Source organism: Serinus canaria, chromosome 25 (genome assembly GCF_022539315.1).
Source record: "Serinus canaria isolate serCan28SL12 chromosome 25, serCan2020, whole genome shotgun sequence".
NCBI lineage: Eukaryota > Metazoa > Chordata > Aves > Passeriformes > Fringillidae > Serinus > Serinus canaria.
In genome coordinates, this window is record NC_066338.1 from 9924148 (window position 1) to 10054486 (window position 130339).

General features: G+C 52.8%; 8 protein-coding genes and 2 long non-coding RNA genes across 10 annotated transcripts in view; 5 read left to right on the forward strand and 5 right to left on the reverse strand.

Annotated features, from left to right (window-relative positions):
• The window catches only part of LOC103823906 (keratin, type II cytoskeletal cochleal-like), a 6960-nt gene extending 2061 nt beyond the window's left edge, over positions 1 to 4899 (forward strand). The window contains 7 exon segments of the mRNA XM_030230432.2: positions 639 to 699; positions 1211 to 1306; positions 1413 to 1577; positions 1698 to 1823; positions 2124 to 2344; positions 2457 to 2491; positions 2902 to 4899. Of these exon segments, the coding sequence (XP_030086292.2) occupies positions 639 to 699; positions 1211 to 1306; positions 1413 to 1577; positions 1698 to 1823; positions 2124 to 2344; positions 2457 to 2491; positions 2902 to 3395 (1198 nt within the window). The 3' untranslated portion in view covers positions 3396 to 4899.
• A 4163-nt stretch (positions 4900 to 9062) lies between these two features.
• On the forward strand, positions 9063 to 15606 carry LOC103823866 (keratin, type II cytoskeletal 5-like). The gene is made up of 9 exons (XM_009099034.4): positions 9063 to 9745; positions 10306 to 10520; positions 12123 to 12183; positions 12803 to 12898; positions 13149 to 13313; positions 13692 to 13817; positions 14019 to 14239; positions 14524 to 14558; positions 14727 to 15606. Exons 1-9 carry the CDS (start codon positions 9197 to 9199, stop codon positions 15011 to 15013), a joined length of 1755 nt encoding a protein of 584 aa, XP_009097282.1. The 5' UTR covers positions 9063 to 9196; the 3' UTR covers positions 15014 to 15606.
• A 1578-nt stretch (positions 15607 to 17184) lies between these two features.
• On the reverse strand, positions 17185 to 24271 carry LOC127060562 (uncharacterized). Its single transcript, XR_007779775.1, has 4 exons — positions 24191 to 24271; positions 19889 to 19933; positions 19404 to 19516; positions 17185 to 17597 (listed from the first exon to the last, which is right to left on the reverse strand). It is a non-coding gene; the product is annotated as an uncharacterized LOC127060562 (long non-coding RNA).
• On the forward strand, positions 22386 to 27082 carry LOC103823865 (keratin, type II cytoskeletal 6A-like). The gene is made up of 9 exons (XM_009099031.4): positions 22386 to 23020; positions 23948 to 24162; positions 24671 to 24731; positions 24925 to 25020; positions 25232 to 25396; positions 25577 to 25702; positions 25934 to 26154; positions 26420 to 26451; positions 26556 to 27082. Exons 1-9 carry the CDS (start codon positions 22526 to 22528, stop codon positions 26750 to 26752), a joined length of 1608 nt encoding a protein of 535 aa, XP_009097279.1. The 5' UTR covers positions 22386 to 22525; the 3' UTR covers positions 26753 to 27082.
• A 4653-nt stretch (positions 27083 to 31735) lies between these two features.
• On the forward strand, positions 31736 to 35586 carry LOC103823864 (keratin, type II cytoskeletal 5-like). Its single transcript, XM_009099030.4, has 9 exons — positions 31736 to 32267; positions 32648 to 32862; positions 33128 to 33188; positions 33297 to 33392; positions 33640 to 33804; positions 34060 to 34185; positions 34572 to 34792; positions 35052 to 35086; positions 35183 to 35586. The coding sequence occupies exons 1-9, from the start codon at positions 31782 to 31784 to the stop codon at positions 35389 to 35391; spliced, it is 1614 nt and encodes a 537-aa protein (XP_009097278.1). The 5' UTR covers positions 31736 to 31781; the 3' UTR covers positions 35392 to 35586.
• An 11997-nt stretch (positions 35587 to 47583) lies between these two features.
• On the reverse strand, positions 47584 to 48713 carry LOC115484399 (keratin, type II cytoskeletal 75-like). Its single transcript, XM_050984797.1, has 3 exons — positions 48528 to 48713; positions 48030 to 48158; positions 47584 to 47919 (listed from the first exon to the last, which is right to left on the reverse strand). Exons 1-3 carry the CDS (start codon positions 48711 to 48713, stop codon positions 47584 to 47586), a joined length of 651 nt encoding a protein of 216 aa, XP_050840754.1.
• A 12237-nt stretch (positions 48714 to 60950) lies between these two features.
• On the reverse strand, positions 60951 to 71581 carry LOC103823863 (keratin, type II cytoskeletal cochleal). The gene is made up of 9 exons (XM_030230822.2): positions 70823 to 71581; positions 69893 to 70101; positions 67271 to 67331; positions 66562 to 66657; positions 65742 to 65906; positions 65149 to 65274; positions 63586 to 63806; positions 63035 to 63069; positions 60951 to 62122 (listed from the first exon to the last, which is right to left on the reverse strand). The coding sequence occupies exons 1-9, from the start codon at positions 71207 to 71209 to the stop codon at positions 61935 to 61937; spliced, it is 1488 nt and encodes a 495-aa protein (XP_030086682.1). The 5' UTR covers positions 71210 to 71581; the 3' UTR covers positions 60951 to 61934.
• A 15132-nt stretch (positions 71582 to 86713) lies between these two features.
• KRT80 (keratin 80) lies at positions 86714 to 102854 on the forward strand. The gene is made up of 9 exons (XM_009099079.4): positions 86714 to 87402; positions 90431 to 90645; positions 96199 to 96259; positions 97125 to 97220; positions 99758 to 99922; positions 100373 to 100498; positions 100739 to 100959; positions 101392 to 101447; positions 101522 to 102854. The coding sequence occupies exons 1-9, from the start codon at positions 87067 to 87069 to the stop codon at positions 101689 to 101691; spliced, it is 1446 nt and encodes a 481-aa protein (XP_009097327.3). The 5' UTR covers positions 86714 to 87066; the 3' UTR covers positions 101692 to 102854.
• Positions 102855 to 109015: 6161 nt separating this feature from the next.
• Positions 109016 to 113919, reverse strand: LOC127060555 (uncharacterized). The gene is made up of 4 exons (XR_007779761.1): positions 113758 to 113919; positions 112955 to 113107; positions 111535 to 111632; positions 109016 to 110286 (listed from the first exon to the last, which is right to left on the reverse strand). It is a non-coding gene; the product is annotated as an uncharacterized LOC127060555 (long non-coding RNA).
• A 10450-nt stretch (positions 113920 to 124369) lies between these two features.
• Positions 124370 to 128951, reverse strand: BCDIN3D (BCDIN3 domain containing RNA methyltransferase). The gene is made up of 2 exons (XM_050984153.1): positions 128745 to 128951; positions 124370 to 126330 (listed from the first exon to the last, which is right to left on the reverse strand). The coding sequence occupies exons 1-2, from the start codon at positions 128934 to 128936 to the stop codon at positions 125734 to 125736; spliced, it is 789 nt and encodes a 262-aa protein (XP_050840110.1). The 5' UTR covers positions 128937 to 128951; the 3' UTR covers positions 124370 to 125733.
• Between the last annotated feature and the right edge of the window lie 1388 nt (positions 128952 to 130339).

Sequence of the window (130339 nt, forward strand, 5' to 3'; positions counted from 1 at the left end):
GGCCAGGAGTTGGACTCAAGGATCCTCACGGGTCCCTTCCAACTCAGCTGAATCTGTGATTCTATAATACTATAATTCTAGGATTCTGTGATTCTGTATTTCTATGGTTCTATGATTCTGTAATTCTGTGGTTCTATGATTCCTGTCAAAAATTTCAATTTCTGAAAGTCAAACATCCCGACTGAAATAATAATGGAAATTTCTCTGGGAAAGGGGAAAAAATGTCTCCAGTTTGTGCTCCGACGCATAACATAGAAGATCACTAATCACCTCCAATACCCCCTGCTCAGTGGTATCTCTCCCTGCAGGACCCATTTTTCTCAACAGCACCAAAAAGAGTCCATCAACATTTTTCCCATCAAAAAATGGAGATTCAGCCAGGACATAGCACCTTGTGATAGCTGTTGCAAAGAAAAATCCTCTAAACCAGCTTTATCTTCCTTGTTCCATCTGCGTTGAGTCAAAAATCTCCTTTCAGCCTTTTGAGAAAGGTGAATCTCACACACTGGAGCTGGACAGTTCCCAGGAGGCTGATTTGGAGATGCCACTCCCAGTCCAGATCACTTTGCAGTCCTACCTGGACACCTGTTCTGCTTCCCAAGGTCTGATCCAGCATCTCTTTCCCTTTATCCCTGTAGATATGAAGAGGAAATCAACCGGCGCACGGCAGCAGAGAACGAATTTGTGGTGCTCAAGAAGGTGGGTGGAACAGGAGGTGCTGCAGATGCTGAGCCAACCCCAATGATTGCACAGACTGGGAATATCCTGAGGGATGGGAGATCTCATGGAGTTGCATCCTCATCCTTTAGAAGGGTTTTAAATCACCATTTGATCATGTTGTTGCGGGAAAGAAATGGAGTGGCTTGTAGGAAGGAAGGAAAATGTCCCACCACTCCTGTCCCACACACAGAGGTGCAAAACAGACCATGTAGAGACAAAGGGGATCAGTCATGCTTGGGAATCCCGGGTACCAAGGCCAAAGAGCCTCCTTATCCACTTCCAAATTACACACAGCACTTTTCTGGGCAAGAGATTCTGTCTTGGTGCTCTTCCAGAGGGATGTGCCAAGCACAGCTTCTCTACCAGGCAGCAGGGAAAGGGGCAGCCTCATCTCCAGGCTTGGCCGTTTCTTGACTGTGCCAAGGAACTTCTTCCTGGCTGAGAAGAGGATCCAGGTGCCACAGGTGTCCCCACAGATGCTCTTTTCCAGGATGTGGATGCTGCTTACATGAACAAGGTGGAGCTGGAGGCCAAGGTGGATGCCCTGAGTGATGAACTCAACTTCCTTCGAGCCCTCTATGAGGCGGTACAGACAAATCCCTGATTCCTGTCCTGTCGTTGTCCTTGGCTGGGGAATGCCACCACTCTGAGGGTTGGGAGAGGTTAGTGCAGCTCCCATGTGCTTCCCACAGGAGCTGGCCCAGCTCAGTGCCCAGGTGTCCGACACCGCTGTCATCCTGTCCATGGACAACAACCGGGACCTGGACCTGAGCAGCATCATTGCCGAAGTCAAAGCTCAGTACGAGGACATCGCCAACCGGAGCCGCGCCGAGGCCGAGGCTTGGTACCAAACCAAGGTGAGCTGACCCATAATGCCACACGAAATCCCTGCTGTCCCTAAGAGGGGCTGTTTGAGCCATGTCTCCTCCAGCCAGACACCTCAGACGGTTCAGGTTACATCTTCCTTCTCACCTCAGTTTGAGGAGCTGCAGGCCACAGCCGGGAAACATGGTGATGACCTGCGCAACACAAAGGGTGAAATCTCAGAGCTCAACCGGCTCATCCAGAGGATCCGCTCCGAGATAGAGAACACGAGGAACCAGGTAGGAATGGCAAAAGGAGCCAACAGAGCCCCATTCTGTTGTCCCTCAACACCACAGCTCAGCTTTGCTGATCAGGGACTTTTTGAGCCTTGTTAAAGGTGTTGAATTCCCTCCTGAAAGAGACTTCACACTGTAAAATTTAACTATTAAGTCATTCTTGCCAGCCTAGCATTTCAACTCCAGCCATGTTAGCTCAGCTGGAACATTTTCCATGAACATCCCAGCCAGAATGGGTTTCTTCCTTGGGTGACTCTCACTCAAAGGGAAGAGCAGCTTTCCAAGCCCCCCCATTCCTTGCAGTGTGCCACCCTGCAGACGGCCATCGGAGACTCAGAGGAGCGCGGGGAGATGGCCCTCAAGGATGCCAAGGCAAAGATGATTGACCTAGAAGATGCCCTGCAGAAAGCCAAGGCTGACATGGCCCGGCAGCTCCGGGAATACCAGGAGCTCATGAACGTCAAGCTGGCCCTGGACATTGAGATTGCGACCTACAGGAAGCTGCTGGAGGGCGAGGAGAGCAGGTGGGAGCAAAATCCTTGTGGGGATAATAGTAACTATCACTTTTCTCATCAGAGATTGGTTCCTCTGCCCATATCCATAATTTTGCTCTAATCTTCTCTAATCCTCCAACAGGCTCAGTGGGGAGGGACTGAACCCCATCAGCTACTGTAAGTATCACAGTTCTGGGTCCCAAAGTCTGGCTTTGGGAGCAAGGCCTGGGAGAAACTGTGGGGAAAGGGAAATTTTGCCCCACATAAGACTTTTGGAGCTCTCCACTGTCATTATGGGCTTGCACAGGGGATGGAAGTTGGGTTCAAGTCCTGTGGGTCAAGGTCCTGATGATGGTGCTTTCTGGAACTGGGTGACTCTCCAGAGAAGCTGTAACTGCCCCTTCCCTGGAAGTGTCCAAGTCCAGGTTGGACGGGGCAGGGGGAGCAACTTGGGGTAATGGAAGGAGTCCCTGCCCACGGCAAGGGCAGGGACGGGATGATTTTTATGGCCTCTTACAGCCCAGCCCATCCCATGACTCCATGGCTGCCAAGCAGATGTCCAACCCTCTGGTTGCTTTTCCTTGCAGCAGTCATCAGCTCCAGCTCTGGCATTGCTGGTGGAGCTGGCTTAGGAGGAGGATTTGGTGGACTGAGCCTGAGTGGAGGAGGCGGTGGAAGTGGTTTTGGCCTTGGAGGAGGTGGTGGAAGCAGCTTTGGTCTTGGAGGAGGTGTGGGAAATGGTTTTGGCCTTGGAGGAGGCGGCGGGAGCAGTTTCAGTCTTGGAGCTGGCGGTGGAGGAGGAGGAGGAGGAGGAAGCTACAGTTTTGGAAGCGGAGGAGGACTTGGACTTGGGGCTGGAGGTGGTCTTGGAGGTGGATTTGGAGGAGGAAGTGGTCTGGGCACTGCTGGCAGCTACAGCCATGCCGGGGGTGGCAGCAGCACCCTGAGCACCAGTGGAGGGAATTTCAGCTCTGGAAGTGCAAAAGGCACCAACCCAGGTGTGAAAATCGTCTCCAAAACCTCCTCCAGCAAAAAGAGCATAAAAAGCCAAAGCCTGAAGAATGCCACAGAGCCTGAGTAAAGCCAAGCCCAGACCCTCCTCTGTTCCTCCTGCCTACCATTCTCTCCCACCTCCACCCTTCCAGCTGCCCCTGCCCTGCTCCTACTCTGTAGTTCTCACGCATTTGGATCTTGGGTCAAGAAAAGCAGTGGAACACACAGAAACCAGAGCTCTCCAAGTCTCTGGAACAGGAATTAGAGGAAAACATGGGCCTAAGTGATTGTTCTGAATGGGGAATTGCTTTGCTTTTCCATTTGTGTTTAATAAGGCCAAACAGTTTGTGATTGTGGCCACCCACAGCCATCAGCTAAAACAGAGCAAATAGCAGGGAAAGTTTTAGCTCAGCTCTGGCTTCTTCATCCCAGAAGCCCAGGGATGGGCTGGGAATGTCTGTTTAGCTCACCCTGCTTTGTCTTCACTGCTGGAATGAGCCCAACTCACTCCTTCAGGAGTGAGTCAACTCACTTCTCCTCCAGGAGAAGCTCATCTGGATCAGAGGTCTGGGTTATTTTTCTGCTGTCTAGAAATACCCCTGGAGGCTACTCTAAGATCCCAGGCAGTGGCTTGTAAAGTCCTTCTTAATATTTTCTTCATTCTGAGTCACTCTGGTGAATTGGAGATGGAAAATCCCTCTTTCCCCCATTTACAGCCAAGTTTTGAAAAATATGATTCTTCCAGATATTGTCAAGTTTTGCTGCTGAGTCAGCTCAGGCACTTGAGCCTGACCAGGGATTCAGAGCATTAATGTTGGAGCAGCAACCTGAGATCCCTCCACCCACAGATGAGAATTCAGTGTGCCACAATCTTATCAAAAAGCTTTTCCCAAATCATTCTCCTGTTCCTGTCCTTTCTCTTCTTAAATGAGTCTGCCCACAGTGGCCCTTACATGTAACTTCCGGGGTGGTTTTTGACAGAGGATTCACCAGTGATTGATCCAGAACCTATGAAAAAGGGCTTGTTTTCTAAATTATCAGATTTTTAAATTCTAAATAATGTCTGACACAATGAGTCCTTCAAAAGCAAGATCAATGCTTGCTGTTAAATGGGGTTTCTGTCCTGTCCCATGCAAGGTGTTGCTGGAATGTCTTCAAAAATTCCCAAATTCTCCAGCAATCCAAGTCTTGCTGCTTTTCCCCGTGGCCTTGGTCCCAGCAGGTGGGGAAAGTCTGAGACTGCAAAAATCACACTAGAAAACTGCCTGAAGGGCCATGTCCACAGCTCCTGGGGGAATTCCAGCATCTCTTCTCCTGCCACTAGAAGGACCTTTGGGAAACTGGGAAGTGCAGCAGTTCCAGCCCAGAGTGTGGGAAACAAGGCAGTCGAGAGCAGGATCCCAAAGGAACCCCAGCATCCCAAATCTATTTTCCCCTTTTCTGGTGGAATTTACCCCTCTAGCCTTCCACTGTGTCTTTTTATTTTTGGAAAGCACCATTAAAAAAGAAAATTGCAGCTTTTTATACTTCCGTAATAGTGATGCAACTCCATGTTTCCCTTCCTCTCTCTGTTTGGAATATGTCCAATAAAACCAGATTGTAATTTATTTGTTCTTTTTATTTACCTTTTTATTCTAAACCAGAACCAGCAATACAAAATATTTTCAGCCTTCATCAGAATGAGCTGGAGGCATATTTTCTTTACTTCCAGGGAAAAGCTTTGAAATTCTGATTAAATTATAATGAAAATCTTGAGATTGGCTGTCCCAAAATAAATTGAAGAATTGGAGAAAACTGGAGGAGGAAGAGGAGGCTGAAGGTTTATCCATAATGACAAGATAATTAATTACCATTCATTTCTCAATTTATTTGGGTTAATCCAAAATATTTTCTTCCATGGAAGGGTGGGTTTGGGGCAGCCAGGCAAAACCTCAGGATTCAATTTTTGCTTTCTTAAAAAGCCAGAGCAAGCCCAAGTGTCTGCAGGGCTCTTGGGGAGGCCTTATCTGGAAGATCTGGGTTGGGGATGGGTGCTGGAGCACAACAACAGCACTGATGCAGATATTTCAATCAATCATTGAAAAGGAGAATAAAACAAAGAAAAAGTGAAGAAAAAACCCTCAGCCAAACGTTATTGCAAAGCCCTTATTGAATTTCAAAGGTTCAGATGTTTTGCTCTGCCCTGACCTTGCAACATCCTGGCCCTGCATAACTCCAGGCAGAACTCGGGAAGGAGCCAGGAACAGGGGAAGGAGCAGGAGCAGGGGAAGGAGCAGGAGCAGACATGCCAGCGTGTCCTGGCAAGTTCAAAGGAGATGCTTCAGCAAAACCGTGCTCAAACCCAGGTGCACCAAAACACAGCAACATCTCATCCCCTTTGCCCAGGAAATCAAAGGAGCCTCAGTGAAAGACTAAATCCAGGGGCAAAACCAGACTCAGAGTCCCAGAACCCCAGAATAGCTGGGGATGGAAGGGCCCTCTGGAGCTCATACAGTCCAACCCCCTGCTAAGGTACAGACACCTGGAGCAGGTGGCACTGGAGGGCGTCCAGGTGGGCTTGGAATGCCTCCCTGGGAAGCTTTTCCAGGACTTTGCCACCTCCATGGAAGGAAGTTCTTCTTCATGCTGGGGTGGAATTTCTTGTGTTCTGGTTTATGGCCATGATTCCTCCCTGCCCAGGGAGGTGGTAGACTGGCCATCCCTTAAAGTGTCCAGGGGATGACTGGATGTGGCACACAGTGCTCTGGGCTGGTGATGAGGTGGGGATCGGGCACAGATGGGATTTGATGATTCCAGAGGTCTGTTCCCACCTCAGGGATTCTGGGATCCTTGTGCTGTTGCTGGGCACTGACCAGTCTGTCACCATCCTCTTTCCACTCCTTGGAGATGTCCACATGGATGGATGAAAGACCCTCTCAAATTAGATATTTTTATGGATATTTGGACATTTCTCCTCATCAAAGATGCTCCAGACCTGTCATCACCTTTGTGGCTTCCACTGGACCCTCTCCAGGAGCTCCTTGTCCTTCTGGAACTGTAGAGTCCAGTGAAGAACACAACATTCCAGATGAGGCCCCACCAGGGCCAAGTGGAGGGGCAGGATCCCTCCCTGACCCACTGGCCATGCTTTTCCCATGGCATCCCAGGATTTCATTGGGAATTCCATTCCTTCTGACTGCTGACTCATGTCATCCTTGCCTGTCATCCACCAAGACTCCTCAGTCTGCTGTCCAGAAGATGTTGCAGACAGGCCAAAAAAACAGTGAAGGTTAAAAATAAACCCTGAGTCACCTCAAATTCTGACCTCGCCAAATTGCACAGGTTGGGTGTGAGGATTTAACACAGCTCATGACAACCCAGCCTTAACCAACCTGGAGCTTTTAACACCTTTTTTCCAGTCCTGCCTGAAAAAAAGAGCAAATCAGAGCTCTGAGGCAGCTGAGCTGCTGCAGAGAGGAGCCCTGTTCCTCCTCCCCTTTCTCTGCGGTGCCCTCACCCCCCAGAGAACCCCCCATGACATGTCTTGCCTCTCCACAGGGAACTGTCCCACCTGAGGAGCCAGCACAGCTCCCCTGCAGCCCTGAGCACCTTCAGTGGGACACTGCATGTGAGTTACACAAACCGAGAAGGAAAACTGTGAGGGATCAAGAGATTCTGCAAGAATTTTTCTTGTTTTGGTGCCTAAACCATCCTTTGCTTTGCTCTTCCAAATCCTTTGTAATAGTCAACTTAATTGCCATTGTCTGCAGCAACAGGCTTTCCTAGAAGAGCTGGGGAAGTAATGATTCCCTTCCACATTAATCCTTTCCCTCTGCTTTAATTAAAACCTGTGCTCCTGTTCCCAGGTGTGACTTTGCATAAGCAATTTGGGAGTCAAAGGCAAGTTCTGTGCCTAGCCCCCGTCCGCAGGCTCCTGGCACAGTTGTGCCAGTTCACATGGACAGGCATAGGAAACCAAATCTCCACGGATTTGCCATGGAGCTTGGAGCAGAGTTTGTTTATTTTCAGTATCTGTGTTATTTTCAGTGCCCAGAGGTCTCATGGCTGAGGTTGCTGCCGCTGTGAAACCAGGAGCCTCTGGGTTTGGATGGAGCGAGGGGTGAAGTTTTCCCAGCAAAACGCTGAGTTTCCAGCAGGATATTCCCACATCTCCACTCCCGGGATGAGAGCACCCCCTTGCTACAGCCCAGCTGCCTCCCAGCTGCGGGAGGGATTTTGGATCAGGCCATCCAGGGATTGGCTCCAGTTGCGCCCACGATGACTCACTATCAGAATAGGGAGCACTCCAAGGAGATGGGAGTTGGGAGCGCTGCTGATTTCTGATTGCAAGGAGACCAAACCCAACCAAACCAAACCCAACCCAACCAAACCCCTCTGCTCAGCCTCTTTCAAGTTCCCAGAGAGAAAAAAGCAGTGGTTAGAAACACATCAACACAAACAAGCTCTGAGATGCAGCCCATCTGCTTAAACTCCTCCTTTTTGCTCATGTAGATGAATTTGGGAATTTTTTTTTTGGTTGAGCTGCTCAGGGTCTCATCTCTCTGTCTTTCACTATTACTTCACCTGGCCAAGGTGGGCAACCTTGGCCAGTGGGCAGAATCCAGTTCATGAAAGTGTTTGGGGAGGTATTTTGAGTGGGAATGAGGGGATTTCTTCTCCTCTATCTCATGTCCAGCTCTTCATGGACACAAGAGAAGGATCCCTGGCTCTCAAGCCTTTACACAACCAAGACTCATTGTGTGGGTTGAAACTCCTGCACAAGGGTTCACCCATAAGCAACATCAAGAGGCAAAAGCTATTTTAGAAAGTTTTTCCAACTGTGTGATCTCAGTGGAGTGAAGGAGGGGCCGGGAAGGAAAGTGGGTGAATTCCCCTCCACAGAACATCTTTTAGAGCCAGCAATGACGTGGAAACTGTTGGATAAATATAAGGAGGGGGTGGAGGGAGGCAGAAAAAGTGATAAAAATACCACTTCAGATAGAGCTTTTGAACCCTGAGCCTGACAAGGAGGTACTATAGAACCACAATAATTTCGAGCAGCTTTTTAGTAGTATTTTATAAGTCTATATTAAGGAAAGTACTATTTAATCTATTTTGATGTGATTTTGGAAAAAGCATTTACTTGCTGTCTTTCAAAATCGTGTTAACTAATTCCTTGGTTGCCCCTGGAATGAGGGGAGATGATTTTTTGTAAGATCCCAGGGAATACTGCCATGACACAATTTCCACTCACCTCATCTCCTCAAGCCCATGACCATTTAGATCCAGAAAAAAAATAAATCAAACTTGAATGTAAAAAAAAAAAGCACAATGTCAGCAGTGATCATTAAAACCACCTTCAGAGCCAACTTTCCCAAGCCAACAACAGGACACACATGGCCAGTTGCAGAGCTGGAAACCTTGGAAAAGCCCCTATTTATTTTTGCCTATGCAACGTGTTAAACCTGAAAATGCGACTTGCAAAATCTTCGCTTTGCTCAAGCGAGCAAATCCTTGTCTTGCCTGAGGGAAAGCGGCTCCCAGGGTCTCGGGAATCATGTTGCATCCTGCCCTGAGTGCAGACCTCGTCCCATTCAATGCTAATTCCATGACTCAGAGCGGCGGCTTTGGTGGAGGGGGGAGCTCCCTGTCGCCGTTACTTTCCTGCCTGCAAACAATGCATTTTTCAGCGCCTCGCCGTAGCCGAGGTGTGTTTGACAAGGCAAGTTGCTGCAAGGCACGTCAAGTTCTGAATTCCCGTGCCAAGTTTTCCAAGCAGATAAAAGAGGAGGCTCCCAAGCTCTCCCATTACAGGGGTTTCTGTCTCCATTGCCCTCTGCTCTTTTCCTGCTGCACAGCCTTTTTTTCTTTTCCTCTCTCCTACTCTTTGTCTTCCCAAGTGAACCAGCCATGAGCCGCATCTCTTTCAGATCATCTACTGGAGGGGGCATGAGGGGCTTTAGCTCAGGCTCTGCTATTGTAGGAGGTGGTGGGACCAGAAGCAGTTTTAGCTCTGTCTCTGTCTCCAGAGTTGGAGGAGGAAGAGCTGGAGGTGGAGGAGGCTTTGGAGCTGGTGGTGGCTTCGGCAGCAGAAGTCTCTATAACTTGGGTGGAAGCAAAAGAATTTCCTACAGCTCGGTTGGTGGAGGTCTACGGAGCGGAGCCGGGGGTGGATACGGCTTCAGTCTTGGCTATGGTGGAGGAGCAGGCGCTGGCTTTGGCTTAGGAGGAGCCGGTGGTGGTGGTGGCTACGGGCTGGGAAGTGGATTTGGGCTGGGTGGCCGAGGTGGCCCCGGGTTCCCTGTTTGCCCACCTGGTGGCATCCACGAAGTGACTGTCAACCAGAGCCTCCTGGCACCCCTCAAGCTGGATATCGATCCGGAAATCCAGAAAGTGCGAACACAGGAGAGGGAGCAGATCAAGACCCTCAACAACAAATTTGCCTCTTTCATTGACAAGGTGAGAGTTTGGTTTGAACCATCAAGCCACACATGCTATCAGTTGCCTCCGGAAAAAACCTTCAGGAAGAAACTTCATTTGGATTTAGGGACTTGCCTGAACTGATCCCAGCCGACAAACAACGTGGGCTTGGCTGAAAACTAAGAACTGTTTTATGTTTCCTCTTAGCAAGGATGAGTTTTTCAGCACCTTTATATTATTGACAAAGTAATTCTCTATCTTCCCTATAAAAACAATCCTGGGGTGGATGACTCTTCTCCTCTTCTTAATGGGATATGACCAGTTTAAACCAGTAAGGTGGGCTGAACATCTACTGGGGGGAGAAACATTAAACTTGCAAGTACGGGTGTTTGGCCTGATTAAAACTCCTGAAAAAGTCTTGCTAAACATCTCCAGAAGCTTCTAATACTTTTAAGAATCCAATGCCCTAAACTGGGACACACCTAATAATTCCCTTCTGATTGTCCCAACAGCTCTGGACCTTTTCTGTTGTTGATCCCACTTTTTCCTGGCAGTTGTGAGGTTTTTCCACATATGTCCCTGGTTTTGTTTCTCCCCAGGTGCGCTTTTTGGAGCAGCAGAACAAGGTGCTGGAGACCAAGTGGACCCTCCTCCAAGAGCAGGGTCACACTGTCACCAGGAAGTCCCTGGAGCCCATTTTCGAAGCCTACATCAACAACCTCCGGCGGCAGCTCGACAGTCTGGTGGGAGAGAGGGGCCGGCTGGACTCCGAGCTCCGGAGCATGCAGGACATGGTGGAAGACTTCAAGAACAAGTAAGGGACCCCGCTCTTCAGCATAAGTCGTCCCAGCCAGGAAAATCTGGGCTGGTGCTCATTCCTGCTGGTGCACACTCGGTGTTTGACTCGGGTTCCTCTTCCCAGCATAAAAGGTGTTCCCAGAATTACCCCGTGTTACTTTACATTTATCACAGGCAAGGTCAGTGTTTAGCACAGAATTCCTGGGGAACTGTGCTCCAGCTCAGCAGAGGTCACAGTCTGATCACTAGAGTCTCCTGAAGTAATACACCAGGAGACAGAAATCTAGTAAATTGTGAGGATAATAGACAGGCAAAACCAGAATGAAATGTAGCCAATAAACTTCCAGCTCCAAAATCCCCCATTTCCCATTCTGTGAAGGAACTACCAGCCTTTCTAGAGGTCTCAGGTGACCTGGGAGTGCTCAGGCTCACTCAGCTCGCATCACCTGGAAGATTTCCTTGGGGAGGGCATTAACCCCCTGCTGGGATCCAGTGCAAGGGGGATTAATCATTCTCAGGACACCAGTCAGCACCTGCTGCCTGGAGGGGATTTTTGGGGGGGATTTTTAGGTGAGGCCATTGACTTTTATTTGGCTGAGAACCACATGTCCCTTCTTCAACCAGTCCTGGCTGCAAATTTGAGAATCACCCTGCAGGGCTGGAATATGTTACTATTAGGTAGTTAAGCATGGGAAGAGACAGATTTTTTGGGAGGGGAACTGGGAAGACAACACTTAGATCCAACAGGAAGGACTGGCAGAGCTGCTGGTGTGGTTTTGAGTGCTTTTGAGGTCTTAAAATGTGTTCTAGGATTTTTGGAAATACTGGTTACGCCCCAAATGATCAATTCTACAGTCTCGATTTCAGAGCTACCTCTTGGAAAAGAGAATGCATTTTATTTTACATCTAGAGTTTGTTCCCAGTCCACTGGCTTATTCCCACCTCTTCCCTTGTCCACTAAGAGATCCGGCTGCAGGGAAAACTCTGCCAATATTGGTGAGAGGACTGGCACAAATCTGCCTTTGAAAGCCAGGTTTTGCCTCAATAGCCTGCATGTTTTGTCTACTTTACAGCCAAGCCCCGCCCTGATTATCTGATGAGAGAATGTTGCTCAGAGCCATAGAAAGTTCCACAGAACCACTGTCAGAGCTGTAATGATCCCCTCTTGCACAACCATGCCATTTTTTGTTTTAATTAAATGCTGCAGTGAGTTCTTCAGAGCCATTAGCATTATTATAATATCAAATACCAAATGATTGCTCTATTATACATTTGTAGGCATTGCAGTGCAGCTTTGTTGAAAGTCTTTTGCATAACTTTGCTTGGAGCGAAGGTCACCAGGAATGGTTGCTCTGCTTCCTGCCAAAACAGGCTCTGAATCTGCACATTTATGTATGAGCTTGACTTTATGGGCAGTGATTAAAATATATTAATTTAACTGGGACTACTCACACCATGGAGTCCCACAGTTCAAAGACAGTAATATTTGCTCTACGTCTGCTCTGGATAAACATGTGGGAGTAGGGAATATATCCATGAACCACAGCTGATGATTTGGGAATGGGGTGCTCCCACCTCTTCATTCCATCCAACCCACCTCACTCTTTTATCCCGGCAGATATGAAGATGAAATCAACCGGCGCACAGGTGCTGAGAACGAGTTCGTGGTTCTCAAGAAGGTGACTGGGTTGGGAATTATGGGCCAGGAAATGGAATTAACTCACCTTGCAGAGTTCAAGCAAGACTTGGTGGGAGTTGGGGTCCTGCACCCTCATGGCTGGGTCAGGCTGGGAGATCAGCATATCCTGGGTTGGGTCCTCCTGAGGCCAGGAATGGGCACAACCTTCTCTGTGCCAACAGAGCTGCCCTGTTTTCTGGTCTCTTGTGGCTCAGCTCAACTCAGTCTCTGGTCACATCCTTGTGAGTCAGAGCTTTGCCTTCTGCCCAAGAACCAGGTTCTGGCTCACAATCAATGTCCAACATTATTTTTAAAAAATACCTTGATCACAGGGACATAAAAATGAGCCTAAGGAACTGCTGGTAGTGGCACAGGTTGCCCAAGGAAGCTGTGGCTGCCCCATGCTTGGAAGAGTCCAAGGCAGGGTGGTCTGTGGAAGGTGTCTCTGCCCATGGCAGGGGTGGGAATTGGATGAGCTTTCAGGTCCCTTCCAACCCAAATCATTCCATGATTCCATGATTATATGAATAACAGACGTTGAAGCACACACGGTCCCATTGGTGTCCTGAAGCCCCTTTGTGTTCTGGTTTCATCAGAAACCATTGGTATCTTCTCTTTAGGACGTAGATGGTGCCTACATGAACAAGGTTGAGCTCCAGGGCAAGGCCGATGCACTGGCAGAGGAAATCAACTTCCTGAGAGCTCTGTATGAGGCGGTGAGTGGTTCCTGGAGAGCATCCCCCAGCTCCTGCCCCATGGATCCCACACTCAGGGCTCTACAGAACCAGAAGAGAAGGTGGTCCCAGCCTTTTGGAAATGATATTGCAGAAATAAGTTACAAAATGGAGACAGAGCAGGGGAAATGCAAGAAAACATCTTTGCGGGGAGGACTCCCAAATTACCTCATCTCTGTGGTTTCCACCATGGACACCAGACCATTAACTTCATTTTTTGCATCTTCTGCAGGAGCTGTCCCAGATGCAGCAGCAAGTGTCTGACACCTCGGTGGTGCTGTCCATGGACAACAACCGGAACCTGGACCTCAACAGCATCATCGCCGAGGTCAAGGCACAGTATGAGGACATCGCCAACCGCAGCCGCGCCGAGGCCGAGGCTTGGTACCAGAACAAGGTGGGTAAACAGGGTAACAGACTGATTTCTGTGGTCAGAAATGATCAGAAATTATTTCCCATTGTCTGAGGGAAGACAGGGATGAGATGCTCAAAAGTTTTGACTATGGGCTCACAGAGTCACTGGCAGAACTGGCCTTAAACACTTCCCCTTCCAGGTTCTTGTAGGTGACAACATCTAGGTCCCCTGTGCCATGAGGCACTGCCTTCCCAGCAGATATTGAGAGTTAAGGGCAAGTGCCATTATTCCATGAGCAGATTTCAGAGGAATCTTGTCCTCTTAATCCTCATCCAGACCTGCACTTTGTCCCCTGAAATCCCCTCACCCTTCCCTGAGCCCTGAGTGCTCACCAGTGCTCTCCTCCTTTCCCTGCACCAGTACGAGGAGCTCCAGGTCTCTGCTGGGAGACATGGGGATGACCTGAGGAACACCAAGATTGAGATTTCAGAGATCAACCGGATGGTCCAGAGGCTGCGGAATGAGATTGACAGTGTGAAGAAACAGGTAGGAGAGGAATGGTCCTGCAGAGCAGGAGGAGGTGGGTGTGAGGTGATGGTGGTCAGGCTCAGCAGGAAGAGCCAGGTCCCATCAGGAGCCCTCAATGCCATCCTGGGGGCCACCAGCCACTGTCCACAACCCCCCAGCAACAGAGAGAGTGGTTTAGGGAGCCCAAATGAAACAACTGCCTGTTCTCCCCACTCCCAGTGTGCCAACCTCCAAGCAGCCATTGCTGAGGCTGAGGAGCGCGGGGAGCTGGCCCTCAAGGATGCCAAGGCCAAGCTGACTGAGCTGGAGGATGCCCTGCAGAAAGCCAAGGCTGACCTGGCCCGGCAGCTCCGGGAATACCAGGAGCTCATGAATGTCAAGCTGGCCCTGGACATCGAGATCGCGACCTACAGGAAGCTGCTGGAGGGCGAGGAGAGCAGGTGAGGACATGTGGACCTGCTGTATGCTGATCAGGGACCATCTCTTTGGGGTCAAACAGCTCTTCCCAAGGGATTAAAGCACCAGGGCAGACAGAGAGATGGTTGAAATTGTGAACTTTGTAGGGAAAGTTTTGTTTCTCCATCTCTTGGTACCTGATACTGATAAAAATGAGCACTGTCACCTTTCACTGTAACACAGACACACCGACTCTACTGAAGGCCATACTCCTAATTAGATGGTCCCACAGATTGGCATTATTGCTCACTTTCCCTTTTCCCAACAGGCTTGCTGGAGAAGGAGTCGGAGCTGTTAGTGTCTGTGAGTATTAACTCCCTTCCACCTCTTCATATCCCCATCCTTCCACCTCTGTATCTGCCTCCCTTCCTCCTCTTCCCACCCATCCCTCCCCAAGGGGGTGACACAGCAGATCTCCCCCCCTCGGGAGTCCAGCTGTCCCCTCACACGGCTGTTCCTGCTTCCTTCCAGCTGTGGTCAGCAGCTCCAGCGGGATGGGCTACGGCGGCGGGAGCTGCCTGGGCATGGGCGGCGGCAGCAGCAGCTACACCATGAGCAGCAGCGGCTTTGGAGGCGGCAGCGGCGGCTTCGGGGGCAGCGGAGGCTTCGGAGGCGGCAGCGGAGGCTTCGGCGGGGGGCTCAGCTACGGCGGAGGCAGCTCCTTCAGCTCTGGGAGCAGCCGCGGCATCAGCTCCAGCACGGGAGGAAGTGTCAGGATCGTTTCCAAGACCACCACCAGCAAAAAGACCATCAGATAAGGCTGGCAAGCACACGGCTGTAGGCAATTCCAGCCTCCTGCCCTGCAGATCATGGTGTAAAATAGCTGCGCTAGAGCCTCTCCTTCCTCCGTCCTTCACCTCTGGGGCAGCGGGGGGGCCCAGGACCCCTCCGTGAGAATCTGGAGCACCTTTGGCTGAAGCACAGGTTGTAACAGGTCACTGGCTGGACATGGACCCCGTGGTGCCCCTCTGTCAGCAAGCCCTTGGTCTCTCCTCAAAGTCCGGCGTTCAAAGGGAAATGGAAGCACTATGGAACAGGCACAACCATTTTATTCATTCCGTTCCAAGGGTGAATCACAGCCCTGTGCAACCACAGTCCCAGGTCCTCAGCAGTGAAAACACCTCCAAGAGGCTCTAAAAGCCTCTGCTCCTCAACACGTTACAACCTCCAAAGGTTTTGTCTGCAATTCAAGGTTTCTTCCAGCCCCTTCTGTTTTCTCCGGCACTTGTGGGAAAGGTTTTTGCTTTGTGTGTATAAGATTTCTAACTACTCGCCCTCGTGGCTGCAGCCTCCTCACTTCCCTGCCTAACCTACTGTAAGGTCCAATAAAAGAGCATTTGTCATTTTTAAACTCTGCTGGGTTTTGACTTTTCTTCCCTCCTCCTGCTGTGGGTGTTGGTCTGTGCCGTGTCCCTGCTGCACTGGGGACACCCTGAGGGCAGTTCCTCAGACAGGATCGACTCCTTGAGGAAACAAAATTCTGTTTTAGGACTTGGGCTCTGGGACAAGTTGGGGCAAATGGAAAGGAGGGTGAGATGAGCAACCTGGTCTATGGGAGGTGCCCCTGCCCATGGCATGTGGGTGGAGCTGAATGGGCTTTAAGGTCCTTTCCAACCCAAACCATTCCATGATTCTGTGGATGGAAAACTGAGGCAAAGGAAGGAAAAGCTGCCTCAGAACAGAGCCAAAAGCTGGATGAAGTCCTCTGCAGTGGTTAACTGAAAAGTTGCCCTTCTGCCTGTCACTGCAGGAGGAAGGAAGTGCAGGGAAGTGTGGAAAATGAAGATGATTCCCAAGGGTTTATTTGGGATTCATGGGCTGGCTCATGCAGGGAATGGTTCAGCCATTAGTTTGTACAAGCAGTAGTAAATTGTACATCAGAGGTGCCCACCTCTGGCATGAGCACTATGGCAAGGACACAGTGAGACTGGCACACAGCAGGAAGGGCTTGGAGCAGGTGGGCATTGCCCTGATTGGGAAGAGCAGCTGCAGGGGCAGGCACAGGGCAAGGCACCCAAAATCTGCACATACAGCGTTTGCACACTGAAGTTTCTCTGGGATGTGCAAACATCCCGTGAAACATCTTGGCGGCTCCTCTGCAAGGGCAGTTCCAGGGCCTCAGGTTCATTTGGAGTGAACCCAAGGTCTGCCAGGGTGCCCACAGCTCTTCAGTTTCCCAATTCCCTCCCAGCCACCCAGGAGGTTTCCATGACCTGCCTGGCTGGGGGCTTTCAGCCGAGATCTCATACTAGCCCTGGGCTCCCTCCTGTGGCTCCACAGGCATCTCCTGATCCCACTTCCTGCCAGTGTCAGGTGGGGATCCCGGCAGGAATGGGGCAGCACCAGGCAAGGTGGGAATCCAGCCCCCATGGCAGGACAAGAACCTTGGGCAAGGAAAGAGACAGGGCAGAAGGGGGGCAGATGAGGAAGGACCCACAGCCCTTTGGGAATGCTGGTCTCAAAAGGAGATGGTCAGTGCCCATCAACCCATCACTCAATCCCTGCAAGCTCCAGCCAGGGGTGGAGAGGAGAGGGGCTGTCAACTGTGTCTGCCAGGAAAAGCCCCTCATGAAACATTTCAGAGCAGCTTCCCTGGGAAAAGCCTCCAAGGTCCCACACCAATGGGACACCCTCATCCATCACCTGGTGCAGGTGTGAGAGTCCTGGCCAAGCCAGCCAAGCATCTCCAGCAGGTGGGGACCCAGAGCAGGGAAAGGGATGGTCCCGCCCAATGGTCCTATGGTGGGATGAACATCCCTAGGCTCCACTCCAGCAGCTGGGAAGGGCCACGGAACAATGTCTTGGGAAAGCTGGGGCAGCCCATTTGCACCAGAGGAGGTTTTATGGTGGGTGAATGGTTGGGCTCCATGAACTGAAGAGTTTTACCCACTTTTCAAGCATCTGGCCTTGTTCCTTAGACTGATTTGAGGGAATGGGGACAAGCTCCCAGAGCTGAGGTGGTGGTTGGAGGCAGCCCAATTTGTTGGGTTTTATAATTGAAAATGTCAAATCTGATGGTTCCTGATTTTTAACCCACGTTGGACCATTGGCCACATCAACACATGGGTCCACCACCAATGAGGCCTCCACAAAACATCTTTGCCAAATCCTTACCCATCCCCATGGCACCAGGACAGCTCCTGAGCCTCCGTGAGCCAGTGCTGGGTCTGTCTCCTGCATGCTGAGGGTGAGGATGCAGCCAATGAAGCCCTGAGCAGCTCTGAGTGTTTTCTGTTTCCAGTGGACTGTTCTAAGAGCCCATCCTGGCACATCTCCCTTGTGAATTTGCAGAGCAGATGCAAAATGCTGTATTCAACTTCCATTCTCCTGATTTGCAGAGACCTGAAAAATTCGACACACTCAAGTCAAATGTGACACGTGATTTTAGCTGCCACCAAAACATCAGGTGATACATTTTCTGAAACCCAACATTTAATTTCAACGTTTCCTATGGGAATGATCCTGTCCCAAAACACTGAACCAACTCCCCTTAACAATTCCAAAATGAAACTTTGCAGCTTTTTTGACTCAAAAGCAGAATTTCCATCAAAGAAAATTATTTTAATTTGCAAATTGTTTATTTGCAGAGGCTGTAAATTAAACAAGACACGAAATGCCTGCAGGGAAGGCAACACAAGGTGCAAGCAAATCCAGAGTGGAACAATATTCCCAGCTGCCATCTGTTCAGTTATATCCTGCTGCCCAAAGCAGTTGGATGTCAGGAATGGAACCAATCTCTTGGGGCAGCAGAGTGGTAAATAAATACTAGGCCCCTGTAATCACTGCCCTGTGATTGGATCCACTTTACAGGACACATGGATAATCCTTGTTTATCTTCCCAGCTCCTTGTGCTGATCCAGGTTTGTTTTAAAAGGGAGAAATTAAACTCCACACCAGCACTGTGGATCTTCAAAAGAAAAACCAAGCCAGGAGCAGGATGGAGCTGAGGGACATGGAATGTGCACAGAGCTTGCCAAAACTGTGGAACTCCTCAGCAACACCATTTCAAGGGCTCTGTGTTCTTTACTGAGAGAAAAGATGTGCCCCAGGGACAGGAGAAAGGATGGGATAGGATAAATACCCTGTGACCACCATCAGTCTTTGGAGTTCATGTTTTCATGTGGGGTCACAGCCCCAGCAGCCCAGCTCAGAGCAGGAGACTCTCCAAAGGCATTACAAGGAGATGTGGAGGATCCAGGTTCCTTCAGGGGCCACTAGCCAGGCACCAGAACAGGATAAAGGAGGTACCAGACCCATCCAAAAATCTGAGTGTCCTTCAAGATGCAGCAGACCCCAAGGAGAACAAGCCCTCCCAGGCGTGTGCCAGGCAGCAGTGATGGAGCTGAAGTTCTTTGCAAAGCCTGGAGTGCACCCAGAATCTCCGTGCTGGCACAGAAAACAATTATCTGGGGAAAGGAGGTCACACCTACACTTCAAAGTCACCCAGGAGTTGGAGCTGACTGGCCTCCAGATACTGCTGGGAACAGGCTCAAAGGACCCAGCACAGGGCAACACCTATGGGAAAAGTTCTGAGGAGCTCATCCTAATTCATCCCTTCGGGAAATGGGATTCATGGACACTCGCCTCCCACCCAGGAGGTCTCACAAGGGCCCGGCCCCACAGCACAGGGATGCTCTGAGTTCAGTGGACCCTTGTGGAAAAATCTCAGTCTTGCTGGTCTTCATTAACATGGAATGAAATAGTAAATTACGCCTGAAATGAGTCGGGTTTGAATTTAGCTTGGAAGACCAAGTTTAACCCAAAGGCTTTAATTTAAGAAATTAACCTAAATTACAGCCTTGACTTTGCTGATAATTAAACTGAGATTAGGTAGTACAGGTGAACCAATGCAAGGTACTTTGACATGCTCTTGTTTTACAAATATGGTTATTTTTGCAAACAAAACACAGAGAGGAACATCCAAAAATTTCAGCCAGAGAAGTTTCATCAGATGAAGGATTCTGAGGTGGATTCTGGACAGGAGCAGTGGAGTAGATGGATGGAGAGGAGGTGATGAAAAGCTGTTGGAGATATCCCTGCTCACTAAACCACAGGAAAATGGCTCAGATTTCTCACTAAAGGGGCTGGAGTTGCATTTATTGCCCTGACAGAGGCAGAACTCCCTAATCTCAAAGGAGAAGTTTTTACCTTGACAGCAGCATGGTGCCAGATGCAAATTCAGCCAAGACTTTACTCCCAGGTTTACAGCATTTGTAAATGTTCTTCTGCCTCTCGCTCTGGGCTTGCAGCAACTGCTCATCCTGGTGGAAGGAAATGAGGAGGGGGAGGGAAGGGAGCTCCAGAGCCTGCCCAGCCTCTCTCACACCAGAGGGACTCTGGCCCAGAGGGACCTGCTCAGACACAGCTCCTGAGGTGGGATCAGGAGACAAAGCTCCCAAGCAGTGGGCGAGCTCCAGCACCATCCTCTGGAACCTCTGTATCAGGAGGTCCCTGCACCAGAGCAGCAAATCCATTCCATGTCTGGAGCTGCATGGGAGACACATCCCCAGGAGCTACCTGGAAACTCTGTGTTTCATCAACAGAGCAGGGTGGGGACCCCCCTGTCCATCAGCCCATACCCCAAACCTGTAGCTACAGCTCCTTGTGCTCCCAGTTCTGCCTTTTGTAATTACCTCTGAAATTCCTTCCAGATGAGTGACGACCACATCACCTCCACCCTGGCAGAACATGGAATGGAAAGAAATTAATTCCTTCTTAGTTGCTTGGAGGAGTTGCATTATTACTACTGTTATTAACCATGGGCTCCAACGCACTTGGTGGATTCCTTAGCCAAAAAAAGACAAGTTTCAGAGGGAAAGGGAGCCTGAGGGGAAAAAGGAAAGCACTGACACATCCCACTGGGAGAACTGGGGGAGCTTTGCTCTGCACACACGGACTCCCCAAGTTGTGTATCTCCCTGGGGAGGGAGGATCTGCCCTTTGGTGCTGACCTCCACTGGGAAAATTAGAATAAAACTCCTTTCAGGTACTCAGAGCTAGGGGAGATGGAGAGAGCTGAGAGAGTATTCCCAAAGGAACCATGGGCTGGCAACTTCCAGCTAGTCTTGAATGTCTTACGGTCATGGGGTGGTTTGGGTGGGAAGGGACTTTAAAGCCCATCCCACCTCTGCCATGGGCAGGGACACCTTCCACTGTCCCAGCTTGCTCCAGCCTGGCCTTGGACACTCCCTGGCCACCCTCACAGGGAGGAATTTCTTCTCAATATCCAACCTAATTTTCCCCTCTTTCAGCTGGAAATCTTTCTGCCTGGGACTGGAATCCAGCATGTGGGAATGAATCTCATGACCTCAAGTCCTGATATCTGTTTGTTGGTGGGCAAAGCCCCCAGACTGATCAATAATCCTTTCAAAAATGCCCTTTGGACACAGACTTTGCTTCCAATCTGTTTGCCTCCAGCTCTCAGGGGTGCAGAGTCAGACCCAGTGACATGGCCTCACTGTGCAAAACCTGCAGGATTCAGCCCTTCCTTGCAATAAAATCTCAGTCTGGCAATAAACACAAAACCAATCTGACAAACCCTAATATTGAATTTAAAACCTCCACTGCAAACAACACCTCTCAGACAACTGGGAAACAACGGAGACACAAAAAATTTCTGGGAGTTTCCTGCACTTGGATACGTCATCAGACAGGGGCAGATGAAAGCACAACTGCCCTCACCACGGTGATTTTTCATTATTCCATTGATACCTCATTATTCCATTCTTCCTGTGCTGCAGCAGCAGCTGCTCTGGCCTGCAGCCAGCACAAGGGAAAGCTGCTCAGGGGTATCCATTTACAATTTCAGCCTTTTGTATAAATAAAATTATATACAAATCCTGTTTTCCTGAACAACACAAAACACCACAAGCACTTTTTGTCCCTCAAAATTAATTATTTTTTTACATTTTAACCTTTTATTTTTACTCAAACCACCTGTTAAATGCAAAGGGCTGTGCTGGTACCTGTGGTGGGAAAGACCCAGGATATCCTAGAGTGTCCTAGGGCAGAGGGAATCCTTTCAGTGGATTTTCAGTGGATTTCAGTGCTTTTCAGTGGATTTCAGCAGGCAGGATCACACTTCCAGATGTGCTGAAAGAGCTGGTTAAATCCTTGGGAAATGACACTGTGTTTATTAAGTGTGCATTGGGAACAGCCCTGGAGCACTCCATTTCCACAGAGCCAGTGGGGTCAAGGCAGTTCCCATTCCCACAATCTTTCCTCCTATGTATATATTTCTGAGTTGTTTGCTTGTTTGTTTTCATCCTGCTAAAATAAAGTCCAATCCCGAGGTGGCAGCACGTGTTTGTGACAGAGCTCAGTGGCAGCTGTCAAAATCCACACAGGAACATAAAGATCTTGTCAAAATATTCCATTTTTATTCACGTAATTATATTTTTAAAGATAGTGGAATAAGCCTTGAGAAGCTGGATTTCCAGCAGGATTTCCAGAGAGACCTGATCCTTTCAGGGATGGGAGCAAAACTCTGCTGATTTCTGTGGCGGCTCCATGTGGTCCATGGAATCAGAGGATGGTTTGGATGGGAAGGGACCTTAAAGATCATCTAGTCCCATGGACAGGGACACCTTCCATAGACCAGGTTGCTCCAAATACCATCTGACCCAGCCTTGGACACTTCCAGGGATGGGGAGTCCACAACCTCTCTGGGCAAATTTCACAAGAACCTTATTACAAAGAATCCCAAAACTCCAGGATAAAACAGTTGACCACAGGGCTGGCTGTGGAACTGGCACCGGTCCCACTCCTAAAGCACAAGGATTGAAACTTTCCCAAGCACTGCTTGTGAACAAAAGGGGCGAAAGCAATCCTGAGGGATGAAGTTTTCCAATGACAGAGGTGTTGAGTGATAGGCACTTGAGCGGTGTTTTGCTGCCAGTGCCCAGCATGACTCATTGGCACTTTCCAGCTCTGAAATGGGGACGAGTCTGGCTGTCTACAAACACCGGCGACAGTTATTCCCAAACAATTCCCTGTTGCTGAGAACCTGGGCTGTATTATTTCAGCAGGGCGTGTGTGCAGAGTGAGTTCACTCTCCAGAATGCTGTTGGACGTGCCAAGCCTAATTCATCAGAAAGATGATCCACCTCATCCAACCCATCCCAGGCTCATACATGCATAAAAGGGCTCTCCCCAGTCCTTGCAGAGCACAGGTTCACCTTTCTCCTTTCCCTCCTACTCCTTGCTCCAGGCCAGCACCTTTGCTCCTTTATTCTAGCTGCAGCATCCACCCCAATCCAAAAAGCCCCAGCAATGTCTCGCCAGTCCACCGTGAGGATTCAGAGGGGGAGAAGTGGCTTCAGCGCTGCTTCGGCCATGGTCCCCAACACGTGCCGGACCAGCTTCAGCTCCTGCTCCGTCACCCGCCTGGGCAGCTGCAATGCTGGCAGTGGGTTTGCCAGGGTCGGGGGGGGCTTTGGAAGCAAAAGCCTCTACAACGTTGGTGGTTGCAAGAAGATCTCTGTGGCTGGAAGGGGTGGCAGCTTCTATGGCTCGGCAGGGTTTGGTGGTGGCGCCGGGAGTGTGTACGGGGGCGGCTTTGGTGTTCCAGCCAACCTTGGCTATGGATATGGGGCCTTTGGGGGTGGCCCTGGATTCCCTGCTGGGGGCATCCATGAAGTCTCCATCAATCAGAGCCTTCTGAAACCACTCAACTTGGAGATTGACCCTAACATCCAAAGGATCCGAAAAGAGGAGAAGGAACAAATCAAAACCCTCAACAACAAATTCGCCTCCTTCATTGACAAGGTGAGATCTGAGCTTTCCTAAATATCTGATTTTTTTGACAGGGACTCTTTTCTGCTTGATGAGGACAAAAGCTGATCAAGGAGGAATAGAACTGAGAAATAAGACTGGAAGATGCCCTGGAAGCTCCAGGGAATGGCACCTGTTCCATAGCGGTTGCCATGAATTAATCATCCAGTGTTTGAGTTCCTCCTCATTTGCTGCTCCCACATCTCACAGGCAGTGGGGAAAGAAATCTCCAGAGGAGAATCTCACCCTTCTGGAGACTTTAGGCTGAGCATTTCAGAGCCTTGGGAACAGCTTTGTAGATGATCAAATGAATTCTAGAAACCCACCTAAAATGACCAAGAAATTGGCACAAGGGAGAAGCAGTTTCTCAATGTTTGAATTCTCTCAAAGGCATTTAAATCTGTCACCAAAATGTTTGGATTTTTAGTTCAAAATATCAAAATCTGATTCAAATCTGTCTGTCCACCACATTTCACTGATGCACAAGAACATCTGCTCAGCTCCTGCTCTGGTCAAGCTGCTCCTCTGTGGTTTCAAAGAACATGCTGCAATATTTTGGACATTTAGTGGGGTAGGGGAGCTCTACAGAAGGGAAGGAGAAGCAGCACCTTAACAATGTTATTTTAATTAAAGAGTAAGTCCTGCTTTGCTCCTTATTTGATTTTGCTCACATTTTTCACACAAAATCCTGGTACCTGATCTCAATTTAAACAATGAATGAGAAGCCAGAAAATCAAGGGTTGTTCCAGAGTTTCTAACACTGAACAGGGTGCCTGCAGTCAAATCTCCCAACAATGCTCTGAAAACCAGCTGGAAGGAGCATTTTGCCCTCTCAGCCAGTTCTGAGACCCTCTCATTTGCAGGGAAATTCTCCCCAGTCTCTGTTCTTTCCAAGCCCCTTCAGGATATTTCTCCTTGCAGGTCCGATTCCTTGAGCAACAAAACAAAGTCCTGGAAACCAAGTGGAGTTTGCTGCAGGAGCAGGGAATGAAAACAGTGAGGAACAACCTGGAGCCACTTTTCGAGACCTACATCAACAACCTGCGGGTGCAGCTGAACTCCTTGCTGAGTGACAAGGGGAGGCTGGAGGGAGAACTCGTCAACACCCAGTACTTGGTCGAGGACTTCAAGAAGAAGTAAGTCTTGAGCTAATGCTCTACTCACCTGTGCAGGTGCAGCCTTTCTCCTCTCAACATCCTTAAACCAGCTGGGGGATCCAGGAGAGTCTGGGATCCTGGAATTCTCAGCAATGACATTTTCTCAAAGAGAAATTTTCTCAGTAACGGAGTAACAGATCCAAGTACGCCAACATTTAGGGAATAATTTGGAGCATGATCAAAGACTTATTAACTAAATTACCTACTGAGAGGGAAAAATTACACAGTAGGTCTGAAAGTTTCAGAGCAGCACATTTCATTTGCTTAAAACAGCAAAAGGAGGATGACTAATGGCCAAAAATAAGTAAAAAGTAATGGATTTGTTAGAATTGTTTTGATGTACTTGTTTTAACTGGTTCAGCTCCTGGTGTCTCATTGACGGAAAAGAGCATTGTATGCAAAATGCTCTGAAGGAAATTAATTCCAGCAAACTCAAATTTTTCTGTTACCTGCACAAACAAAAATTCCCTGTGCCATCCTCCTTTAGGTATGAAGATGAGATCAACAGAAGGACCATTGCAGAGAACGAATTTGTGACGCTCAAGAAGGTGAGAGCAAATTCCAGGGCACTGTGGGATGGCTCATTGTAGAGTTCTGATCACCCATTCAGGCACAAATCCACCCATTACAATTCCAATCCCTTTGCTTTGATTATGGTTTCTTCCCTCTACTGTTATCACAATGCTTGTTCCTGATTTACTGATAGGGGTGTAAACCACCCAAGAATCTCTCATCCCCCAGGATGTAGATGCTTCCTACATGAACAAGGTGGAACTCCAAGCCAGGGCAGATGCGCTGAGTGAAGAAATTAATTTCCTGAGAGCGCTTTACGAAGCAGTGAGTACAAGCAGCTCCCAAACATCCTGGCCCTCAGTTAAGACTTCTCTCCCTCCAGGAGATGCTAAATCCTTCCCCTCAGCTGAGTTGCACCAACACCTGAGCTGCTCAGATAACAATCTGTAACAGCCTCACCCAGGTCTGCAGCTCACCTGGAAGGGTGAAAAGGCATCTCCCAAGGGGATTATCTCATTCCCTGTACTCTTTGCAGGAGCTGTCCCAGATGCAGACCCAGATCTCTGACACCTCTGTGGTCCTCACCATGGACAACAACCGGAACCTGGACCTGGACAGCATCATCTCTGAGGTCAAGGCGCAGTACGAGGACATCGCCAACCGCAGCCGCGCCGAGGCCGAGTCCTGGTACCAGACCAAGGTGAAGGATCTGGGGTTTCCATTCTCTTATCTTCATATCTTGTCTGGAACAGACAAAGACCAACTCTTCCAAGAAAACCTTCCCAGCTGTTGATGTGGGCTGGAGGAGAGATTCTCCAGGCTCCTGGTAACTCCAAAAATGGTGGATTTTCCTTTGATTGATTGTTCCTCTCTGTGACAGTACGAGGAGCTGCAGGCCACGGCTGGCAGGCATGGGGACGACCTCCGGAACACAAAGCAGGAGATCTCGGAGCTCAACCGCCACGTCCAGCGGCTCCGATCTGAGATTGACAGCGTGAAAAAACAGGTAAAGGGCAGCAAACCCCACTTTTAACCAATTTACCCCCAGACTTGCAAGAAAGAGGAAGTAAAAGGTTAGAGCAACCTGAGCAGCTCTGCTCAGGTTCATTCAGAAAGAAAACTGTCACTAAAACTGGTGGAGTTGATGGTGCTGGGATAAAACCTTGTGATTGCAGGGCAGGTAAAGAAAAACCTGGGTCTGGGATGAGGACTTTGAGCAGAGCTTTGTGTTCCATAGTGTGCAAACCTGAAAGCGGCCATTGCTGACGCCGAGGAGCGTGGGGAGCTGACCCTCAAGGACGCCAGGGCCAAACTGGCCGAGCTGGAGGATGCTCTGCAACAGGCCAAGGCTGACCTGGCCCGGCAGCTCCGGGAGTACCAGGAGCTCATGAACGTCAAGCTGGCCCTGGACATTGAGATCGCGACCTACAGGAAGCTGCTGGAGGGCGAGGAGTGCAGGTGGGTGGGAAACATCCAGCCCTAGGGCTCGGGATGGCACAGGAGAAGCTCAGCGTTTCCAGAATGCTAAACAGGGGGCACAGAGTGGGGAGATTTTCCCAGATAATGGAAATAACAAAAATGCATGAATTTTGCTGTGATTTTATTTTTCTCCCCAAAGGCCTCTGGGAAATGTATCTTACTGTTTCCCTCCCATTGCCCCAACCACCCCCCCCAGATATCAACAGACTTCTAATCCTCTTCCTTGTGTTCCATCCCTGAACAGGCTGGCTGGAGATGGGGTCCCAGTGAATATCTGTAAGTCAAAAATATAAGAATTACCTTATTTAAACATTCCTGTGTCTCTACACCAAGAAAACAATGCCTGGACATACTGACACATTTCCTTCTCCTCCTTGCAGCTGTCACCAGAACAACAGTGGGAACAGGATACGGAGGAGGCAGCAACCTCAGTATGGGAGGGGGGATGTGCAATTTGGGGAACAGCTTCAACTGTGGGAGCGTCCCCGGGGTGAGCAGCACCACCCTCGGAGCTGGCAGCAGCTCCAGCATGAAGTTTGTCTCCAGCTCCTCCACCAGAAGAAGTTACAGGAGCTAAAATTCTCCCTCCAGTCACCGCCACCTACCATAAAACACAAAACTGGTCCTTTACTGGAGTGTGGCGGGGTGAGCACAGCCAGGGCCACCTGCACCCCAAGTCCTGTCCCACAGGAGCCTTACATTAGGAACTCTTTCTCAGCTGTGTTGTCTTGCATGCATTCTGTTGGGCTCAGCTCTAGAACCTGAGTCTCACTGGGTTAAATTTGCAGCTCGCTTGCTCCAGCTCAGCAATTTGTTTGGCCGGATTTTGTATATAAAATATGTCCCATGACTGTTCGTCTCTCTTCACTTTCTGGAGTTTGTCTAATAAAAATGCACATGTAATTTATTCTATTTTGTAGTCCTTTTAATTAAAGAGGTGCAAGAGCACATGCAAACACAGGTAACAAGAACTTTCCCTCAGGCTCTGACCAGTTAAAGGCTCAGATTTTGCTTCTCACTCAGATTTACTGAATTTCACTGTCAGCAGCCAGAACACCCCAGCCCAGCAGAACCACAGAGGGAGGTTTGGTGCTGATTTTGTCATTCCCTCCCCACTGTGCAGGGAAAACACCTGGAAGCCAAACACCAGGACACGCCAAGGCAGGAGTTAGGCATAGGAGAAAAGGTCTGAGCTTCATTTACCTCCAGCTTCAGAGCATCCAAGAGCCTGGATCCTGGGGGTGGGATCCTAGTGCCAGGTGTGTGATGTACTTGCATAAACCTCAAACAAGAGGGAATTTACTCCCAGGGGAGCCAGAGCCCCTGGCCTGTTCAGGTGAATCATCCCTCCCAAACCCCTGGTGTCACCCACGCCTTGGAGCCAACAGTGCCAACATCTGCCTGAGCAGGCTGAGAGCCCTCCCTGGCTCAGAGTCCTGGTGCTGATGTTCCCTCCCCTCTAACCACACAGAGGGGCAGGATCAGGTCCACACTCTGGTCAGTAAGAATTACGAACCAGATATGGTCCTATACTGAATTAAATATCACTAATGCAGTAGCTATTAAAAAAACCAGGAAAGGGATTTATTTCACTGTTGAAAACTGAAAGTCTTCAAGATCCAGTGTTTCTCCAGGTTCTTCAGATATGTTGGAGACAAGGTCTTGTTTTGAGATGGTGGAAGAGAAAACAGAGGAGGTGTAGGGCTTTCAGATGTGGTTCTGACTAATTAAGAGAAATTAATGGAGAAGTAAAAGCAGAGAAACATGAAACATCTGCAGTGACAGATCTCACTGCTGGAAGGTCACTTGAATTAACAGTTATGACTGGAAAAAACATGCCAGCCCTCACTCCCTGGATTTTGATAGGTTCAAGTAATGAGTAGAGGGGCCCTCTTAAGAAAATACTCACAGATTTGGGGAAATAGAAGGGAACTGGCAGCGCTGGAATGACCAACAGATTCAGGGTTTCCTTCAGGACAAGCAGTTTCCCATCATTTCTAGGATGCCCTGTGCTCTGCATGTGTATCCCTGAGGAAATCTCCTTCCTGAAATCTTGTAGGCTTGGTTGTGGGTCCCCCCTCCTGCTCCACCAACTCTCTCAGCAGCCTCCAGGGAAGGAGCAATATCCTCCCTCCCTCAGAACAGCAGCCTGGGCCAGGTCAGCCAATGGACTTTCTTCTGCTGCCCAAACACACCCTCTCTAACCACGAGGATATGGAATTGTATAATCCCAGAATCCCTGAGGTTGGAAAAGCCCTCCCAGATCTTGGAATCCAACCTGTGCAATCCCCACCTTGTAACCCAGCCCAGAGCACCAAGTACCACATCCAGTTGTTCCTTGGACACCTCCAGGATGGGGACTCCAAACCTCCCTGGGCAGCCCCTGCCAATGCCCATGGAGAAATTCCTGCTGATGTCACAGAATCACAGAATCATGAGGTTGGAAGAGACCTCTGAGATCATCAAGTCCAACCTGTGCCCTAACACAGCAACCAGACTGTAGCACCCAGTGCCACGTCCAGTCTTTTTTTAAACACTTCCAGAGATGGTGATTCTACCACCTCTCTGGGAAGAGCATTCCAGCACTTTATTATTCTTTTGGTGAAAAATTTGTTCCTAAACCTCCCCTGGCACAGTCTGAGGCTGCTTCCTCTTGCTCCCTTGGAGCAGAGCGTGACTCTCCCCTGGCTGTCCCCTTCTGTCAGGAGCTGTGCAGAGCCACAAGGTCCCCCCTGAGCCTCCTTTTCTCCAGGCTGAGCCCCCCAGACCCCTCAGGAGCTCTCCAGACCCTTCCCTGGTGGTCCAACCCCTTCCCCAGTTCCATTCCTGTCTCTGGACACGCTGCAGCCCCTCATATTGTGAGGGGTCACTATATGGGGCATTAGCAAGAGTCTTGAAGAACCCACCACCAAAAAACAGCTGGGGAGTGGGAAGGATGTGGAGGGAATTTTATGAACAGTGTTCTCAGGTCTTTTCTTTCTGTGAAAACTGTCCACGTTCCACAGAATCATCAGGGTTGGAAGAGACCTTCAGGAGGACCCAGTCCAGCTGCCAGCCCAGCACTACCATGATCACCCTAAACCCAAATGTGCCAAATCACCCTGGTCAGGAAATATCAGAATCTGGCCCAGGAGGGAGTTTCCATCACCTGTGACACCAACACTTGGTCCCACATCCAACAGGGACATCAGAAGGTGCTGCCCACTGCATCTACACCTGGGTCACAGCACAGAGAGTACAAAACCTGTCCTCCAGCCCAGGAAATGCCAGGGACAGAATATCTGTTCTTCCAGGGCATCACACTTCTGGATACTCAACCAACCTACAGCTGTCCTTGCTGAAGAGCAGGGCCCTGGTCTCCAGGCTGTCACCTCCTGCATCCCATCAGATTGCAGCCATGACCTGGGGCTGGTATTCCAGCAGGAGAAGATGATCCCAGTAATTTCAGCCCAGCCCAGATTAAAGCCTTAGTCATAATGACATGGATGGTGCTGGCACTCAGGGGCCTGGATTTGCAGTGTGTGGAGGGAGCTGATTGCAGGTTGGTGCCCATAAGGATTTTACAGAGTTCTTCAGGACAGCCCGAGGCTCAGTCACAGGAGCTCCTCTCTCTTATAAACGGCTGCTTGTTGTAACACACAGGAGCTGAAACACTCCCAAGACAGCTATTGTCATTCCAGGGTGTGTAATGCAAATGTTACAAGAACAGAGAGAAAAAACCGAAATAAAAATAAAAAAGCTTGGCTGAAAGGCAAAAAGAAATTATGGGAAACTGCCCATTTCCCTCCTGAGACCTTCTTGTCACATTGACTCTTTTGTTCAGCTGCCAAGTGTGCTGGGACAAGCTCCTGAAAGATGCACCTGCAAACATCCCTGTGCCTGGACATGACTGGGGAAAGCTATGGATTGTCACTGTTGAGTAAGAAATGACACAGGCTCACCAGAAGGATGATTGGTATAACGTGTGGTTTATTTTGGGCTGCTTTTTTTTTTAATAAGTTGTTTTGATTTAGGTGAACTTGATTGGTTATTTAATTAATACACTTCACTTGGTTGGTTAATTAACAAGATGCCCTTCTTATAAATAAACTTTGAGAAAAACAAGAAAACAGAGAATAGGAAAACAACACCTGCAGGTTATTTATAATAATAAGTTATCATTGTTTATCTTCAACTTTCCGAAATCTCTCAGGCTGATTCGGGGAAACTTATTTAGTTTTCTTGCTCTCTGACCAGACTGTCACATCCACAATGGATTCCCAGAAATGCTCTGTGGGAGGGCTGCCACCTCCTCCAAGGAGTGGGTGCTCAGCTGAGCCTCTGACAAACCCCAGGGGCCACAGGGGCTGGGAAAAGCACGGCCACCCCTGGGCACGCAGACAGGCACCAGGAGATTCTTGGGAGCATCTCGCCTGCTCTAGGACAATGGTCTGAGTGCCAGAGCTGAGATGCCCTGTCCTTCACCAGGGAAATGCCCTGTTTGAGTTTTCCTGGAAGCCACAGGGGGTAGGAGTGAAGAGAGGCCTCTGTAAGCAATGTCATAAGTGCTGAATTTCATGGTGAGTAAGAGGGGAAAAACAACAGGCATGGGGAGGGCAGCCTGGTGGCACCGTGTAGAGACAAGGTCGTCCCATGAGTCAGAAAACAGATGAAAAATCTGCACAGGTGAAGCTCTGAGAAATTGCTGAGTCAGGGTTTGTGGCATCACAGATGATGGAAACTCCCTTCAGGAGCAGGTTCTGATATGTCACCATCTATTGTCAGTCCAAATCAGGGTGATTTGGCACATTTGGGGACATGGTTTAGGGTGGTCATGGTAGTGCTGGGCTGGCAGCTGGACTGGGTCCTCCTGAGGGTCTCTTCCAACCCTGATGATTCTGTGGAACGTGGACAGTTTTCACAGAAAGAAAAGGCCTGAGAACACTGTTCATAAAATTCCCTCCACACCCTTCCCACTCCCAGCTGTTTTTTGGTGGTGGGTTCTCCAAGACTCCCCCATCACCCCCCTGGCCCTCCCTCCATCACCTCTTTTCCTCTCCTGTACCAGTTGTGCTTTAAAGAATTCTCATTTAGGGACGAGAACAAGAGAGCAGTTCTCATCAGGTTGGGACCTGAGGTGCTGTTGCCCCTCTGGAGTTTGCTTGGAACCACAACCCATGATCAGAGACTTCTCAGAGCTCAGACCCTGCATCAGAACCAAGGTTCCTAAATCAAACAAATTAACCTTACCCAAACGGAATTGATTCATCCATGGACTGGAGATGAGCAAGCACTTGCCCAACAAGGAACCATCTCCTGCAGCAGTGGAAGGAGGGAGTGGGAAAGGGGTGGCTGCAAACAGGAGCTGAGAAGCCACTATTGAAGCTTTCTCAGATATTTCAACACAAAAAAATTGCAACCTCTGCCTTTTTTTGAAAGCTCCATGGGTGCTCATGGTGAACTCACTGTGGGTGTGCCAGGCCCGGTTAATCAGTGGGATAAGCATCACACTGGAGCCATCCCCACCTCAGGAGGGTATAAAGGGCCAGCCCCAGGCTGGGGGAGCACAGCTTCACCTCCAGCCACTTGCTCTCATTCCTCTATTCCTTGGATCACTCCTGGCAGCCATGTCCCGCCAGTGCACTGTGAGGAGCCAGGCCAGAAGGAACTTCAGCACTGCTTCTGCCTGCATCCCAAATGCCAGCAGCTCCAGCCTCTGCCTGCACCCTGCACTCCAAGCTGGGAGCTGCGGGGCCACCACTGGCTATGGAAGGTTCACTGGAGGGTTTGGAAGCAGGAGCCTCTACAACCTTGGTGAATGCCAGAGGATGTCCATGGCTGGAAGAGGTGGCGTCTCCTACGGACCTGCAGGTTTTGGTGCTGGCAATGGGATCTCCTATGGGTTTGGTGGGGCAGCTGCTGGTATGTTTGGGTTTGGTGGTGGCCCTGGATTCCCTGCTGTCCCAGCTGGGGGCATCCATGAAGTCTCCATCAATCAGAGCCTTCTGAAGCCACTCAACCTGGAGATTGACCCCTATATCCAGAGTATCCGTAAGAATGAGAAGGATCAGATTAAAACCCTCAACAACAAATTCGCCTCCTTCATTGACAAGGTGAGACCTGAGATTCCTGGTTATGCTGTGGTGATTCTTTGGTGGGGAAGCACAAACAAGGGTGAATTATATCTTTAGCTGCAATTTTGCTGCTCCTGTACTGCCAGTTCTAAAATCCCAGCAGCCTGGGAACAAATCCTGAGGGTTTCCAGCTTTGAGACCATTTACATGTTTCAGGAATGCTGCAGTGAGACCAGAAAACAGGGACAAAGTGGTGGTACTAGATGTAAGAAAGCAGAGTTGAGAAAGAGAGCAGGAGTGTTTAAATTGTCAGTTGTTCCTGAAGGGCTGAGACCTCCCACTGTCCAGCAAGTGAATCCTTGCAGGATGTTCCTCACACTTCCAAGGAAAACCATCCTAAAACACCCTTCTCTCTCCAGGTCCGATTCCTTGAACAGCAGAACAAGGTCCTGGAGACCAAGTGGGCTCTTCTGCAAGAACAGGGGAACAAAACAGTGAGAAAGAACATTGAGCCCCTCTTTGAGACCTACCTGAACAACCTCAGGAGGCACCTGAGCAGCCTAACGACAGACAAGGAGAACCTGCGAGGGGAGCTGAGCAAGATGCAGACCATTGCTGAGGACTTCAAGAACAAGTAAGTCTGTTCATGGTCTGCCTGGGTCTGGGTGGGCTGCAACAGATGCAGAAAATGAGGGGGAAAAGCCTTTTTGCTGACTTAATCCTCTGAGCAAAGCCCGGGTTTAATACAAGATATGGCTGAAAAGTAAGAGGTAGAAAATCACAGGTGCAAAAAGACCAAGGTGCAGGACTGTACATACAACAAAAATTAGAGTCTGGTCCTGAAAACATGAAATAATTTAAAAACAAGCCTAGATCACCCCTCCACCTCCATTCCACAGATATGAAGACGAGATCAACAAGCGCACGGACGTCGAGAATGAGTTTGTGACCCTGAAGAAGGTAGGTGCCTGCCAAGTGGCCTCCCAGCCCTGCAAGAAACCATTTCTCCAGCTTTTCCTCTGCTTCTCTGAAACTCACCTCATTCTGGTGATGTGTTTCCTCTCTCAGGAGGTGGACACTGCCTACCTGGACAAGACAGAGCTGGAGGCCAGGCTGAATTCACTCACAGAAGAGATTGACTTCCTCAGAGCCCTCTACGAAGCTGTGAGCACCAGAGCTTACATCTTTCTCCCAGTCCTTGCCTTCCTTTCCCATTTCAGAGCCTCAGGGCTGGTTATTTTCCCCTCTGTTGCACTAAATAATTCAATGGTTTTTCCATTTCACATTTCTGCATGAAACTGTCTTGGAAAAATCCTTTTGTTCACCTGGCTCTCCCCTCTAACCCTGGGGCTTTCCATCCTCCAAGCAACATTTGGGTTGCGACTCTCAGGAGTATTTGCTGCTTTTGCAGGAACTGTCCCAGATTCAGAGCCAGATCTCTGACACCTCTGTTATCCTGACCATGGATAACAACCGGAGCCTTGACATGGACAGCATCATCGCCGAGGTCAAGGCGCAGTATGAGGACATCGCCAACCGCAGCCGCGCCGAGGCCGAGTCCTGGTACCAATCCAGGGTAAGCGCCTGGGGAGGCCTCTGCAAAGGGAAAACCATCATCCCATCCCCAAATTCCCCTGGAGAGGAGGGTCCCACTGTAATTTTGAAGCACAGAATGTCTTCAGATTTAATAACCCCGTAAAATTCAGAAGTGTTAATTTGGGATTGGGAACACGCACACATTTTTGAACACACAAGCATCCCCAAACCCACACTCTGCTGGGCTCTAAATCCAGCTTATTTTCCTTTGACTGGTTGTTCCTCTCTGTGACAGTACGAGGAGCTGCAGGCCATGGCTGGCAGGCATGGGGACGACCTCCGGAACACCAAGCAGGAGATCTCGGAGCTCAACCGCCACATCCAGCGGGTCCGATCTGAGATTGACAGCGTGAAAAAACAGGTAAAGGGCACCACCAGTGCATCAAACATAACCCTTGCTGTAACCTGACATCTGAGTTGCTCAGGGAATAAAAATAAAATCAACCAAGGGAGTCCTGCTGGATCAAGAATGAACATGACTGGATTTATGTCAGAGCAGTGACATCACCAAGAGTTACTCAGTGTAGTATCAATGACTGCAAGGAGATTCTGAGAGTTGTGGAGGTAAATCCAGATTGTGACCTGGCTCAGAACACGGATCAGTTCAATGAATTCATGGATCAGTGATGGTAAAGATCACACCTATTGATGTTAACCCAAACATCAGACCTGGGATCGGGACCTCAGGATACAAAGAGCTGGATTATGCTCTCGATAAGGAATGAAAATCTGGTTTTTCCCCTGCAGGTCACTGGGTTGCAAACAGCCATCACTGATGCAGAACAGCGTGGGGAGCTGACCCTCAAGGACGCCAGGACCAAGCTGCAGGATCTGGAGACAGCCATGCAGAAAGCCAAGGCTGACCTGGCCCAGCAGATCCGGGAATATCAGGAGCTCATGAACGTCAAACTGGCCCTGGACATCGAGATTGCGACCTACAGGAAGCTGCTGGAGGGCGAGGAGTGCAGGTGGGTGGGATTTTATATCCCTGTTTTCAGAGGTGCAATGGAGTTAAAGACCCTGGTCAGGTTTAGGCCCACATTCAGACCTGAAAGCTGTTTAAAGACCAGTGAGTGCCTGTGAAGAGGAGCTGTTTGGGAACAGCAGCCTTTATACAAACTTCCCACCTTTCAAAACTATTCAAAGGAAATTTTCCTGCCTTTGTGAGCAGGTCCTGCTCACGGGTTCCCTTTGAAGTCTCACTGGTTCTCTTTTGCTCCCTGACAGGCTCTCTGGGGAAGGTGCTGGCTCAGTGAACATCTGTAAGTAACGTTTAGAGACATTTAGCACTTTCTAGATCTCCCACCCCTGCTCAGAGCCTGTGGATTCCTCTCATGATGGTGTTCTTCCCCTGGCAGCTGTGACCAGAAGCTCTTCAGGAACGGGATATGGAAGCATGAACTGCCTGAGCCCCAGTGGTGAGGCTGGAGGTCTGGTCTGTGCTGGAATGGGAATAGGCTCCATCTCCGGAAGTGGATATGGCCCAGGTGGCTCTTGCATGGTTGGAGGTGGCAGCTCCAGCTTCAGGTCCATCTCCACCGGCTCTTCCACCAGGAGATGTTACTGAGGACCTGACTGCAGGCCCGAGTGCCAGCAGTGCCAAGGCTTCTCTTGAGCCCACTCCTCATCCAGCTCCTTCAAAAGATTTGAAAATCAAACCCATGTGTCATTAGTTATATAAAAAATGCTGTACTCCTGTTTGTCCTTTGACCCTCAACATTCTTTTCCCAGTGTTTGTCTAATAAAAGGCATGTGGAATTAATTATGTCACATCCTTTTTTTTAATTCCAATTCTTTTATCTTACCTTGTGGCAAAGGGTGGTTGGTGCAACACAGTAACTTTGCTGCTTTGAAGGTAAAAAAGGCACATGCAAGCTGAGATATCTCCTTCATCTCCAACTCATGGACCTCATATCCAACAGGAATAAAACACTTGGATGTTCCATTACCATGAAGATGGGGAGATATGTACCCTTCCTACTTGGCACAAGAGAAAGTTCTTCTGTCTTGTGACATCTCAGCCTTTTATGACACAGTAGCTGTGCCCAAGCATCTGTAATCAAAGGGGATGAGTCATGGAGGGATACAAATCTGTTTTTCCCAAGAAAATGAGTGCTGCAGCTCATCTGATCTGCACACACCTCTGCAGGGACTGATAAAACACCTCCACTGCCATTACCATAATTAGAAATGGAAAACACCCATTAAACCCCCAAAGTAACCCTCTTTGGGAGGAATAATGTCCCCAGAGGAGGTTGTGAGACAGTGAAAGACCCTCAAGGCACTGGAAAGGAAGTGCTTGTCCTCTTCAGCACCTGCCCATCTTACTCCAGCCTCTCCAGTCCACATCCCACTGGCAGCAGCAGAGCTGGAGTTTGGTTTGTAATTTAAGCACTGTCAAGCACCAAAACTCCATCCAGAGCTACATGGATGGGGAAGGGTCTGCAGGGGCCACACGAGGAGCAGCTGAGGGTTGGTTTGTCCACCTTGGAAAAGAGGAGACTGAGGTGAGACTCCTTGGGGGCTGCAGCTTCATCCCGAGGGACAGCTCTGATCTCTGCTCTGGGGACCATGGACAGGACCCAGGGAGTGACTCGAGCTGTGTCAGAGAAGGTTTAGGTTGGATATCAGGAAAGGTTTTCCCTCAGATGGTGCTGGGGCACAGAACAGGCTCCCCAGGGAATGGGTGTGCTGGTTTCATCATTGGAGCCACCAAGGAAGTGAGTCTTTTTGAGCAGAGCTGCTGAGAGCTTCCTCTGTGCCTGATAAAACCAATCAGTGAGTCGTTCTGAATATTGACACTTTGTTAAACCACTAGAAAGCTGACCACGCCTCTGTAAACACACATGTTGAAAATGAAAAATCCTGGGAATTCTCTTTTCTCTTCTGACCTGAAAGCAGGCAACAAGGCTAGCCCAAACCCCTGTCTTGGCCAGGACCCCTTCCAGGGGAGCCCACCAGGCCCCATCAGCTGCCGGGCAGGGGCAGCTGCCCCATCAGCTGTGGGGCCAAGGCTGGGCCATGGCTGCAGTTGTGAACATCTGTCTGCTAGTAAGCTCTGCCCTGCCACATGAAGACACCAAGGTCAGTGAAGAAAAAGTCAAGTCCCAGATGGAAGGGATGAGGAGATGCCTTGATCTTGGGGCTGAAATCCTTTTGTAAAGCTATGGAGAAAGATAAACCAGACTCCTTTTTCCTTGTAACTCATTGAAAAAGTATGAGGAGATTAAGTGTTCAAATTGTAGATATGAACAAAGGCCTCCATGCTAAAGTAAGCAGATGTCGAAGTAGCTGTGATTCCATGAGAAATCTGCACAGAGAGAGTGATGAAGACCCTCTGTCCCGTGGAAAGAAGAAGACTTCTGTTCTCAGAGATGAAGATGATCTCAGAGATAGATAAGGAGAACCTTTGCTCTTGAACAGCTCATCCTTAAAATAGTACCCCATAAGTTGACATGACCCATAAACACAGCTGTGGGAAAGCTGTGAAAGATGGGAGGGACTTCACGATTGCAGATTCCCGGAGGGCTGCTATTCATGGAAATTAAAAGCCATGAGAGAACTGTTTCCTTGTAGAGAAGTCTCCACAACATTAACAAGAGGAACTTCTCTCCCTAAGTGAACTGAAGAAAGACTGTTCTAGAAGTGATAAACTGAATTGTTTCTGTACATTGTTAGTAGGAAAGAAAAAGTTGTAGGGGGGAGGAGAAGTGTTCTAAAGATTTTATTCCGATTCTTATTATTTCTTTTAGTTACTGATAATAAAGCTTTCTTTATACCCTTTTAAAGTTTTGAGCCTGCTTTGCCTTTCTCTTAATCCTATCTCACAGCTGGAGATGAGTGAGTATATTCTAGTGGTTCCACTGGCCGATGCTAGACCCACCACATTAATTGGTGCATTGGCCAGGGAATCTCAAATTGGTGAACCAAAACCACTACAAATGATCACAGCCCCAAGGCTGCCAGAGCTCCGGAAGCATTTAGACAATGCCCTTTGGCACAGGGTGAGATTTTGGGGTGTCTGTACAGGGCCAGGCATTGGATTCAATGGTCCCTGTGGGTGCCTTCCAGCCCAGGACATTCTGTGACTCATCTGATGAGCAGGACTTTCACACCTCAGGCTGTTTTCTCTCAGGGGACCCTGACTTTCAGAATTCACATTTCAGAATTCTGGGCTCCCAGAAAGACACTGGTGTCTCCCAAATCCCTACCTTTACCAGCAGCACCTCAGTGTAGGTGAAGTTCTGCCTGGAAAGCTCAGGATTGCAGTCCAAGACAGGAACTTCTTGCCTGGACCAGCACATGTTGTCACTACCCCACAATGGCTGGAAATCTGGGGGCAGACTCAGGATTTTTCTTTAGCAAAGCACATCAAACTGGCATTTTCCCAATCTCTGAATTCCCTCTTGCGGCAGCTTCAGTCTCATCAGCTTCAAACTAAACAGGAACCATTTTAACTAAGCTAAAACCAAGCCCAAAGGCAACTTGTGGATGGAAACAGATTTTTTTTTTTTGCCCCACCAGGAATCTCCTCTTTGAAAAACAGCTTAGAAAATATGGGTTAGAAAGTTTTATGAGCTGTCTCTTCCAGCCTGTGGCATTAGAGCTGGTGGGGATGACTGGGTGCCAGATACCAAACCTGTGAGCTCACTCCTTTGAGCTGTGGTCAAGCCCAGCTCCCCAAAAGCATAAAAGGCTGAGAAGACTCCTGATCCCAACTCCCAAAGATTCCTGCTCCTCTGCCACCTCTCCTCATTGTCCTCTTTCAGTGTTGGGTCTCTTGGAGTTGGTGCTGCTCCTTCACGATGCCCGTCCAGCGCAGCGGCCGCCGCTCTGTGTCCACGTCCCACGGCCCTGCTGGAGGCACGGGCAGGGCCAGAGGAGCCTTCAGCAGGAGGAGTCCTCACAGCCTCGGATGAGCACGAGGATGGCCATGAGGGGAGGGCCCGGGGCTGCCAGACCAGGATACAACCCCAGGGCAGGAGGCAGAGCTGGAGGAGCAGGAATTGGATGTGGCCCTGGAGGGATCCAGAAGGTCATGGTCTCTAGCTGCGTTGGGAACCTTGGCGAAGGAGGAATGATGAGGAGGACTCCATCTTATCAGAAGGCTAATTAATAACTTCATTATCCTATACTGTTCTATACATCTGAAACTGAATCTGCCAATCACTTAACTCTGGACCCAACTGCACACACTGCAGAATTTCATGACTGTCATCCAACAGTAGGAATGATGAGGAGGACTCCATCTTATCAGAAGGCTAATTAATTACTTTATTATACTATATTGTTCTATACATCTGAAACTGAATCTGCCAAGCACTTAACTCTGCACCCAGCTGTACACACTGCACTGAATTTCATGACTGTCATCCAACAGTCCCGACACACACACACACCCCTGGCCCTGACAGGCCAAGGAAACAAAACTCCATCACTTTGGGTAAAACAATCTCCATATTGCATTCTCCTTTTGCACAAACACAGGCAAAGCAAATGAAAAGAATTGTTTTTCCTTTCTCTGAGGTTCAGAGAATGTAAAACCCAGAAGTATTCTTGGGAAGAATTGTGCCTTGCTTTTCTCTGTGAAGAGAAATGTGGCTACAATGGTCAGTCAGTGCCTCTTGGTGCCCCTGCCCCTGGAGATTGACCCCAACGTGCAGCAGGTGCAGCAGGAGGACAAGGACCAGATTGAATCCTTCAACAACTAATTTGCCTCCTTCATCAACAAGGTGAGGCACGTTCTCCTCCTCCAGCTTGGGCATTACCTGGAGATGGAGTCAGGAACTTCTCAATGTTAGAAAGTTAGTTTTAAATCATTAAAACAGAGTTAAGGGGTTTGTTCAGGACTTTGTTCCGTATCCAGACTATCCATATAGATCTTTTTGACAACCTGAATGCAGAGCAAAATATTTCTCCAGGTTTCCTTGCAGTTGAGTATTTCTTCTGGCTCCCAAATCTTCCCACCAATGATCTTTTTGTGATATGCCCATAAAATCATGCTTTAAATTACAGAAAACATTTGCAACCCCTGCCATTTTAAACTTCCATTTCATGAAAAGCAAGGCAAGTTTTGAGTTGAGGATCCTGAATTATTTATATTGCTCTGATGGCTTTCAGGTGCGTTCCTGGAGCAACAAAACAAAGTTCTGGAGACCAAATGGAGTCTCTTGAAAGGCCAGAAAATGGTGCAGAATAACCTGGAGCCCATGTTTGAGTTGTACATCAGCAAAGTGGGGCAGCAGCTGGAGGCTCTGGGAGGGGAGAGGCTGCAGCTCAGCTCCAAGCTCAAGGCCATGCAAGACATGGTGGAGGACTTCAAGGTCAGGTAGGCAACACCCATAGAAAGACCTGTCCAGTTTTACTTCACTCTGTTCTTCCTGCATCAGCTAAAAGGCCCAAGACAGCCCAAGAAACGTGACCTCAGATCATGGAAAGGTTTGGATAGGAAGGGACATTAAAGATCATCTCATCCCACCCCCCGCCATGGTCAGGGACACCTCCCACTGTCCCAGGCTGCTCCAAGCCCCGTCCAACCTGGCCTTGGACACTTCCAGGAATGGGGCAGCCACAGCTTCCAGGGAAATCCATTCCAGAGCCTCCCCACCCTCACAGGGAGGAATTCCTTCCCAATCTCCCATCTATCTCTCCCTCTGGCTGTGGGAAGCCATTCCCTGTGTCTTGTCCCCCTATCCCTTGTCCCAAGTCCTTCTCCAGCTCTCCTGGAGTCTCTTTGGGCACTAGAAGGGGCTCCAAGGTCTCCCTGGATCTCTGTGTTTTGCTTGAATTCCTTGGAGCTGCATCTCAGCACTTGTCAGCTGAGATGTGCAGTGTGGAGCCACCCCAGCCAGCAGTATCCATGGAATCACAAGGTCCCAGAATGCTATGGGTTGAAGGGACCTCAAAGCTCATCCCATCCCACCCCTGCCATGGGAAGGGACACCTTCCACTCCCCCAGGCTGCTCTAAGCCCCATCCAACCAGCCTTGGACACTGCAAGGGATCCAGGGGCAGCCACAGCTGCTCCAGGAATTCCATTCCAGGGCCTCCCCACCCTCAAAGGGAGGAATTTCTTCCCAATATCCCATTTAATTATCTCCTCTTTAGTTTAAAACGAAATCAGAATTTGTTTGATGTATTGGATAGTTTGAGCACTTTGGATGGTGAGGAGTTACCTCCCACCCCACGAAAAGTCACCAGGATCCTGGGCCCAAGTTTTAGCTCAGCAACTCTTTGGGCTCTTGGGAGCAGGAGTTTCCTCTCTCCTCCACTCTTTGCACTTCAGGAAAACATCCATCCAGTATTTGTGTCTGCTCCCATGGCCACGAGGGATCTGCTGGGAATGCATGTGAATAAATGAGGAGCTTAAATTGTCAGTGTGGAACCAGAAAAATGAGATGTGGGAGCGAGGTGCTCATCCCAGCTCCCAACAAGGACACGTGCATCCTGCGTGAACCCTCTGATCTCCTTTCCCAGGAGATCATGTGTCTGCCACTCTGTGCCACCTTTCCCAACAGGAAAGGTTCCTTCCAGTCCCAAAGCAGCATTGAAACATCCTTGACTGCCCTGGGGAAGGAAATCAGCACGCACATGAAATCCTTGGACAGTCAAATGTCACATCAGAGAAGTTTAGACTTTATAGCTCTGCTTGTGTCTGACAAAGGGGCAGATATTCCTCTGGGATCAGTGGAGTCCGGGGTGAAGCTCAATGACATCACACAAGTTGCTGGGCAGGGACCACTCTCTTGCATCTACACCTACAAACGGACTTTGGGCTCTTGCCCCCATTCCTAGGAATTTGTTCTTCCCACCTATAACTATTTTAAACTTTTTGGATCCCAAATTTTCTTCCTAATACGGGAAGTGGCATGATCTTTAAGATCCCTTCCAACCCCAACCTCTGATTCCTCTGGGCCAAACGTTATTCCAGCAACTGGAAAACAGACATTAAATTTTCTCTTCTACATGGCCAAGAGCTTTGAGACCCACAAATGGATGCAAAGCTGGGGCTCTGCTTAATGGAAATTATTTCCAGGGATGGATAATCCTGATGGGAATAAATCTTCCCCCATGAAAGGGCCAGGAGAGGCCAATGGTTTATTACCTGCACGGACTCCTTCCTTTGAACTCCTCTCTTTCTCTCTTTCATCTCCCCCATTTAAGCATTCCATGGGAGCTGGGCATGGCTCCAGGCTCCTGCTGGGTTTTGACCTTTCCCAAGAGCGTGGCCTTGACTCTCCCTGCCCCAGCCACCCCTCGCCCTCCTCCCCAGCCATCCCGCAGATCCTGGCTCTCCTGACTAACCAGGTGTGGCAATGAGCTCACCCCCAGCTCCACCCAGAACATTTCGGGAGCACAAGGCTCCCATTCACAGGATAAAAGGTGCCTTTGATGAGGGCCTTCAGCTTTTCTAGACGGCCTCTCCCACCCTCCAGCCCAGGGGTGCTGCCTTTTCCATCAAAATCAGTGACACAGAAGTAGAAACAATAAAGCTCCATCAAGGACTCTGTTCCAGCACTGCTCCCTCCAAAAATCAAAAAAATTGTTAGTAAATGCCCACAGCAAGAGACCCTTTGGTCTCTCCTCCTGTGAAGAGGGAGTTTGCACAGGGTGTAGGCTCTGAAGGGGTTCTGAGCTCTCCCTCCCCAGAGGTACCAGGAGATCAACAAGCACATGACGGCAGAGGACAATTTTGTCGTGTTCAAGAAGGTGAGGAGGCACCAGCACCAAAGCAGGGACAGCTTTGGAAAGGCAAATCACATTCAAATCACCCTTTATAGCCAGCAGTGCCAGGCCCAGAGCACGGGCACAGGTGGAGTCATGCCAGGAAGCAGAAACACCTGGTTGTGCCAGTGGAGCAGTGCTGAGCTGTAATTCCTCCTTGTTTCAGGTCCCTTATCCCAAACTCAGCAGTGTCCCACAGATCCCACTGATCTGGTCCGCCAGATCAGCTCTGGGTCATCCAGACCTTGCCCCTTCACCAGATGCTCTGCCAGTCCTCAGCCTTTCTGTGTCCAGTCCCAGCATCCACAGCCCCCTGGTCTCACCTGCAGGAGACACACTAAGAATCTTTGGCTGTTTCAAGTATTGTAATATCTGTCTGGCAGGAAAAGGGAAATTCAGTGGTGCAACATTGTTTGGATCCATGGACATCCTCCCTCCTCCCCTCCCAAAAAAAAGGTGAAGGTGAGGAATCACTTCACTCTTGGCTCTGCTTAAAGGTGCAGAGATCAAGAAATCCTCAATTTTTATTTTGAATATTAAATTCCATTTCTTAATTTAATCTGAAATTCCAAAGGTTTGTATTAGATACAAAGACTTCACTCAATGACCCAGAGAAGGTCTGGTCCAACCTCCCTTTTTTTTTTTTTTTTTTTTTGTTACCATTCCAGGATGTGGGTGCTGCCTGTGTGAACAAGGTGGATCAGGGGACCAAGGTGGATCAGGGGACCAAGGTGGATCAGAGAACCCAGGTGGATGCCCTGACAGATGAGATAAACTTCCTGAGATGTTGTGGTGCAGGTTCAGTTTCCATTTGTATTGTTTTCCCCGTTGGTGTTGTTCTCCCCATTTTATAATGTTCTCCCCATTTTGCATCCCTAAGCCTATGTTGATGGTTCAGCCCTGGTTTCCCCCTCTCCCTGAGTTGGTTCCCTCCTGTTCTGGGAAGGCTGCCAAGCCCTTGTCTCCACCCCCATTCCCTTAGCAATCACCCCACTTGTTACATTTTCCCCTCCTCCAGAGCCCTGTCCATCTCCTGAAACCCCGCCCATCTTTCCAGAAACTTCCCCCTTTTTCCAAGGGTGATTGGGCAAGAGCTCCGAGCCCCTCCCTGACTCATGTACCATTAGTTCTTGTCCATCTCAGTTATATTCAATTCCCCTCCTTAGTTTTCCCCTATTGGTTATTGTACTGTATCAATACCTATGTTCCACCCCCTTTATATATTGCTGTTATTCGTTGCTCCCCGCCTTTTCTCGCCTGGATCCCCTGGAGACAATAAAATCTCTGGATTGCACCAGCCGAGTCTAGGTCCTCTTTTCTCTTAAGCTTCTCCGCTTTTGCCGCTCCTCTCGATATTGCTGCCCTGTCGAAGGCGCTGCCTGACGCCCCGGCGCATTAAGGCAGTGCCCCCCCGCTGCTAGCTGCTGCTGTGCTCCCAGCTAGCCGGCGCCGCCTCATCCCCACTCTCAGGGGAGTAGAGTGCACTCGACCCACCAGCGCGGCACTGAGAGCTCTCTATGAAGCAGTAAGAGTATCCCAAATTTCCCAGTCTGCTGTTCTCCCATTTTCCAAATCTCCAGAGGGTCAAAAAGCCCAAGAGCTGGTCAGTGTGATTGATGAGTAATGTGATGGTTGACTCTCACAATTAAAAAGCAAATACCATGTATATTTGTTAAGAGAAGTTTAATAGATTTATAGTTATGTTTTACCCTCCCCCTTGCATTGTTATCGGGGACATCCTGGGTTTGGGACATTTGGGAGGGTTGGCTCGTTACCATGGCAACACCTGGCCTCCAATCAGGATGTAAGGAAGTGAACTCCACCACTGGACAGAGAAGAAGGAGTTGATGGACAGAACTTTGGAAGGAGCAAGAGGCTTAAAAGGTGAAACCTCCGTTGTGTGGGTGAGCACAGGTGGGAAAAATCCTCTGCTGCTCCCAGTGCCATACTATTTTCTCTATTCAGTCTTCCGTTGTATTTTTGATAAGGTTTAATAAACCTTTCTAAATTTTTGGAAGTGAGTAGCCTCTCTCACATCACTGCTGCAGCTCCTCCCCAACTCTCTTCTACACCTTGGCTCGGGACAAACAAACAGCAAAACATTTGGGACAGAAAATGAATTTGTTTGACTTGCAGCAGCTGTCCCAGATGCAGACCCAGATCTCCGACACCTCGGTGGTGCTGTCCATGGACAAGAGCCAGAACCTGGACCTGGACAGCATCATCACCGAGGTCAAGGCACAGTACGAGGACATCGCCAGCTGGAGCCGTGCTGAGGCTGAGTCCTGGTACCAGAGCAAGGTGAGGAGGTGCAAACAAACAGGGAGATTTTTGTTTAGCATTTCCCAAAGGCTGAGTTCTACTGGAGAGAACAAGCAGTGAGGACAGGGGAGAAAGGTGTAAAGTGAAGTGGATTTGGAGAGGAATTCAAATAGCTCCTTGGAGATGTTTGGCTGTTGGACTTGATGGTCTCTAAGGTCTTTTCCAGCCTTCCATGATTCTTCACAACTCTGTGGGAAAATGCTGCTTTGATAATGAGAGATGGAGGAGCAGAAGGACACAGAAGGAGGAAGCTCAAGGGGATGAGTGTGGCAAGTCCTGGTGAAGAGAGGATCAGAGCAGGGTCTGTCTCTGCCTGTCCCCTGTGTCACCTCCCTGCCCACCCAGTACGAGGAGCTGCAGCTCTCAGCTGGCTGGCACGGGGATGACCTCCAGAGCACCAGGGTGGGGATCATCTCAGAGAGGAACCACCTTGTCCAGCAGCTCCACTCACACATGGACAGCGTGAAGGGGCAGGCACAGGACCTGACCAAACGTGGGGCACTCTTGTCTCTTGGGCTGGCCCGGCCCAAACCTTGGCCTGGGAGCTTCTCCCTGCCCTGGAATCACACCCTTGGTAACTCCTGGCCTGGTGGCTCTGCCTGTTGCTCCAGAAAGGGGATGGAGATGAAGCCTGACTGCTTTCCCTCGTCAGGAGTGAGTCTTTCCAAACATTATCTGTGATCCTTGGGATCCATCTTCCTTGGGTTTAAAAACCTCTTGGAGCATTCCTGCTCTTCTGGCATCTCCAGGGACTGCTCAAAGTGCTCTCAGTCCATGGAGGGGGGGAGATGCTTCTGGAGAACAACTTTTGATCCCAAATTGTCTTTCTGCTCTTAGGCTGGTTGGGATGGTGGTGTTCATGGCCAGGTCTAACCAGCCCCACCTTCTGGTCTCTGTTGGCTGTTAATTGTGGAAAACCTCCCAAGGTGCTGCTTTGGGATCTCACAATGCTCCAGTGTTCCTCCTCTTCTCAAATCGCGACAGGGAGGAGTGGGAAATGGGAAGGCTCTGAGCAGCAGCCAGTGACGAGGCCAAATCTTCTAAAATTACTCTAAAATTACTCTTACATGGGGATTTTGTGGTGGCACAGAAACCCTACACTGCTTGTTGTTTGATTGCAATTAATTGAAAAAATTTCATAAAATTCATATAACAAGTTCAGCAGGAGCAGAAAATGGGAGGAACGAGCTGGTTTACATTTTGGCACAGAATTTCCCAACCTTTCCCCTCTTTGCCTCCCTCCCCTCCCCATAAAAAAAAAAAAAAAAAAAAAAAAAAAAAAAGAAGCTGTACCTCTATACCTGAAGGTGTTTAACCAGAGATGTTTTTCCAAGTTATGTAAAATTTAAAATATATGGTTTGTGTTCAACAATTGCTGTTTCTTCTTCTTTTTTTTTTTTTTTTTTTTCCCTTCTTACTCCCTTTTTTCCCTGATTCTAACCTCTCTCCATCTCCAGCTTCTAGAAAGGGCAATGATTTTCTGCTGGGACACCTGTGCATTATGTGGGCTCTGGGCTTAGAGGAGTTGGGGAATGGAGAAACTGCCTGTGGAAAGACGTTTTGTTTTCCATTTCTTAAGAATTTGGGGAGTGAGGGAGGATTAGGTGGGAGGGAGCACCACGGGCTCAACTCTCCTGGATTCCTGGGCAGGTGAAAGAAGAGGCTCTGCTTCCAGAGGTAAACATAATTCTTGCCCCTCCTCTGGATTGGCACCAGAGCACTGGGAAGGTGCTTGCTGAACTCTGATGTTAATGAGACTCACTAATGAGACTCGTTAATGAGACAGCTGACAAGCTGCACTTGCCAGCTGGGGGAGGGATATGCAGGGGAATTGTTTGGATGGGGAGAGGGAGGCTCCCAAGCCGAGAAATAGCGCTGGGAAGGTTTTCCCTCAATGGCAAAGCGACAAGCAGGGATTCTGAGATGATTCCAAGGCTTTGTGCTGGCAGGGGAAGGTGCTGGTTGCCTTCCTGTGCTCCAGGTGAGTGGCTCAGCTCCAGGGGCTTTCCTGGGTGGTGCTTTTAGTCACAAACCTCACACTGGAGCTGCTTCCTGATCCAGAGCCGAATCCCCCCATTCCAAGCCTGCTGTTGAAACCTGCTCCCAGCCCCAGAATGTTCCCACCTCTGTAGCTGCTCCCAAATAAGACCATGAATGCCATGGGAAAGCAGGAGCTCAGAGTTTGCTTGAAGAGTACAAAGGAATTTCAAGCTTTAGTTTCACACATTCCAGTTATTTCTTGGACAGTCTATCACTGACTGGATTTCAGATATCAGATTCTCTGTCTTTTCTTCCTGGCCTGAGGCATCTGAGTCTCCCGAGGGACAATCTAAATGTACAAATGCCTTCAAGTTCAAATCTGGTTGAGGAAATTGTGTCTCAGGCTCTTTGGCTTCCCTGGTCCTACCTAAAGGGCTGGAAAAATCATATTAATTTTTGTGCAAATAACTACAAGCTGCATCTTCCTTGTCTTATCCTCAGTTCCAGGTATAATCAAGGAATCATTTTATATTGTCTGTGAGATGGATTACTTACAAATATTCAGGGCACCAACAACTTCTCCAGTCTGCCTGGAAGAAAGAGAGGATGGAGAAGTCAGAGTTCCTTTTAAGGATAATTTCAAGCAATATTTTTGCACCAAAGACCTTGGAAAACAGACCCAGTGGGGGCTGGGTCTGATGGGGAGTATCCAAGAGGATTTGGAATGACACCGGTTACTGTGTAGGATGGGGGCGAATTTCCTCTGCAAAATTTTGTGACACTTTCACCTCCTTGCAATGCAAAGGTGAGAATGTTTCTGGATTTGGACGTGATTTGGTTTGCAGGTGGAGTTCCCACCTGCCCTCCTTGTTCTTCCTGTATGTCCCAATCTCGATGTCCAGGGCCAGCTTGATGTTCATGAGCTCCTGGAATTCCCTGAGCTGCTGGGCCAGGTCAGCCTTGGCTTTCTGCAGAGTGGCCTCCAATTTCTCCAGCCTGGCCCTGCCATCCTTGAGGGTGGTGTCCCTGTGCTGCTCTGCCTCAGTGATGGCTATCTGCAGCCCAGCCACCTGTGGGCAACAAGACCAGCAACCATGTGATGGGTCTGAAACCTGATTTCCAGGCCCCTTCCAGCCAGAGGTGGAGACGAGAGTGCCCCATGCTTGGTCAGGTCCTGTGCCTGCCCCTTCACGCTGTCCATGTGTGAGTGGAGCTGCTGGACAAGGTGGTTCCTCTCTGAGATGATCCCCACCCTGGTGCTCTGGAGGTCATCCCCGTGCCAGCCAGCTGAGAGCTGCAGCTCCTCGTACTGGGTGGGCAGGGAGGTGACACAGGGGACAGGCAGAGACAGACCCTGCTCTGATCCTCTCTTCACCAGGACTTGCCACACTCATCCCCTTGAGCTTCCTCCTTCTGTGTCCTTCTGCTCCTCCATCTCTCATTATCAAAGCAGCATTTTCCCACAGAGTTGTGAAGAATCATGGAAGGCTGGAAAAGACCTTAGAGACCATCAAGTCCAACAGCCAAACATCTCCAAGGAGCTATTTGAATTCCTCTCCAAATCCACTTCACTTTACACACACCTTTCTCCCTGTCCTCACTGCTTGTTCTCTCCAGTAGAACTCAGCCTTTGGGAAATGCTAAACAAAAATCTCCCTGTTTGTTTGCACCTCCTCACCTTGCTCTGGTACCAGGACTCAGCCTCAGCACGGCTCCAGCTGGCGATGTCCTCGTACTGTGCCTTGACCTCGGTGATGATGCTGTCCAGGTCCAGGTTCTGGCTCTTGTCCATGGACAGCACCACCGAGGTGTCGGAGATCTGGGTCTGCATCTGGGACAGCTGCTGCAAGTCAAACAAATTCATTTTCTGTCCCAAATGTTTTGCTGTTTGTTTGTCCCGAGCCAAGGTGTAGAAGAGAGTTGGGGAGGAGCTGCAGCAGTGATGTGAGAGAGGCTACTCACTTCCAAAAATTTAGAAAGGTTTATTAAACCTTATCAAAAATACAACGGAAGACTGAATAGAGAAAATAGTATGGCACTGGGAGCAGCAGAGGATTTTTCCCACCTGTGCTCACCCACACAACGGAGGTTTCACCTTTTAAGCCTCTTGCTCCTTCCAAAGTTCTGTCCATCAACTCCTTCTTCTCTGTCCAGTGGTGGAGTTCACTTCCTTACATCCTGATTGGAGGCCAGGTGTTGCCATGGTAACGAGCCAACCCTCCCAAATGTCCCAAACCCAGGATGTCCCCGATAACAATGCAAGGGGGAGGGTAAAACATAACTATAAATCTATTAAACTTCTCTTAACAAATATACATGGTATTTGCTTTTTAATTGTGAGAGTCAATCATCACAGGCTGGTTCAGCCCAGGTCCAGAATTAAACACCTGGAGACAATGAGCTAAACTCACTCCTTCCACTTCCCAGGAGATGCCAACACACCCAGGGCCCAACCAGGCAAGTGCTGAACCCTCTGATCTCCTTTTAGGCTGGATCCCAAAGAAAGTGCCCAACTCCCAGAGCTCCCACACAGCTTCACCCTGAAACACTGAGTGGCTTTTGGGGTTACGTGCAGGAACTTCTCCTCCATGGAGCGGAACATGTTCCCAGGCCATGGGAATTCCAAGAAAATCACATAAAAGCACTTCTGGGAAAGGGATTTCCAGGGCTAAGCTTTGTCCCATTGCAGCCAAAGAAATTAGGTGTTCCTACCCATGGCACAGAGCCCTGTTGATATTCCAGCAAGGAAGGGACTGAAAGTCACCTATTTAATGTCTCCAGGAAAGATTTACCCACCTTTCCTGCAGTTTTGTCACACTGAACCCACCTCTTTCACTGAAAAATAAATAGATGTACAGGCCAATCTGGGATTTGCCCAACAATTCCAGCAGAAAGGAATGCCCAGGTCTGGTTTTCCTGGCAGCGATTTCCCATGGAAGACATTCTGCAAGTGATGAGAGGTGTCACTCCATGGATCTTTGGGATGGCAAAAGCTGCACAAGGATCAGGATCTGCTCCAGGTGCTCGTGGGTGTCTTCCACCAGCAGCTGCTGGGGTTGGGCATTTGGAGGTGGAAGAGAAGGATTAGATTAATGTTCCTGTTTAATCAGGGAACATCCTGAGCTGGATCATCAAGTCCAACTCCTGGCCCTGCCCAGGACAATTACAAAGATCCCCTCATATGTTTAAGCTGAATAATGAGGAGCAAAGTGATGGTTTTTCCTCCCCTTGCAGGTATGAGGAGCAAAACCCCCCCCCTCCCCACGCCTGTGCAGAGGAGGAGCTTGTTGGGCTCACATCTCTTTCAACCAAATACAACACTTATTCCAGGCTTTTTGGCAGTAGGAAGGTGAGGCCTCTCCCTCTCTGGAGGTCCCTCTCTACAAGGGCCTATAGGTCAACTTTTGGGGAGATTTTAATAAAAAAGAGTAGAATCCCACCTCAAGTGGATCAGCTTTAGCTGAATGTGTTCATTTAGGGTATTTGGAAACCCCAACTGGCCCAAACCTTTCCTCCTCCTCTCTGTGTCCAGTGACATTCGTCACCTTCCTGAGAGGATAAGGGAGTAAAAGGCTTAAACAGCACAGGGAAATGTGCGTCCTTGGAGAGCAGCCTGGCAATTTGTAACCTCATTATCTGCTGGCATTAAACACTTTGCTTTTTCATTCCCCAAGCCCTTTAAGTGCTCCAGGACATAGGGATTGTGCCTCTGTGAGCAAAGCCGAGCTGAAAGCCAAGGTGGAGTGCCTCATCCAAGGGCACTGAAGAGCCTCTGTAAAGGGGTAACAGCTTTTCCTTTGCTCTTCCTCCCTGCCATGTCCCTTCAGGGGCCCTGTGGAACTGGCCTCCCACAAGCCATCACTAAATCCCAGAGATTTTTGGTGTTCCAAGCATATGTCAGCCGATTGCTCTGCATTTCAAAGGTGTTACTCCTGCACTATTTGGGCAATATCCCAAGGAATCTGTTCCAATGTGTTGTAAATGATCAAATCAGCAGCCAAATTTATATTAAAAAAAATTATAAATTTATTAGATCGACAACCAAATAGAATATTATAAAACTGCCACAGCCAAGACAGCGTCACCCCCGGACTTTGACATTGGGTGAACTTGGGTCCAGCTGACGTAGTGTCAGCGTGTCCCCAGAGTGTCACCTCAACTGCTCCAGGTAGCCAGCTTATATACAGTTTATTCTGCCTGGAGCAGAAATGACTTAAGATTTCTGTAAGTTCCTACATATGTATAACGGAAACTGTACAGATGCAGTCCAGTACAAAAGTCAGTCCATGGGCTCGGATGGCTGTCTGGGCTCCTCGAAATGGACTTCCTTTCAATTATAGCCAGGATGTCTGCCTGCTCCTCGATGCAGTCTCTTCCAGGTGCCTTGAATGTTCTGGACATTCCTGTGAAATGGCTGCTTATTGCCCTAGAAGGACTCATTCATTCATTAACAGGCTTGATTTTATCTGGGCAAGTCCAGGAAATCTTTGAAGAGAAAGAAGGCCCTGCTTCTGGCCATGGGGGTCAGAGGCATGGTTGGATCTTTATAATTTTTACACAATCTCCAAAGCATGAATTATCTCTATCATATACTACAAACCTGATGGGGAAGAGATGCCAACGGCTTTATTCTTCAGATTTCCAAATTTGTATTAAAAAGGCTTTTTAAAGGTACATATTCCCAGTCCCTGCTGGGTTTCCCTGTCTGTGACACATCCCCTGCCCACTTCTTGCTGCTGCTGAGTCACTCATGTCCCCAGAAACAAAGGTTTGGCCTTAGAGCTCCAGATCTGGGACTACACCCCCAAAATCCCAGCAAGGGTTTGATCAGTGACTCATCTCCTCACTGTGTCTCTATTCCTCATGTTCCTGCTCTCCTTGATGAGAGGAACCACTGGAATGACACCAGCTCCTTGGACACAAAGACTGCAGTTGTGGAGGTGATCCCTGGAACAGGGAACCACCAAAGCCCAGGAAAGGATGACTCAGGACACTGAGGTGTCCATTGCAATCCCAAATTGTGGTTTTCCAAACCTCTTACAGGGCATGGGAACAATAAAGGGAGTTCTGATGGGATTCAGATGAGCTGCACGTCTCAGGCCCCAGTAACCTGAGCCCTGAGTGAGGGGGCTGGTACAGCCATTGACTGAGCTACCACCAGTTGTAACATCAGTGGGGACACAGCAAAGACCATCACCTCTGGAACTGCAGAAAATCCCATCGAGACCCCACCTCCCACCATGTGACACTTTCCAAAGCATTTTCCAAAGCACTTCCCAGCATTTAATCCAGGCATTTGAGGACCCAAATGCCTCTCCAATCAAAGATTCTAAACCCTCAGGGTTTTCCCCAAGTGGGAGACCTCCATGAATGAAGATGAGGTTTTGTGCAGCCTCAGGTCTCATGCAGCTACAGGCTCAGCCATGCCTGCATCGGGCATCTTTGCCACCCCAGCCAGGATAAACTGGAACATTCTCCATTGTTGGAAGTGTCCAAGGCCAGGTTGGATGGGGCTTGGAGTAACCTGGGATAGTGGAAGGTACCCATGGCAGAACTGGAAGAGGATGAGCCTTAAGGTCCCTCCTAACCCAAACCATTCCATGGATCCACAATTCTATCTGGCTTAACTCAGTCAGAATATTTCAGGTTTGTGGGGGGTTTCTCTGGAATGACATTTCCAACACATGTCCCTGCTGCACTGGAGAAGCTGCAGCTTCATCCACTGCAGCTTCCTCCTCTGGGATCAGACCCCTTGTTGGGGGTTGGGTTTTTTCCTTTCCTTTTCTTTCCTTGTTACTTGTGGAATTTTTTCCCATTGAGTTGCTAAGAAGCACCCATGACTGGGTGCTTGAGATGAGAGAGGGAACTCCTCTGGTTTTTGGGAGTTTCTCTGTGGGAGACAGAGCTACCAAGAGAATGGGGGGCAGATAAAAAAGATGGGGTTGGGGGCAGCTGCTCTCTCGCTCCTTGGCATCAGAGGAGGATGGCCAGGCTGTCGCTTACTGCAAGGAGAATTCACCGGCACCACTGGAGCTCAGCCCTGAGAGACTGATCACCGTCTGCTCATGTGCCCTGGGAATCCTGAACCTTGTGTGCCCCAGGAATTGATCTGTTTGTGTGCCCCAGGAATCCTGAATTTCATGTGGCCCAGGAATCCTGAATCTCGTGTGCCCCAGGAATCCTGAACCTCATGTGCCCTGGAAATCCTGAACTTCGTGCACTCTTGGAATCCTGAACCTTGTGTGCCCCAGGAACTGATCTGTTCATGTGCCCTGGGAATCCTGAACTTCGTGTGCCCAGGGAATCGATCTGTTCATGTGTCCCAGGAATCCTGAATCTCGTGTGGCCCAGGAATCCTGAATCTTGTGTGGCCCAGGAATCCTGAACCTTGCGCGGCCCAGGAATCCTAAACCTCGTGTGCCCCAGGAATTGATCTGTTTGTGTGCCCTGGGAATCCTGAACTCCATCTCTCCCTCCCTGCTGGGAGCTGCGCTGCCGCTGTCCCATCCCCACTGTTTTCTTGGGTACTACTCTGAATTTTTCCCACACTGTAGCTGCACCCTGCTGCCTTTTCAGTATGTCCCCACAGTTCCAGCTACCCACAAACTTCTGATACATCTTCCCACCAGTCCCAGATTTTTGCTCATTCCTGCCGGCTGTGACAGTAACTGCACCACAGGGTAGAGTGCCTGCAGTCGAGAGGAGTTACCAGGTCCTTGGTTCTGTTTGCTGTTAATGCCACAGCTGTTGATGTTTTGTTTGCCTTGTTATACATCCTAGTAAAGAACTGTTATTTCTATTCCCATATATTCACCTGAGAGCCCCCTAATTTCAAAATTCCATTAATTCAGAGGGAGGGGGTTTACATTCTCCATTCCAAGGGAGGCTTTTCTGCCTTCCCTAGCAGACACCTGTCTTGTAAACCAAGACCCTGCAGACCCCTGCTCCCACAACCCCTCCCTCAGATTCCTGCCCCACAGCACTGCCAGACCTGGCTGTGTCAGTTGGCTCATCCAAAGCAGAAGGAATTCCCAATTTCCACAGAAAACATGGAGAAAGGAGCTGCAGCCAGAGAGCCTCAAAACACAACCAAAGTCTGGAGCAACACAAGGATTGAGGACACGCATGAGGTTAACTCAGGCTCTTCTCCTGCCCAGATCCCCTCAAGATGACCAAGACCCCTGGAGCTGGAGCATTCAAGAGCTCCCAAATACCTCCAACAAAGTTGGGGATTGTGGCTCTAATCCCAACCAACCATGGGACAGGGAAGAGGAAAGAACACATGGAACAAAAACAAACCCTTCATCTTAAACATCCATATTTTCCCTACTAAACACCACACTTCCACACAGGGACATGACTCCAACACCATCTGGTCCTTCCAGGGATCCCACACATGCAGGAGCAGCAGGAAGAACCCAATCCCAACACCACGAGGGCACAATGTAAGAAGAGAAAGCTCTGCCCCAAATCAGGTGGGACCAGCCTTCAAGTGAGGGATCAGGAGATGCTGCTTTTCCAAGAATTTGGCCAATAAGTGCCCGGAATAAGCTACCATGTTTGGCTTCAGTTTAAACTAATCAGCAATTTCCTCAAATTAATGAATATGTTGGAAAACAGCCAGATCAGTAAACTGCAGGAAAATCACCTTGAGAAACAGATTTGGCCCTGCAGATATTTCCTGGCATTAAAATGCAGCATTCTAACTTTTTCTAGTAGAACCAACAACAACCTTAACCTGCTAGCCAAACTTTATTAATTCCCAGTAAATGCCCATTCATTGCTGAGAGTTTTATTAACTAGCAGGCTGAGTCACTCTTTCCTTCAAATCTCTACCTTGAAAGCTGAGGGACCAGCAAAAAATTAGGATCTCCTTGGATAAAAAGCATTTTACACCTTCAAAATCTCAATTTCAGTCCATCCAACCAGTAAAAAAGAGGAATTTTTATCTGAAAATAATTCACCTGACCCAAGTTCCCTAAATTTTTTTGTCCTTACACAAGGACTGACTATGGCCCCTGTGACTTTAAATCATTCCTAAAACCAGAATAGGACAGACCAGGTGCCGCTCTGGCTGCCAAACAAAAGAAATGTTAATTAGTCCCCATTCTTCACATTACAAACATTTTGTTGAGGTTTCGTGCAGCCTCACTCAATTTGCCACACAAATAAAAGGAAAAGGTGCTCTGCAGAGGGAACTGCACCCAGGAATCTGCTTCCAGCACCAGCCCCTGTCCTGGCACTTGTCGTGTCCTGCTGCTCTTACTGCATAGTCTACGGCCATGCAGAAGGGAATTTTGTCTCTTCCTCCATAGCTGTTCCCAGGAACTGGTGTGGTTTCAGCACTGCCCTGCGTCCCTGGGGTGTTCTGTGCTGCTCCAGCAGCAGAAACTGTGATGGTCCATGGTCATGGCCCAGAAGGGCTGGTGGAAGTTGTCCTGCAAGACGTGGACACAGTTTTGGTGCAACCAAAGCAGGGTTTGGCTACAGTGGTGCCAACTTTGGTTCCAGGCTGGGCAGAGCCTCCTAGCCCTGCACCATCACCCCCATCACCCCCTAAACAATCTCCCCCTGTACCATCACCCTGTGAGCCATCACCCCCATCACCATCACCATCACTCCCTGCACCATCATCCCATTACCATCACCCCCTGAACCATCACCCCATCATCATCACCCCTATCACCATCACCCCATCACCATCACCCCCTGCACCATCACCCCCATCACCATCACCCCCTGCACCATCACCCCCTGCACCATCATCCCATCACCATCACCCTATCACATCACCATCATCACCCATCACCATCCATCACCATCAACCATCACCCCCATCACCATCACCCCCTGCACCATCACCATCACCATCACCATCATCCCATCACCATCATCCCATCACCATCACCCCCTGCACTATCACCCCCATCACCATCATCCCATCACCATCACCCCCATCACCATCACCCCTGCACCATCACCCCATCACCATCACCCCCATCACCATCACTCCCTGCATCATCACCCCCATCACCATCACCCCCATCACCATCACCCCCATCACCATCACCCCCTGCACCATCACCATCACCATCATCCCATCACCATCACCCCCATCACCATCACCCCCATCACCATCACCCCATCACCATCATCCCATCACCATCATCCCATCACCATCACCCCCATCACCATCACCCCCATCACCATCACCCCCATCACCATCACCCCCATCCACCATCACCATCACCATCACCCTCACTCCCATCACCATCACTCCCCATCACCCATCACCACCCATCACCATCACCCACCATCACCATCACCCCCATCACCATCACCCCCACCATCACCATCACCATCACCCATCACCATCACCCCACCATCACCATCACCCCCCATCACCATCACCCCCAATCACCATCACCCCTATCACCATCATCCCATCACCATCACCCCATCACCATCATCCCATCACCATCACTCCCATCCACCATCACCCCCATCACCATCATCCCATCACCATCACCCCCATCACCATCACCCCCATCACCATCACCCCCATCACCATCACCCTCATCACCATCACCCCCTGCACCATCATCCCATCACCATCACCCCTATCACCATCATTCCATCACCATCACCCCCATCACCATCACCCCCATCACCATCACCCCCATCACCATCATACCTATCACCATCACACCCTGAACCACCACCCCCTAAACCATCACCCCATCACCACCACCCCCTAAACCATCACCCCATCACCACCATCCCCTAAACCATCACCACCATCACCACCACCCCCATCACCATCACCCCCATCACCATCATACCTACCACCATCACCCCCTGAACCATCACCCCCATCACCACCCAGAGCTGCTGCTCTGCCCAGAGCTCCATCCCAGTGTGCCGATGGTGAAGTACCAAGAGAAGGAGCAGCTCAAGACCCTCAACAATGAATTTGCTTCACTCACTGACCAGGTGAGATGAGAACCTCCCCCAGCTCCAGTTCCCAGGGTCTGGAGCCCAAGGGAGGTGTTGGGCATGGGCAGGGCATGGAAAGGGCATGGAAAGGGCACGGAATCCTGGCATGACAACTCATGAGAGAGATCAAGGGAACTTGCACAAGCTGTCAGGGGACAGCCTTGGGATTTACGAGGCTTTGGTGTCCAGGCACTGCTGCTCTGACCTCTGGGCCTGACTAGGGCAGGGAACAAGCTAAAACCAGTTCCTGCTGCCCTACAGTCCCCTCTCAGCCCTCCCTGCACAGCCCAAATTTGTTGCAGAGCTGGTTTTGAGAATGTCTTTGCTTTTTTGTGCATTTCCACATGGGTGCCCCCAAACAAAAGCTGCTGGATTGAGAAACTCTGCCAGGTGTGCCAGGAGCAGGAACCCATCCCACTGCCAGGGCATCAGCACTTTGCCATGGGTTACCTGGGAAAAAACCCACAGGGATCATCCAATTCAACCCTGGCACTGCACAGGCTCCTCAAAATCCCACCCTGTGCCCAAGGGAATTGTCCAAACATCCCTGGAGCTCTGGCAGCTTTGGGGCTGTGACCATTCCCTGGGGAGCCAGTTCAGAGCCCAGCCACCCTCTAGGGAAGAGCCTTTCCTGATATCCAGCTTGACCCTCCCCTGGCACAGCTCCAGCCATTCCCTGGGTCCTGCCCTTGGTCTCCAGAGCAGAGATTGAAGCTGTCCCTCGGGATGAAGCTGCAGCCCCTGAGGAGTCTCCCCTCAGTTTCGTCTTCCCCAAATAAACCAAATGACATCAGTGGTTCCTCATGGGGGCCCTCCTGACCATTCACCATCTTCGCAATCCTCTTCCCACTTCCCATTTTCCTTTCTGGGATTCAGGTTTGGATCCTGGAGTAGCAGGAGAAGGTGCTGGAGACCAAGTGGAACATCCTGCAGGGTCACAGTGCAGCATCAAGACCGTGCTCAGGGTGTTTATATGGAATTTGAGGGAGAAACTGGGAGCCCTCAGTAGCAGCAGAGCCCAGTTACAAACAGGCCTGAGAGCAGCAAAGCACGGTTGGGAAACCAACAGGGAAATGTGAGTTAAAACCAGAGAAATGCAACTTCAGAGACCAAAATGTTGCTTGAAATTTGTGAACAGGCAGAAACACTGGACCTTTTGGGGCAGCAAATGGTTCCCAGAGAACTTGTAGGTGAAGATTAAATAGATTCACCACCAGTAGATCCCCATGGTGGAGGTGAAGAAGATGGAAAGATCTCCCAGGATCTTAGTACAGAAAGTAACATCCACATTTACAGGCACATGGAGGAATCAGAATATTCCTCTTCTACATTTTCTTTCCCTCCTTCCTGACTCAGAAATTCAGATTTCCAAGTGTTCAGCAGCTATTTGAGGTCACACAAAAGCAGTTCTGCAGCAGAAACCTCTCTGAAAACACATTTGTTTTCCCACGGGCTACAAAACAAGAGTAAGGTATCCCAAAACACTGTCTGGGCAGAGGGAAAAAAATCTGAGTTTCATTTGTTTCACTTGTGGCCTGAAGGAACTCAAAGAATGAGGGAATTGTGCTGAACTCCAGCAAAACCTCCCATTTTCCCACGCAGGTCCAGGGATGAGCAGAGCCTGCAGACACTTGCCCAGGAGGAGCTACTTGTCCTCAGGAAGGTGAGCAAGGGACTCACCAGCTGAACTTTCCCCATCTGGTTTGGGTTTTTGGGTGGTGTGGTGGCTTCTTTCCCCAAGGCAGCTCAGGAAACAAGCACCAGCAGAAGCTGGGTTTGCTCCTACTCCAGTCAGACCCCAGATGCCAGGAGCCAGAGCACGGCCATGACACTGACCCTGAGGGCAGCCCCAAGTCTGCTCTCCATCCTCAAATTCCTCTCTCCATCCCCAAAAGCATCTCCAGAACACAGAGAGAGTTCTCTTGGCCAAAGCCGAGCTGGAAGCCAAGGTAGAAGGGCTGAAAGAAGAAGGTGGATATCAAGCTGGATAGCAGAAAAGGCTCTTCCCCAGAGGGTGGTTGGGGTCTGAACTGGCTCCCCAGGGACTAGTCACAGCCCCAAAGCTGCCAGAGCTCCAGGGATGTTTGGACAATGCCCTTGGGTACGGGGTGGGATTTTGAGGAGCCCGTGCAGTGCCAGGGTATCTCTGTACAAATGACAAACGGGACGGGACTGCTGGAGAAGGCGTCTCAAGCTGTTTATGTTCCAGCATCAGTCTCATGACATGGTTATGACAACGGGAAGATGCCAGCAGCTCATGTCCCCAGCAGCAAAGAACTTAATGTTACAACTTACTTTAAAAGTTTTTTGACCAATCACACAAAGCAAAAGCACATTGACAGTAGTTCTATCCAATCACTATAAGCACACTTACCTTTGGTTAAAACAATGCTTGTTTATTTCAAATACAATGCCTGCTTGTGAGAATTAAAATACAAAGCACAGAGCTCCATTATTAAGTTTAAAACTTCCTAATATCTCACTAGATATACTTTTCTGTAGCTTAGGCAGTTATTCTAGACAAGCGTCAATACACAGACCATTGTTCTATTTGTCCTTATTTTTTTTACTTTTTACATAATTTTTCTGTTGATCTATCTCATGGCTACTGCTTAGCTTCAATCACAGTTCTGCTGTCTCTGAGGCCTGTCTTTTGCAGCTTTCCCCAAACTCTCACCAGGGGCTGGACTGGATGATCCCTGTGGGTCTTTCCCATGGCAAAGTGCTGATGCCCTGGCGGTGGGATGTGTTCCTGCTCTTGGCACACCTGGCAGAGTTTCCCAATTCCTGAGAACGTTCTACAGAGAGGTGAGAGGCTTCCCCAGGGCTCCAGCAGTAATTCCCATTTCCCAGCTGGATTTAGAAGCTGGTTATCCTGAGGGAGCAGGGCGTGGCCCAGGGCTCACGGTGCTTCATTGTGAAATGGTCACAGCAAAGTGAGACCCAGCAGGACATGGGGGTGGTACCAGTCTGGGGCTGGACTGGGAGCACAGGAGGAACAGCCCCTGTCCCCACCAGGAGCTCCACTGGCTGCAGGTCCCAGACACTTCTGTGAGGGGGCAGCAGCCCGGATCCACACCTGGATGGAACCATCCAGGATCAGGGCCAAGCACAGGGACATTGTCTGCAGGAACTGGGCACAAGCCCAGGCCTGGCAGGAAAACAAAGTGAGAGGACCTGGAAAGGGTGGGGTGGGGCCCCCCTCTCTTCAGGCCAACTTCAACCCCACAGAAACACCCCCCAGGCCCTGATCTGCTCTGGTGTAACTCAAGATGTGTTTGGGGATATGCAATGACACCTTTTGAGCTGTCTATGGGACAAAGAGCAGCCTTAAGTAGAGGGTTGGAAGGTTTAGATGGGATATTGGGAAGAACTTCCTTCCTGCGAGGGTGGGGAAGCCCTGGAATGGATTTCCCAGAGCAGCTGGGGCTGCCCCTGGATCCCTGGCAGTGCCTAAGGCCAGGATGGACAGGGCTTGGGGCAACTGGGACAGTGGGAGGTGTCCCTGCTATGGCAGGGGTGGCACTGGGTGAGCTTCCAACCTAAACCACTCCATGGCTGTGATTTTATTTGGAGGAGATGAGAGTCACTGCAGGCAGCAACCCAGGACAGCTGGGCTGGCACAGATGGTCCAGAGACTGGAGGGAGAAATCAGGATCACCAGGGCCAGGTGAGAAACTGTGAGCCAAGGACCAAGTGAGAAGCTGGGAACACAATGGGCCAGGTGAGCACAGCCAGTGTGGGAATTTCTGCAGGGAGGGCAGATTTGCTGCTCCTGAGAATTCCACAGCTACCTCTCCTGATACTGGAGCAACTTGTAATCCAGGAGGAAGAAGGGCTACAGTCCCACTCATCCCTCCCATTAAAACCAGATTCCATTTCAGTCCTGAGCTCAAACCACGACTCTGAACAAACTCCCCCCATCCCTCTGCCCAGACTCCAGGCTGGCAAAATCCAGCCAGGACTGAGCTGTGCAGGCAGCAAACCCCAAAGCCTGCCCCAGAGCCAGGGCAGGCTCCACACCTGGCAGGAAGGTGATTGCTGCACATTTTCCAGAGCTCCTGAGCACCCAGGGCAGCACAAAGAACTTGGCTGAGACTGGACATGCAGCTAAAAGGGAAACTTTAATAAACGACTCATGAAAGACATAAAAAGTGTAAAAATCCAACCCAAACCCCAAAGCCAGGACAGGGCTGAACATCAACACAAAAACTGGGAGCAGGTCCTTGGAGTTAGGTCCCTAAAAACTCTTCCTACTGCAGTAACAATTTCCCTGGTATGTTGAAGACCCATTTTGGCAGGAACAAGGAGTTTTTGGAACGGGGCATCAACTGAACCCTCACTGCAGGAGACTCCAGATATCACTAATACCCTTAAATAGGGAGTGGTAAACAGAGACACCCAAAAATAGGGAATTTATCTCCCAATTCAGTGGGACACATGGAATTTGAAGCAGTTTTAAATCCCTCAAGCTTTGGGCTTCATTTAAAGAGAGGGAAAGGGTTTAGGAGGTTCTTGAGGAGTTATTTTGCTACAAGGAGCCTGAAATCAATTTGTCAGTGCTGCCTTTGCTCAGAAACAGCTTCAGTCACAGGAGAATGTTGAACCCCAACCCTGAGCACATTTCCAAAGAAAATAAGGGGAGACCCAAGCCTGTTTTCTTCCTGGTATATTTAAAAAACCCAACCCAGGGTGAGCCCTTGGCAGGGGCTGAGGATCCTGAGGGATTGGAGTCTTCCAACTTCTGTTAAGAGGGGGAGAATCTTCTGGTCTTTTGCAGAAGCACAGCAGAAATGTGGGATTTGCCTTTCCAAGGGTGAAATCCAGCCCGGAGCTGGGAGTACCAAGCACAAGGTTAACAGCAGGGATACCCCACCTGCATCCCGGGATAAATTTCACCCCACAGGCTTGATCCTGCTCCCAGAGGAATGGCTGAACTCCAAGAGTGCACGATCAAGCCCTGGCAGGGCAGGGGCAGGGCCTCAGCACTGCAGGCGTTTTGCAGCCAATTCATCCTGCAAAAGGCTCCAAGACTTTTCTTTCCATGGTTTCCCTCAGGTGCTGGGAATGCCAAGCTCCATTCTTGGAGTTACTTCCTGATGCTTCTCCGGCTGGACGAGGTGGTGGTGATGGTGTAGGATTTGGTGGAGCCTCCAGAGGAGAAGCCGAGTGCTCCGCTGCCCATTCCTGGTCCCAGGCTGAGGCCTCCTCCGATCCCTGCTCCCAGGAACCCGCCGGAGCTGGAATATCCACCCCCACCGCTGGAGCTGACCACGGCTGGGTGGGAGAAGAGCAAAGTGAGCACCTGGAACCTTGGCCAGCACTCTCAGGAAAGGCTCCCATGGGATCATGGAATGGGTTGGGTGGGAAGAACATTAAAGCCCATCCAGTGCCACCCCTGCCATGGGCAGGGACACCTCCCAATGTCCCAGGCTGCTCCAAGCCCTGTCCATCCTGGCCTTGGGCACTGCCAGGGATGGGGCACCTTCTTGGAAATCCATTCCAGGGCTTCCCCACCCTCACAGGTGGGGAATATCCCAATATTCCCATCTAAATCCCATCCCATCTATTCCCTTCCCAATATCCCACCTAAACCTCTCCTTTTTCAGTTTAAAGTCCTTCCTTCTTGTCTTGTTACTCCATCACCCAATCTGGCTCAGGATCCCCTGAGCTTGGAGAACTCATGGAGAACTCCTAGAAAATCCATGGAGTATCCCATTTCACAAACACACTTAGTTCATCTCCTGGTGCCCCAAAGCTGTGGGAATGTGATTCCCCAACTCCCAGCAGGAATTAAGTGGCTGAAAAGCAGAGCCACTGGTTTGGAGCATCCCTGAGAGAGCAGCTCTTGCCCAAGGTCCAGGCCAGGCAAGGATCCAACACTTCCCAAGCTGGAAAAGCACCCTCTGCCATCACCTGTGCAGCAATTCCCAACCCAGGGAATGCCTTTCCCATTAGAGCTTTTCTATCCAGACAAAAATGGGAGGAAAGGAAGATCACTGCTGCCCCAAGTCCAATTTCATCTGGGTGAGTTGGAGCTGAGCTTGGGATGGAGCCCCAGTACCACCCCCAGCCTCAGGGGGCTCCCACTAAGGAGGGGCTGAACTGGGTGAACTGGGACGCTCTGGGCCCCCTTTTCCATGGGTTTAGAGTGAGGTGGAACTGCGACAAACAACAAAATCAACTCACAGATGTTGACGTTGCCAACTCCATCCCCAGCCAACCTGAAAAGACAAAGGCAAGGGGAGGGATTAAACTCAGCTTTCCTTGGTCCTGGGGCTCGAGCAGGAGGACAGAGGCAGGGAGTTACTACTCCAACTGTGCCTGATCCAGGGAGGTTCCCTGGGCCCTCCAGGGATTTGTTCCAACCCTGCCTTTCCCAGTTCTGTTATCACCATTGGGGGGAGGACAGAACACAGAGGTTCTGTCCTAATCCCACAGGGATTTCCACTTGGAAATGTTCTGCCACAGCATCATACACGATGGAAACGAATTTTTTCCTTCTTTGCTTATTTTCCCCATTTTTTTTTCCCCCAGAATCTGCCAGTTTGGCTCTTCTGCCAAAGCATTTCCAGGACCGGAACTCAGTTTTTCAAAGGTTTCCTTGTCTGCATTTCCTTGTGGAAATTGGAATTGGGCTCTCACAATTCCCCCAGGCAAAGGGAGCAAAGGGCTCCCAGAATCCTTCCCAGAGGGAACCCAGGGAATCTTTGCTCACCAATCCCCCCAGGTGTCCTCACCTGCTCTCCTCGCCCTCCAGCAGCTTCCTGTAGGTCGCGATCTCGATGTCCAGGGCCAGCTTGACGTTCATGAGCTCCTGGTATTCCCGGAGCTGCCGGGCCATGTCAGCCTTGGCTTTCTGCAGAGCAGCCTCCAGCTCCTCCAGCTTGGCCCTGGCGTCCTTGAGGGCCAGCTCCCCGCGCTCCTCAGCCTCAGCCACGGCCGCCTCCAGCTTTGCTCGCTGCAGGGACAGAGCGGCCACATCAGGGGGCTCCTGATCCCTGGAGGAGGATCCTGGCCTCCAAACCTTTGGCTCTGCTGCCCAGACCCCCTTTGTGGATCTGGAGCTCAACTGGATCCCTGGGACCTCATCCCTTCCTGGTTTCTTGGGCACTGGATGGAGATGGAAACTCTCAAGGTCTCCCAGAAGACCAAGTTTCTCTCCACTGGCTACACTTTTTTCAGGTATCCTCAACTTCCCAGTCCCCCACATCCCACAGATCCCATGGGGTTCAGGAAAGTTCAGGTTTTCTCTCTGCTAATTTGCCCCAGTTTTTCAGAGCTGGGCAGGCTCTGGCTGAGATGTGGGCAGGTGTGGGCTGGAGCACATCTGGAGCTACAAACACCCAGACCCACCCCAAGACCAGCCCTGTGTGCCCCAGGGAACCCCTCACTGTGCCCCCACAGCTCCCAAACGCCCATGTCTGGCACAAAGGGCTCCCCAGAGGCTTTGTGCTCCCATCCATTGTCCAGGGGAGCCCCACAGGACAGCTCTTGGCTGGTGCCACAGTCTCCCTGCCCTGAAACCAAATAATCCGGGATGAATCACCAGGTTTCTCTGGAGCCTTGGGAGCTCCAGGCCAGGCCTAAGCCACAGCCCTGATAAAGTGATAAGACCTCAGTGAAAGCAAACAGAGCTCCCCAAATCTCTGTGTGTGTGCCCAAACATGGTGTTCTCTCCTGGGAAAGGGAGTGGGCAATGATCCCAGGAACAGGAGGCCATGAAGGTTGTGTGGGGGCCCCTCGCTGTCCCAGGGGTGATTTTCACTCATCCTCTCCCAAATCCACCTTCCTGGCAGGATCGCCCTGCTCCCAACGCTCCCCCTCCCCCAGCAGAACTAAAATCCTCCAGGATGAGCAGTGCAGCCCCCCCAGAATGGTTCTTACAGCACATGGAATTGCAGAGGTTGGAAAAGATCTCCAAAATCACCAAGGCCAAGGGGTTGTGTGACACCCAGAGCCCTGAAACATCCCTAACATCACAGAATGACCAGAGCTAGAAGGGACCCACAAGGACCATCATGACAACCCTAAAAACCCACTAACCCTGAAATTCAACACTTGAGAGTGTTGTCCAAAGGTTCCTGGAGCTCTGACAGCCTTGGGGCTGTGGCCATTCCCTGGGGGGCCCCTGTTCAGCGCCAGACATCATCTGGGGGAAGAAGCTTTTCCCAGTATCCAAAGTGACCCTCCCCAGACCCAGCTCCAGCCACTCCCTCAGTGCTGTCCCCAGTCCCCAGAGGGATCAGAGCCAGATCCCAGCTCTGAGGCCAGAGAGGGACAGAAGATGAGCAGCTCCTCACCTGGGCCTTGGCATTCTCGATCTCCCCCTGGATCCTCTGGATGACCCTGTTGATCTCCGTGATCTCATTCTTGGTGTTCCTCAGGTCATCCCCGTGTTTCCCAGCTGTCACCTGCAGCGCTTCGTACTGGGACAGAGCAGTGGGACACAGAGTGATGGGGTGAGGATGGCAGGGAATGAGCAGGTTAGAGCCCTCGCCCCACATGGCACAGGGGATACAGGTGCTGACAGAGCTGGAGATCATGGAACCATGAAATGGTTTGGCTTGGAAAGGACAGTAAAGCCCATTCAGTGTCACCCCTGCCATGGAAAGGAACACCTCCCACTGTGCCAGGGTACTCAAAGCCCCATCCAACCTGGCCTTGGACATTTCCAGGGATGGGGCAGCAACAGCTTCCCTGGGAAATCCATTCCAGGGCCTCCCCACCCTCACAGGGAGGAATTCCTTCTCCATATCCTACCCATCCCTGCCCTTTTGCACAGTGAAGTCATTCCCCGTGTCACTTCAGGCCCTCTCCAAATTTTCTGGAGCCCCTCTGGGCACTGGAAGGGGCTCCAAGGTGTCCCTGGGTCCTTGTCCCCCCCAAAGCTCACCTTGCTCTGGTACCAGGACTCGGCCTCGGCGCGGCTGCGGTTGGCGATCTCCTCGTACTGCGCCTTCACCTCGGCGATGATGCTGTCCAGGTCCAGGTTCCGGCTGTTGTCCATGGACAGCACCACCGAGGTGTCGGAGATCTGGGCCTGCAGCTCGTTCAGCTCCTGCAGGAAAACCAAGCCCGTTCATCAGTGAGGTGTCAGGGCCCTTCTTTTGGAGGCCAATTAAAGAGGGAATCCAAGGAGAGAGAAGGGAAAGGGAGGCAGGTAAGAATTCCATCAAAATAATTATTAATGAGGAGGGAAGAAACCTTGCAAAGCACAGAGCAACAACCAACAGCAGAGCTGGAGTTGTTTATCCCTATTTTGGCAGCAGGGCTGCTTATCCCACTGTTATCCCATTCCTTAGACAACAACCCATCTAGCTGCAGAACCTGGAGGGGCCAAATTCCAGCACCTCTGTCAAGGATGTGTCCCAGCTCAGATACTCCCTGCTCTTGCAAACAATGGGGAGCAGGGAGCCTGGAACAAGCAGCTTTCCTTCATTCCTGTCACACAGCACCACCTCCCCCAGCCACTCATTTTCCATTTTTTCATACAAACAGCATCCCAAATACAATGTCTGTAATCCATCCATCCCACATCCCACACAGGGAGAAATCCATGTGACAATCCACAGAATTCAGAGGAATCACTTCAATTGCAGGCACAGTTTTGCTTATGGAAGGAAAGATTCCATGAATCCATCACCTTCCCCACATTCATTTTCCCAGCCAGCATTCCCTGTTCTCTCCCTCTGAAGGAGAACAAGGGTCCTCACCGCCTCATGGAAAGCCCTCAGGAAGTTGATCTCATCCGTCAGAGCATCCACCTTGGCCTCCAGCTCCACTTTGTTCATGTAGGCAGCATCCACATCCTGGAAAAACGAGGAATAACCCATTGACATTGCGGAGCTTTGATGTCTGAGCCCACCCAACCTCTGGTGGCTTCCAAAGGAGAGTTCTCCAAACCAGATCCAGGTGTCCCAGTGGCACCCCAGGGCCTACAAATCATCTCCCAGAGCACTGAACGCTGCTGGAGTACAGATCCTGAGAGTCCCGGGGATCCCCTGTATCCCTGTTTGCAAGTTCAGTGTCAGGTTGGACACAGAGACCTCAGGAAAGATCCAAAAGAAAGACCTGGCATCATCTCCAATACCCCTGGGACCCAACAGCTCTTCCCTGCATATGTGGAGACCTCAAGGCCTTCCCTGAGCTGCCTTTGGATGGAATTCTGCCCCTCAGAGCTTCTTCAGAGCTGGAGTAAACTGAGAGTAGGGGCAAACAGGGGGAAGGGCTGCCCATACTGATGATCAGTCCCAGGGAAGAGCCATACCTGTCCCCTGGAAGTGTCCAAAGCTGGACGGGACTTGGAGCACCCTGGGCCCATGGAAGGTGTCCCTGCCCATGGCAGGGAGAAAATGGGATGGACTTTAAGGTCCCTTTCCACCCAGCCCATGTGAGGATTCCCTGACCCACGATGATATTCACCTTCTTGAGCACCACAAACTCATTCTCAGCTGTTGTGCGCTTGTTGATCTCATCTTCGTACCTGCCAAACAAAAGGGATTTCTGTGAAGTTAGAGCCTGGATAAAAGGAAAAACATCCCAGTGAAAGATTATCCCAGTTCTCTATCCCTCCATCCTGAGCCAGCCCAGCACTTCCCCAGGGCCGGTGCACCAGCAGTGTCTGCTCTGGATCAGCTGCTCCACCATCACCACCTAAAAAGCATCCCCTCCCTGCTCCCCCATAACCCTTAAAATTCCCTGTGCTCTAAAAGATTCCTGCTCCTCCTTCGGGGAGGGCCCAGGCTGTGCCCCCATTTTGTCACCAACCCTTCAGGGAGCAAATTCAAAGCAGAAGAGACACAAACAGATCCCACAAACTCTTCTGGGCTGATCCCAGCACCTGCTGGAGCTGCTTCCACTCTGCACTTCCCTACTCCAGACTGCTGGCAGCCTTTTGCAGGTGTTGAACACGTGGCACTGTTCTGGGAAGAGCCAAAGGTAATTAATTACCCTTGTTCTCCTCCAAAGCCTCACCAAATTCCAGTCTCAGTGACTCCTGTTCTTTAGGTGCTCACCCTCAGATGAGGAGCTCACCTGGAAATCTCCAGGGGCTCTCCTAAAGGTCTCCAGCAGATAAAAATCCCTCTCCATAGATTTTTCAGGTCCACCACTGTTTTGCAAACCTGGATCTTGAAGTCCACCTGGACCTGTCTGTGCACTCCCAACCTGCCCAAACATCCAACCCCAACCCGCTCTGGGCTTCTGGGAATCCTGAAAGCCATCCAAGGAACAGAGCAGGAAGCACTTTGGCTGTTTGGGAATTGTTGCCAGGTTAAGGCTCTTTATTTACATGGGCCCTGCATGGCCAAAGCTGGAATTTGCCTTCCAAAGCAGGAGCTGCTTCACCTGCCCAGCCTCCCCCTCCTCCTCTGACCTGGAATGGTGCCCATCCACACCAGGATCAATGGACGTTGCCCCTCTGGAGGTCACTGAGCTGCCAGTGCAATTCCAGGGGAATAAATCCCGGGAAGTGATGCAGAGGCACCACCTCTGCACACCAGGGACCAGCAGAGAGGTAAAAACACTGAACTCCTCCAGAATGGATCATCAAATTCCTCTTTCCTTGGGGCAGCTCCACCAAGATGGTAAAGGAGCTGGTAAAGCATGGAATCTTGGAATGGTTTGGGTTTGTAGAGACCATAAAGCCCAGCCCATTCCACCCATGCCAGGACAGGCACACCTTCTGCTATCCAAGGCTGCTCCAAGTCCTCTCCAACCTGGCCCTGGGCACTGCCAGGGATGCGGCAGCCACGGCTTCTCTGGGAAATCCATTCCAGGGTTCCCCCACCCCCCCACAGGGAGGAATTTATTCCTGAATTGTCCAGTATTGTCCCAACAGCCCTCTGAAAGCCCAGGCCATTCACTCCTTGGAGCTGAGCCCCATGGGCAGCATGACTCCAGCTGGCTCCACAACCTCTCCCACTGCAATGCCTGAATTAGGGGCTGGTGTCAACCCTGGAGCCTTTCCTCCTCTAAATATCACCTGGGAATTCCTGTGGAAACCAAACCTATGGAAAAAAGGCCACAGGCACCTCCAGAGCACATCATGGTTTAGGTTTTCCATCTATAATTGAGATTTTCTCCATATAAAAAGGGAGCAGCAGGTGCTGCACTCTAGTTCCTGCATCCTCACTCCCTCAGCTCCTAATTCCTGCTTCCCTTCCATTAGCACAGAGAGGGTTTGGCTTTCCATGGATCTGTAGCCTAAAGGAATAAATCCACGAGATTAGGTCTGAATCCATGGGAAATGTAACTAAACTTTGGCGTTTAATTCCTCTGGCTGCAAACCAGCTCCTTGCAGAGATTCCAAGGCTGACTGTGGATGGAATAACCAGGCAGGGTTGGGGGCAGCATCATTCCCAAGCAGCTCTTCGGGAATCTCTGGGTATTGACCCTCCCTAAACACACCCTGGGGATTATCAGCTCTGTTTGTTTGCAGTTCCTGCCTGATCCAGTTTGCCAGCTCCGTCCTATTCTTCCCTTTTCAGAGGCATTTCCCGGCTGGGCTGGGCCGGGCTGGGCTGGGACAAAGGCCACCTTTCTTCTGGGGCTCCTCCCAGGTGACACTGAAAAGTCACTGAAGAATTGCAGGGCAGCTGCTCCATTCCCTGCCCAGGGAATCAGCCGGGAGCTCCTGTGGAACTCTCGGGGCTCCAGCCACCCCAAAGAGCCACTGGGGAGGCCCCAAAGCACCACCTCCAACCCAGGGAGGCCCCAAAATGCCACTTCCAAGCCTGAGGAGGCCCCAAAGCAAAGCCAAGAGGATGAAGGCACCAGCCCATGTAGGAACAAGGTGCCAGAAACAACAAGCAAGAAAAATCCAGGCAGCTTCCCTGGACTAAACACCTCATTCCTGGCCAGAAAACATTTTCCCCCTGGCAGGGGAGCTGGGGACATCCATGCCCAGCTAAACACCTGGACTAAACACCTCATTCCTGGCCAGAAAACATCTTCCCCCTGGCAGGGGAGCCGGGGACATCCATGCCCAGCCATTGGCCCAGCCAGCAGCTCCACCACCTCGTCAGGGTGACACTGATACTTTACTTGGTCTTGAAGTCCTCCACGAGGTCCTGCATGTTCTTGAGCTCTCCCTCGAGGCGCCCCTTGTCTGCCAGGAGCCCGTCCAGCTGCCGCCGCAGGTTGCTGATGTAGGTCTCGAACATGGGAGCGATGTTGCTCCGTGTCGTCTTCTGCTCCTGGAGCAGGCTCCACTTGGTCTCCAGCATCTTGTTCTGCTGCTCCAGGAACCGCACCTGGGAGGGAGCACAGAGGTCATTAGGGATGGTGGGAGAGAGGGGAGCTGACTGCAGGGGATGGAAGGACTGGGCTGCAGGTGGGAATCCTAGCCCAGGAATTTTGGTGTTGGTGGGAAGCGCCAGAGGAGGGTCATGGAGACCATGCTGAGGAGTTTGGCTGCCCTGGGACCTGGTTTGTCACTTCGAGGCTTTGGAGGAATTAAAGAAAAGCAGATTCTGCTTGGCGGACACATGACAGAAACCTGCCCCAGACATCAAACCCTCCAACTGCTCCAACTCCAGGGCTGGATTCCTCACATTTCGGGGATTCCAGAGCAGGATTTACACAAGGTTAGTTAGTGCAAGAGAGCCAAGATGTGCAGGGCAGCATAAACACCCAGGGCAGGCTCTGGTTCCATCTGCTCTCCTGGGACAACTCCCTCCAGGAGCCTCTCCCACCCCAGATTTGGTGCTGGGGTGGGGGTGCAAAGCCTGCACCCCCATTTGGGCAATCCCAGGTAAATCAGGTCTGCAAAGGCAGCCCGAGCAAGGCGACCTGTTCTGTTGGCAATGCCAGCAGGGCTTCAATACATCGAATAATAAGAATTATTTGATTGCAAGAGGCACATCCCACCACGTTTCTCCAGGACTGATCCTCACTCCATTCGTGATTAAACCAATTTTGTGTCCCACCAACTGTTCAGCACCCCCAGAGCTCCGAGCCAGTCCAAGCCCTCACCTTGTCAATGAAGGAGGCGAATTTGTTGTTCAGGGTCTTGATCTGCTCCTTCTCCTCTTTGCGGACCCTCTGGATGCTGGGGTCAATCTCCAGGTTGAGGGGCGTCAGGAGGCTCTGGTTGACGGTGACCTCCTGGATGCCGCCGGGGCCGAGGCTGCCCCCGAGGCCGGCTCCCCCATAGCCGTATCCCGAGCGGACGCTGAAGGAGCTGCCCCCTCCCAGGCTGATCCTCTTGCTGGCCGAGCCCAGGCTGTAGAGGCTGGCGCTGCCGAAGCCGCCGGCGCGGCCGAGCCCGGAGCTGCGGCCGGAGGAGACGGAGCTGACCCGCACCTGGCTCAGCGCTGGCCCGGCGGCCGAGCGGGAGCTGAAGGTCACCGAGCGGGACATGCTGCTCCGAGGGACGGTGCGGGGGTGCCTCGCTCTTGCAAAGCTCGAGAGGCTGCGCTGGAGCCCAGCGGAATGAGAGCGCTCCCGCTGCCTCCCCTTTTATCCGTTAGAAAAGCTGGGCTTGGCCCAAGGGCACCGCGGGGATCATTTTACTGCTCGGAGCTGGGTGTGCCTGGCTGCATTCCCACCCTCCAGCGGAGGAGGGAAGGGCCGCAGGGAAGGGACCGGACACACCTGGCGCCGTGTCCCCGCTCCGCTCCTCCGCCACCTGTGCGCTGATCCCCGCGCCCTGCTCTCCCCGGCCCTGCGGATTCCCCTGCCCGGACGGGTGTTGCAATGGGCAGGGGGCACAGGGAATACACACACACGGACTTGGAAGTGCTGCAGGCGGGTTCTCCCCTGGGCACGGTCCAAAGCTGATAAAGGGGCCCCGGTGCCAGGTCCTGGCTGTTTAATATAAACCAGGGCCCTGCCAGCAGTACCCAGAGCCTGCCTGCCCAGGGGGATATGTTTACCCATCCCTCTCCTCCTAATCTCTCAAATAAACCCTTAAAACCGAGGTGGGTTAGTAGGGTTGCATCCCACCCCACATTTAGTCCACACTGAAAAGGAGACGGGATTAAAATCCTGCCTCAACGTTCTGGGTCCCTGCTTGAATTTTTTGAGTTCTATGAAGAAAAAGCAGAAAAAAAATTGGGTTTCAGGGTTTTCACCATTTCCAAATAGTTCCAGAGGGCCTCAACCCTTCACTATCAGGTTGTAAATTCCCCAGGAGATTTCAAAGTCTGGCCTGAAAGTGTCACCCTTCAGCTTTTCTGTCCCCAGGACAGGGAGATAAGGCTGGCTGCAACTCAGCCTGCTCAAAATCCATAGTCCAGCTCTAGGGGAAGAGGAGAAGCCTGGCTGCTGTGGGGAAATTATCTTTTTAAAGAGAGAAAAGGGGGAATTCGATCCAGGAAGAGAGATGGGGCAGGATTCCTGCAGGATTCCTGCCAGCCCTGCACCTGGCTTGGCTCCCACCATCACAGGTTAGACACGATGATCTCAAAGGTCTTTTCCAGCCTAATTGATCCTGGGATTATAAAAACCAATCCATTGAATGTAAAAGTGGAGTGTAACAGACATGCCCTGCACCGCCCCTGGGGCTGGAGGACAGGACAGGGATCTCTCCGTCCATCCGTGCACAGCTGGGAACAGGGCAGTGTCAGCCTCACACAGCCAGGCTGGAACAGTGCTGGGATGACCTGAGAAAGCAGGGCTGGAAGTGATCCCTGAGTGTGGGACTGATGCTCAGGCAACAATTCCCACTCAGCTCTGGCTGTTAGCAGGCTGGATTCCAGCCTGGATCACCACACAGGGACTTCTACACAACACGAGGCACAGGAGGAGCAACCCAGACAGGTGAATCCCAACCTTTGGCCACAAAGGCAAAGCTGCTCCCAGCAGCCTCCAGGAATCCCAGTTTGGCACTGGGGAGCTGGACTTCACCCAGGATTTGGGTGAGCATAACCCAGCTCCAACCCTCCTTCCCTGCACCACGAGCAATCCAGTGGGAGCAGGAGCCTCATCCCCTGCTTGCTGCTCCCAGTTTTGCTCCCTTCCCACCCTGCCAGGTCGATATTCCCCGTCTGAGCCCAGGCTGAAGCCACGTGGCCACCAGAGGTATCCCAGGGTTTGTTGTGTTGTTGTTCCATGGCAACCTGGGGTTGTTCCACAACTGCTCCGACCGGTAAATTCCTCCAGCCCTAGTGAGTGACCCCAGGGTCGGGGGTTTGGTGACACCGGTAAATTCCTCCAGCCCTAGTGAGTGACCCCAGGGTCGGGGGTTTGGTGACACCGAGCTCACTTTTGACTTTTTGGGGAAGTGATTTCCCTGCCTGCCATGCTGGGAGTCACATTCCCCCTGGCCCTGCACACCTTGGGCTGGCTCTAACGCTCCCAGAGCAGCCAAACCCCACAAACGACCAATCCCTCCATGAACCCTTGGGAAAACAAGCCAGGCTCACAATTCCAGCTGGAAAGAGCCAAAAAAGCCCCCCAAAAAATAAACTTAAATATTGTAATGAAAGAGGAAAACCTTTGCAGGTGAGTGAAATTACATGTTGGGAATGTGTTCTTGTGGGGTTTCCACAGCTCCTGTGTTATCCCAGGGGATCCCTCCTGCTGCCTGCCTGGATTTCCGTGTTTGGATTGAAAGCTTTTGTAAGCAGGAGCGTCCATTGGTTCTGTTTGCACAGGGCCTGCTGGTGGTTCCCGATCCAAAGGGCTCTGGCCCTGGATTCCACATCTATTATTCCAACACCTCCCAATGCCTGCGTGGGCTCGTGGCTGGGGGATGGATTCGGGATACTGGGATCAATCTCTGGGCTCAGGGAGCAGGAGGTTCTGGGGGATGGAAGCCTCCAGGGTGGGGCTGTCAGAATCCCAGGATCATGGAGGCTGGAAATGCCCTCCCAGATCATGGAGTCCAAGCTGTAAACAATCCCCACCAGAGCCCTGAGTGCCACATTCTTTGGATATCTTGAGGGATGGGGAGTCCACCACTGGAGTGCTGGACCAGCCTCTCCCTGGAAAAATTCCTCATGACATCTCCTGACATCCAATGACACTGCCAAGCTTTTATTCCTGCTAAACCCACCCAAAATCAATGGGAATACAACAGCACCTTTCCCAAGATCCCGAAGATCTCCCCACACTGGGAACCCAGATCCCCTTCCAGGCTCAAAGCAGCCTCATTAACCAAAATTTCCAGCTGATCACAATTTCTGTGAGTAGAGACGGGTCAGAGGGAACTTGTTCTCCTGCATCCCAAAGGGAGGTGTTGGATGTCACCAGGCAGGAGTTGGCCTTGATGATCCTCGGGATCCAGCTCAGGATATTCCACAACTGGAGGATTATCAGGATGAGGTTTATCAGGTTTATCAAGATTTTATGGATTCCAGGCCCATTTCCTGTGTCACTGGGCCATAAAGTCAATGGAATGACGCCACTCCAGCCCAGAGCCCAGTGACAGGGAGTGCCCTTTCCAGCCTGGCAACAGCTGCTGATCCACAGGGATTGTCTGTTCCAAAGGTTGGTGCCTCCCTCCCGGCAGCACTCGGGGCCCTGTGTCCCACTGGATGTCCCTTAAATGCTGCCTGCTTTCGTTTTCTGCCCCTGCCCAAGCACTGCAGCCATTCCTGTGAGCCTGACAGGATTCCCCCATTGATGGGAACCATGGAATGGTTTGGGTTGGAAGGGACCTCAGGGTTTATCCAGTGCAATCCCCTGGCCTGGACAGGGACACCTTCCACCGTCCCAGTCACAGCCTCCAGCTTTATCCCACACAAACAGAATGAGCCAAAACCTTCACATTCTGTGACGTGGCTTTTCCGAGGACCCGAATTCCCTGCCATGGCCTCTCCCTGCTCCAGAGCCTTTGGAGAGGCCAGTGGGTTGTTCAGGCTGCAACTTCCCATGGATTTACACATGGAAACCTCATTTCCCTCCCCACTTTTCCAGCCCTGCACCAGGACAGGAATCAGGGCTCTGCTAAAGGCAGCCAGGTCCAGGCTCACCCAAACAACTCCAAGGCTTCCAGGCATTCCTCATCCAGGCATTCCTCATCCAGGAACTCCTCATCCAGGCATTCCTCCCACTGCAACACAGCAAAACCCAAATATGAATTATCACAGGGACCAGTAGGAACAGAATCATGGGATCATGGAACCATAGAATGGTTCAGGTGGGAAGGGTCCTTAAAGCTCATCCTGTCCCACCCCTGCCCTGGGCAGGGACACCTCCCACTGTCCCAGGCTGCTCCAAGCTCTGTCCAACCTGGCCTTGGACACTGCCAGGGATGGGACAGACACAGCTACCATGGGAAATCCATTCCAAGCCTCTCCACTCTCACAGGGAGGAAATTTTCCTAAATCATTCTTCATTCTCCATGAGCCCCCAAGGCCCCTTGGGGTGCCCAGGGCACTGTCTCATCTTGCCCAGGGTGACAGATCCAGCACTGTGTTCCCAAGGCTTCCCACAAGCTCCTAATTCCTTCCAGGAGCTGCATTTCTCCTCTCCTCTGGCTCTGCCCACACTGCTGAGGGTGGGAACTTCTTGGCTCAGCTCTTGGCCATGAAATCCAACTGTGGGAAACAGCTTTTGGAGCTCAGAGTTGTCCACACTTGTCCTGTTTGCTGCAACCCTAAAAGGCCTATCAGCCAAAACCCTAAATGTTTGGATACACCACAAAACCAGTCACCAGCACTGCCAGCAACTGGGACCAGGGACAGGACCCAGGGAGCAGCTGGAGCTGTGCCAGGGAGGGTCAGGTTGGATACTGGGAAAAGGTTCCTCACCCAGAGGTGCTGGCACTGCCCAGGCTCCCCAGGAATGGGCACAGCCCCGAGGATGCCAGAGCTCCAGGAGCCTTTGGACAACGTGCTCAGGATTGGGATTCTGGGACTGGGGGGATTTGGGGGTGTCCTGTGCAGAGTCAGGATCCTCATGGGTCCCTTCTAATCTCAGGTTATTCCATGATTTGATGAACAACTTGGAGCCCCCCCAAGGAGTTCCTCCTGCTGGAATCTCTCCCTCCAGCCCCTTCCAGGTGCTCAGTGCCGTGATGGGGCTGCCCTTCCCCCACGGATGGAGCCCCACACTCCTCCTGCCCTCTTTGCAGAGGAGCTTTTCCACCCCCACTGCTCTGCCCACTGCCAGGAGCTCCTGGACACAGCAGGAAACCCAGCCCAGACCGAGATCCTCTCTAGGGCCATGGAACGTGGCCTGACACATGGGGGAGGTGTCCCAGGTGGGAATCCTTAAATCAGAGGGTTTCGGGAAAGCTGTAAAAGGCAGGCCTCAGCAACAGCAGAACTGTGATTGGAGCTAAGCAGGAGCCATGAGATTGGTCAGCAGAAAAATTATAGAAGAAACAGAAAAGCAAGGACAAATAGAACAATGGCCTGTGTATTAAGGCTTGTCTAGAATAACTCCCTGAGCCACAGCAAAGTATATCTAGCCAAGTGTTAGGAAGTTCTAAGGTTAATAATGGAGCTCTGGGCATTGTATTTGAATGCTCACAAGCAGGCATTGTATTTGAAATAAACAAGCATTGTTTTAACTGAAGGTACGTGTGCTTACAGCGATTGGATAGAAGCACTGTCAATGTGCTTTTGCTTTGTGGGATTGGGCAAAAAACTTTTAAGTGAGTTGTATCATTGAGTTCTTTGTCTGCTGCTGGGGACGTGAGCTGCTGGCATCTTCCCATTGTCATAGCCATGCAATGAGACTGATGCTGGAAAATACAACAGCTTGAGACAGGTTCCTCAGCAGTCCCGTCCCGTTCATGATTTGTACAGAGACCCCCAGCCAGCAGCACCAGTATCCCAGCTATGCACCTTTCCCCTCCCCAGCTCATTGGACAAGGGCCTAAAGCTGTTTTGTCCCCTTTCCCCCAAATTACAAGACCTTGTGATTACAAGAAAACCTGAAGGAATACGGATAAATATAGTTATAATTATGGATAATCATCATCACCTGGATAATTTTGGCATGAAAATTGAGAGTCCCTCCCACAGCCCAAGCCTTAAGGAAAAACAAACAAACAAATTAAAACTTCAATTCTCAGTGCTGGGTGAAACTGCCAGAGCTGGGAATGCTGGGCTCAGTTTTTCTGGAAAAGGCACATCTCAGGAGAGAAGGGAAAACTCCTGCTCTCTCCTCACAAAATTCCATCTGACTTTGGTCTGCTCAGGTTCCAGGGGCTGATCTGGTGGAAACTGTGAATCCTCCCAGGGATAGAGCAGATTCCAGACACCCTGAGCTCAAACAGAATCACAGAATCCCTGAGGTGGGGAATGCCCTCCCAGACCGAGTCCCAGCTGTGCCCAATCCCCACCTTGTCACCAGCCCAGAGCACTGAGTGCCACATCCAGTCCTTCCTTGGACACCTTCAGGGATGGTGTCCAAACACTCCAAATCTCCCTGGGCAGCCCCTGCCAATGGCCAACCACTCTTTCCATGGGAAAATCCCTCCTGATGTCCACCCTGCCCCTCCCCAGCCCAGCCTGAGGCCATTCCCTGCCCTCCTGTCCCTGTTCCCTGGGAGCAGAGCCCGACACTACCCCGGCTGTCCCCTCCTTCAGGAATTGTGCAGAGCCACAGGGTCCCCCCTGAGCCTCCTTTTCTCCAGGCTGAGTCGCCCTGGTCCCTCGAGGGTTCTCCAGACCCTTCCCTGCTGCCCCAGCCCCTTCCCCAGCCCTGTTCCCCTCTCTGAATTCACCCCAGCCCTCAGGGTCTTTGTGAAGGGACAAAATCCAGGCTGATCTGCCCCAAAGCACAGAATCATTAGGAAATTCTCCTTTCTTCATCCATATTTCTCCAGGTAACCTTCCCAAGGGGAGGATGCTCCTGGACCACCCCTGATGGTCCCATGTCCCCACCACTCCCTGGCTGGATTTGTCCCTCCTGGGATCCCACATGGCCTCAGCAGCTCTTCCCATGTCCCTCCTCCCATTAGCTCCAAGCTCAGGTGGCCTTTCCTGAGCAGATGAAACTGAGGTCACTCTGAGGGAACACCAGTTCATGGGAGCTGGAATAAACCCAGGATGACAGAGCTCAGGGTTATTGCAGTGTCTGGGGCCTGAGTCCTGCCCAGGGCAGAGGGAACAGAGCAAGGAGGGAGATGATCCAGCAGAGTCATCCCAAAAACGCTCTTATCAAAGCCCTCTCCCCTCTCCTGGGGCAGTCACTGACACGAAGCCACTCTCCAGCAGTGGATCCCATTTCTGAAACCAGGAGGGATCCTGGAAGGGTCTCACTCCCCCCAGAACGCTCAGCTCCCATCGGCAGCCATCTCAATTCTCTCTGTGCAGCCCTTGGCAAAGGGGATGGGGGCAAGGACCTGGGGTCTCAACATCTCCCACAGAGTCCAGTGCCATGGATGGAACTGCTCCTCACCCTCTGCCACCAGGAGGGAATTCCAGGGTCTTTGGCAAAATCAAACAGATTTGTTGCCTGTGGAAAAGGAACTCAGAGATAAATTGTCCTGCAGGAAGGACATGGGAAAGGCAGGAGTAGAACTGGTGTCATCTCCCTCACTCCCCAAACACCGAGTCACCAACATGTGGCTCCGAAAATTCCTTGGAATCTTGGAAGAACTCCATCATTTTCAGGGCAAACTATCCTCGTGCTGCAGAGTACGGACAGGATCAGCCATAATTCCAGAGGTGGCACCCCTGTATCCAGGAGGATGAGAGATGACCAAGGGTTTGTTCACCCCAGATGTTTTCTATGTATTTCTTGTATTTCTGTGTATTTCTTAAGTACCTCAGGAATTTGAGAGATTTGACTGGTCACAATGGGAGGCTGAAGGACCTTCCCAAAGCAGCCCCAAGCTGAGAACCCAGAGCCCACTTGGGGCAGGAGAAGGAGCAGGAGAGCAGAGGGGCTGGGGGAAGGAGCGACGCCTCCGCCGCATGAGTCACTGGCTGCACTGGAGGGATGGGAGCAGAGCAAACAAAGAACATTTACAAGGATTTTACAGCTGCTGTAACCCGAGTTATCCCTGCCTCCGAGGGGCCAACCCAGCTCGCAGGGGGTTCTCCCAGCTAGGGAGAACCCAGCTCCCAAATCTGGGATTTTGGCCTTCCTGCCTGTCACCCCAGTCAGGGATTTTATCTCAACATTTTTATCTCAGCAGCAGGAGCTGCTCCAGGGCCAGACTGAGGCCAGAGATGACAGTCAGAAGCTTCCAGAAGGAAGGTGCCATTCCCTCCTTTGCTCTGGTCTTCTCTGGGGTGGAGACCTGGAAGCAGGAAGGACAGTGGGAGCAAAGGGCATGATTGCAGCCTTGGAGCTGCTGCAGCCTAGCCCTCGTGCTGATGGAGCAGAGGGTGGGGCCCGTCTGTCTGTCTGTCTGTCTCAGGCCCCTCCTAATCAATGCACTCAGCGCTGACAACAATAATTACAATTATAATTGTAATGATAATTGTCTTAGACCCACCCACACTGCCGAGCACATCGATGCCGCCCTGGGAGGGGAGGGATGAGCAGGTCCAGCGTTCCATGGAGCAGGGGCCACACCTGGAACGCTCCTCCAGCCCCAGCTCCTCACACCCACAGCCACCTGCACCCCAAATCCAGCTCCAGCCTCCAGCTCCACCTGTGGCACCTCCCACGGGAGGAGAGAGGCTCAGCAGGAAAAGGAGACAGGGAAAAACAGTGCCAGAAAAAAGAACAGGGAAAAGGAGACAGGGAAAAACAGTGCTAGGAAAAAAAACAGCTCTTCATGATGCCCCTGGATCCCTGGCAGTGCCCAGGCCAGGCTGGACAGGGCTTGGAGCAGCCTGGGACAGTGGGAGGTGTCCCTGCCATGGCAGGGGTGGCACTGGGTGGGCTTTAGTGTTCTTCCCACCTGAACCTTTCCATAATTCCATGCTGAGAATGTTTCCTTCCTTCAGTCTGTGGGCTCCAGAGCTCCTCAGTGCAGGGAAGAGCTTCTGCCACCCAAAACCAGGGGTGAAACAGCCCCTCCAAGGCAGGATGAGCTCCCTGAGTGCCCTGGGTGTGACTCAGCACCTCAGAATCTGAGCCCAGGAGTTAAAATTCGGGGTGACTCAGCCCTGGTCTCTGACTTTACAGGGATTACAGGGTGGCCCTGGCACACATCACACACGTGGGGACAGCCACAGGCCTGGGGCCACATCAGCCCAGCCTCCCGGGCCAGGAGCAGCAGGAGGCTTCTGCCTCTGGGTGCTGGCTGGGACCTGAGCCTGCATCCCAGGCTCCAGACCCACCGAGGGCACAGACTCAGTGCCAGATTCCCCTCCCAGATGCATCAGGATGGGTGGCAGCTCCTCTGCAGGAAGAGTGCCCCTCTGCAGGAATTCCAGAGCTGGGGCTCGGCCCCTGTCCTGGTTTAGGGCAAATTTGGGAGAAAACCTCCCAAGGGGCCCCTCCAGAAAGCAAACCCACACGGCCCCTAGCCCCAACCAGTTCAGGAAGGATTCCTCAGAGAGAAGTGGAAAGAACCTTTTTGTTTAACAGGCACAGCACCCCCAGCACAAAAAATGAACAATACCAGATGACAGCACTCTGTCACTGCTCTGACAAAGATGACAAATGCAGAAAGTCTCTCCTGGGGTGGTTGCTCTGTTATCAGTCCCTCTGGCGCTGGGGCAGCTGCTGCAGCCACAAGGTGCAAACTCTTGGTGTTTGCCAGGTCCCAGTCTGGAGCAGGTTCGAGTGGTTCCAAGAAAAGGAAAGAAAAACAGTCCAGGGAAAAACTCAGACTGCTTAGCTAAACTAACTACTGAGCAAGAGCAAAAAGCAAGAGCAAAGCAGGAGCAAAGCAGGAGCAAAAGCAAGAGCAAAGCGAAAAGCCAAAGCAGCACTGTGTACTGTCCTGTCTCTGTGTCCTGCCAGCCATGGGAGAGCAGCTGATAACAAAACCAAAAGTTCACTCTTCAGAGGCAGTCCTGAAGGCACAGAACATAATATCCAGCAAAAACAGAACGATGACTGGGGATACAAGCACCATAACATCACCCTAGGACAGCCCCCTCTGCCCTGCACCACAGCATTGGAGACTTGGGAAAATGTCTCCATGGAAAAGCTCTCCAGCCCTGGCACAGCTGCCCAGGGCAGTGGGGGAGCCCCATCCCGGGCAGTGCTCAAAGAGAGAGTGGATGTGGCACTTGGGGACACAGTCTGTGGGCACTGGGTCCAAAGCTGATCTTGGAGCTCTTTCCAACCACAACAATTCCATGATTCCATGATTCAGGAAGTGGGACAAGGCACCCCAGGGATGCTGTGGTGAGGTTTGGCCATACCAAACACCTGCTTTGCACAACCAGAAAGGGGAAAAGTGGGAGATGGATCCAATTCCCATAAGTGGCCAGAAAGAAATGGGAAACAATAGACCTTTTTCCTGGTGATTTGGGCAGGTGGCCCTGGAAACTGCAGGCACAAGGCCCTGGTTCTACAGCTGAGGTGCTGCCACCCTGAGCCCACCAGATATTGTCCCTCAGTTTGTCCCCACCCAGCTCCTGCCTCCAGCATGGCACCATCCCCTCTCCCACTTCCACCATCCCCTGCTCCCAGCTTGTGGGTGAGCCCAAATCTTCACAGGGATAAAACCCCATACCCGGAGATATCCCAGCCCTAAAGTTCCTGCTGCTACACAGATTTTGGGAGAGGGGCTGCTGCAGGCTGGGATTTCTCTGACCACAAAGCCCCAAACTGGGGCAAAAGGATGTTCCTACAATCCCAGCTGCAAGCATCCTCCTCTTACTGTCACTGGGATGTCACAGGCCCTTTTTTATCCCCAAAAACCCCTGATCACAGTGTATTTAATGCACAGAACCTGTTGCAAAACAGGGAGCTGGCTCCTAAACCTCCCACAGCTCCAGAGGAGCCAGCAGCCACAGCAGCAGCTCCTGCTTTGTGCTCCAGCGCTTGGGAGTGACAGCCAGAGCAAACAAAAGCCTCATTAAAGTGACACAAGAGCCCGTCTGGATCTGGGTGCTGTTGAAGGGAATGAAGTCATTTACTCAGTGGGGATTGGGAAACACTGTAAATCCTCCCGTGCCTCTCATTCCTGCTGTTTTATTAGCGGGATCTTGGGAAAGGAGAAGCCATTTGCCAAAGTAACAGGACTGGTTGTTGCAGAGGGAACTGGGAACCTCCAGACTCCCAGAACAGCCCAGGGTGAAGAGGATGGACACCAGAAAGAGCTGGAGATTAATGGAATGGTTTGGGTTGGAAGGGACAGTAAAGCTCATCCAGTGCCACCCCTGCCATGGGCAGGGGACCCCGCCCACTGTCCCAGGCTGCTCCAAGCCCCATCCAACCTGGCCTTGGACACTTCCAGGCACCCAGGGGCAACCACAGGTTCCCTGGGAAGGCCATTCCTGGACTTTGGGGTCATTTCAGGTGAGAAAAGAGGGTCTGGAGATGAAGCAGAGCCCCCTGAGCACCCCCAGCAGCAGGGGAGGGTTCCTGCCCCTCTGCCCCGCTCAGGTGAGACCCCACCTGCAGAGCTGCTCCCAGGGCAGGGGTGGCACTGGATGGCCTTTAATGTCCCTTCTCACCCGAACCATTGCAGGACTCCAGTGTTTGATCCCATCAGGGAGAGGCTGCCGGGGCACTTCCACACCCAGAGCTGGATCCACTCCCCCACCCCAGGTACAGCCACGACCACCTAGAAAAGCCAGGAGCATCCCAGCACGAATGGGAGACGTCACACCCCGGCTTTAGTCCTGTTTGGGGCTTTTTCTTTCAATACCTGACATTTCCAGGAAGCTCCATGAGCCGAAGCTCAGCGGAGAGGGAACCAAACGCTGCTGGGAGCGCAGCTGCCCTGGGCAGGTCCCGGCCGGCCCGGCCCCCAGGGACATTCCTGCGCTCTGACGCCTGCTCGGGGCTGAGTTTCAGCCTCTCCGTGTTTCACCCAGAAATCAGAAAGAGCCTGGCTTGGGATTCCAGGAGAAGGCAGGGAAGAGAAGTGGACGACTCTAGGCAGGTGTAGAAAGCAGGGAAAAGAGGAGGTGGGAGTGGGAATGGGACACGAGAAGGAATAAGTGGAGGTAAGAGAAGGAATAATGAAGTGAGAGAAGGAGCAGGGACGGAAAGGAGCCTGGGAAGGTGGCAGAGTTCCCCCAGCCCCCCCTCCAAAGCAGGGTACACAAATATCTCCAGCCTGGCATCGAATTCTCCCCTTCCCAGCCCCCACAGCCCGATCCCAGCACGGGGCGGGAGAGAAGGGGAGGAAGGGCTGCAGTGTCCTCTCCGTGCCCACCTCCTGTCCCTGCAGTGTCCCCCACCCCTGTGGCTGCCGTGTTCCTCCTCTGTGCCCACCTGGGCCTGGGCATTGTCCTTCTAAGGCCATGGAGCTCCCTCAGCCCCTCTGTCCCACCCTGGCATGGCCTGGACATGTCCCCAGCCTGGCCCCTGCCCTTCCCCCGAGGGACCTGCGCAGAGAGAACAGAGCAGAACTGAAGGAAGGGGCTCCCAAAGCCCCCAACCCAAACTGGGCAGTGCCCAGTCCCAAACTGGAACCTCCCAGCCCAACCCCTTGGCAGAGCAGGAAACACCTGCCCTGCCCAGCCAAACTGAATAAAACAAACCAAACCACACATTTCACAAAATAAATCCTCTCCTTCTTCTGTTTCTTTAAACCTGAGCTGACCTTGGGGAGGCTCCAGCAGCAGAACCAGGAGCTGCTCTGCCCTGTCCCAGTGCGGCCACATCACTGACCAGTCCCTGTCCCACAGCACTGACCACTCCCTGTCCCACCATGGCCACATCACTGACCATTCCCTTTCCCACATCACTGACCATTCCCTGTCCCACCATGGCCACAGCACTGACCAGTCCCTGTCCCACAGCACTGACCATTCCCTGTCCCACCATGGCCACATCACTGACCATTCCCTGTCCCACAGCACTGACCATTTCCTGTCCCACATCACTGACCATTCCCTGTCCCACCATGGCCACAGCACTGACCAGTCCCTGTCCCACAGCACTGACCATTCCCTGTCCCACCATGGCCACAGCACTGACCATTCCCAGCCGTGTGTGACCAGCCTGACACAGCTCCTACTCCAGGGGCAAATCCCATTCCAGGGGCAGCTCCCTCATTCCCTCCAGAGCTCCTTCAGTCCTGCTCTGCCTCCTCACTCAGATCCCTGGGGGCTGATTCCCAATTTATTCCTCATTAATAAACACCAATTACTTGGGGAGCCTTGACTAAGAAGTTATTCCACTCTGCCTGAACACATTGAGCCAATAACCCTGGGAGCTCCAGGTACTGGCAATAGCCCCCAGCATGTCCAAAGAAGGGTTCCCAGGTTCGTCCAAGGGGGTTGAAGCACCTTCAAGGCTCCCTGTGATGGTTTAAATCTCCCTGTGCCCAGCCCTGAGCCTCAGCCCCCCAAAAAACCTGTGGACACATCTGGACACATCTGGAGTGGGAGATCCTGGGCTCACTCTGCATCCAGCCACAGCAGGCTGTGAGCACACAGGGAGCTGTGCACTCCCGATGGCACAGGGGGCACGCAGCAGCTCAGCTGGATGGGACCAGACCCTTCATCCCCTTCTCCACCTTTCCCCACCTTCCTTTGTCCCTGTCCCTTCCCAGCAGGATTTCTGTGCAGCCAGGAAGGCTCCCTGGTTTGGGGAGCAGCCCATCCCAGACGGAACCAAATACCTGGCCAAGGAGGAGCACCGAGAACATCAGGAAGGGCAGGACCTGCTTGAATCAGCTTGGCCTCTCCCAAGCAGGGGCAGGAACGAGGGGCAGATGCTGAGCTGGGGACAGGTCCTCCCTTCTCTGGGAAAGAGGAGCCACAGGATCCTTCCCTACAAACTCCAAAAATGCCCAGGAGCAGCACCGCGGGCACTGAAACCAGGGTCCCCCAGAGTGTCCCCCCTCCACAGGACTCCCCTGGGCCCTCTGCTCACCAGGTGGGCCAACAGGAGCTTCAGCTTTGAAAGGAGAGGCTGAATCCTCTTCCAACACATCCCATGTCACCTGCAAGTCAAACCCATCCTGCTGGAAGGACACAGCACTTGGAAAACCCTCATCCATCTCAGAGCAGAGTGGCTCCAGTTATCCCAGTGAAAAATAGGGTTCCATGCTGCTTGTCCCAAAAATTAAAGGCAGCTTTCATCCTGAACCATCATCCTTCTGAACCTTTCTGTGGCAGAGGGATTTTGGGCCCATCTCCAGCATCTGATCATGGAATTGTGGAATGGTTTGGGTGGGAAGGGACCTCAAAGCTCATCCCATTCCACTCCCTTCCACTATTCATGGTGCTCCAAGTCCTATCCTTGGACACTTCCAGGGATGGGGAGCATGTGGGGCACAGGACACAATGCTGTGCAGGAACTGGGAATCATCCAGATCCATTTGGATCCCATCACCTGGAGAGGCTTCCTGTGCCACTGTGCACTGGGAGATGCTCTTGGAGCCAAACTTGTTGCTCCCACGGGCTGGACCTAGGTTTGGAAACTTCATTTCACAGAAGAAAAAGGATGAGGGAAAGAATTGATCCTTGGAGGAGAAAGGAGTAGGGATTGGTGCTCAGACAGGTGGGATGACCTGGGATCATGAAAGATCCCACCAGGATCAGAGCAGACACTGCTCCCAGGCTCTACAGCATCCAAGTGCCCTCATTCCACCTGCACCTGCTTCCCTCAGAGGGATCCACATTTCCCAGGGCTGTCCTGAGTGCCCTCAGCACCTCCAGCAGCCCCAAGGCCAAGGGTGACCCTGACCTGGTGCCTGTTGGGATCCTGTCTGTGCCTGCAGCCACAGAGCCACCAGAGAAGCCCACCAGGAAGGGATCAGGTCACCCACAGAGCAGGAGCCACGAGCTATGGCTGCTCCCAGCCAGGAATTTGGGTTTAATCATTAAAATAAACCATAAGGATTACTGTGAGAAGTCCTGACAAGGACCCACTAAGTGAGTGAGCTGGTGTTCAAACGCATTTTCCCTGGAAAGGATGTTTTGGGAAGGTGGACATGGGAAAACCCCCTGTTCCTGGTAATTCCACCTGAAGGAAAGGCCAACCCCACAGGAACAGGTCCCCTTCCCTGGGAAGTCCTTCCCAAACTACAGCTGCTCCTCAGCAGATGTTCTTGTCAGAGCACAGATCCAACCTCTCCTTCCCTCATCTCCCTTGGAAGGGAAACTCCAGCGTAGAGCAGACCCAGAGCAGCAGAGCAGAAGCTTTCCCACAAAATGGAAATTGGGATGGCCAGAGAAGACCATTCCCTTTCCCAAGGATGCCACAAAGCAAGGCACAGATGGGAGCTCTTCGTTCCCAGCCTTCACTGGAGAAACTGAGCCAAAGCAGGAAACCACGTCCAGGGTGGCTTTGTACCAAACAGGAATTTAAGGGTGGGACACCATAGCTCATCAAAATTCAGAGGGGTTTTGCATCTCCAGCTTTCATGGGGCTTTTGGGCAATGGGAATAGGGCAGTCAAGGATGGACTTGGGCACCTGAGATCCACCTCGGGTCAAGAGGTTTTGAGGGTCTCTGGTGCTGCCAGAGCAGATGAATGAATAACTGCAGACTCTTGGACCCCACTCCAAGGGGTCTCAAAACCAGCCTATCCTCCCTAAAACCAGACCTGTCCTCTCTAAAACACCAGAGCACCAGACCATTTCATGCTGTGCCCATGTGGAGCAGGAGCAGCTCCAGTCACACCAAGCTTGGGATGCATTTCTCAGCTCCTTCTTTAGCTAATTCAGACTCTTTATGGCTTTAAATCCTCCCGTATTAAAAAAAAAAAAAAAAAAAAAAAAAAAAAAGGAAAGAAAGAAAGTATCACTGTTCCTTCCTGAAAATTTGGGCTGGAAAGCAGCCAGGGGCTGATGCCAGCTCTGTGTGCCAAGTCTCTGTGCAGAGCTGTGCCTGGAGCAGTCCTTCCCAAGCCTGGCACCTCCAATTCCTTTCCTCACCTTTTAAGGATGAAGGAGGCAGCTGCTGGGGGCCGGAATTACCTGGGAGGGTTTGTTTTTGCTGTCAGGGCCTGAGTCCTCCTCACACAAACAAGCTCCTGAAGAAAGGAGGGAACAGACAGAGGAGGGAATAAGAAGGAAAAAAAAAAAAACAACATAGAAAAAAAAAAAAAGAAAAAAAAAGAGCCAACAGGTTGATCTGGATTTCCATCCATCAAGGGTTCCACCCTCCTCCGTTTAATGAACATCGCAGAACAGGTGCTTGGAATTCATTAGCAGCCCACAAGCCCAGCAGACGGAACCGCGCCGGCCCCGCCGCGCTGCCGCTCCTCTGTCGGAGGCAGCAGCAGCCGCAAACCTTCAGCCCTTCCCTGCCTTTCCCTCCCCCGGAGCCAGCCCGGCCATGACCAACCCCAGCTCTGCCTTCTCCAGCGGCTCCCTGTGCTCCGGGGAGGCAGCGGCGAGGATGAGCCGCGGCAGAGCCGCCGGGAGCCCGAGCCCGGAGCGCCGCAGCCCCGACGGGGGCACCAGCGACGGGCACGGCTCCCTGGGCAGCGACGGGCACGGCTCCCTGGGCAGCGGCTCCCTGGGCAGCCTGCGCTGCTCGCCCTTCCCCGGGGAGGGGAGGCTGCCGCCCCCCGTGCGCCTGGACATCGACACCGAGTTCCAGGCCGTGCGGCAGCAGGAGAAGGAGGACATCAAAGTGCTCAACAACCAGTTCGTGACCCTGATCGAGAAGGTAGGGACAGCTCCTGGCTGGGGTGGGGAGGGGCTCTGGGGACCCACCGGGGTCTGCAGCAACCCCGGAGAGGCTGGCACATCCGGATAATTAGTTATTAGCCCAATTAATTATTCCTTCCGACCTCTCTGTCTAACGAGAGTTAGGGAGCATCCCTGGAGTAGGTGCAGCCGGGGCTGTGCCTGTCACCCCGGGCAGCTCCTGGGGACCCCCAGAGCAGCCCCATCAGAGTCCTGGGGGCACCGTGGGCAGGAGACACCGTGGACAGGAGACACCATGGGCAGGAGGCCTTGGCTCCCAGAGTGGCCAAACAGCCACGGGCAGTGACGCCGAGTATGGCGGCAGCTCCAATTCTGGCTGCTGCAGCGAGCTGGAAACTCGTGCCTGGAAACTCATCCCCACCTCCACCTGGGCAGTGCGGGGGGCCAGGGGACCCCCCAGCCACTGCCTCTGAGCTTCTGAGGAGAGGGGCCAAGAAAGTGCTGCTTTCATCCCTGCTGAACTGGGAGAAGCAGAAGTTTCTCCAAGGAAAACAACTCCCAGAGCAGGCAGGTTCCTGCAGAGCCCTGCTCCGTAAACAGATGTAATCTCTGGGATTGCTTCATGCAGCTCTCCCTGCCAGCCTCCAGCAGCCTGGGATTGATTCATTTCAACTCTGCGAGGACCTGAATTCACACTGGGAAGGAGAAGGCCATGGGAACATCTGCAGTGGATCTCTCCAAGGGAGACAGTTGTGGCCGGTCACACCTGGCAGTGTCAGCAGGGCCCAGCCTGGCTCTGGGGATGGGCACAGCCTCCTCCTGTGAGCCTTTCCAAGATTGTGGCATGGGGAATTTGGAGAGCACCTGGTGTGGGAAACACCCAGACAGTAGAGGCTGGAATTTGGACTGTCCAGGTGGAGAGGTTGGGGTTTGCTGGGCCATGAGCAGGGATGGGAGGAAGGGAAAGGCACAAAACCCCACGTGCCTGAGCCAGGCCTGTTCCCTGGCACCAGGGAGGGAAGAGCTGAGAGTTCCAGGTTTCCCAACAAACCAACCCAGCGACGTCCTGATCCGTGTGGATCCTGGCACAGGGGCTCAGGGACACAAACACCCCTTGGGCCCAGGTCTCCAACTGCAGATCCTGAGCTCCTTTGAAGGCTTCAAGAGCTGCATCAAGTGGCAGCTTCAGGCACCTGCCCCAGGCCCTCATTCCAGAGGAAGGGAATGACACTTCCTTGTCAAAGAGAACCTGGCTTTATAATCATGGATTCAGACGTTCTCGATCCCCAGCAGGTGATTCCAGGGATAATTGACCAAACAGCTACAGGGGTTTGGTGCTGGAGGTTTTCCAGCTGTTACACATCTACTGGTTTTTAATTTCCAGACAGATATAAAAGAAGACAGGGAAAAGCCAAGGCCTTGAGCCTCTGTTTGAGGCTCTGCCTTTATCCCAAACAGCCCAAGGGGAGGGTCTGCAAGGACCAAACTTTGGCCACTTGTGTGTTCAGGCATGAAATTCCAGGGAATGAGGCCAAATCTGGGTGATCCCTCCGCAAAACTCCTGCAAAGGCTCTGCAAGGGGGGATTTCCACTGAGGGGGACATTGCAGGAGTCACAGAATCATGGAATGGTTTGGGTCAGGAGGGACCTTTAGGATCATCCAGTTCCAAGCAGATGTTGGAAGCCAAGATGGAACCAGTTGAGTGCAGGGATGATTTGCTAACAGGAATGTGAGGGATAAAAGGAGCAGCTGAGGATTAGGATGGAGGTCAGGAATAAATTAAAGGTCAAAGATGGACCTGGAACAACAGCCAACACAATCCATTCTCATCCCAGGAGGGAAGGAGGAAGTCTCTAAGAGTGAGACCTGGCACATCCCAACACTCCCATCCCTTTTGCTGGAAGCTCCCAAGCACTGGAATGGTTCTGCTTTGTTTGGCTGCTCTCTCTGTTCAGACAAGAAGGATTTGGAGAAAGACGGTGCCACATCTGGGTCAGCAGCTGGAATTCTGCCTCTTCTTTGGACCCCAGGCCAAGGCTTGAGGTCTGATGGCTACTGCTCCCAGTGCTCCCAGTGCTCCTAGTGCTCCAGGCATGGCATCGGCCCTGAGTCATTCCGGAATGCAACACGGGGAACTCGGAGGCAGCTCTGGCATCTTCAGCCAAAACGTGACTGGGGCTGCTCCGAGAGGTAGCAATTAGCCAATTAATTGGAGTTGGCCAAGAGCTTTGAAGATGAGAACTGTTAAACTTGGAGTGTTACTGGTGAGATTGGGAATATTGGGAAAGAGGAGCAGGTTCCTCAAAGGCGGGCGGTGGAAGGGCAGCGTTGTCCTCTCAGAGCCAGCACAGGGAGCTCACCTGGAGTCTGTAATTACCTGGGATGTTCTCCAGAGCTTTGTCTGAGCTGCTCTGCAATAAACCTGATTCATTCCCGGATCCTCTCCATGCTGTAATCCCTTGCAATCCAGAGGGTTCCCTCTCTTTGTGCTCTCTGGGGTAGGAAATCTGCCCTTCCCTGACCCTGGACATCCCTGCGTGACCTGGAGTGGATCTGCAGCCTTGGCTTCACCGAGTAGGATTCAACACCTGGATCTGGTGATGCTGGAGGCGTTTCCAGGAGCCCATTGTCACACACAAAAGGGACAGAACTGACCATTCCTATTGTCAGTGACTCCTTTATCCCGATGTCACTGTGTTTAGCCCAATGTGAACATGTTCATTCCCATGTCGCTGTGTTTATGTTGATTTCACCGTGTTCTACTGAGAAATTAATTAGTGGGTAACGTGTAAAACCCCAGAAGTCCTCTAAAAGAGGGAGGTGTCCCTGCCTATGCCGAGGGATGGACCTGGGTGATCTTTAAGGTCCCTTCCAACCCAAACCATTCTATGATTCCATAACCCTCCATCCTCAGGCCTAATTTTTAAGGGATTTCTCATTCTTCCCTGGAAATCTGCTGATTATGAAGGTCTCCAACACCTCCTGCCCTGCCATGCTTAGATTGTGACCCTCAGTGTCACTGACACCTCTGCAAACTCCCCTGTAGGTCCAGAGCTTGGAGCAGCAGAACAAGATCCTGACAACCAGGTGGAACTTCCTGAAGGACCAGGACAATTCCCACTCTGACTCGGACATCAAGGCCATCTATGAGCAGTATGTGAGCAAAATGAACCAGGAGATGAAGGCGCTCAACTACGAGCAGGAGAACCTGGAGTCGGAGCTGGCGAAGGTCCTGAGCACCATGGACACCTTCCGCAGCAAGTAGGTGTCCCTGTTCCTGTCCCTGTCTGTCCAGACCCAGGGGGATTCAGCTGGGAGCAGCCCTGTGGGACTGATTTAACTCAGCCAGCCTGAGATGCCCAGGAACATATTCCTAGTTTGGTGTGCACAGAAGGATGGATTTGGGAATTTAGGATCACAGCATCTTCCTGGTTAATGAGAGGTGAAAGGAAAGCTGGAATAATGAAATTCCAAGGAGAGCAGGGTCTGAGAGGAGCCTTTGCCAGAGAACAACTCAGGGAATGGCATTGCTGGAGGGACAGCCATGAAAACAGGGAATGTTTATTCTCCACAAAATTAGCTCAAGCCAGAACTTTGTCCCCAAAGTGATTTCTGGACCAGGCTGCTCAGTACAAAAAACAGTGCTCCCAGCTACATGGTGGGAATTTTGGGGTGTTCTGGACAGGGCCAGGAGTTGGATTTGATGATCCCTGTGGGTGTCTTCCAACTCAGGATATTCATCCTCACACAATGGGTTAGGAAGGACCTTTGGAATCACCCAGTGCCACCCTTGCCATGGGCAGGGACACCTTCCACACAAAGCCCTGTCCAACCTTGGGCACTTCCAGGGATCCAGGGGCAGCCACAGGGAAATCCATTCCAGAGCCTCCCCACCCTCACAGGGAGGAATTCCTTCATAAAGCAGGAATATTCTATTCCATGACTGTGGGATTTCATCCTTTCCCCCCTCACCTGAAGCATTTCTGCCAAACTCTGCTTTGACCAAAAGGTCAAAATTGTGCCCCAGATGGTCCTGAACAAGAACAGGGAGGCAGCCAAAGGTCGGGGATGTGCAGCTGCCTCTTATCTCTGAGGAGCTCCTCTTATCTCTGGAGAGCTCCGAGATGAGCAGATAAGAGAGAGCAGCTGGGCCATGCCCGGTCACAGGGGAGCAGACAATGCCTCCCTCATTATGGGGCTCATTTGCATCCCACAGGAGAATCCCTAATGAGCTCCTTTCCCTCCCACTGGCACCCAGCACCTTCCTGGAGCTCTGGAGGCTCCCGTGGGGATTTGGGCTGTGCAGAGACTGTCCAACCCAAAGTGGTGCCAAGGGACTGGGGGAGCAGAAATCCCTGCTGGGATCCAAACCCACTCCTGAGGTGAGGCACAAACGGTCTGTGCCCTCTCCAGGGAGTTCAGTCCAAGGATTCTCCAGCTCCTTAAGCCCTGCTCCAGGTGGCTGCAAATTAGGGAAGGGCTGACAGCTGCTTCTAATGGAGACCCAGCAGTGAAATGCCTTAATCAGCTCAGAGCAGGTCGGAATCATGGAATCACTCAGCTTGAAAAAGCCCTTGGAAATCATCAGGTCCATCCATCATCCCCCTACCATTGTGGTCACTACTGACCCCAGGTGTCACAGCCACACAGTTTTGGACACTTCCAGGGGTGGGGACTCCCTGGGCACCTTGTGCCAGGGCTGGACAACCCTTTCCATGGAAATTCTTCCAAATATCCAACTTAAACCTCCTCTGATGGAACTTGAGGCAGTTTTTCCCTTCCTCTGGGAGTGATCCTGAATCCCATCTGGCTGTCCCCTCCTGTTCAGGAGTTGTGCAGAGCTAGAAGGTCTCCCGTGGTCCTTTTTTCCAGGCTCAGCCCTCCCAGGTCCCTCAGGAGTTCTCCAGACCTTTCCCTGGTGCTCCAGCCCTTCTCCAGCCCCATTCCCATCCCTGGACTCACTCCAGCCCCTCGGGGTCTCTCTTGTGAGGTACCCAAAGCCCAGGATTCCAAGGGCCTCAGCAGTGCCAAGGACAGGGACTGTTGTGAGGAATTTGACAGGAATAAGAACCAGGAGTTTGATTCTTCACCTTACACTGAAATCATCCTCTTGGGAATCCTTCAAACAACACACTAAATTGCCTAAAAATCCTGAATTCCTCTGGGAGGTGCCTGCCTGCTGTTTATTTGGCTAATGCCAAGGTTAGGAGCTGCCATCCCTGCAGGGAGCACCTGGCCCTCCCTGCGCTCCCCTGAGGAAGCAGAATCCCAGACTGGCATGGACACCTTCCGCTCTCCCAGGGTGTCCCCAGCCCTTGGACACTTCAGGGTTGGGGCAGCCCCAGTCTGTGCTCAGATCTGCACTCAGGAATGGCTGCAGGAATTCCCAGCTCCTGACACTCCAGGGTTTCCAAGCCTGATTCCTTAGGTATGAAGGTGCTGCCCAAGGCTTCTCTCCATGGGATTTCTTGTGACTTTCCCAGTGACTTGGACAATGGGATAGGACACAATTGGGGTGCTTCATCCCTCAAAACTGATTCACAGGGAGAGAATTCCTAGGCCCCACCTGGCTCTGGCCCAGCCCAGGGACATTTCTGGAGCAAATCTCTGCACAAACCAGGCAAATCCAGGAGGTTTCTTTTCCCCAGGGAATTCTTGGGGAGGAAAAACAAAGAACCAGTTGGATTTCCCACTGGAGTGGTGCCCTCAGCCAGGCTGTGGCATTCTGGATGGAACACCCCAAATCCTCCAGGATGGGAAATGGGCCTGGGGGAGTCCCCCCATGAGGCCCTGAATTCATCCTGAGTCAGGGATTGCTTCTCAAACCCACCTGGATGGGACTCCTGGGACACTCCCACCTTCTCCTCAAATGATTCTGCCATGGACCAGCAACTCCAAAGGGAGGGAGGGACCGACGGACGGATGGATGGATGGACTGATGGACTGACGGACGGATGGATGGATGGACTGACGGACGGATGGATGGACGGACGGATGGACGGATGGATGGACGGATGGATGGATGGATGGATGGATGGATGGATGGATGGATGGATGGATGGATGGATGGATGGATGGATGGATGGATGGATGGATGGATGGATGGATGGATGGATGGATGGATGGAGAGGGGACAGGCACATCCAGGAGGGAACACAGACATATGCAGAAGGGAGCACAGCCTGCCTGAGAGCTGCTTCCCAGGTTTTTGCTCCATGGAAGGAGCCCGGGGCGAGCAGACGCCGTCTCAAGTGTGCCAAGTGCAGGAAGGGCTGGGTTTGCCCTCCTGCAGTGCCCCGGGATTATCTCCCAGAGATAAAGGCTGGGATGTGCCTGTGGAATGCTCCAGCCCCAGCCCGGGGTGAGTCACGGGCCTGGGAGCGTGGCAGGAGCGCGTTGGGCCGGCTGGGCCAGCTCTGCTCTGCCGGGAGCACAGCTCTGCCAGAGCCCGGGGGTGGGGACAGACTGGGATAGACTGGGACACACTGGGACAGATTGGGAGAGCCTGGGACACACTGGGACACACTGGGACAGACTGGGACACACTGGGAGAGCGTGGGACAGCCTGGGACACACTGGGACAGCCTGGGACAGACTGAGACACACTGGGAGAGCCTGGGACACACTGGGACACACTGGGACAGCATTGAAGAGCCTGGGAGAGCCTGGGACAGACTGGGACAGCCTTGGAGAGCCTGGGACAGCCTTGGAGAGCCTGGGACACACTGCGAGAGCCTGGGACAGTCTTGGAGAGCCTGGGACAGACTGAGGCACACTGGGCCTGGTCTGAGTGCAAGGAGAAGGAAGCGGGGCTGCAGACAGGCACTAAGCTTGGCTCAGCAGAGCAGGGCTGCAGACAGGCACTAAGCTTGGCTCAGCACAGGGGGCTGCACACAGGCACTAAGCTTGGCCCAGCAGAGCAGGGCTGCAGACAGGCACTGAGCTTGGCCATTCCAGCCAGGCTGACATCCCAGGTGAGGAGCACAGACCAGACAGGTAAATCCCATCAGCCCCTGCTGCCCAGCCTTGGACAAGCAGGGAAGGAGAGGGCGAGTTCAGCACTGAGGGGGAACCCCAGGAGTGCCCACAGCTGTGACTGTCACACACCCCTGCCCTCGTGGTCCTCTCAGTGAGGGGGCTGCAGCTCCAGGGATCTGCTTTGGATAATCCCAGCTCAGCTCTTGAGCAAGGCTTCCCCCCTTTCTCATCATCTGTTCCCCTTCCCCAGGCACAGCTCCCCATTTCCTCACTTTGTACATGACAGGGAAGGCTCCCGAAAACCTTCTGGCTCCTGAGAACCTTCTGGCTGGATGCACCAGACCCCAGACTGCAGCACACAGACATTCCTGATGTTCCTGTCCTCAGTCTGTTGGGAGATCCCATTTTGCCTCATTCCCAAAGGTCTCAGCTTCCCTTAGGCCCATTTGGTGATGAGTCCAAGCAGCACTGAAAGTCTGAGTGCACAGCCTGGGAGTGGGGGCCACTCTGGGGCCTCTTCCACCAAGAGAGACCCCGAGGGGCTGGAGTGTGACCAGAGCTGGGAATGGAGCTGGGGAAGGGTCTGGAGAGCTCCTGAGGGACCTGGCGGGGCTCAGCCTGGAGAAAAGGAGGCTCAGGGGGGACCTTGTGGCTCTGCACAACTCCTGAACAGGAGGGGACAGCCAGGGGGGGTCAGGGTCTGCTCCCGGGGAGCAGGGACAAGGGAAATGGCCTCAGGCTGTGCCAGGGGAGGTTTAGCTGGATATTGGGAAAAATTCCTCACTGGAAAGGTGTCCAGGCACTGGCACAGCTGCTCAGGGCAGGGGTGGAGCTACCGTGGCCATGTGGCTGTGGCACCTGGGGACATGGTCAGGGCTGGCCCTGGCAGTGCTGGGGGAACAGTTGGACTCGATGCTCTCCAAGGGCTTTTTCAACCTTAATGATTCCCTGATTGCATGGAATGTTATGTGCCCCTTAGGCTGAGGAGCCTGAGGGATCAGGGGAGCCAGGAGCTCCCTGAGAGCTCAGCCTGCTCTGATCCATCACACCCCGTGCTCCCACACCTGGGGGAGATACCGACCCCCTCCCATAGTTCTGCTCTGTTCAAGCTCTGCTGGGCTCAAAACGGACCCTGTGGCTTCCCTGGGATTTGGGATCACCACACCCCTGTCCCAGGAGCCAGCAAGGGTTGGAGCACTCCCCAATTCCTGCTCATATCCATTTGCCCAGGGACTGAGGCTTTGCTCCCTGGCCTGCCCTGTCCCACCTGGATTCAATCACCTGTGGGGCTCGTTCTTCACAGGGACACCCAGGAGCCCACCCCATCCTGGTTTGGTTTCCTTCCACTCCATGGGCAGTTTTCCATGAATTCCTTTGCCTGTGTGCCTTCACAAGTCACCTGAGTTATGACGCCAGTCCAGAATTCTCAGAATTTCCACAAGCCAAAGTTTTCTCCCTTGAGAAAACTCCGGCCCTGGAAGTGAAACTCGAGGAAAAATGAGCAGAATGGAAAAGGTTTGGGGTGAAATTGAGGAGTTTGGGCAGAGCCCAGTCCCCACCCCTGTCCCTCATCCCTTTGTGAAGAACCTGAGGCTGCCCAGCCCCCAAATGAAATCCCAGTTGAAGCTCCCTCCTCTCTGCTCTGGGACTCTTCATCCCAAAAGTGCTCCTGGTGTTCAGGACAGCTGGAATGTGGCAGCTTCTTCTCACTCAATGCCTCAGGGAGGGGGAACAAGCAGGAAAAGCAAAAAGCTGGGATACTTTGGAGGTCTCAAGACAACTCTGAGTGTCCCTGAGTTTCCCTGTGGTTGATCCCACGCTTTGGGCACTCTGCAGGTACGAGGATGAAATTCGGCTCTGCAGCGGGATGGAATTCACCTTCATGGAGCTCAAAAAGGTCAGCAGGAGGGGAAGGGGAACTTTCCCACTGGATTGGCTCTGCCCAGCCCTGCACAGCCAGGGAAGGGCCTGGAGGTGATCCAGGCTCAGCTGCTTTGGGATGACAAGGTCTGGAGGAAGACAGGGAGGGGATGAGTCCCAATACACAGGAGGGTGAGTCTGGAGTGGCTCCTGAAAATCCCCTGGCAGCACCTGGGGATCAGAGCATCCCCATCCCTGCACCCTGGCATTTCCCTGGCCTGAGGGGTCCAAAACCTTCCCCGGGCTGCCCCCTCCTCCCTGTGTTCCCTCCGGGTGCCATTAGGGTTGGGAAAGGCTGGAACTGATAAAGGATTTCCTTTGTTCCCTGCGGCCCGGCCACGCCCTGGGCAAAGCTCCCACTCCAGCAGGAATCAGCTGGATTTTACACCAAAACCCCCAATTTGGGGGCAGAATAAAGATGTTGGAGAGAGGCAATGTTCCCCACAAATACCCATCCTGGCTCATTCCACTTCCATGGATGGCTCCCAAGTTTTCAATAAGTGGAGCCTTTTGTGGGGAACAAAAGTTGGGAGGGGATGGCCCAGCCCTGCCTGGCATTTCCACCACCAAGTCTCACAAAACAAAGGGAAAAGGTTCTCAGAGGAGCCCCCCCAGCTGGAGAGCAGCTCCAAACATCCCTGTTAATAAATCTGGGAATGGATTGGGAGGGAAGGAGCTCATCCCATGGGAGCGACTCCTTCCCTGTCCAGGGTGCTCCAAGCCCTGTCCACCGTGTCTGGAATTCCCTGGGACAGGGAGCAGTGGGAGTGCCAGGCTGTAAATCCAGGTATGGACTGATGAATCTCCTTCCATCCCTGATGAATCCCTTTCCATCCCTGCAGGATTTGGATGTGAGCACCTTGCACCGCACAGAGCTGGAGGTGAAGCTCAAAGGGCTCCAGGAGCTGCTGGAGCTGAAGAAAACCATCTATGAGCAGGTGGGAACACACCTGGAGAGGGCTGGGGTGCTGGGGGAAACTCGGCATTTTGGGGACAGATCCTGAATTTCCACCCACGGGGGAGCTTGGCCAGGGTGTCACAGCCCTTCCAGTGCTCAGGCAGGAGCTAAGGAGTTGATCCCTCCCCTAAAAACAACATTGGAGTGAGGCCAGAACATTCCTTCTGCCCCAGAGCCTCCGCAGGGGCCTCGGGTTCCCCTGAAACAGCCAGGAATTCCAACCTCATCCCAAACTGGCTGTTGGAGCTCAGCTCCTGCCCCCAGGGATGGGGTTTGCCCCAGACCTCGGCCCAGGTGAGCCAAATGTTCCAGGAAGACCCCAAAAATCAGGACACCTGGAGAACCTGGATGCTCTGAAACACAGTCCAGCCTCCTGCAGGAAAACGAGGGGTCCCCAGCCAGGAATGATTGCTGGGGATGATGGAGGCCAGGGGGAAGGGCCTCCATCAGAACACTGACTCAGGCCTGGAAAATGTCACCCAGCAGGATCGGCAGTGTGGGAACACTCAGGATTTATCTAAATTCCAGCAATCCAAACAATTACAGTGCCTGGTGGAGGAGTATGAACATTCCATGTGGGAAACTGAGGCACAGAGAGGCTGGAGCTGCCTCCCAGCACAACTGCCCAGGGAGCCTGATCTGCTCTAAAATGAGATTATTCCTCATGCAAGGCAATTTTAGCCCAGTTTTTATGGCAATCAGGCCCTGCTCCAGGGTCTCCACCTGATTTCCCATGGATACCACAAAAAGTTGCATTTTTTAATCCCTAATTAATGTAAAAATCTCATCCCCAACCTCTCCTGTCTCACCTTCTCTGTGGATTCGATGACATCAGGTACAGACATATTCCCAGGGGGAGAGAAAATAAAGAAAACTTTGCTCGTTGGGATGGATCAGGAGAAAATAATTTATTAATTCTCATTAATAAATGAGTAGTTTGGGGTTTTATTCACCAAATGATCCGATATTACAAATAAACACAAATTTTCCTCACCTGCTCCAAGATGACCAAAGAAACTCAGGGATTAAAGAGCAGTGAGATAAAATCTCCCAATCATCCTGCTTTTTGGGGGTGTGTCTGTGTTACCCCTCAGCCACAGAGCCCTTTGTGAGCCCAGCCAGGGAAGGGAAAGGATCGAGGAACACAATCCCTGCTCCAAAGGGACCTGAGCACAAACAGGAGAACAAAGAAGGAAGAGGAGAAGGAATTCCTGGTGCAAAGCGGGAGCTGTGCCTGAGATAAGGGAGCAGCAAGCCTGGGTCCAAGTCTGTATCCAAACCTGGGTCCCAACCTGGATCCAAGCCTGGGTCCAAGTCTGTATCCAAACCTGGGTCCCAACCTGGATCCAAGCCTGGGTCCAAGCCTGGGTCCAAGTCTGTATCCAAACCTGGATCCAAGTCTGGATCCAAGTCTGGATCCAAGCCTGGCTAAGGGAGGGGAATTTGCAGCTGTGACTTATCCAGAGCAGATATCCTGGCGGTGATCCCAGGGGTGCTCCTGCCTCCCTCCACACTGACATTCCCAGGACAGAGGAGTGGAGCAGCTCTGCCAGCCTGGGTGTGTTCAGGGAAGGCTCCTGGTTCCCTGAGGAGCCCTAAATCAGGCTCTGGCATCACAAAGAGCAGCCCCAGCCCTGCTGGATCCCACAGCAGAGCTTGGAAAGGGCATTTTCCAGCCTCCCCAGGCTGTGGAGTGATCCACACTGCCTTTGTTTTCCCAAAACTCTCCCATTCAGTGTGGATATCAGTGGATATTGGTCCATGATCACCAGCTTCAGCTCTGCTCCTGGGGAACAACCGACTGGAAGAGGAAATGCCAGGGGAGGTTTAGGTTGGATACTGGGGAAAATTCCTTCCTGGAAAGGGTTGTCCAGCCCTGGCATGGCTGCCCAGGGCAGGGGTGAAGTGCCTGTCCCTGGAAGTGCCCAAGGAATGTGTGGATGTGGAACTTGGGGACACGGTCAGGACACAGCCTTGGCACTGCTGAGGAACAGTTGGAATCTGGTGATCCTACAGGTCTTTTCCAGCCTTAAGGGTCCCAGGATTCTCCCTGCTCCTGGACTAGTCCAAAGGCACTGTTTGTCAGATTTTACCAGTTTGTATCCAAAGATCCCAACCCCCAACTTAAGCTGAGTCTGGATTTTGTGGAACAAATAACAACAGATCCCCAACTCCAGAGAGTGAAAACTTGGGAATTGTCCCCCTCTCCACATGGAAGCTGTTCTGCCAAGCACAGCCCAGCCAGAGCTCTCTCTCACTACTGGGAATCTTGGATATGACCAGATCCTGGGAAGAAGCTCTTCCCTGTGAGGGTGGGGAGGCCCTGGAATGGATTTTCCAGGGAAGCTGTGGCTGCTCTATCCCTGGCAGTGTCCCAGGCCAGGCTGGACAGGGAGTGGGAGGTGTCCCTGCCATGGCAGGGGTGGGACGGGCTGGGCTTTGAGATTCCTTCCCACCCAAATCATTCCATGATTTCCAACTCCGTGTTCTCTTCCCTGTTGTCCCATGGCTCTGCAGGAACTGGAAGAGCTGCTGACAGAAATCAAGGACATTTCCGTGGTGCTGGGAATCGACAGCTGCTCCCGGCCGGACCTGGGCAGGATCGTGGAGGACGTCAGGGCCCAGTACGAGGCTCTGGCCCTGCGCAGCTGGGAGGAGGCTGAGGCCCTCACCCGGAGGAAGGTACCAGATCCCTGCTCCCTGCTGGGAGAGGCAGGGAAAGGACAGGAGGGATTGGAAACAGCTGGATCAGCAAGGATGGGGGGGATGGGTTGGCCCTGGGAATGGAGGGAGGGACAAGGCACTATCCGTGATCAGCTCCGGACAGTAAATCTGGAGTTTTGTTGCTCCAGTTCCCACACTGGAGGAACCCAGAATATCTTCCAGGGGAGATGGAAATGTCCTTCCAGCTCTCCAAAGAGCAGGAAGGATGTGATTGATCCTGGGAGCCAGGTAAGCCTGGCACAGCCACAGCCAGAGAGGATGGGAACGAGCCCCAGACCTTTGCCCAGCTAACCCAGGTGATGCCAGGGCACCAGGTCCAGAGCCACAGCCAGACAGGAGGGAAACGAGCCCCAGATCTTTGCCCAGGTAATCCAGGTGATGCCAGGGCACCCGTCCCTCTCTCCACAGCTCACTGACAGCAGCTCCCAGCCCGGCTCCTTCGGGGGACACCTCCTGGACAGCCGTCGGGAAATCGCGGATCTGAACATCCGCATCCAGAAACTGCGCTCCTGCATCGTGTCCCAGAAGAGCCAGGTGAGTGCTGGGCGGGAAAATGGGACAGGTGTGACCTGGGATAATGGGACAGGTGAGTGCTGGGGGGGATAACAGGACAGGTGTGACCTGGGATAACAGGACAAGTGTGTGCTGGGGGGATAACGGGATAGGTGTGTCCTGGGGGAAACAACCAGACAAGTGTGTGCTGGGGTGGGAACAACAGGACAGGTGTGGAATTCCCTCTCCCAAGCCCCCTCAGCTCCCTTTCGCACACTTCAGTGCCTGTACCTGGAGGAGCACATCCGTGAGGCTGGCGAGCAGGGGGAGGGGACCTTGAGGGACGCCAAGGCCAAGGTGGCCGGGCTGGAGGAGGCCCTGCAGCGCAGCCGGGAGCACATGGCTCACCTGGTCCGGGAGTACCAGGAGCTCATGAACATCAAACTGGCCCTGGACGTGGAGATCCTCACCTACAGGAAGCTTGTGGAAGGGGAGGAGAACAGGTGAGCCAGGATTCCTCTGCCTCAGGTGGGGAAGGGATGCACCAGGACGCCTGGGGGGATAGAGACATCATGGAATCATGGAATGCTTTGGAAGCCAGTCCCACCCCCTGAAGGGACACCTTCCACAGGCAGGGACTCCTCCCAAAGCCCAGCTTGCCCAAATCCCAAGTTCTGAGTCGGGTGCTGAAGGTTTGGTCAAAGAAGGAGCAAATCCTGGTGCCTCCCAGCAGTTCAATCCCATTTTTGCTCCCAAGTCTTCCTCAGACTCCCCAGGGTGAGGTCCCAGACCTACTCCAGGTGCTTTGCCCAGGAGCTGTTGAAGCCCATCCCGGTCCTACCACCATCCCAACTCCCCCAGGCCAAATCCCAGCCCTTCCCACCCCTCTGGGAGAGCTCAAACCGTGTCCTCACGCCGTGTCCTTCCCTTCCCAGCATGGAGCAGCCCATTCCCACCATCATCAGCGCCGTCCACTCCCGGCCCAGGCCTCGTAAGTGCTTTGATCCCTCTGATCAGGGAATGGGGGAATGGATGGAAGGGTTTTAACCTCCCCCCTTGTGCCAGTTTCTGCCAGCACCCTGCGGAACTCGCGGCTCTTTGCCCGGGGCTCGGGGGACTCGGAGCCCAGCGGAGGCGGCCCCGGGAGAGCCCAGGACGTGCCGGGGACTCCGGGGGCTCCAGACACTGGGACCCGGCCCAAGCTCAGCCCCGGGACCCCCGGGGAGTGTTTCTAGGAGAATGGCATGGACATGGATCCAGAGCACCTGGGAAGCTCTTCCTCCTGAACTCCGGCCCACATGCAAGCGATGAAGGATGAGGGTCCTGTCCAGGCTGTCCCTTGGCTTTCCACCATCCCAGTTCACAGCTCCATTCCCAGTTACAGCAGGAACCACCCCAGAACTTTAGGGACTCTCCCATTCCCTTCTCCTTCCTCTCCAGGACTCCCTTCCCAGGGGATGGACAGTCACCCCTTGAAATGCGCCCAGCAGGAGGGAAGTGTCCCTTACCCCAGTTTTAGCAGCTGCCATCGGTCCCTTTACTGGTGTTGCCAAACCCTTTCCCTGCTCTGAGGGTGGTCCCTGTCAGGGCTTCCAAGGAAAGCACCATCCAAATTCCACACTGGGGCAGAGGGAGGAAAACAACCCTGGGGATGGATTTGTCACCAGGATTGACAGATCTGGTGACACCCTGGGCACCCTTGGCCACCTCAGGGCATTTCCCTGCCTTCAGGGGGCCCCTCATTCCTGATTCCCATAATCCCTCCCTCCCTCCAGGCTCCACCCAGCAGTTCCAGCTCCTAAAGTTGGGGTATTGGTTCCTATTTAACTGCACTGGGAACAGCCTGGTTGGGGTTGGGAGGGACCTCAAAGCTCATCCCATCCCTGCCATGGGCAGAGACACTTTCCATGATCCCAGGCTGCTCCAAGCCCCATTCAGCCTGGCCTTGGGCACTTCCAGGGATCCAGGAGCAGCCACAGCTGCTCTGGGAAATCCATTCCAGGGCCTCACTACCCTCCTAGGGAAGAACTTCCTTCCTAAAATCGAATCCAAATCTTCCCTCTTTCAGCCTAAAGCTGGAAAACTCCCTTGCCTTTGTATTTATTGACCTCAGCTTGTACCTGACCCGGCTGCCCCCCTGGGCCAATCCCAATCCCGATGCTCCAGAGCTCCCAGAGCCAGCCCTGGAAGGGCCAGGTGGCCACAGGGGGGGATGCTGTGGCCTCTTCCCGACCTCACCCAGAATCCTGCAGTATTTTCCTTCCTGGCTCCAGCCACTGCCACTCAGCCCCCCTGCATTCCCAGATTCTGGGTCCCCATTCCCACATTCCTGTAGGATAGGAAGCACAGCTCTGGCTCGCGGGGTTTGCCTGTCACAATAAAGTTCTGTCACTCAGAATCCATCCTGTCCTTGGTTTTCTCTCAGCTGCCCACCACAGGCACCTGGAGCAGCAGCTCCTTCCCAGCAGGACTCACCTGGGGACCCTGGCTGGTCCTGGCAGCCAGGAGAGGCTGGAATTGATTCCCAGGGATTGGCCTGGGCACATCCCTGGGAGGAAGGGTCAGTCATTAAAACCTAAAATCACAAAGACTTTCTAAGCAGTCAGAAAGTGATAAATGATGATTCAAGGGCACAGGGCCAGAGGGGCAGACACAGGGTGGGATCCAAGGCCTTGGGGACCAAATCTGGGAATGAGGGGAACACACTCAGCACTGCTCAGCTTCCCCTTCCCAAACTCCTCCTGCCCCTCTCCAAAGGGGAATTCTCACACAACTGGGCACCCATTTTCCTGCAGCCCCTCATTCCAGAGTTGTCCTTTTGGTGCTCCTTTATACCCACAGGGACTTCCCTGGGAGATCCAAACCAGAGTGGGTTCCCTGGGGTGCTGGGACCCAAATTTGGGAGCAGCTTTGCTGTTTGCTGCTCACCTGGGAGACACTCTGCCCTTCCAGGGTCAGCTTCCCCTTCCTAAACTCCTGCACCTCTCCAAAGGGGGATTCCCGCACACCTGAGCCAGGTCCATCCTGGGCACCCACATTTTCCTGCAGCCCTTCATTCCAGAGGTGCCCTTTTGGATCACAGGTGCTCCCTGTTCCCCTGGGGGACTTCCCTGGGAGTCCAAAGCAGCCCAGGGTCCCCAAGGTGCCAGAGAACCCAAATTTGGGAGCAGCTCTCCAGGTCCAGGGCATGGGATGGGTGACAGAGGATGGGAAGGGCATTCCAGACCACAGGAAAGAGTTCAGTCCAGTTTCCCAGCTTGGCAGGACGGGGAAGGGGGGGCTCTGAGCAGTTTGCTCCCAGTTGCTCCCAGCTGGGCAGGGTTAGTGCAGGGCTGCCTCTGGAGCCAGGAACCTGCAGAGCCCTTGGGAAAAGCCCTTCCCAGGCAGAGGAACAAAGCAGCTGGGAAGGGCTGTGTGCTCAGAGCAGCCCCATTCCCAGGACAGGAGCAGGAACAGGGATGAGGCTGGAATGGGAGCCTGGGACACCCCAGCTGGGGCAACTCAGGCAGGGCTGGGGCTCAGCTGAGACTTTCCTGCTGCTTTTCCTCCCTGACCTTGGATTTTAGGGATCTTTTTGCTGTTTCTGAGCCTTCTCCACCCATGGGACTGGGAGAGATCCCAGAGTCCACAGCAGGGGATTAAAGGGTGGGTTGAGATTTGGGATTTTGGCCACATTCCTGGACTCATGTCCCCGTTCTGTGACAGACCCAACCCAGCATTGCCCTGTCCCACTGCTCCCAGCCTCAGCTCCCTCAGAGGGCACCAGGGAATGGCGCCATCCAGCAGAATTCCAGCCCTCCATTAAGGGCAGCTGAGCTGAGCTCTGCCTGGGATGATCCATGGCTTCGGGAAGTCCATCCTGCCCCCTCCACCATCCCTCCTTCACTGGGACCCAGCCTCTTCCCCAGGGCAAATTCCTGTGGCTGTTCTCACCCCAGAGTCACAACCAGCCCAGTTCCAGCTGTAAATTCCCCAGGGAATTGCTGCAGGATCCAGGCAGCACCACCGGCTCAGGACCCCCCAAAAAATCCCTACTCCAGCCCTTCAAAGAAGGTCCCGGCTGCACCCCCGTGTTGTCCAGATCAGTGCTGTCAATCCAGAACAATATGCACTGGATTTACCTTTATTTAGGGATAGAATGTGAAAAAAAGGGGAAAACAGAGAAGGATGCAGTGGTGAAGGCAGCCCCAGAAAGTGCCCGGATTGTCACATCTCTGTTTTTGGCTCAAAATGCCACAAAATCCCACCTGGCTGCTTTCTAAAAATTCCTAAGGATTGAAAGGATCCTGAATTTGGTTGGGGGTGGTGGTGGTGGGGGAAGTTGATGGAAAAGCTCAGGTTTTATGGAAAAAGGGATGGTTGTGTGCTGGTTGGAGGGTGCTTGTGGGGGTGGAGGCATCACTCACCTTCTCAGATCCATGTAAAAAATGGATCAGGGCCTGAGGATTGCTGGGAAAACCAGGGTTAGGGAGGGCAATTAACTAATAAATGGTATAATTAACAGTATTCCCCTGTTTATGGCTCAGTAATGGTGTTTTATGGCCAGTTCCAGTGATCCCCTTCAATCAGTCACCCCTGGGGTGCCAGGGCACATTCCCCGGGGAATTTGGGAGCTGCTGAGGGCATCTGTGGGATCAGGGGATATTTATCCCTCTTATCTGCCAGGCCCCTCAGGAATCCCCGGCCCAGCCTCCTCCAGGCCATGCCGTATCAGCTCCAGCCGCTCCCAAGGGTGATCCCATCCCTGCCTGGAGCCTCTCCAGGACCGCACACGTCAGATGTCCTGGATGTCTCGGACGTGAGACATGCCAGGGGCCAATCCTGGGCTGCGGGGATTTCGGGAAGAGCAGCAGGGAATCAGTGCCGGAGGCCGGAGCGGCTCCCGGGGCGCATCCCGGGATCCGCGCACCTGGAGCGGCCAGGAGCGAGCTCCGGGCTCCCTCTGCCGGGCAGGTGACGCCGCTGCAGCGCCTCCCCAAATCCCAACAGCTCCCGGCTTCCTTCCACAGGCCCGGCCTGCAGAGAAAGGGAAACGGCTCCCGAGGAGCTAGGAACAGAGGGGATCCTACAGGAGACCCTACATGAAATCCTACAAGGGATCCTACAGGGGATCCTACATGAAATCCTACAAGGGATCCTACAGGGGATCCTACATGAAATCCTACAAGGGATCCTACAGGAGACCCTACATGAAATCCTACAAGGGATCCTCCTACAGGGGACCCTGCTGCCCCAAGCAGCTCTGGCTGCCCCATCCCTGGCCAGGCTGGACGGGGCTTGGAGCACCCTGGGATGGTGGGACCTGTCCCTGCCCACTGCTTCAAGATCTCTCCCCCCCCTGAACATTCCATGGGTCTGTGATCCAAACGGGCATTTCTCATCCACCAGGAGCTCCCATCCAGCTGGGAATGACTCTTGGGATCCAGCCTGGCTGTTCCATTGCTCCAGACTCAATGCCCCCACACACCTGGAATCACTTTGGGAAGGTGAAACAGCTCCCAGGGTGAGGAACTCATCCCTCCATGTAAGACACCTGGACCAGCCATGGATCTGTCACCTTCCCCTTCCTGGGCTCAGGTAACACCAGTCTCTGGTTGTGCTGAAATATCCCCAGGTCCTTTTCGACTCCACTTTTTTATCCTCTAAGGGCCAAATCCTCCAGGAACACACCCAAATCATCTTTATCAGGGGAAAAACCCTTTTCCCATCTGGAACCTCAGCTCACAGCCCCTCTGCTCCCCAGGAAACAGCTGCAGGTGGGAGCATTCCTGGTTTTCTTCCACCTCTCCTCCCTTCCCCAGTGGATTTTGGGATGCACCCTCAGTCTGGGAGCAGCCAGGCCTTGTCCCAGTCCTTCCCAGTGCGCAGCCTGGAGAAATCCAGCACCAGCTGAGTCCTGCTCAGCACCAGAGGGGAGCCAACCCACCCCCCACCGTGTGCCACGGGGTTAAATGCGTGGGAAAGGAGCTGGAAATGTCCTGGCACTGGGAACTGATGGCCTGGGGCTCCGCTCCAGTTCCAAACCCAGTTTAATCCACCCATCCCAGTTCTCCCACAGCTGCTCCCCCAGTTCCAGCTAACACCTGGCTTGACTCCGGTGGGACAGGAGGAGGAGGATGGATGCTCCAGGCCCTCTCCTGGCCTGGCACAACTGTTTGCAGGGATGGAAGTGGCTCATGCCAGGAAATCAGCCATTGGGAAAAGGAGCTCCCACACTTTGGGGAAAGGACGCGGGTTGGATTTCCCATTCCTGCACCATCCTGGCCCAAACCGTGCCTCAGTTTCCTGGCTTTTTTTCACCTGCACCCTCGGGGAGGATGGAATTTTGGGGCGGGGGTTGGGGGGGGGTGGGGGTATAATTTCGTTTTCCTAATGAAATGCTCCAGGACAGAGCAGGGAATTTAGCAAGCAGGGAAGGGCTCAGCGGGGATTTGTCCCTGTCCCTCTCCCCAGGCTCGAGGGGATCACCAGCCCCACCCTGGGTGGCCAAACCCCTCCGGGAGCCCCAAATCCCTGGGCTGGCTGCAAACAAACCCCTGCATTGTGTCCAGAGAGGGGAGGAGGGAGGGGGGGAAGGAGCCCGGCCCCATCGGCCCATCCCAGGGGAGCGGCTGGCGCTGCTCTGTGCCCGTATAAGGCCAGGTTGGGCTCTCCCGGCCCAATCCGGGCAGGAATTGGGAACACCTGAGCCCGGCCCCGCCCAGGTGAGCCGAGCTCGCCCTGCCCGGCTGCAGCCCCTCCCCAGCTGTGTCCGGTGGGAATTCCGCCCTGGGAAGCCGTCCCGGAGGCCCCAGGGTGGCCACACCGGCTCAGTTTTAAGGCGGAGTGGCACCTTTCCCTCCCCCATTGCCAACCATTCTCCACACGGCAGGTGGAACAGTTCTCCGAGCGTCCCGGTGCTGGGATTCACCCCCTGTGCCCAGCTGGGATCGCGATTCACCCCCTAAACCCGCCTGGGTTTGAGACTCGTTCCCCTAAACCCTCCTGGGATTGGGACTCGTCACCCTGAACCTGCCTGGAATTGGGATTCACCCCTAGCACCCGGCCAGGACCGGGATTCACCCCCTGAGCCTGGCTGGGATTGGAATTCACCCTCTCTGTGCCTGCCTTGGATTGGGATCCACCCCCCTAAACCCACCTGGGATTGGGATTCACCCCCAGTGCCCGGCCAGGACCGGGATTCAGCCCCAGTGCCCAGCCAGGACCGGGATTCACCCCCAGTGCCCGGCCAGGACCGGGATTCAGCCCCAGTGCCCGGCCAGGACCAGGATTCACCCCCAGTGCCCGGCCAGGACCAGGATTCAGCCCCAGTGCCCGGCCAGGACCAGGATTCAGCCCCAGTGCCCGGCCAGGACCGGGATTCACCCCCAGTGCCCAGCCAGGGCTGGGATTCACCCCCAGTGCCCGGCCAGGACCGGGATTCAGTCCCAGTGCCCGGCCAGGACCAGGATTCCCCTCCCCGGTGCCTCCAGCCCTGCTCTCTGATCCTGGCAGGATCTGGGGGCTCCGGCCAGGGAATTGTGGCAGCCCCGGGATGTGCCAGCACTGGCTGCTGCCGGCCCTGGCCCTCCAGGGACTGCACCGGGGTCTGGTGGCCCTGTCTGGGCAGGGGGATTGGCCTGAGTGACCTCCACAGGTCCCTTCCAACCCCAGGCGTTCTGGGATCCGGGGACATCACCTGGATCCCAGCCCTAAGGTGCCACCGGGCCTGGGGGACACGGGAGGGACCCTGGGGTGCCAGCACAGCCTGGCGCTGTCCCTGTCCCTGTCCCTGCCAGCCCCGGAATCTGGGAGAAAGCAGAGCTGCTGTCAAGATCCAAGACGTTCCTCTAGCTGCCCAAAGTGATTTGAGACCCTAGCAAAGAGCTCAGAGACCTTAGCACAGAGTCAGAAACATCTGTGCCTTTGATTTTAGTCCGTAGAAAAAATGACCAAGTTTGTGTGAAGATTTACAAGCCACAAGAGTTTGAGTAGAATGACAGTGAATTTGTCACAGGGTGAAAAAGTAGAATGTTAAGGTTTTAGAATGAGGGCTCAAGAAGCAAGATAGCAGAATCTAAGCGTGTCCTGTCCTTCTCCTTCTTGTCCTCCATCTTCTGCTGTGATGGTGACACTTTTTAATTAGTTTAGAGACAAACTGTCTAACATAAGTGACAAGTATTAGAAAATTATTGTAAATAAAGTACATGTAGCTCATAGTATAAAAAGCCAACACCACCCCAAGGGCAGGGACTGTGCCACAACCCGACCTGCTGGACAGACCTCAGCAGGGCAGAGAAAGAGTGGAACAGACAAGGAAAAATAACCCTGAAAAGCAAAACCGACGAATCTCAACTTCTTCTGGGAAAAAAGAGACTTTTCTACTACCTCAAAAGTCATCTCAACCACAGAAAGCCGAGAAGTTGCCTGGCTGTGCTGCCCGGGCCGGGCCGTGCCCGCAGCCCCGCGGGAGCGGTGCCAGCCCGGCCCCGGGGCTGGGAGTGCCCCGAGTGCCACCTCCGGGCCGGGCACTCGCAGCGCAGCAGCTGCGGCAGCCCCGCCCTGCCCCAATTCCTGCCAGGGAAACACCAGCCCTACCTGGGGCACTCAGGGAATTTGGGGTTTGTCTGATTTACACCTGAGCAGACCCTGCAATGGGGGAGCAGCCTGGCCTTGGACACCTCCAGTGTTAGAACCCAGGACATCCCTCTGGCTGCCCTGGAGGGCTCCAGCCCTTGCCTGGGGGCTCAGAGACCCTGGCACAGAGCCCAGGACACCTCTGACTGATTTTGACCCATGGAGAAAATTACCACCTTTATATGAAGAATTACAAGTCAAGAGAGTTTAAGTAGAATGATAGTTAGCTTGTCACAAGGTGAAAAGTAGAATTTTGGGGTTTTTAGAATGGGGGTTCAGAGGTCAAGATGGAGGAATTTGGGCGTGCCTTGTCCTTTCTCCTTCTTCCTAGCCTCCATCTTCTGGGTGATGGTGGCACTTCTGGATTGGCTTAAGGTAGGAACACACTGTCTAACATAGGTGATAGGTATTGGAAAATAACTAAATATAGTGCATGTAGTTTGTAGTATAAAATGTTGACACCAGCCCAAGGGTGGGCAGTGTGCCTCTGGCTGAGCTGCTGAACGGACCTCAGCAGGCCAGAGAAAGAATGTACTAGATAAGGGAAAATAAACAACCTTGAGAACCATTCCTTGAGAGCTGAGGAATCCTGACTCCTTCTTTGAAGGCCGGGCTGGGAAAAGAGACTTTTAACTCCAGGAACCATTTCCAGCTCTCCCTTGGCACTGGCTGAGCTCCTGCTCCAGGGCCTTCCCTTTCCCCTTATCCAAACCTGCTCCCTAGGCTCAGCTGGGGAAAAGGAGGCTCAGGGGGGACCTTCTCCCTCCCACAACCCCCTGACAGGAGGGTGGGGTTGGCATCTGCCAGGGAACGAGTGAAAATGGCCTCAAGGTGCATCAGGGATGATTTGAGTTGGATTCAGGAAAAATTTCTCATGGAAAGGGTTGTGAAGGAATGGAAGGGACTGCCCAGGGCAGGGGCAGAGTCCCCATCCCTGGAAGTGTCCAGAAGGGTGTGGCTGTGGCACCTGGGGATATGGTCTCTGAGGGCTTTTCCAACCTGAGCAATTCCATGGTTTGTGGACAGCAGCAACCAGAGGTGGCTCCTGGGGTTTGGAGTTGGGCACAGCTCGTCCTCCCTGCTCCCTTCAGGCACTGAGCACCATCCCAGAACTTCCTCTCCAGGATCAGCAGGAGACCATGGGGCTGCAGGAGGTGGAAGGAGCCCCAATCACAGCACGAGCTCCACGTGGGACACAGCTTGGGCTGGACATCCTGGAGTGAGGGAACGGTCTGGGGTGAGGGATCTCAAAGCTCATCCCACCCCAAACCCCTGCCATGGGCAGGGACACCTCCCACTGTCCCAGGCTGCTCCAAGCCCTGTCCAACCTGGCCTTGGAGCTGCCGGAGATGGGCATCCTCTGGGAAATCCATCCCAGGGCCTGCCCACCCTCACAGGGAGGAATTCCTTCCCAATATCCCATCCATCCCTCCCTCTGGCAGTGGGAAGCCATTCCCTGTGTCCTGGCACTCCAGGCCTTGCCCCCAGTCCCTCTCCAGCTCTCCTGGAGCCCCTTTGGGCACTGGAAAAGGCTCCAAGGTGTCTCCAGAGCCTTCCCTTCTCCCATCCCTGCTCCCTCCCAGCCCCACAGGTCTCTGAGCACAAATTCACCAGGAACTCCCCAAACCTCAGGGACCTGGGATCCACAGAGGGATCTGGAGGAGATGGGACAGTGTCCAAGGAGGGGTTTGGAGGAGCCACAGGGATGTGGGGGACCTGGGACAGTGCCCTGTGTCCATGGAGGGGTCTGGAGGAGCCACAGGGACCTGGGACAGTGCCCTGTGTCCATGGAGGGGTCTGGAGCAGCCACAGGGACATGGGACAGTGCCCTGTGTCCATGGAGGGGTCTGGAGCAGCCACAGGGACATGGGACAGTGCCCTGTGTCCATGGAGGGGTCTGGAGCAGCCACAGGGACATGGGACAGTGCCCTGTGTCCATGGAGGGGTCTGGAGCAGCCACAGGGACATGGGACAGTGCCCTGTGTCCATGGAGGGGTCTGGAGCAGCCACAGGGATCTGGGGGATGCAGTGCTGTGCCTGTGTCCATGGAGGGACCCAGCAGGAGCAGAAAAGCCCCAGCTCAGCAGGGAAAGGAGCTCCCGGGGGCTGCTCCTGGCCCAGCCCCTGGAGCCGCGCCAGGAATGCAGAGTGGGAGCGGAGCTGAGCCGCTCCTGCCGGGACCTGCCGCGCTTGCGAGGCTCCGGGCACACCCAGAAATTCAGAGCTTCGGAAAAAAACCCTCAGCACCTGGGCAGGGGAGGGACAGGAGGAACCACTTCAGAGCTGAGGAATCCCAGGGTGACTCAGCCCTGACGCAGGAAGCAAACAGGGCTGGGAATGGTGGGACGAGGGTCGGGCAGCCCCGGGAGGGATCCTGGGGGGGCAGGGAGACTCGGACCATCAGAGTTCAGGGGATGTTTTCAGCTGCAGCAAAGCTGCTCCAAGCACTTCCCAACACCCACCTTTATCTGGCTCAGAACCAGCTCCAAGGGTCCCAAAATCTCCTTAATCCCAGGGCAGCACCAAGAGCAGCCCCCTGCCCACAGAGAGGCAATTCACCCTTGAAAAAAGGGAATACAAAACACTTGGAGCTTCATTTCCAGGGCTTCCAGAGCCTCATCATGGAGGCAAAGGGATCTGTGACTTCCTCCGGGCAGGAGAAGGGAAGTAGGGATGAGGACCCCACCACTGAGCTCCTGGATCCCAGGATGGTTTGGGTGGGAAGGGACCTTAAAGCCCATCCCATTCCTGACACCCTCCACAGCCCAAGGTGTTCCAAGCCCCGACCAGCCTGGCCTGGGGATGGGACAGCAGGATTTTGGGGGACTGGGAAGCACTTGGAGCTCTGGGGGGTTGGGGGTTTGGAATTGCAAGGAGAGGAGTAAAACAGCCCCAGCTCAGTGCCTCAGCTGCAGATCCACTCTGGATTTACACCCCCTGCCCTCCACAATGGGTAAATCCAGCATCCCCTCAGCTTTCCCTGGCTAATTCCCCAGAATGAGGGATCTGCACTAGTTCATCCCCAGAATTCCCAGTGGTAACAGCAGTTTAAGTCCCAGTTCCTGAAGTGAGGACCCCATGGAATCACAGCTGCTCTCCTGGTTCAAACCAACAACAGAAAACCCTCAAAAACTGGGACCTCAAACCCAGATTAAACCAGGGGGAATAAATCCAAATATCTGGTTCACAAGACACTCAAAAACCCCAGAGTTCACCTCGCCTCGGATTTGCCATGGGGAATCTGAAATTCAGGAGCATGAGACGTTTCCCCTCTTCAGAGCCCCCACGGGATCAGCCCTGTCCGAGCTCCCCTAGCCTGCTTTTGGGGAGCACCAGTGGAGCCTCTGGATGGGGGGGCTGGATTCCCTCCATCCCTGCTCCTGGCAGTTCCCAACAGCAGCTCCTGCCATGGCCCACACCCACGGGACACGCTCTGACCTGAGCTGGGATTTGGGATCAGCCCACGCCTGGCGCTGGCAGCAGCTCTGCAGTTACACAAGGCAGGGAAAGCTTGGGCAGGAGTGTGGGGGTCCCACCTGGAGCAGGATCACAAGACACTCAAAAATCCCAGAGCCCCAGGGCAGGGGATCCCATCTGGAGCAGGGCAGGGGAAAGCTTGGGCAGGACCAGGGGATCCCACCTGGCCACAGCAGGGCAGGGGATCCAGGGGTTGGTGGCACTGAATTGCAACACAAACTGCCCGAGTGTCCCCCAGGAACAGGAATTCCCACCTTGCTGGAAGCTCCTCAGCCCACCTTGAGTGCAGGAAGGGGCAACTCAGGGCTTTGTATTTGGCTTTATAAAACAGGCCTCCAGTGGCTCCAGCCCCTGCTCTGCATAAAATCCCAGTCCACAACTGGGAATTGCCTTTGGACTGCTCACCCTATTCCTCACTTCATCCTGGGAAGGGGCAGCATTCCCACCTCTCCTTCACAAAGAGGCTGAGCTGTTCCAAGCAGGAAAGAGCCCCAGATTCTCCACTCAGGCAAAGACGAACCCAGCTGCTTCCTGTGTTTGGCCATCCTGGTGTTGCAGCTGCACATGGAAAAGGCAGGATCAGCTCAGACATCCTCATGGTGCTTCCCAGTCCCCCAAAATCCTGCTGTCCCATCCCCAGGCCAGGCTGGTCGGGGCTTGGAACACCTTGGGCTGTGGAGGGTGTCAGGAATGGGATGGGCTTTAAGGTCCCTTCTCACCCAAACCATCCTGGGATTCTGGGACTAATCCAGGTGTACCTGAAGGAGGTATTGACAGAGTTGCCTTCCCTGCCAGCTTAAACCCAGAATTCCAGCTCCAGCACAAATGGGATGAATCCCTGTGGATTTAGTGGGAGCTGGGCCCCTTTAACAGTCCCTTTGTGCCAATTCCTGTGTGTTTTACTCTGAACTGGGAGGTTTTTACCAACCATCCCAACCATGCCAGGAATGGGGTGGGGATGTTTTGACAGGGAGTCCTGGATCACGTCCAGATCCCACCCAGCTCCGTCCTCTCACCTCTCCCTGCTGCCCGACGTGCTCAGCCCCGAGTGTCAAGAGACTGGAATTTGAGAGAAAACAGACTCAGAGAGCAAACACTGCCCAGAGCAGGGGGGAGCCCAGGGATATCAGGCCCAGGATCACACACACATGGATCCCTGCGTCCGGGAATGGAACATCTGGGGCTAAACCTGCATCTGTAAAACACACCTGGAGGAGCAGCTCTGAATCCCACCCGTGTGGGGGCATCCCTGAAAATCCAGGTGCACTTCCCTGTTTTCACGAAGGATCCTCGTTTTTCCTCAGCTGCTGCCGCACCTGGCTGGGAAAGGCGCTCGGGAGGCTCCGCCCGGCCCCGGGGCAGCTTCGGGAGCCGCTGTGGGCGCGTCCCTGGAGCCTCCCGAGCTGCGATCCCTCTGATCCTCCCGCGTCCCTGCCCTGGGCTGGGAACGCCGCGGCTCCAGCTCCAACCCACTTTCCCTGGGTTTTGCACAGGAGGCAAATCTGGGTGCTGCAAAGCTCCCACATCAGCACATTGGCAGGAACGGAGCCTGCCCGGCCATCCCGGCACAGAAATGCCAAGGCCAGGCAAGGGGGGGCTCCTGGAGCCTGTGGAGGTGCCCAGCTCCTGTTCTGCCCTTCCCAAGGTCCCTTTGGTGGTGCTGCTGGGGTTGGACTGGATGATTCCGAGGGTCTCTTCCAGCCTTGGGGATTCTGTGATTCCACAGTCCCCCACCCCTTCTCCCTGACCCAGCCACCTCCAGTCCCCACAGTCCACCTGAAACCATTCTGGAACCACGGCTCAGGTGCTCAGGGAAAGCATCCTCCTGTCATGGGGAAAGTGGGACCTTTCCCTGCTCTGTCACCACCCAAACCTGGATTTCTGTGATGGGACATCACAGAGAGGGACTGGGGTGAGCCACTCTCCAGGACCTCCCTCCAAGGGATCCCATGGCTCCTCTGGGCTTCCCAAAGCCTTGCAGACTCTTGGGATGCTCCTGCACAAGGTGTTCCCTCAGGGATCAGCAGATTCAGGCCCACCCTGCACCCAAAATCAGAGTCCAAAGGAACCAAGTTCTGCATCAACCAACTGGGGCCATCCTAGGGGTATTTCCCGGGGAACAGGGGGAGAATCATCGAGTCCAGAAGGAGTTGGACTGGGAGGGACCTGGAACCTTCCAGGGCTCTCAGGAACCTCCAGGTGCCCTGTCCCATCCTCTGCTCCTGTGTCCACACCGCCCACCAGATCAGAGGCTTTATGGCATTTCCACTCTCAAACACTCCTTCACCTTCCAACTCTCTAAATCCCTAAAAATCCTTACAACTCTTCCTTTGGAGCCTCAAGAGGAACCAGTCTAGCTCCACCATGGAGCCCAGATCCTCCATCTCCTTACAAAGCCTTTCCTGGCTGAGCCTGTCCTGTGTGAGTCAGCTCTGCACAACGCCCGAGTCAGCACTTCCCACAAAGCAGCTGGAGCTGGGCCTGGAAAAACGGAGCCACATCCCCAGGAGGGACCGGCCGGGACCTGCCGGGCTGGCACGGGGCACAGGGAATGTGCTGGTGACAGCAGCTGCCAGAAACGCCCAGCAGGAGAGAACAGGGAGCAGCTCTGCCTCCCCCCCAGGCACAGGGCCCTGTCTGGGACATGTCAGAGGCTCCTGGGAAACCTGGAGCCAGCCCAGGCTGGCCTCCCCCAAGCTCCTTTGGGCACGGGGATCCCCCAGGTCAGGTCTGCACTGGGGTTACCTGTCAGAACCCAGGACATCCCTCTGGCTGCCCTGGAGGGCTCCAGCCCTGGAGAGCTCAGGGACCTTGGCACAACCAAAGACCCCTGTGCCTTTGATTTTGACCCATGGAAAAAATTACCAAGCTTATATGAGGATTCATAAGCCACAAAAGTTTAAGTAGAATGATAGTTAGCTTGTCACAAGGTGAAAAGTAGAATTTTGGGGTTTTTAGAATGGGGGTTCAGAGGTCAAGATGGAAGAATTTGGGCGTGCCTTGTCCTTCTTTCTCCTTCTTCCTAGCCTCCATCTTCTGGGTGATGGTGGCACTTCTGGATTGGCTTAAGGTAGGAACACACTGTCTAACATAGGTGATAGGTATTGGAAAATAACTGTAAATAAAGTGCTCGTAGTTTGTAGTATAAAAAGACAACACTGCCCTGAGGGCAGGCAGTGTGCCTCTGACTGAGCTGAACGGACCTCAGCAGGCCAGAGAAAGAATGTACTAGATAAAGGAAAATAAACAACCTTGAGAACCAGAGCTGAGGAATCCTGACTCCTCCTCGGTTGCTGGGCTGGGAAAAGAGACTCTCTGACACATCTCGGGGTCATCCTGACCACAGAGACCCCCGAGGGTTATCCAGGCCAGGTGAGATCCCAGCCCCAGCACCCACAGCAGGACGCTCAGGAGAAGGAGCTCAGGAGGGCACGGCCAGCAGGAACCCCAAGAATTCCTGGTTCCATTCCCAAGCCTCATCCCGGCTTAGCCAAGCTCAGGTGAGATCCCCACGTCCAGCCTCAATCTTCAGGAGAATGGAGCTCGTGAACACAAGGCCCAGGAGGCACTGCAGGAATACTTCATTCCCAAACCTAATCCACACTCAAAGCTCAGGATATACTCCAGGAATGTCTAATTTGATTCCCAATTCTCATCCAGTCACCCTCCTTTCCTCCCTCCCTCCTCTTCCGAGCAGCTCCCAGGCTCACAAATCCCATGGGATCTCTGTTCCCTCTCCCTACCCACCTTTTCCACTCAGACCTTCCCTGCACCTTCCTGTGCTCTCTCTGGCTTTTCCATGGAAACCTGGACACCTTTCCCACCTGCCCTGAGCACTGAACAAGCTGTCCTGGAAGAAGCCAAACCAGGTGGGACGAGGCTGAGTGGAAATGGAGCCTTCCAGGTCCCTGTGGTTGCCTGGATCCACAGTCAAGGCTGTCAGCAGTTGGGATCCACAACGGGACTGGGGCAAACCAAAAGGGCTCTTGGGGCTTCATCCTGTGGGGATTTTGAGGAAAGGACTGAGCCCCACCTGTGTCAGCAATGGGGCAGGGGTGGAGGTAAAGCCCACCTGAGGAATGTGCTGCAGGTCCTGCTTCAGGGGCTGGGGGACAGGAAATCCTTTGGGATCTGCCCCAGTTATCCCCCGGAGCTGGCACTGGTCAGGCTGGGAATGTCCAGCCAGATAACACAGCAGTGACTCCATCAGATCATTCCCAGGAGATCCACAAGCCCTGGAGAGAAGCCACCACACATTCCAGAGGAGCCTTCACAACTTCCAAATTCCCCTGTGCCCATGCACTGGCCACCCTTGGAGAGACCTACAGAGGATGGTGCTGCCCGAGGGGATGGATCTTCTCCAGCTGGACACAGAGCCAGAGCAGCTCCCTGGGGCCTTGGAGGAGATATTCCATATTTGCACACATTTATTAGAGATGTGGGGAAAATCCTTCATAGAAGGGTTGTCCAGCCCTAAAAGGCTGCCCCAGGGCAGGGGCACAGTCCCCATCCCACGAATTGTGCAAGAAATGTGTGGATGTGGCACGGTCAGGGGTGACCTTGCTGGCGCTAGGCTGGACTTGATCTCTGAGGGCTTTTCCAACCTGAACAATTCCATCATTCCTGGCTCAGGCTGTGTCACCTGCTCTCAGGGACACCAAGACCGGCTGGATTAGAGTTTTCCCTTCACCCTCCTGCCTGTTCTTCTCACACAGGAAACAGGAATTCTGCCCAAAATGCCAGCAAGGATCCCTTCACTGAGCTTTTCCCAGCACATCTCACATAGATCCATGGAATGGTTTGGGTGGGAAGGGACATTAAAGGGACATTAAAACCCATTAAGTGCCACCCCTGCCATGGACAGGGACACCTTCCACTGTCCCAGGCTGCTCCAAGCACTTTCCAGCCTGGCCTTGGGCTTAGCCAGGGATCCAGGGCAGCCTCTGCTGCTCTGGGAAATCCATCCCAGGGCCTCACCACCCTCACAGGGAGGAATTCCCCCTTGTCCTGGCACTCCAGGCCATTGTCCCCAGCCCCTCTCCAGTTCTCCTGCAGCCCCTTAAGGCCCTGGAAGGGGCTCCAAGGTCTCCTTTCCCTTCTCCTCCCCAGGTGAGCACCCCCAGCTCTCCCAGCCTGGCTCCAGAGGGGCTCCAGCCTTTGAATCCAAGCTGGGAGTGCCTGGAGCAGGGGTGTCCAGCAGGGATGCTCCCAGAGTTAATGGAGATGCAGAGACAGAGCTGAGCCATCGCAGGGCTGGCAGGTTTGGGATCCTCCCTGCTCCCTCCCTGCTGCCTCTGTTTGATCCATGGAGGATCCCAGGAGCTGCTTTGATGTGTCAGCCTGGCAGCAGGGCCTGTTCCAGCATGACTCCTCCCAGATTCCTGCGGGAAAAAAGCTGCACCTCAGCAGCTTCCACAGGCTGGAACCGGCCCTGGGGCAGAGCAGGGACACCAAGTGACACAAAGAGACCCCCTCAGCATCAGCTCCCCTGTCCTTCCCAGCAGTTACAACCCAACAATCCAGCAGAATGGGTTATTCTGGGATGCTGGTGCATCCCATTCCACAGGGATGCCACCTCACAGGGCCAGCTCTGATCCCTGACCCACCACATGATGGGGTTTGATCAATTACCCAGTGTGTGTCCTGCCATGGAGACGTGGATCAGATCCCTCCTGAGCTGCCATGGAAACGTGGATCTGATCCCTCCTGAGCTTCCCTGCTCCACAGCAGGGTCCCCACACGAGTTTAGGCAGCTCTGGCCTCAGAACTTTCTCACTCCCAATAAAACTGGCTCAGGAAGGATCCAAGGATGAAGCAGCTTTGTTAAACATCAGGATGAAATTCCAGGGGGCTGATAAGCGTTTTATGATCCTGATTGGACTGGGATTGCCAGGTCAGAAGAGATAAGGTCTGGGAGCATTTTATATTCCCTGGAAGCAGATCACGACTGCAGCCCCTTCCAGTGGGCCCAGCTCCACAGGAACAAGGATGCTCCAAATTAACTCATTCTAAGGAACTTGAGTCTGAGCTAAGGAATGGTGGCAAAGATTAAGTCCATAATGATCCAAGGGACTTCTGTGCCAAGGGGGAAAACAAACCTGCCTCAGTTTGTTCCATAAGTGAATAAAATGGGAAACCTGAGGTGCTGAAATGAAATCCCAGAGAGGGATGAAGGAGCTCAATGAGAGGCTTCCACAACGGGCCAACTTCTCCACCAGGACCAGCAAGGATAAAGCCTTGGGGACTCCAAGGAACCCTTCCCACCTTGAATTTAAACCTGAGGGCTCATGGCCAAGGCAATTGCATTTCCAGCACTGATAGGGAAGCTCAGCAAGGAAGGGAACAGCCAAACTCTCTTTGTTGGTAGCCCAACAGAGCAGGACCTGCCTGCAGCACATCAGGGAATCCTGGAATGGTTTGGGTGGGAAGGGACCTTAAAATCCATCCCACCCCACCCCTACCACAGCAGGGACACCTCCCACTACCCCAGGCTGCTCCCAGCCCCGTCCAAGCTGGCCTTGGACACTGTCAGGGATGGGGCAGCCACAGCTGCTCTGGACAAATGTCCAGAGTGACCCAAGCCTCACCCTTGGATTTGTGCTTGGTTTTCCCACCAGGGTTCTGCTCCCCTCCCAGTTCACCTCCCCAGTCCAACCTTTGCCCCAGAGCTGGTGACACTGGGAGGGAAAAGCCAAACTCCCAGAGTGTGTCTGGGTTGGGACTGCTCTTTTCCCAGCTCTCCAGAATCAGATTCCCAGAAGTCCACAGGCTGCCACCTCTCCCTTTTCTCCTGTAATTCCAAAGTGACAGGAGGAACAAGAAGGAACCTGCCCTGAGCTGAGCCAAGGAAGTCCAAACCTCTGCCCTGGGACCTGCAGGGACAGGTTCCTGGGCCCAGGAAGCTGCTGCCAACTCCCAGCTCCTGAGGTGGGTCCCTCCACTCCTGGGTTGCTTGGATTAAACTGGAAATTGATTTAATCCATTTTTTGCCATGTCCCCAGTGAGAAATCATGGGATGGCCTGGGTGGGAAGGGACATTAAAGGCCACCCAGTCCCAGGGTGGGCTTTAACGTCCCCAGGGACACCTTCCACAATCCCAAGGTGCTCCAAGCCCTGTCCAGCTTGGCCTTGAACACCTGGGATGGAGCAGCCATGATTTAACATGGACAGAATCATCCTCCATTTTCCCAGCCAGGGATTGCCAGGGGTGGGAACTGTCATCCCTCAGCATCAAAGCCAAACACAGCTGAACAAACTCCGAGAAAGCCTTTTATGGATATGATCCAGCTCTGGTTTGGAGAGTCCCTTTGAGGAAATGCAATTCCATCTGCTAAAGTCCAACCCAGTTCTAGGAAAGGGGAACTCACAGAAACTTCTAAATGTGGCAAATTGGGGAAGTAGAGAATGAAAACCTGGATGAGCTCTGGAAAGGGGCTCCTGGGGGGACTCATCCTTTCCAGGGCCAGGGCTGGGGGAATGAGAAGGAATCACAGCTGAGTTGAGGAGTCTGAAGAATTCCGTCTGCTCAGGAAAGGGCTCAGGAAAAGCAGCCATGGAAATGGCACAATGACCACAGAACCATGGAATGGCTTGGGTTGGAAAAGCCTCTGAGACCATGGAGTCCATCTGTGCCCCAGCCCACCCCGGCCATGTCCCCAAGCGCCACAGCCACACAGCCATGAAATCCCTCCAGGGCTGGGGACTCCCTCTCCAGCTGTGTCAGGAAGTTCTGGATGTGGAAGGGAACAGCTCCAGGACATTCGGTGCTCTCAGGCGGTTCCCTCTGGCCACTCCCCAGTCCCTGCCTGGGCCCAGAGTTCCACACTCCATTTTTCCCTGGGAATGTGTCCTTTGTGCTCACTCAGCATAGGAATCTGAGAGACAGCAAAGTGTCCCTTAGAGGAAGTGACATTGAGTGTCACAGAAGTGACAGTAAAGAGAAATCTAAAACAAAAATAGAAAAGGATCTCATCGACTTCAACCCAATTCCACTTCCTCCAAGGGCTGGAAGCACCTGCAGAACCACCTGGAAAGTGGAAGCTCCAACATCTGAATTTTGATGCTTCAGCTCCCCTGCAAGGAGGGGGAGAGTGACCTCCCCACAGCAGGGGGGAGGCTTAATGAGTCCCAGGAATTAATTAATTAATTATCGGCAGGGCAATAATTAATCCCTGCAGGGATTATTGGGAACAGGACACAGCTCTGAGCCCAGGCTCCAGCTCAGCTCCTCAGGTTCTCCATCCCAAAATTGCTGTGCAATCACACAGCCAGGATTCCCCATCAGGGAATCAAACCCATTCTGAGGATGGAAAAATGGAGGCAAACTGGGCTGGAGGCCAGGAGCAATCCCAAAGCTCAGGAACAATCCCAGAGCTCAGGAACAATCCCAGAACTTGGGAACAATCCCAGAGCTCAGAGCTCAGGAACAATCCCAGAGCTTGTGAACAATCCCAGAGCTCGGGAACAATCCCAGAGCTCAGGAACAATCCCAGAGCTCGGAGCTCAGGAACAATCCCAAAGCTTGTGAACAATCCCAGAGCTCGGGAACAATTCCAAAGCTCATACCTCAGGAACAATCCCAAAGCTCGGGAACAATCCCAAAGCCTGGGAACAATCCCCGAGCTCGGAGCTTGGGAGCAATCCCAAAGCTCGGGAACAATCCCAGAGCTCAGAGCTCGGGAACAATCCCAAATCTCGGGAACAATCCCAGAGCTCGGGAACAATCCCAAAGCTCGGGAACAATCCCAGAGCTCAGAGCTCGGGAACAATCCCAAAGCTTGGGAACAATCCCAGAGCTCGGGAACAATCCCAAAGCTTGGGAACAATCCCAGAGCTCCGAACTCGGGAACAATCCCAAAGCTTGGGAACAATCCCAGAGCTCGGAGCTCGGGAGCAATCCCAAAGCTCGGGAGCAATCCCAAAGCTGGGGAACAATCCCAAAGCTTGGGAACAATCCCAGAGCTCAGAGCTTGGGAAAAATCCCAAAGCTTGGGAACAATCCCAGAGCTCGGAGCTTGGGAGCAATCCCAAATCTCGGGAACAATCCCAGAGCTCGGGAACAACCCCAAAGCTGGGGAACAATCCCAAAGCTTGGGAGCAATCCCAAAGCTCAGGAACAATCCCAAAGCTGGGGAACAATCCCAAAGCTGGGGAACAATCCCAGAGCTCGGGAACAATCCCAGAGCTCGGGAACAATCCCAAAGCTCAGGAATAATCCCAGAGTTTGGGAACAATCCCAGAGCTCGGGAGTTTCCCAAGGCACAGCCAGATGCTCCAAGGGAGCTCTGCACTCCCAGGGAAGCTCCTGCTCCCTCAGCAGCAGCAGCCAGCACTGGCAGGCCCATCCTGGGATCGGGGACATCCCTCTCCTGCCCTGCTCCAGGTGTCCTGAATCCTACCAGGGTGACCAAGCCCAGGGGTCCCTCAAGGAAACCGAGTGAGGCTGTCCAGAGCAGCTGGGGCTGCCCCTGGATCTCTGGAAGTGTCCAGGGCCAGACTGGACAGGGCTTGGAGCAGCCTGGGACAGTGGGAGGTGTCCCTGCCATGGCAGGGGTGGGATGGCAATATCTGGAGTCCCTTCCCTGAGTCCAGGACCTCCATCTCCCCATGACCATTCCTTCTCCATGAGGAACCAGTACAGAGCTTTGCTGCTGTCCAAGGAGCAGATGTGGGCTTAACTCCCAGCTGGAATTTCCCTCTGTCCCACCCTCAGGAAAACTGGGAACACATTTTAGTGATACGGGAAATGCAGAGTGTTAAACATAGAATTCTCCAGATCCTTACTGCAGCTGGGATCCAGGGGATCTCCTCCAGGCTCTGCCATGGCTGTATCCCAGAGCTGTTCCCACCTCTCCAGTCCCAACACCTTCCTGGACAGCAGGAGCTGAAAGGAAAATGCGAGTGATCTTTCCTCCTCTTTGCTGAAGGACTGACTCCATGCCAAGCTCTGCAGTACCCTGGAATTGTTCAGTTGGAAAAGCCCTCAGAGATGACTGAGTCCAACCATCAACACAGCACCACCTTGGTCATCCCTGACCACGTCCCCAAGTGCCACATCCACACTTTTCTTGGACATTCCCAGGGATGGGGACTCCCCACTGCCCTGGGCAGCCCCTTCCAGTGCTTTACAACCCTTCACAGGAAGGAATTTTCTCAATATCCAACCCAAACTTCCTCTGTGCAACTTGAGGCCATTTTTCCCTTGTTCCCTGGTAGAATATCCCGAATCCCCCCTGGCTCCACCAGGGCTCTGCCAGGAAACTCAGGAGAGGGAGAGGGTCCCCCCAAGCCTCCTTTTCTCCAGGCTGAGCACAGGGACTTGTTTTGACCATTCTGAGCTGTATTTGTGGCAAAACCCGAAGGATTTGGCTGTGCCAAAGCCAAGCAGAGGGAATTCTGGAGCTGGGCCATATCTGCTCCTGAGCCGTATCAGCAATTCCAAAGTCCAGGAATGAGAGATAAGGAACCACTGTGCAGTTACAGACATACCAGGCATGGACAGCATGGAAAAGCTGGAAAAATAGGAATTATCCACTCCATAAAAATAAAATAGGAAATATCAACTCCAACCCACACTGCTCCCTCAAACTGCAGCCCAGGAGGATTCCCCAGGCACATCCTAGGGGGATTCCCAGTAAAAAAGGAACATGAACCAGGGTGTCTCTGAAGGAGAAGATCCTTCCAGCCAGTTGCAGGGACATCAATTTGGGAGGCACCTTCCTAGCAACTCTTCCTAGAATTTTTCACAGGGAAGCACAAAAATCCCCAAAGGAAAAAGAAAGGCAGAAATTCTTTCCCCCTTTAACTGGGAGCATGGACAGAGCTGGGCTTAGTTCAGAAACGTTTCAAAGGTGAAAGAAAACAGCACCAAATATTGACACAAGGGAAGGGAAACATTCCGGGGGGATGGGTGTGGGATGCATGAACCTCCAGTGCCCCCAGCTGGGAAAGAGCAGCTGAGCAGGAAGGAAAACAGGCTATGAGTGACAGCCCTGGAGTCAGCAGAGCTTCCCCAGAGCTCCTGGAATGTCAGGGAGCTGCTCAGTTCCCAAAGGGATACACGTGCTGGAGGAGCTGCAGGATCCCTGGGGAAGTTGCATTTATAGGAATGGCATCAAAGTTTTCCTGCAACCCCACTCAGCATCCTGAAACACCTGAGATCATGGAATGGTTTGGGTGGGAAGGGACCTTAAAATCCATCCCATCCATCCCCAGGGACACCTCCCACTGTCCCAGGCTGCTCCAAGCCCTGTCCAGCCTGGCCTTGGGCACTTCCAGGGATCCAGGGGTAACCACAGCTGCTCTGGAAAATCCATCCCAGCCCCTCCCCACCCTTACAGGGAGGGATTCCTTCCCTATCTCCCATCCATCCCTGCCCTCTGGCAGTGGGAAGCCATTCCCTGTGTCCTGTCCCCTCCATCCCTTGTCCCCAGTCCCTCTCCAGCTCTCCTGGAGCCCTTATGCACCAGAAGGGGCTCCAAAGTTCCCTTCCCTTTCCCCCCTACACTCTCCCCACAGGAGGAAACAAGGAATTCCCAGTAAGGACAAGGAGAAATTCATCCAGGTGTTTCCCTGTCCCTGCTCACCTGGGCAGGAGCAGTGACACACGAGCACCACCTTCTGGAGGTGCCACCTCCTTCCCTCTGGAATGGAGCTCACCTGGAACAAGGCTCGGGACACCCCTGGCCCTCCCTCACTCCCACTGCAGCAAGGAAAAGTGGAAGTACAACAGAATTACTAGCTCAGTTCCCTGGCACCCCTCAGGTGCTGAAAGGGATGGGAATAAAAACGGGATTAAAAACCCCAACACAGAATTTGGGATAAAATTCAGTGATTTTTATTCCAAGGATATCAATCCCAAAAGCACTCACCGTTAGGATGAACCCCTGTCCCAGGAGCGTTCAGCCAGGGCTGCTGGGTCCAGGGAGGGGATTGTCCTGCAGGTGCCTCACCCCAGCCCTGGGGGAGATTTGGGTGCATTTTGGGAAAAGGTTCCTCACCCAGAAGGGAACAACTCCCCAGGGAATGGTGACAGCCCCAGAAAATCAGAGCTCAGGGTGCTGGGATTTTGGGATCAGTGGGATTTTTGGGTTGTCCTGGGCCAGGAGCTGGAGTTGGTCCCTTCCAACTCAGGGTACTCCATGACTCTGTGATCCTTGTGGGTCCCCTTCAACTCTGATTATTCCATAATTCTGGAGGTCAGGGAGTGCTTGGACAACACTCTCAGGCACTGGGTGGGATTTTGGCATGTCCTGTGCAGGGTCAGGAGTTGGAGTTGATGATCCAGGCAGGTCCCTTCCAGCTCCAGATGTTCCATGACTCTGAGATCCTCACGGGTGCCTTCCAGCTCTGGATATTCCATTATTCTGGAGGTCTGGCAATGTCTGGACAACTTGGGCATCAGGATTTTGGGATTAGTGGGATATTTTTGGGATGTCCTGTGCAGGGCCAGGAGCTGGACTTGAGGATCCTTGTGAGGCTGTTCCAATCAGGACATTCTGCATTCCCTTGGGCATGTTCCCTGGTATTCCAGGAACAGCAGCACTGTCCCAGCAGGGTGGGTTTCAGGTGGGATCAATAATTCAACTTTGTTGGGCCAGGTGAGGCCACACCTGGATGCAGGGCAGGCCTCTGAGAGACTGGCATTCCAGGGAGTATTCTTGATACATGTGGAAAGCACATGTAGGAACTTGGATTTCAGAGCACTTCCTTGAACAACCTCCCACAGCACAAAACTGGTGCTCCATGAGCACCTGGAGTGGATCCCCCACGGGGCAGCAGCTCTCTGGCCACAGAGAGAGGCACAACCTTCCCAGGCATGGTTCTGGGGAAGGCTGTGAGAAGATCGGAGAAAAGAATGAGAAACAATTCTTATCTTCACTTGCTGCAACTGGTGTTGTGAACATGTGGAATGGCTTGGGTGGGAAGGGACCTTAAAATCCATCCCATCCCATCCCATCCATCCCCAGGGACACCTTCCACTCTCCCAGGCTGCTCCACGTGGAACGTGTTGTGGAGATTTGTTTATCAAAGGGTGGTTTCTTAATTAACTGTCCCAAAAAATCAGTCACAGACATTCCTTGCCCCAGATTCCCACGGGAAGCCAAGGGGTAGTCCCAGCAGGGATTCAGGAATTCCCAGCTCTGCCTCGTGCCCGTGAGCCCGTGGCAGTGCGAGGCCGTTCCTCAGCCGGAGCCCTGGGACTGGGCAGTGGTGGATCTGAAGAGCAGAAGGCTCCTGTCCCAGGAGGTGCTCCCAAAGGAGCAGACCAGCTCCATGGCACACTCCTGGGTCAGGATGCGGGTGATGCTCTGGGCCATGTCCCCGTTGATCCGCAGCGAGCGGAAGTGCTCGAAGTCGTCCCGGCCCAGCCGGCGGAGCCGGCGCGCGGCCGCCCGGTAGCACCTCCAGGGCTGGGGCTCCACCAGCAGGAAGGAGCAGAGCGAGGCCAGCAGGGCCAGGAACTCCAGCAGCCCCCTGTCGCCGTGGTTCAGGTGGATCCACATGGTCACGGACATGCAGAAGCCGATGTCGAAGGAGGAGCGGCCGAAGCGCTGCAGGTAGGAGCTCAGGAAGGGCTCCCTGGCCCCCGAGTCCATGATGTCCAGGCTGGCAAAGGAGATGGAGGCAGGGAAGGGGCTGCTCTGCTGGGCCCTCCGGATCAGCTCGGGGTCGATGTCACAGCACAGCAGCTTCAGCTCCTTGCTGGCCCCCGGCGGCTCCGGGCTGGAACTGCTGTCCTGGAGCCCCAGCAGGTGCTGGTACAGAGCCACGCTGAGCTCCTGCAGGAGGAAAACAGGGGTTCAGGGAGACCTCCCCAGAGCTTCCTCTCATGGGTGTCCAAAGGAAAATCCGACCAGGATCTCTCCTGGGAGCCCTGAGCACCTGGAGTGGATCCCCCATGGGGCAGCAGCTCTCTGGCCACAGAGAAAGGCACAACCTTCCCAGGCAGGGAAAAGGCTGTGAGAAGCCCAGAGAACAGAATGAGAAACAATTCTCAACTTCACTCCCTGCACCTGGTGTTGTGAACACATGGAATGTGTTGTGGAGATTTGTTTATCAAAGGGTGGTTTCTTAATTAACCAATGGTGATGGTGTTTTAATTAGAGGATCAGTCAGGTTCACCTGTAGCGAACTAGGGTATAAAAAAGCAATGGGTTTCTTAATAAAGAAATAAATGAATATATAAATAAATTGATCTTTAACCTTCTGTGAATGCATGGAGTCTGTGTAACTTATTACAGTTATTGTTACAGGGGACCCTGCCCCTGCACTGACACCCCCACAGCGAGGGCCTGCTCCAAAATCCAGGGAATCCTGGAATGCTCTGGGCTGAGGAACCCAGCTCATCCCCCTCCACCCCTGCCATGGGACACCTTCCACAAGAGGAGGTAGCTCCAAGCCCCTGGCATGTCCAGGTCCCTGGCCTGGAATCTCTTCCCACAGTGCACACTGATGGAAAGTGAATTAATCCTTAATTAAAGGAGATCCCATGGAGCTCCTGGAGCTGCACAGGACAGGCTGGGAATGTCCTCTGGTGGTGGCAGGTGCCTCTCACTGACCTGCTCCACCAGCTCATCTGGAACAGGATGTGGAATTGTCCCTTTGATGATGCCTCAGGGGAATTCCAAACCCCAGGAACAGCAGCACTGTCCCAGCAGGGTGAGTTTCGGGTGGGATCAATCATTCACCTTGGCTGGGCCAGGTGAGGCCACACCTGGATCCAGAGCAGGCCTCTGAGGGACTGGAATGTGTCAGGAGCTGGGAATGGAGCTGGGAAAGGGCTGGAGCACCAGTCAGAGCTGGAAATCCCTGAGGGAGCTGGGGGTCTCATGTGGGACCTCCTCGCTCTCCAGCCTGGACAGGAGGTGGAGCAGGAGGGGTGGGGATCTGCTCCCAGGAGCAGAATGAGAGGAAGCAGAACCCAGGGGAGGTTTAGTTCGATTTTAGGGAAAATTCCTCCTGGAAAGGGCTGGCCAGGGCAGGGGAGGAGTCCCCATTCCCAGAGGGAATTAACAGACCCAGAACGTTGTTTCTTCCCAGTCTGCCCCACTCCTCCCAGCATCCCATGGAGGTGACTGTCCCACTGTCCTCCCTCCCACACCCTGGGCACTGCCTGCCCCAGTGCTCCCCCACCTCTCCCAGTGCTCCCCACCTCTCCCATTGCTCCCAGCACTCCCCACCAGTGCTCCCCCACCTTTCCCAGTGCTCCCAGCACTCCCCACCAGTGCTCCCCCACCTTTCCCAGTGCTCCCAGCACTCCCCACCAGTGCTCCCCCACCTTTCCCAGTGCTCCCAGCACTCCCCACCAGTGCTCCCCACCTCTCCCAGTGCTCCCAGCACTCCCCACCAGTGCTCCCCCACCTTTCCCAGTGCTCCCAGCACTCCCCACCAGTGCCTCCCCACCTCTCCCAGTGCTCCCAGCACTCCCCACCAGTGCTCCCCCACCTTTCCCAGTGCTCCCAGCACTCCCCACCAGTGCCCCCCCACCTTTCCCAGTGCTCCCAGCACTCCCCACCAGTGCCCACCCACCTCTCCCCATGCTCCCCACCTCTCCCAGTGCTCCCAGCACTCCCCACCAGTACTCCCCACCTCTCCCAGTGCTCCCAGCACTCCCCACCAGTGCTCCCCCACCCCGTTCCCATCTGCCTCCCTCAGCTCCTCCATCTCCATCTCCCCCAGGCACTGCCCTTCCCTGCATTCCCAGTTTGTCCCACTGCCCTCCCTCGTTCTCCACCAGTGTCCCCAGACCAGTGCCTCATCCCCAGCCTTTCCCATGGCTACAAAGGGAGTGCCCAGGACCCCACAGGCTGAAGCTGAGAGGTTTCATAGCAGAAGAAAGTGAAAGTTCCCAGTTAAAGGGTGGTTTAAGAGGAGGGGAGGTTCAGGTTAAGGGCCCTGGTGCAGGTTTAGGGTTGGCACAGCAACTGGATTGTCCCCCAGTCTGTCCCAGTGCGAACTCGTGCCCCCCAGTGTGTCCCAGTGTCCCCAGTACCAGGGGACTGCCAGTCAGCCCGTGTCCCCAGTGCCCCCACTAGTGCCTCACAGTACTCCCCAGCGCCCCACACCAGTCTGTACCAGCGTCTCCCACGCCAGGATTTCCCAGTCTGTCCCAGTGCCCCCAACACCCCAAACTGGTGCCTCCCCAGTCGCCCCCAGCCCGCCCCCACCCCTTGCCTGCGTGTGGCCCCCTCACCCCGGAGTTGCAGCCCACATCGAGCCCGAGGAGCGGGCGGGTGACCGCGGGGAAGAGGCTGCGCAGGAGCCCTTGGGGCAGGAGGCTGATGCGCCCCTCGGGCGGGTGGAACCGTGAATAATTCGGGAAGTTTCCGTAGGGAGCCGCGCCGGGCTCGGGACCGCGGCTGCCGCGGCTGATGGGCGCCGCCATCTTGGCACTGCTCCCGTGCCGGGCGGGAACCGCAACTGGAGAGAAACGTTCCGGGGCAGAAACGTTCCGGGACAGGGACAGGGACAGCGCCACCAGGACAGCCACAGCCCCTTGGGGGGGAAATAAGAGACTTAGACATTTTGTGTTAAGAACCCTGTGAAAAACGCCAACCACTTCTTTTTAGAATTTTAAAACTTCAATAGTAATTAAATGGTTATAAAAATAGCAATATAATTAGAGTAATAATAATTTGGACAATTCGAATTTGGACAATATGAGACAATAAAAACAAAGAGTTATGGACAGGCCGGGTACCTTTTCTGGGCAAAATAAGCCCGAAAAAAGCCCCACGTGAACAGAGGATTAACCCTTAAAGCACCAGCCTGTTGCACATTCATACACCTCATCCATGGTGCATCAATTCCATTCAAAGCCAGGATTCTGTCTGGGCAGGGTCAGCTCCTGCCTCTGAACCCTGACGGCTCTGCAGGGCTCAGCGAGGCAGGAGAAGTTCGTTTGTTCTGAGCAGGGAGCAATAAATTCTCTTTCTCTGAACCATTCAGGTGTCCTGTGGCTGCTGGCTCAGTGCCAGTCCTTTCTTTAGGAAAAAAGTATCCTACACAGCACAGTTTCTAGTCTAACATTATAACCTCAAACTACATTTAACACACTACTTAAGAGAATTAACACAGCATCACTTTCTAACATAATACATTTAATATTCATTTGAACATTTGTGAAAAGCCAATCATAAAATACACATTTTTCACAACATCTTATGTTTTGTAAGGCCTATAACACAGCACATTCATCACACTGTTATTTCCTTAAGTGATACATAGATATTATATTCATTACACTACTATTTTATTACTACTATGAGCAATAAAGAGCACACTTAAGCTGATAGATGATACTATACTAACATGCAGCTAAAAGGAGTTACAATTGATACTATTTCTAAATAGTTATAATCACTGACAGCATGCACAGGCTAATATGAAAATGTGAAAGCCAATATTATCTGGAGATTTTTCACAGGGCTGTGAAAAATGTGTATTTCATAACTGGCTTTTCACAAATATTCAAATGAATATTATCTGTGTTAGAAAGTGATGCTGTATTAATTCTTTTAAGCAGTGAGTTAAATACAGTTTTAGGTTATAACAAAATGTTAGACTAGAAACTGTGCTGTGTAGGATACTTTTTTCCTAAAGAAAGGACTGGCACTGAGCCAGCAGCCACAGGACACCTGAATGGTTCAGAGAAAGAGAATTTATTGCTCCCTGCTCAGAACAAACGAACTTCTCCTGCCTCGCTGAGCCCTGCAGAGCCGTCAGGGTTCAGAGGCAGGAGCTGACCCTGCCCAGACAGAATCCTGGCTTTGAATGGAATTGATGCAC

Bases quoted from the DNA above. Each gene is read 5' to 3' on its own strand.
- LOC103823864 (XM_009099030.4), top strand. From the start codon at position 31,782: ATGTCCCGCCAGTGCACTGTGAGGAGCCAGGCCAGAAGGAACTTCAGC. The intron at 33,393-33,639 runs GTGAGCACCAGA...CTGCTTTTGCAG, and splicing joins TCAGAGCCCTCTACGAAGCT to GAACTGTCCCAGATTCAGAG. The intron at 34,793-35,051 runs GTGGGTGGGATT...GCTCCCTGACAG, and splicing joins CTGGAGGGCGAGGAGTGCAG to GCTCTCTGGGGAAGGTGCTG.
- LOC115484399 (XM_050984797.1), bottom strand. From the start codon at position 48,713: ATGAATTTGTTTGACTTGCAGCAGCTGTCCCAGATGCAGACCCAGATC. The intron at 48,159-48,527 runs GTGAGGAGGTGC...CTGCCCACCCAG, and splicing joins AGTCCTGGTACCAGAGCAAG to TACGAGGAGCTGCAGCTCTC. The intron at 47,920-48,029 runs GCACAGGACCTG...TGTTGCCCACAG, and splicing joins TGGACAGCGTGAAGGGGCAG to GTGGCTGGGCTGCAGATAGC.
- LOC103823866 (XM_009099034.4), top strand. From the start codon at position 9,197: ATGAGCCGCATCTCTTTCAGATCATCTACTGGAGGGGGCATGAGGGGC. The intron at 12,899-13,148 runs GTGAGTGGTTCC...CATCTTCTGCAG, and splicing joins TGAGAGCTCTGTATGAGGCG to GAGCTGTCCCAGATGCAGCA. The intron at 14,240-14,523 runs GTGAGGACATGT...TTTTCCCAACAG, and splicing joins CTGGAGGGCGAGGAGAGCAG to GCTTGCTGGAGAAGGAGTCG.
- LOC103823863 (XM_030230822.2), bottom strand. From the start codon at position 71,209: ATGTCCCGCTCGGTGACCTTCAGCTCCCGCTCGGCCGCCGGGCCAGCG. The intron at 63,807-65,148 runs GTGAGGAGCTGC...CTGTCCCTGCAG, and splicing joins TCGAGAATGCCAAGGCCCAG to CGAGCAAAGCTGGAGGCGGC. The intron at 63,070-63,585 runs GTGAGGACACCT...TTGTCTTTTCAG, and splicing joins CTGGAGGGCGAGGAGAGCAG to GTTGGCTGGGGATGGAGTTG.
- KRT80 (XM_009099079.4), top strand. From the start codon at position 87,067: ATGACCAACCCCAGCTCTGCCTTCTCCAGCGGCTCCCTGTGCTCCGGG. The intron at 90,646-96,198 runs GTAGGTGTCCCT...GGCACTCTGCAG, and splicing joins ATGGACACCTTCCGCAGCAA to GTACGAGGATGAAATTCGGC. The intron at 96,260-97,124 runs GTCAGCAGGAGG...CCATCCCTGCAG, and splicing joins CCTTCATGGAGCTCAAAAAG to GATTTGGATGTGAGCACCTT.
- LOC103823865 (XM_009099031.4), top strand. From the start codon at position 22,526: ATGTCTCGCCAGTCCACCGTGAGGATTCAGAGGGGGAGAAGTGGCTTC. The intron at 26,155-26,419 runs GTGGGTGGGAAA...ATCCCTGAACAG, and splicing joins CTGGAGGGCGAGGAGTGCAG to GCTGGCTGGAGATGGGGTCC. The intron at 26,452-26,555 runs GTAAGTCAAAAA...TCCTCCTTGCAG, and splicing joins TGGGGTCCCAGTGAATATCT to CTGTCACCAGAACAACAGTG.
- BCDIN3D (XM_050984153.1), bottom strand. From the start codon at position 128,936: ATGGCGGCGCCCATCAGCCGCGGCAGCCGCGGTCCCGAGCCCGGCGCG. The intron at 126,331-128,744 runs GTGAGGGGGCCA...TTCCTCCTGCAG, and splicing joins ATGTGGGCTGCAACTCCGGG to GAGCTCAGCGTGGCTCTGTA.